The following is a 144179-nucleotide window of genomic DNA, read 5'->3' on the forward strand; positions in this document are numbered from 1 at the left end:
TTTGTTTTGTAATAGAGACTTTCTAATCTTTAATGAAGGACCGATTAGTAAGGCTCTGGTTGCCACTCTGTGATCAGTTGCTTGAACAGCCTTTGCAATTAAACTCGTGTATCTATGTCTTGAAGCAGAAAAGGCAGGCTTAAACAGTCAATAAATGTTAATCCAGTCAAAACCTGTCTGCGTCTTTGAAGACTGCTTGTGTGGGGATTTTTTTTTTACTCACTTTTAAATGTGGAAGTCTCCAGAGACTGAGTGTGCAGGTTGTGAGACCTCCCACTAAACTGTAGTAGGGTCTGGATTTCAGTATTTACTCTATATCTGCTACATTCACTTTATCTACCTTATTCTTCCGTCGCAAATACATTTTTAACCATGATCGGCATTTTTGTGTTCAAATAAGCTGGTCAACCAAAGCGCAGCATTGCAAATTATCAAGACTATTTTAATACTGAAAGGTAGCTGAATTTTACTGAAAAAAATGCGCAGAAGAATAATTCCACAAAAATATCTGGGTTACCAACATTGTAAAGCATCAAGTAACCTATCGTTAGAAACAAGAATTTTTTACTAAAAATAGTGTTTGTTAGGATGGTGTTAACAAAAGAAGCTGCACATGAAAATCCGAATACAATCTTAAACTAAATAACAATGGCACATTAGTGCAGTGCTGCAAATATACTCCTTAAGTTTATTGGTAAAAATCTCAACATAACAGGCACATAGAGATCCTCAATTGTGTAGGTTTTACCATAATGTCGATACATGTATTAGACATTTGCACTCACACACGGTACCAGAAAACAATAAAAAAAACAATAAAAAGACACTGCTCTAACCAGCTGTGACTGAAACCCTGTGATGGAACCAATATGATACCAACAACTAATACTCATAGTATTTTACAGACAGTAACTCTTAGAATGGCTGTTTTGTTGTTGGCTATAATGTAATATTTTCAGGCTAGCCTCTGTTCTCAGAATATATGTTGTTGTTTCCTGCACAACACTGTTTGGACCTTTATTGGGTCATCTGTCTTCTGAGATTCGAACTAAAGAGGAAAGCATTACAATATTTACTACAACCTAATAATACTAATATGATATCTAAGTGAACACCAACTGCACCTATATAAATCATATTATATATAATCTATACCACAACTGAAAAGGAGCAAAAATTTAAATCGTGGACTTTATATATTGTCAACATAGCTTCTAGATGCTCACAGGAATTAGTGTCTCAGCAGCTTGTCCCAGCTGATACTCTTCTGCCTGTTGCAAAGTGGTGGTAAACACTCATCGTATGCCTTGTAGTTTGTTCACACTCTTACAAAATAGATTCTTTCATAGTTGGCCACATTGTTTCAAGACTGGTAAAACAAGAAAAGGAAAGTCTTAAACAATAAAAACAAAACAGTGGTTAGGGCCATAGAAATAACCCACTCATTCATAAAAACGTATAAGGTCATAACAGCTACTAGACACAAAGTTATTTAAGGACCCTACAATAGCAGGGTCCGTATGTCCGTTTGCACCAATCTTATGCATCTTTTGCACTTGTTTGCTCATGAAATTTTTTTCAAAAACAGAACTATACAATGGAAAGCCACAATTTCTAATTACAACTTAAGGACAATGTGCGGTCCCTAAACCCATTGAAAACAATGCATTTTGAGCCCGTACATGTACGGGCTTTGCCATTAAGGGGTTAATTTAAAACTCAATGGATGAAGGCCACAATTTATTTTTAAGAAAAAGAACAGATCACATAGATAAGACAGAAAAGTCAACAATTTGGTCCATCTATTCTGGACTTTGTAATCACTTGTAACCTTAATTCTTTAGAATCACTTTATGTCCACCCCAAGCGTAAATTAATACCCTGGGTTTGTCTGGACTACTTCCACTGCAAGACTATTCAAAGAACAGTAAATACTTCCTTTTCTGTTGAACTTTCACAATCTTTGACAGAGGAGAGGCCAGCTAGTGATAATAACATTGTGGTTCAATAGCTGGAGAGCTACCTTGATTACCATTAGCCCTGTGTCTGGCCTTAGGCAAGTACGTGGAGTGAGCTGCCTGGAAAATCCACTGGCTGGACTCTGGTGCCCTAGGGCATCTACTTGTATAAGGAAGCAGTGATTTATGTTTAGTTGTCTCTTGTAATGGACCGGGCTTAGTGATGAAAAGCAAAATTATTTCACACTTGCCATCACTAGGCCACAGATACATTCCTTGCCACAAAGAAGCACGCTATACAGGAGTTATGTCTATCCAGGTTAAGTTGTCGCGTGATTTTTCGTCATTACATTATTCCTTAAATCAGGTACATGGTAAAACAAGATTTGTTTTATATTCTTCTTACACAAATGGACATTTTTTTTAAAATATAAGTACTGTGGGTTTTTTTTAGGGAAATTAAGGCAACAAGAAAGGATTCAATTATAATAATAATAACATTATTTATACATGCTACACTGTGTACATACTGTACTTGTTTAACCAATATCATTTTAGAAATCCTCATCTTGCTTCTAATGATAGATTCACTGTAGTATGTTTTTTTTAGAATTATTGTGGGTATTTGACTAAATTAGGAGTTATATATTTATTACATTTTTCCTGCTTCTATCACAGATACTCTGGATTATGTTCTGAAATCAGTCTGAATATAGCAGCACTGAGTCTTTTATTTGGGTATGCAACGAAACATGGAGATAATCTTGGTGGCAGGGTCAAAACACAACCCTCCTCAAGGTAAATTCAACCATTTTGGCAGCAGGAACTCACTATTTTATTCAGAAGTTGCTTCTACAGAATATAATGGTTCAAATACAATTTTCAGATGGCTGAACCCCAGCCACAACTCACACCAAACTGTCTTTAATGATAATGATCTCTGTGTTTTATGGCTTACATTCATTCAGAAATTCAACTGTTTAAATGTATTGGAGGCCTGTATGATTTCTACTAGAGAAAACTTTACCTACTTCTGGAAAATTCTGTTTTTACAAGATTAAGCATAATTCCAAAACTTCCTTATTTATTCTGTGAATTGCTATTTCTGTTATTTACTGCACTTTCATTAACAGTTATTATGGCACCAGAACACTTCATTAAATATACAAGAACACGCATGTGCTATGTATGTAATGTATGTAAAATGTTGTCTGCAGACTATTATATGACTGGGATTATTTTACTTCTTTTTTTTTACTATTCTGTTAACTGTAAAGCACTAAACACATTTATTAGCACTTAATAAATAAAATAGACATACACACTGAAACCCTGTAGTAGGAACTTACTTTAAAATACATTTTCCCTTAAATGTGCAACATATAAGTTTCAGATGCTATGTGTAATAATTGGCGTTAATTTATTACATATGTAAATATACTAAACTGTTTCCAACAAGTGCAAAAATAATTTTCATTTTAATTTGTTTAGTAAAATGCTAACTTATACAATGCAATTTATATTAAAAAAAATACTTCCAAGGGATCAGGATTACCTTTCTTTTAAGATTATTCCATCTAGCACTCAAGAAACAATGGATACAACATTATTTATTAACCGTTAGATTGTTAGAATGATCTGTTCAATGTATATGCTTTCAGCAACAACAAAACTTTGTGGAAATCCTCATACCTTTTACCTTTATATGTACTAAGTGTGCACACGGACATTCTTTTGAATAACTACAACAATAAAAATCTCTGAGAGTAAAACATTGGTAGAAATGAAATATTGAAGTACTTACACAGTATGCTTTATCACAAAGAAATAATGAATATTTAAGGAAAGAGATCTTTCTCGTACCAAGACCCCAATACATTTTGAATTTCAGACTCATGAAAAGAAGCATTTTTTAAATGAACAGAACTCAAATTCCAAGTCAAAAAGTAGGTTCTTTCCACCTTTTCTGTTTGAGACAGCTGGAGACACTTGAGAGATCACTCCTCCTTACCTGAGATAAGACAGGACTCTGCAAAGAATAAAACCCCAGGGAATACCAATCAGGTAGAAATAATTAAAGGCAAAAATAATTTATTATACATTAAAAGTATCAAATAAAATAGAAAATGAAGGGACTGAATTAGCCCATCACTAGGGATCAACAGTGAAATGGAGCTCTCAGTAAGTTGTTTTCCTGCAATCCCTAGTGGCAATTGCTATCGCTTGATATATCAACGACACAAAACAAAATAGGGGGGGGCATTCAAGAATAGGAAATGGCTATTTCAGGATCCTTCTTCCAAAGAGAGCATCCAAGTAGCAGTCTCGAAGATTCGGTGATATCATGCATCTTTAAGCCCGAGAGGTTACCACCGCATGAGTAGAAAGATCTCAAATAGCTGTGGATGGAGTCTTGTTGGCAGATGAGTAAGCAGTTCGGATGCCCAAGATGATCCATCTATTACATTTTGAGACACTCAGACCTTTGTTGACTCCAGAAAAAGCCACAGACAAACAAGAAGATTTTCTGAACTCCTCCGCCCTCCATCTAAATAGATAGTAAGGCATCTCTTCAAATCCAATTCATGTAAGGATTCTTCTTCCACAGACTTAGGTGAAGGAAAAAATGTGGGGAGAATAATGTCCTGTTCTTTGTGAAAGCAGCTTGAACTTTAGATGTGAATTCTGGAGGAAGTGAAAGAATCACTTTGTCTGGAAAGAAATGTAGAAAAGCTTCTTTGATGTACAAGGCTTGAAATTCACTTATTCTTCATGCTGGTGTAATCGAGAACCAGAAACGTTGTTTTTAAGAAAGTAGATGAAGATGCAAATGGGTCCTTCATATCAATGTCTATGTATTTAAAATTCAATGTTGTACAGTAACCATGCTGATGAAACCCAAGGAAGAAACAGCTGTCCATGAGTGGTGATCTGGCTTCTAGAACAGCAGACATGAGCTCTAAGGGATCCATACATGAATTCTACTTCACTAACAATTGGAAGTCCACATATAATTGTTTTTTTTATATCACACACATAAATTTAAGGTAATATTGAAGAGTCCTATATTCTATAATGCATCTCATTGTGGTTCATCTTGTCATAGGTGATTTCTCTGATTGTGACCTCTGCCATACGAAAAGAGGTGTTCATTGTTAAACTGATTTGCATATACCTACCCAGAATCCCATCCACCAAAAAACTTCTTTAGGCTTGACCGGTGGATGTAAGCTAGTGTTTGCCAATGCTTACTTATTTCTTAACTTTATATGAATTACAATACGTGTTATACGTGCTTTTCTCAAGAAATTCCATACTATTGGATAGTTAGAACATGGTCTGTATTTCATGTAGGTTTAGCATGATACAGTTTCATTTTCTCTTTTAGTTTCTGACCTTCTGACCTTTTAACAAATATTAAACTTTGTGATCACCAAATACAGTTTACTTTTAAAACATTTTGAAAAATCTTTTTTTTTTATCTCTTTCATTGGCTTTCTATTTTGTGGAGCACCTTTCTGATCTCTCTGGTATGGCTAGTTTGTCCCTGTTCTTGTATACTGCAGGCCCTCATAATGCAATTATGAAAGGAACAAATAAAGTCAGATTAGTATGAGAACGTAATGGAGCGAGAGAAGTCCTACTGCTGGGGTCGGGTGTTCCCCATTATCCTCCAGCGTAAGGTCACCAGGTTAATAAGGTGTTTATGTGCTAATACTATTTGAAACATTTTATAAAATGGTGAACAGCTCTTAGATGCAGTGACAGACTTAGACTGACTGTTTTCAGCTGCAAAAAGGAGAGACATGACTTAACATTAACATGTAGTTTTTATTAGTACAATAATATAGCCCCATCTTACATTATAACTTAATATGATGTATACTATATAATACTCATATAATATTAGATTAATTTACTTGAAGTTCCACATATTAGCACAATAAAAAACCACTAAATATATAATTTTAATCGTATAAAATCTTGGCTGAGTGCCATTAATATTAATATCCCTTTTGCATAAAATTTATTTCACAAATGTGTCCAGGACTAGTTTTAGTTCCTGATGAAGGGTGCCTTTAACAGGGAAGTGGGGGGGGGGGTGCCTCAAGTCACTATAGAAATGCCCCTTATATGTAGAAATTGGTACCTGACTGGTAGACTATAGATGCATCAGGAATGTACACTAGAGATCTAGGCCTACATTGGCATTCTAAGTGTATAAAAAAAGACATGGGGTGTTTGTGTATTTGCTACTCTGCTCACATCTCATCACCACATGACTTGAAGCTTTGGGTTCCTTTGCAATTTCTGTTGGTCAGGCACCTTCAGACTCTGTAGGTTGCACCGCACACAGCTATCACAACTAATAAAGGGCAGCACTAGCTCTGATTAATAAAAAAAAAAAAAGCTGAAAACTGGCATGTTTCTTTTTCATAGTAATTAACTATGGTACCCTGACATGATGTTCTTATGCTATAGAGTGGACAAAATAATACTTACATAAATGTGGTCATTAGACAAACATATTCTACATAGAACATATTTATCCCTGCCAAAAATGTCAATGCTATTTTAAAATTAAAGTGTATTCTTTAGGGGTTGCATGCCTTCTAAAACAAATAAATTATTATAATTCATTTAATTAAGCACATGCTCCGAGTTATATGAAATTTGGGTTTCTTGTAATGTAAAAGAATAATGCAGCCTTACCATTTAACACCCCTGTGGTATTAAAGACTGCAGACAGATACATCGCATACCTGCATAGACTGTTGGCTTTAGTAATAACTATAGACCACACTCAATAAACCTTTAGTCTAAATTAAAATTATCCTACACTAGAAGGACACGAGGAGAAAATTAAATATAGAATAACCAATTATTGTTTTAAATCAGCAACATTTATGTTGTTCTATCAATAAATTATATGCATGTCGGGAAACCAATTAAAATGTAAATTGCAATAATACTGGGCCATGTAATTGAAACAGCAAATAATGTTCCCTTCATTGCGTTAGATTAAAGTTGTACTGTAGATGTTCTAAACACAAATTTCCTTCATAAATAGTATTCTCCATCTGTGTCCTGCTATTAAACTGCAGGACCACAATTAGAATGTTATGAGTTTCGTAAATCCGAGACATAAGGATCTCTCGAAACTTTGTAGTGGGTGTTTAATATTTTATGCAACTTATTTACTTGTATTCGTATGTTGATGATACTTCTAGAAATGTATGTAAAACATTTGCACTTTAGCATTGTTACATATTTGGCTTTGTTATCATGCCTAAAAGATACATACAGATATCAGTAGAATAACTTTACTCTTCACCAATAAGACACCAGACACTAATATGTGAGCAAGGGCTTGGCTACAGTTTATTGAACGCATAATCACCGACAGGCCAACTTGAGGACATTAACCACCTGCTAGCAGATGGCTGATTTAGCACTTCAGGCATTTACACCCAACGAATATACCAAGAGCTTAAAACCAGTAATGCACCTCAGCCCAGTGTGGCTTGGTCTCTCTCCAAATTTCCGCAGTTGCGGATACCATATAGTCCTCTTAGATGCTAGCAAGGTGACCACAAACTGTAGCTGTGACTAAACAGAGTATTAATCCATGTTAATCACAAGAGAAATTGAGGAATAAACCACTGCCAGCTAAAGATCAAGTTAGCATGTCAGGCAAGTACATCCATTATATTCACCAAGAGCTTCAAACCAGTTGTATTGGCCACCACCGGCTTGGTTTCTCTCAATTTCCGCTGTTGTGGAAACACCAATGTTAGTCTTCTTAGCAGTTAATTCCAGGTGGGCGGGTGACAAAGTTTTAGATCTTCTCCCTGCCTGATCCTGGTTGAAAAGTGGCACCTCTGTTTATATACCTGCTTGATACAAGTTTGTAAACATGACCAATGAATGAGAGGGGCATAAAGCATTCCTGCATAGGCTGGTTGGGGGGGCATGGCGCATTCTAGTAAAAAATACTTTAAAAAATTGGTTTTGATTAACGTCACTGAATAGGGGTTATCTTCAATATTCTATCCATTTAATGGGTATTGCTGTCCCTGATACCCTATACTGTAACAGTGTTTATATAGCAAGACAGAGTCATAGAGGTTTCAATATTTCAGAGATCGCTTGTTAATATGTGTTCACTCTGACTGACCACTGAAGTTTTGCAACTCTATGATTGCTGTTCCAGTACACAAAATTACAAACCTCTTTCCACTAAGACCAAAGGGAAAATATTTGTTTTTTAGGTGTCTTTTGATGAGTTTGTAGAATACACAAAAGTATCTGTACCATGAATTGGTGAAAATCTCAAAAAGGTAGGCAAGAATTCAAATTACAAATTCACTAAAGGCAACTTGTATTGGCACTAGCAAAAAAACTAAAAAAACTTGCAAACACATGCATGCAGGAGAAGCAGGTGTATGTGAGTTGAAAAAGCGGGAAACTGTGATTTGCAATTGCAAGCTCAAACTCACTTGCAAGCCCTTGACTGGTTTCTTTATTAACAACATACAATGGCACTTGTTAATTTTACTCCTTATTTAATTGAGTGTATGCTGCACACCAAGACATTACGATCAACAGTATATGTTGTATAATATTTGAAATATAAGCGCTTACTACAGACTTGAGTTGTTACTGTAGGTGTGCATTGACAGGGTTGCAATTGACCTGAGTTTAGCTATCTTCATTAGTAAACCTATCTAAGATGATACAATACTATACAAAAGTGAACTTCTTTTAACAATTCATAGATTCTAGATTCTGAGGTCTGAATCTCAAATGACATAAATGAATTAAGCCCATTGAATTCTGCCATTCAATTCTTTCAGGAAAAGGGGGCACAACAATGTCTGGAATGCCTTGTGGCTCTTCGAGCGACCCACTGTTTTAAGATTACTTTAGGATTACTTAATGATAAACAAGCATTGTAGTTTTATTAATCAAGTTAACTTGCAGCCAGGCTTTGCTACAACCTCTGTACTTTCCCCTGCTGCTGTTTTGATAAATTTGGATCACCACCTGTAGCCCTTTCAACTCTCAATATGGCCACAGCTATCTACTGTACTGAAGATAAGTTGACTATTATAACTCACCAAGTTGTCTTTGCACTCATCATGAAAACCTAATTTAATCTACTGAGGTTCTCCTATAAGAAAGGACCAGTTTGACTAGATAGTTATTGAAAATCAGCTCAGCTTTACTTGAAGAAGAACCTCGCTTGACGCTCCATAATGCATAGTGTCAGTGAATTGAAAGCTTAAACGTCTGAATACATCAGCAATAAATGTATCCATTGTTTGTACCTTTAAATAGTACTTTAAATACAATAGGCCAGTATGTGTGTGCGTTGTGTGACCAATGCTTTTTTCCCTCCTCTTTCCAAACATATTAACATATGGCAGTCTTATGCTATATTTTACCTGGCTTAGACACAGGGGAATTCTACTTCACTAACAATTTGAAGTCCACATATAATTATCTGTTTTTTTATATCACACACATAAATTTAAGGTAATATTGAAGAGTCCTATATTCTATAATGCATCTCATTGTGGTTCATCTTGTCATAGGTGATTTCTCTAATTGTGACCTCTGCCATACGCTATGCAGGAAAATAGCTGTAATTACTATATTTTCAAGTTGCTTGAAATTTTCATCCTGTAACTCTTAGAGTTGTTTTAGGTTAAATACATAAATAATTGTGCTTTATATAAAGAAGCACCATAAGTAAAAATGTTTATAAAATCAATACATCTGTGCCACAGTAGGTGATATTATAATACTGAGATACTGGATGACTTCCTTCTTCAATGAGTCTCATAGTATATACCTCATTAGACAGAAGAGTCATTGATTGCCAGGGCAAATTAACAAAGACACCATTTTTGGTGAGAACCGCTAATCACAGATTGTTAATTATTGCCATTACATCACACTAACCTAAAAATCATTCCCCATGATCATGTTATGCTGAAAATGATCTTCCCTGATAAAAATACATGTCAAGCATATAAAAATTGCAAATTGCTAAGTTCGCTGACACAGGTAAAAATTTTGCTGACTATAAGTGCCCGTCTAGTGATGAATGCATTCTTGACACAGCTTCACTGTTTGGACTTTGGAAATAATGAGTATCAATGTCCTAGCAAGGGAATATGCAAAGATAAAGGAGCCCTTTGTATCCTTAATTAAGGAAACTAGCAGCAGACACTGTTCACAGATAAAAGACTGTACATAATAATCATGCATTAATATTATGTTGGGGGTTGTTCTCACTGCACATTTCCATACTCCCAATTATAGTTCTGCAAGGTAAGTTTAACAAAGGATGTGAATAAAATACATTTTGGCTACTTCTTGTTCTTGGCCTTTTCCTGTTGTTTCAAATTCTGGAAACTATGTCCTTTAAATACATGCACTGTATCAAATTATCACACACATCATTGTTAACCATTGTAATATCCTATTTTAACTGCTTAGGGGACAGTAAAATAGTAGACGTAATATATACAGTCATGTGAAAAAGAAAGTACACCCTCTTTAAATTGTGTGATTTTAAATATCAGGACATCATAACAGTCCTCTGTTCCTTAGCAGGTCTAACAAATAGGTAAAAATAACCTCTGATGAAAAACACATGACATAATACACCGTATCATGATTTATTCAACAAAAATAAAGCCAAAATGGAGAAGCAATGCGTGAAACACTAAGTACACCCTTACTGCTTCCATAGGAATTATGGTGCTAAGTAGCAGACAAGTGCCCTTGATTATTTAATCATCAGCAAGTGTGACCACCTCTATTAATGCCAAAAGTTTTAGCAGCTTGCTGGACTGGAGCATTCATGTGTGTATTAATACAGTGCCAAGGAGGAAAGACATCAAAAATGCTTTTAGTTAAGCAATTGTTGCTGCCCATGAATCTGGGAAGGGTGATAAGGGCATTTAAAAACAATTTAAAGTCTATTTTTTAACAGTGAGAAACATTATACAAGAATGGAAAACATTCAAGACAGTTGCTAATCTTCCCAGGAGTGGACGTCCCAGGGTTATACTGTGCAATGCTCATCTCAGGCGCCACAAGCGTCAGTTAGCACATGAAATGTTTAAGTTCATGACAGTACAATTAGAAAAAAACTGAAGAGTCGCTTGTACAGACTTTTAAACTCCTGGTGCCGTAACTTGGCTGGGAGAGACCACTGGTGTCCCTGCTCTATCAGTTAAATGTCCGTACAAGGAACTTTATTGGTCGTTCGTACAGACTTTTAACTGTTGCAGCAGGGAGACCAGTAGTCTCTCCCGGCCAAGTTACGGCACCAGGATTTTAAAATCATAATGCAGCAACTTGTCCGGCAGAGACACATTTATTGGTCGTTAGTATGGACATTTAACTGACAGAGCAGGGAGACCAGCGGTCTCTCCTGGCCAAGTTACGGCACCAGGAGTTTAAAATTCTGTACGAGGGTTGATGGTTGATGGCAGACGAGCCCCCTGCTGGCGACCAATAGAGTTGCTCATATGGACATTTAAACTCCTGGCGCCGGAGCTGCTGCAGTATGCGTTAACCCTGTATTAACCCCTTATAAAAACCGGAAAAAAAACGAACACGAAGAATGTCCACGAATATTCGCCCGAAGAGAAGACAGGAACGGGTGAATATTTGTGGAATATGAAGATTTATTTTTTGCCGAAGACGAGCACGAAGACGAACATGCACGAAGACTGGTGCCCAAGTCTAGTAAGAAGGAGTTAAGGGAAATTGGCAAAATTGTCTGGCTATTCCTATGGCTGAAACCAGACCCTCTGTTTAGTGGTTTATTTTACATAATGAAGAAGTGTCGTACCTCATTGCTTAATGCAAAGGATCAGCACTATGATAAACGTGTATTTTGATTTTGAACGTGTTTAATGTAATGTGATCCTGGAGTCCTAGATGCCTGTAATAATAAAAACCATGTACTCCTTAAATAAATGTGTTTTGTCTATTTATAAATGTAACAGCAACCACTAAATGGTCTTTCATTGCTTTATCTAAAGGCATTCTCAGGTAATGTTGTGCCAAAAGCTGTCTGAAAAGTGAAAATTTGTTCTTGAGGAAGTTACAGGGGAAGCCTCACATATTCGCTTCTTTGAGTAGTAGCTCCTGTGGGAAGAAAGAATCTTGTGGACTGGTAGTTTTCCGCTTGTTTTTGTCAAAATATCAATTGCATCATGATGTGAATGTCACATGCTGCAATGTGACATTCAAATACCCACATGATGCAAATGGATGTGGAATCAATGTTGAATGCACAATTGCTGTAACATTCAACAAGAGTTTCTATTAAGAAGTGCTACAGCATTTGTTTTAACCATCCTTCTAGGACCAGGTTTCCAAGGAAGGACAAATTAGTAATAAGGGCAGCTAGGGAATTACAAGTGAGACAAGGTTTTAAGACTAATTTATGTTTTGAATTAGACCTACATTTGAATTTGTACAGATTTAAAATTTAAGGAAATTTGCCAATTATGTATGGATCTCTAAAAAAATTTGAAGCAAACAAAAATGAAGCAAAGAGCCCTGAATTTCCGTTTGTATATCATTGTTTTTTTCACTCTCACAACCTCATTCACTCTCTCTCAAGATCTCTCTGAATGTCTCTCTACCTTCCATGCCGACCTCCTTCGTGTCCCTGTCTCCTTGACCCCTATCTCCACTTGTTCTCTTGCATCTTCATGTTCTTCTGTCTTCATCTGCTGCTTCTTGTGTCATCTTTCTTCATCTGCTTCTCTGTGGACATAGCCTCTCTTTGAACTTCTGAAAGGGACCAAAGCACACCCTTTCCCATGAATTAGTGGAACGTGGCACAGACTGTGCCTTTGGCACAGAGAGACCAGAATATTAAATATAGATTCATGGAGAAACAGAGGTGCAAAAACACTTCTCTTTTCTCCTTTTCATTATTCTGACCTGTCTGTAAACTTCCCCAAAAGGGTGAAGCCTCTGGGCAAATCCTCTTCCTTGATCTTCCAGTTGTGGGAGAGAATGTGCCCAAAGGCTTCGCCCTTTTGCAGAAGATGACTGGGAGGCCATGTCCACAGAGCAGCAGACGAAGGATGCATACAACAAGAAGATGCAAGAGAAGAAGCGGGGAAGAAAGAAGACAGGAGCAACAGAGGAAGACAGAAGAACAAGAACATACAATAGAAGAAGTAGAGATGGGGTCAAGGAGACAGGGATATGGAAGCAGTTGGGGCAAAAAGTAGGAAGACATTCAGAGAAAGTGTGAGAGAGTGAATGAGAGTGTGAGAGAGCATGAATGAGAGAGAGTGAGAATAAGTGAATGTGTAAGTGAACATGAGAGAGTTAATGTAAAAAGCCCTCTGATTTTCAAATTCCTCTAAATGTCGTTGGAGCGTGAAGCCTAATATGAACCCCACACCTTTCAGACCTTTTTCCATCCAGCTATGGTTCTGCTTTTCTTAAATGCAGACTCTAACAAAATTGTTAATAGGTCTGAAAAAAACCTTGTCTTATAATCGAGAAAATACGGTAATTTTCTACAGCAAGTAGTAGCACTTCATTTTCTATAGCAAGTAAATACTACACTGCTAAAACAGTAAGTTGAACATGATTTGTATCATAAAATAGAGTATTATGATTTGTCTTTATATCATTTATATTAATTTAGAATACCTTTTTCCTATTTGTGTGGTACAATATTTCTGACTTCGTTATGTAATAATGAAGTTATGTAATACTTATTGTATTTGTTTTTTGTAAACATCAACATTAAAACAAATGATGTTCTAAGGTGTGTGACTAGAATTTTGCCTTACAGGATTTTATTGCATAGATCTTATGTAAAAGTAACATCATACAATATAGTTTTTAAGGTATGATATAAAACAGAGCCATGCCTTTTTATGACAATGCAACCTCATTATCTTGCAATATGAACTGCTTGCTCATTTTGTTATTTATTTTTGTTTACTATTCTTTTCTTCTCCAAAATATTGTGTCATGTTCTTCTCTATAGTATTAAATTAATGAAAAATATAGATTTTTTAAAATCTTAACACTTATTATTTTCTGCTACAAATTTGATACAATTGGGCTTTCATAGTCTGACACATAGTATGTATTGTAATGAAAGGAAACATTTGACCAATTATATTATATTGGTTGTACTATATCAGGGGCGTCCAATGTGCGGCCCTCCAGCTGCTGCATCTCCCATAATGCTGTTTCAGCTAAGGAGCTGGCTGAGGAGTATAGGAGATGTAGTCCTGCAGCAGCTGGAGGGCCGCACGTTGGACACCCCTGTACTATATTATATTAGAGGACAACCTCAATATATTTTTTGATACTGACCCAATGATACACTGGGTATTGTGAACTAGACTTGTGCATTCAGAATCGTATGAAGTGCAAATTTATCAAATATTTGTAAATTCGGCGATTCGTAGGAAGCCCCGAAAACAAGGCCAGGCTCTCCACGAAAATTAAACAAAAAGCTCTAAATTTATGCTCGAAATTCATGGGTCCATATTCACTCACACTCTCACTCACTCCCGCACACTCTCTAAATGTTTCCCTACCTTCTGACCACTTCCGCTTATGCCTACTGCTTCAGCATCTTCTTCCTTCTATCTTCTCCCTTCGCTTCTCTCTTCAAGCTTCAATTTGGTATCTTCTTTCTTTGTCCGCATCCCCGCATATATCATCCAGCAACTTCCACCAAAATGGCCATATTGCCATCAGTTCACGAGAGGGCAATATGGCAGCGCTTGCAGTGACATCCTCTCCCTCAATTGGATGATCAGGGAGATGATGTCACTGCAAGTGCCAACATTTTGCTCTCAGTTCACTTGAAGCCAATATGGTGGTGCTTGCAGTGATGTCCTCTCCCCCGATTAAAGGATCTGGAGAGGACATCACCGCAAAAGCCTCTATATTGCACTCAGTTGGCACTTTTGGTGACGTCCTCTTCCTTGAATGGAGGATCAGGGAGAATGTCAGCAGGAGTTGCCAGGTTGTGTCCATGGAAATACGGACAGAAAGATACCAGATTAAGGATTAAAGAGAGAATAGACAAGGGAGAAGAGAAGGGAAAAGACGCAGAAGCAGAAGTGGTCTGCAGAGAAGGAAGGGAAATGTTTAGAGAGCATGAGAGTGAACATGAATGAGAGTGTGGGAGAGTAAGTATGAATGAAAGTAAATGTGGCCACTGGGCAACGAATTTTGTTCCCAAATTAAAAATGCCTCTGTAACTTCAGTGTAGAGTGTCACATTCTAAAAATAAATTGAAAAGGACACATAAAATACCATAACATAGTAGTTGTATGACTATGATATACAATGTGCATATGTTTGTGTTGATAAAATAGGGTTACCTAAAGTGCTCTTCTGGAAGCAGTGCAGAATCAGGTGCTTCTGTGAAGTGCTCAGGCATTCCCTTCAGTTCCAGAGTGCGGTAAAAAGGTGTGGTAAGTCACTGTTTTTGAGACTCTCCTCCCGGTAACTCTGTATACACAAATTTATAATAAGCTAATATATGCAATGGTGTAGTTTCAGGAGTTACTGGGAGGAGGTATCCGGTAATCCTACTTTTATCAATGCACATTTTGCACTTGAGCTTTGCCTCATGGGGTGTGACCGCATGGGACCAAGGCCTGTTTGTTGTGCATGTGGGCATCCATAATGCGCTAATCATGATCAAAGAGAGGCACGCCTATTACAGACCTGTGTTGCAGCCTAATTGGCGAAAGTGCTTTTGAGCATGTCCTCTGTCTGCCCCAGTTAAGTCTACTTGGCACTACCCTGTCCCTTATCTCAGCCATACCTCTACTTTACACCTTAAAGAAGCCGGAGAAGGGATGCTCAAGGTTCCTGCCCTGTGAAGTTCATAGATATGCTAATTAAATTGTATAGTTTTTAAATAAAGCCTCTCATCCCCTATCATTTTATATTTTAAATAGACCCATTTTTTATAATAATTTTTTATATTTAAAACACCTCTTAAGTATATATTCTAAAATAAAATTACTAATGAAGGCAGTCATTGTGTCTACTGAGTTTTCCTATGAAGAAATGGAAAACAATATTTACATTTCATAGTTACATTCCGCATTTTTTTTTTCTAGAAATAAACAGGCTGCCTATCTCTCTAAAATTTACATTATTATCTTCTCGCTAAACATCTTTTTTTCTCCTTACTGCTTGCATAAAACCTGAAAGTTATGTCTACAGCTGTTCATACACAATTCAGAACGCTCTACGGGTGATGTATCTGTATATGGATTTTGGCAGGACCTTTCTAAAACATGCATCAGTGTTGCAATATTTTCATGTAAGTATTTCAAATAAACAGAGTCAGACAAACAGGCGAGAAGTCAGTTCTGCTTGAATTGAGGTCAGTATATGATTTGCATCACTTGCCTTTGTAATCATGCATACGGTTATGTGGTGCTAGCACTGCTTCAGAAATATCATTTGTTTGCTTATCATTTGTATGCTACTGCCATTCCTCATTATCTGGAGAGCTCCTCTTATTTTGCACGAAGGAAGTTTATTCTTTACAAGAGACATTTCTTTAGCAATGAAACATTTAGGTGCACAAAGAAATATAAAAATAAAAAAATAAATAGAAAAAAATAAAAACAAATGGGCAAATGTATAAAAGTATAAATGGGTCACACCTTATAATGGATCCAGGGACTATTGAAAAAAACATGGGACATTCTTTCTTGTTAGGGATGTCCATCAAAATTTATTTTAGCAGAGTAAAATCCAACAAAAAATGTTGCACGCATGTTAGTTGAGGGCATTTTGTCTGTTTACTGGTTAGGTGGAGGAGGAATGGCTCTTGTACATGTGCAGGATTCATACTGCAATATAGACATTATAGGGAGATCCATTATATTTCCCTGGCCCTGCTCCTGAAGACCCCACCCTTACCTTCGCAGACCCACGGGCCCTGCCTAAGTGCCCGGTCGTTCAGTCTGCCCCTGGTGGTATTATTGGAACGTAGAAGTGTTTAGGAACAGCAGCAACTAAGCCATTAAGTGGAAAACCACGTAAAGTCTGGGTTTGGCGGATACTAGGAGAACATCACCTGCTTGACTGCATCGTGCCAACTGAAAAGTTTGGTAGAGGAGGGATAATGGTATTTATTATTTCCAGTGAAGGGAAATCTTAATGTTTTAGCATACCAAGGCATTTTGGACAATGCTATGCTTCCATGTTTCTGGCAACAATTTGGGGAAGGCCTTTTTCTATTCCACCATGTCTGTGCCCCAGCGCACAAAGCAAGGTCCATAAAGACATGGTTGGATGACTTTGTTATGGAAGAACTTGACTGGCCCTGACCTCAACCCCATCGAACACCTTTGGGATGAACTGGAACTGACATTGCAAGCATTCTCGTCTAACCTCAGTGCCTGACCTTACAAAATGCTCTACTGGATGAATGGGCAAAAATTCCCACGGAAACACTCCAAAATCTTGTGGAAAGTCTTCCCAGAAGAGTAGAAGCTGCAAAGGAGGCACCAACTTCATATTAATGTCTATGTATTTAGAATGCAAAGTGCCAGGGTTGCCTACTCATCTTAAGTCTGAACCTGAAAGCATGATGGCAAACTGTTCTAGAATTAATATAAGGTGGACATGTGCATACACCAAAAAAATAATCCAGACAAACTTTTTGATTTGTTTTTTGGGCCCCTTTGTTTCAGTGCAACAAATTTCATTTCCTGACCATTTATTTTGAATGAAAATTGAGGGCCTTTTTAAATTCAGAAAGGAAATCTGTCCAACACCCACATTTATTCTTACTTACTCTGTACTTTTGATACTCAATGTCTTACTTTCAATGTCTTCTCAGGAGATGGATGAGAATTATGTACTTAAAACATTCAGAATGCTGTTGCTTTAAATAGCATTTTTATCTGACTTAGGGCAGTGATTTCTCTATGAAAGATGTACTTGTGTGAATATTGGCACAGTATATCCTTTTAAATGAACACATCATTGTATTCTTTTCATTTTCCTTTTCTTAGGTGAGCATTTTTCAAACCATTAAATACCCTCTATTGTTTCTAAAACAGCATACAAGGCAGCACATCAATATTATGTTGTTTTGAGAACCAATGATCCATCGCAACATAAAATGAAATGGAGTGAAATTAAGACACCAAAATGGTGCTAGGGATATTATGGATGACTGTAATAGTACACTAGAAAATGAATGTAAAAAGTTCAGTGGTAAAAAAATTATTTTTAAATATAAAATCTTTCTGCATAAAAACAAAACCAAAACAAGTTCAGTAAGAAAAACCATTGGTATGCTTGTTATAATTAATTTCTCATTTCCATAGTTTCATGTCCAAAGAAAAAGTGAAAGGTGATTATCAATTTTACAAAACCTTTTCAATAATTATCAACAGTTTTTAACCCTATTTCAAGTCTGTTTGGATTATTGTGTAGAAAAATTCTGATTTTTTTGGAAATCACTTTCCCATCGATAGCCTTCCATGCCATTGTAATAATGCACAACAATATCTGTAATTGACAGATACAGGAACTTTAGCATTAATTAAATGTAGGAACATAATAGTAGGATTTAAACACACTAAATGCAAAGTGCAACAAATACAAACTTAATTATTCTATTCGATAATTGGGGTTAGATTTGCAACCCAAGGTTAAAGAGTAGTAAATGTTAATGTTTGTTATTTTGAAAGATGGCGGATTGAGTACAGGTGTCAGCCTTTACTGGGCACGTACTGTACGAGAAAACAGTTTCCCAAGACTGAAGCTGCACTTGTCTGTAGTAACAGCATTACAGGATAATGATACCTGCTTTGAGGACAACAAGGTTTTCCAAGTTTTCAGAAAAGCACACTAAGTAGCCAGTAAGTCTGTTAAGAGATTAGTTTCCTTTACCAGAAAAATCACATATTGCATCCAAAGTGTTTATGAATGTTGACTGGAAAACCCTGTGTTTTCGGGCGGCATTGCTGGCCATAGAACTGTACTGAGGCGCCAGGTTGTCTGGTGGTTGATGGGATTATACTCCTGTTCCAATTATGTTGTCTGTATAAATATCTGTGCTATTCCCAATAAAGTCCGTTCATATTTTACCTTGTAAGGGCAGTAAGGCACTGTATTGCTATGTGACGGTACCACTGAGGTTCCTGAGGAGCGGTGTTTCCTGCTGTCTTTGATGCTAGCTTGAAGTCTTGTATTCCTGGTTGCTATGGGCAGAAGAAAGCAGCATCTGGCGGGTGTACCTAGTCGGGGTATGGGTCAGGATTAGTGCTGCATGCTGGACACCCTCCTTTTTCCTTGCATACATGGCATGGTTTTTGCCATAGTGTTTTTCATTCGGCCATGTTTTTGGTGTCTCTACTAGACTTGGGCACCGGCCAACTCTTCGTGTTTGTCTTCGTGGGGAAAAAATATTTGTATTCCACGAATAGTCGCCTGTTCCTGTGTTCGGTTCGGGCGAATATTCGTGTACATTCTTAATGTTCGTTTTTTGCCATTTTTTTTAGGAGGGGTTTTGGTGCCAGGATTTTAAAGGTCCATATGAGCAACTCTATTGGTCGCCGGCAGGGACCTCCTCTGCCATCAACCAATGAAGTGCACCTACTCTTTATTGGTTGATGGCAGACGAGCCCCCTACTGACGGCCAATAGCTCATACAGACTTTTAAAATCCTGACAGCGAAACTCCGCCTGGGCCCGCTCCAGGAGTTAAAGGGCGACCAATAGAGTCACTGATATTGACAGGTAAGATGATCATGATCAATTATCTGTAACACAAAGTGTCCCTTATCAGTGACCAGATAGTAATCAATTATATATTGATTCCCCAAAAGGGATTCTGGGTAGGCGCATACAAATAAGGTTAACAATTATCACCTTTGCCTCTATATCCACTTTATAGATGGATCCCTTGAAAGTAATTGCCCGCTGTTGTATAAAGTGGATATAGAGGCAAAGGTGATAATTGTTAACCTTATTTGCATGCGCCTACCCAGAATCCCTTGTGGTTGTGGAAGCACCATGAGGGAAAAACAAGCCTTCTGGCTTGTCTGGTGTCTGTAGATGAGTGTTTAATAATACTTCTACTACCCCTTAAATTTAAGTGGAAGGGTTTCCATCACCTTTTACCCACCATAACTTATGTAATGGTATTTCTTAGCTACCCCAAGCCTCAACTATTAAGCCAGTATCACAACCTCATGCTGACGAGTCCCATGAAGGACGAAACAGCTGTCCATGAGTGGTGATCTGGCTATTGCACCTCCTCCCAAGTTTTGTCTAAAGGCTGTCTTGTACAGCGGGCAATCACTTTCAAGGGATCCATGTATAAAGTGGATATAGAGGCAAAGGTGATAATTGTTAACCTTATTTGCATGTGCCTACCCAGAATCCCTTGTGGCTGTGGAAGCACCATGAGATTTCTGAGGGAAAAACAAGCCTTCTGACTTGTCTGGTGTCTGTAGATGAGTGTTTAATAATACTTCTACTACCCCTTATATATATATATACCCTTAAAATCTAAAATCTAAAATGAAATAGTAATAGATGTGAAATTTTACAAGATAGAAAATCACAGGGATCTGTATTATTTTCAAGAGCTTCAGATACAGCTTCGATAATAAACAGGCAGTGGTTTTGCAGCAGTAGACAGTATTTATCTCTTTGATTGTGTGCTCCTGGAATGTTTATCTTTGCTTGAGTTGCTTGGCTATTGCAATGCTAGTTGAAATGATTCATGGCTCTGACAGATGTCTGGTACAGCTGGATGTGTACTTGATTATTCCCAAAGTCTGGACAGCACTGTCATTCACCACAGTCCAAATTATCTCTGTATTGACTGCGGAGTCTTGCGTGACAGTACTGTAATGGCTAATTATTTAGCATACCTTTGGTACTTATTTTACAATGTTACAAAATGCAGAGGAAAGGGAGGAAAATAAAGCAAAAATTTACCCTAGCATTATTATACATGACGTGTTGGTAATTACTCAACAGAAACAGGTTCCTTACTCGTATGAAAAATACACAATTAAAAAGATACTGTTTGGCAAAATTCAAACACTATTCATTTCAAATGTAACCAGCCTAGGAAAACTACACTTAAATGAGAAATTCAGAAATATGAATCTCGATCTCTGATGTAAAACTGACAAACGTCAATAGAGAATATCTGATTCATGCGAAAAGCTACTCGCTTTGTTTTAAGTAATTGGTTTTTTATTCCCCCCAACGCAAAAGAGAAGAGCGGAATAAATACATAGGAAATAAAATATGAAGGGATGACAGTGATGGATTATAGATGGTAGAACAGGCCGTAAGCAGGGATAGGATGTAAGTGCAATATTCTCCGTAAAGAATGATCAACAGTCATTTACGAGCGTAGGATCTAAACTGAAAGAGCATTTTCTGTTTATTAAGTAACCTTTAGTAGGATTCAAAGACAGTAGGATACCAGCTCATGCTTAACTGTAAATGAATCATGTTTCATGAACAATGTTTGCACATAGAAGAGAGCCAGGGAGTAGAAAAATCCCATTCTGACTTTTAGTGAAGATGATAAATTCCCATGAGAATAGACAAAGAGAACAAGAACAGGTTTTCACACAAAGAATACCGTAATTTGCCTCATCCTGCCAAATGTTAGAATGTCACTCGTCCTAATTACCAGACTAACAAAGCTATTCAGTGCTATATGCTGTAATTCTCTTTTTCTAAAGAACATTGGAGAACTTTCTAGGTAAGGGTGGTCCAGCCTGACACTTTTTGCAGCGTGATCGGAGATTGGTAGACAAAGCGGTAAGATTTAATTCTCAAGTGCCGATAGCTGCCTTAAAACAACCCTCTTTTTTTTTTTTTTTTTTTACAAATGAGTATAGATTTTAGTGTAGCTAGAAAGGTCTTACATTCCAAGAAGTATAAACAAGGCAAATGCAGGGTTATATTTCTTTAAGCATTGTGCCTGTGTCTGACCTAATAAAAAGTTTACAGAATCATTTATAGGTCTTGCATCCTGTGTAAAGTGTTTGCCCTACAAGCTTTTATAACCAGGGTCTGGCTGATTGTCTGAAAATAACCGGTAGACTTGTGCAAATGGACCAAAAAATGTTTTGGACAAATTTTTTGTTTTGTTTTTTGGTCCATTCATTTTCGGGCAACAAATTTTGTTTCTTGCCCTTTTGATTTGGACAAAATTAGGAGGGCTTTTTCCATTCAAATTCATTCACTTACTCACTCTTTCTAGCACTCTTATTTACCTCACACTCTCTCCCTGCCTTCCATGTCTTTGTTTCCTTTCTGCAGCTCTGCTTCTTGTCTTGCCTTTTCTTGTACTTCTGTCTTCTTTCTTGATCTGCTTCTCCCCAATATCCGCTCCGTTAATCTGTCCTCCTGCAGCACATTCGCAAAAAGGCGGAGACTACCCACACATCCTCTCCCCCGATTGGATGAATAGATGAGAGGCCGCTCACATGGTGCACACTCAGGTTGCCCAAGGTGAAAGCCAAACTATGAGATTTGATAAGCTCCCAGTTATGTTTTGTATATATAACAGGACCCAGTATAATTCCTGTTGACACATGCCTGTTATTGTATTATTATTGTACATTGTTGATGTTAACATATATTTATACATAGTTATAATTTATTGTTGTAGCCCTGTTTGCAGTGATGCTCCTTGCCCTATAGCCATCTCTGTACGCCCTTGAGTCTCCCCAGTGCTTATGTGACCACACGTACCTTCACTTTTACACTTTTACACTGCATCATCCGGTCAGCAGCCGCACACTGTAGGATGGGATCTGCCACACTAGCAGCATTACCGGTAGGTAGGAGGCTCCATCTGGCACCGGCCCACCAGCATTTTTCCAGGTTCCCGAAGTGCTGCATGTCATGCTGTGTGATATTCTTCTTTCCTGAAAACTAAAAATGAAATCACAAATAGTCCTAAACAATCTGATTATTTTGAGGAAAAATCATTGTACAGTTTCAATAAAAAATATTTTGTTTTGCTTTTGTGTTATATGTTGATACACGTTATTTTGCCTGCATGGGGTAAATATGGCCTTCCATGAAATATGGTTATCTACCTCTATAATTGCAATTCTTTTCCTACGCCTGACTGGTGTGACATTTAGAGGGACTTTATGTTTGCATCTTTTGCCACTGATTTCTGTTGTGAATCCTTGGATCATTGAAATTTACAAAGCTAAGCATTGTTGTCAGAGCAAAAGCTCCCTGTACTCTCAAGAGGACCATTACACACACGCAATACCATTTGTTAAAAGTTGCAAATACTGTGTAAACCGTACCATATTTTCAAACGATGTAAACAATCTTCACAGCAATTGCAGCATTAGTTTTAAAACTTCTTTTGATTGCTCTGGGTCCTGTGAAAGAAATTGAATCATAAACATGCTTATTTCTCCACAATGAAAAAGCAGCATAACACATCAGATTTCTAAGTAAGCAGCCACAAAAGACCTTTAAATAACTCAACTTTCTAACGCAGTTTATTATCTTTCACTGTTTTTTTATGGCATTATCTACCGTAGAAATGCAAAGAGATTTCTAAAACACTATAGCATTTAAGTCATTACATTTTATAGCTAATTTCTAATGTGGAGTGGATTTTTTTATGAGCAGAGGAGGGGAAAAAAAGAAATCTAATTTGCATTAGTGACAGTAACTAGAGAAATTTAACACCTGGCACTTCTTGCAGAAGGATATTGAATGTTAGATACTTGAATGTTTAATACTTCATTTTATTTTTCTTTCTGCCAGGACCATCAATTTTTTATTTTTTTTGTTTTCATTTAATTACATGCAGATATTAAGGAAGAGGACATGTAAGGCCGAAACATATCTTAAATCAAAGCATATGTATGCAAAACATAGCCGATGTTGTAAATGACCCTGCGGTAATCGAGGAGGTAGATGCCTGTGTGATCGGTATATCGATTGTAAATCAGAGTGACATCACCCGTGTAAAAAATGTATCCGAGAAAAAATAAGTAGCAAACATACGACGTATTTGGAATATTCCTATCAGGGCTGGTGTTAAATAGTATAGGAAGTGACATTTTACATAGCCAGCTACAATTAACACATTGATGACATTTTGCTTGGCTCCTTGCAGTGATAATGCTGTTGTCAAATGTGTTTAGTGCACCAATTCTCCTGGAGCCTTCAACTCAGCAGCCGGCTTTTGACAGATTGAAGGTTCAGTGATAGGCTATCATGACAGATGGAAACAGGCACCAGTGTTCAGCTTTCGCCTATCACAGGGGACATGCCCCCCCCTCCACCTCTCCTTTATTCATCAGGGCTGAGCTCTACAACCTTCCCTCTTCCGATGAAAGCAGAGGGGATGGCATTGTTAAAGAGTGCATCTGTGTGAGTTAAGACTACTTTGATGAAAGCATAAGGCAGATGCTCTTGAAAAAAAAGGGGGAAAGGCAGCATTTGCACTAAATACATTTTATAGGATTGTAGGAGACTCCTGGGAGCAAAGTTACAATGATGGTTAAATCGGACAAAAGAGGAAAAGAAATAAGACAAATATTAGCTGTGATCCGAACTTAACTATTTTTTCCAAATGATTACACATTATTCCAGTTCCAATATAATAATAAATTTACCCGTTCTCAGTATGAATGAAATATTGCAGCATAATATGTGTTCATGGTTAAGCTATTTGTTAATTTTAAAAAAAGCATTAAGGAATTCAATTCAATATTAAGTTATATCATATAATATGTATTATACGACATTGTTACCGCAGTTGGTAGATAAAAAAACAATTGTGTTCTAGAATCTCATGTCCCCTTGCACATAAAGGCTTAAAATTAGCGTCTTAAAAATATGGCTACATTTATTCTATGTTGAAACATAACAAAAATCTTTCCTAATAATATTGTTTCTCGGCTTTGACAAATTGCTACTAAATTTTCACGAAACTGGCTATTGAATTGGAACAGCACACTCAGTCCCATCTGAGGTATGATAATCAGCTCATTGGCTAGTGGAGTGGTATTCCCCAAGGCTCTTTTGTGTGCAAACTCTTCACACTCAATTGACATGTGGACACCATAAAGCTGATAAAATGCAATTGTAATGAACATGAGGGAGAGGCATCTGCAGCCCTGTAAATGAAGGACTCTTTTCTCTCAACATGCTAATTCAGAATTTCTGCTCTCAACGTGTACTCCCTCTGGATTCCAAATGGACGTGAATCTCAATGAATGCATAGTCAAGCAGTGCATTAGCCTCAGCAGCAAGTGAAATTCCAGTCTACGCAGACCAATTCCTACTTCAAGACAGATTATTTTACTTCAAATGTGGTAATGATCTGACACTTCATTTGTGAGGAGAATCCAACAGTCGAGCTTTAATGTATGGACGGAAGCAGGTGCAATGGGGACATCTACATAATCTCTAAGAGGAAATAAGATCCTCTGTCACATTATATAGGTTTTGACGTGTATTACTACAAGAATGGTCAGTTACATTTAGGAAATTAATTCAGGCAAGTTTAAAACATATTGCAACAAAGGCTCATTAGATGTGCCCAAGTTATATTTAAGATGACATATGACCTTTCACATTTTGTAGCTTCCGCAAGGACCTTTATTACTCAGGTGTATTATTTCAGGGGATTATAGATCAACAAAGAGGTCATTTTTGGTCATTACATACCTTCCTTAAATCAACATTGGTTATCCATCATTGTTAAGACTTCTTACCTAATAACAAATGTATAAACTATAATTTTTTAGGAGATACTTTGAAAAATAGACTGAATTAAAGAAAAAATAATTCAGGCTATAAGGCAAGTCATATTCCAAATAATAAAGTATTTTTTTGTGTATTGGTAATATCCTTAACAAGTTTAATACAGTAAATATTATATCAGCAAGTGGTGTGTTTATTTCGTAAAGTTCTCATCAACTGTACATTTTCAAATCCACACATTAAAAGTAGAGGTGATATTTTTTACAGTGTCTTTTATGAACAGGTGGTGGGCCATAAAAAAAGAATTATGAATTTTTCAATATAACACACATAAGCCCTACTTTTGCTGAATCCAAAGATTGTTATAATTGTTCCACTAATCCTTTTAACATGTAATAAAATATGATGAACTGTGAATTTTAGATTTGAGGCTTCAAAATGTGCTGGAAAATGCATTTCATTGCTCAAGTTAATTGGTTCAAGAATCACATGTATGTCAGCATTTGCTATTTATTATTTATTTCTGTAATATTGGAAATTGTTTTTCTCATGACAGAAACCTTTTTTTGGATGCATAAATGGTGTAACTGTCAATTTGTGATGACTGTCCACGCAGCTTATTACATATATAACATTTATAGACAGTAGCGCATATAGTAGGAGGGCGACACTTTGGTGTAAAATCATGAGAATTATTAATGAGGTATTCGGTAATGCGAGTCACTAATAACCCAACTGGATTCAGTAATTTAATTTTACTGGATAGTTTACACCAGCAGTGTACACCCTACTGAGCTCTTAACGGATTTATAAAGTAATTAAAGATTTTGGATGAATTGGTTGCATGGCTGTCAACTAGTAACAAATTTCAGTTGCAGTTTCTTTGTTGTCCATGCATTTGTGCCTTAGTTTGACTTCTTGGGTTGGTAGGTACCCTTCTTTTAATGTATTTATTTTTTGTAGTGGGCAGACATTTTTATTTTGTTTCAAAGGACTGGGTACTTCATAATGAGCAGCTAAGTTCCACAACTGGCTCTTTATGTGCATCAAGGATTACTTACATTAATGGAAGTAGAACCATGAGCAGAATTGGACAATTTGTAGAAAACCAAAAGTACAATTTAGTTGCCCAACATGTATCTGACTACAAACAAACTGACTAAATTTGTGTTGCAATATAAATAAATGATAATCGCAGCACTATTATCTGGTTTTGTAGCTAAATTCCATGGATTGATTAGTCTGGAAGCGTATTAATCATCACATTTCATTCTTGTTTTATTTTCATAATTTTTTTACACTTAAGTCTAGTAATATAAGCCAAATGCAAATGGAAGTCCTTCACAAAGAAGGATTTGATAGCGATGGGGACTTTGGTACCAGATGAAAAGAAAGGCAATAACAAGTTATTATCTGTATTGCGCCATTAAGTTGTGGGCTCTGAACGGAAAGATATCAATTATTGGAAGATGTGTTGTAGAATTTATCAAAAAATTTACCAGGTCATTTCCGTCTACTCAACAGTTTCAAAGGCCTTTCACCAATATTCCATGTGGTTGGACCAGTGGAAAGTCAGTCATATTTTTTGCAAATATATTTCCAAAAGAAACTGGTAGTAGTGCAAACTAAAATTATAAAGTTGCATATTTAAAGCCATTATATTCCTACCATTGATATTGAAGCCATATTGTAGCCACAGTCTTATGGTCTAGGAGCTATGTCTTGCAGCAAAGTAAATTCCTAATCATAGAAAAACCACAGCTGGTTATACAAATCTGGTTATACCAACCTGAAGAACAATTGCAACTCACAAATGACTTAGTAGTAGACTTTTTCGTTTAGTTTTTGGCCCTTTCATTTCTGGACAGCAAATTTTGTTTCCAGCTCTTTCGGTTTAGACAAAAATCAGAAGGGCTTTTTCAATTTGGAAAATAAATTTGTTGTCACTCACGCTATCTCCCTCACTCTCTCTCACACTCACATTCTCATTCACAATCACTCATGCTGTCTCTCAATGTCATCCTACCTTCTCCACCCACAATGTCCCTGTCTCCTTTTTCCTGTCTTGTCTTTTCTTATTCTTATGTCTTCTTTTTTCATGTTCAAATTGGTTGAATTAGCAAATGATCAGTCCATGAGGTAAGCATAATGTGTGTAATCATCTTTGTCCCAAACAGCTTAACAGTGCCATCTTTGTGCCCAAACAGCTTGTCTCTGCCATCTTTGTCCTTCACTTATCCCCTTACCTCAACCACAACTTTCCCTCTGGCCTTGCATTAACCTCACGTTACATGACCATGCTACTTGGGTGTGGGGGGGTCTGGGTGCCACTCATGTCACACTGTGCTAATGTAGTGTGTGTCAACATGAACATGTATAAGTATAATGTATAAGTGTTTAAGTACATCATGGCTCCCAATGCACTTTTGCAGAAGAGTGGAGCTGGTCAGCACACCTTCTTCCCCTGATTGGAGGAACGAGGGAGATGCTGTCCCCATGGCTGCCTTTTTGTGGAAATGCACGGAGTGGCAAGTAATGGATAGATTTGTGGAGAGGGAAAGGTACAGAAACACTTCTCTTTTTCCATGAATGTCTACTGAAAGAACTCCTAGGACCCATGTAACGGCTGGCTCTTGGTAGATGCGTCCAAGCCGGTGGCGAGTTCAGCTTTTTATGCCACCCCTGGTAAAGTGCCACCCTAGGCCTAGATACAACCCTGCATACATCAACATTGCCCAGAGAGGACTAATATTAGATGTTATTAACCTTCTTTCGGATGCACTTGCAGTGAGAGAGCGCAGATATAGTCATTCCTTTGTACGGTCTCTACACAGCTATTGTGATTATTCTTGGATATGTTAGCACTGCAAATTGTATTACTAAAGAATTGTTGTGCACTGTTTTCCTTCCTCTGTATATGTAATACACATTTTGTTTATTTTAGAACATTTTGTCCATTGTCTATTTTAGAACATGTTTTAGCTTCTTTATTATTGATGGATCATCGGCAACCCTTTACTAGTGTTACCTTCAAATCCTCAAAGGCTTTTGAAATACTTTTAACTGCATATTCCCTAAATCCCTAAACAGTAGGCAATTTACTGTACCCTATCCTGTTTCATCAATATTTACATCCGAATCATCTGCTGATCCTTGTGAGATTCTTGATCGACTACCTTCATCTCATCAGTAAGCTCAAAGGCATAAAAAATTACCATGTGTAATCAAGTCTAATAGAGTTTTGTGATATCCTTATAAACAGGTGCATATATCATGGGCATTTTTACTTTTTTTGCGTATTGCAATGATTTATCATTTATTATTTTTTGTAATTGTAAAATCTCATGGGCGGAAAAGGACGATACAATAGAATTGCCTTGCGGTCTGAAAATCTTATTGTGAGTTTACAACTTTTTCAATGTTGGCTCAATAAAATATATCAACCTTACTAAAGAATAATTTTGGCTAATTTTCTCTTGGGCTAATATTGCTGTATTTACTTTACTTATAAGCTCCCATTGTGTAATTGTCCTCCATGGTTGCTGCCTCAATCATCGCCATCATCACCGACTAGAAATATTGTGAGAACATTAAATCTAGCCCCTAATGTATTGATTGTATCCACACAGTAACTAAAACAGATTGCTACACATGCAGGTAGTTTAAATGATTGCAAATCATTGGAAGCTAAATGAAACGCCCATGGACATTTAATAATAATGCGTAATATGTTGATTACCTTATCATAATCACAATTAGACACATTCAGATAAAGTTCATATTTTATTGTGTAGTACATTCAATCTATTGTTCATCTTAAAATAACCTCTTAAAATAACCTCTGAGTATTTTTAGTTAATTGTGAAATATGGTATTATACTTGTAAACAAGACTAATTTGCAGTTGTGCAAGTGATTTAAAACCCCCTAAACAAATGTAATATGTAAGCAGCAGACCAATAAATATTTAATTTAAAAACATCTATTAAATCTATTTAATTATCTCTGCTGCAGTTATGTCTAGTGCATCTCATCACACACCTTTAGACTTGGTGGACCATAACCTTCGACGCAGAATATCACATGGTAACAACTTTTATCTGGAGCAGTTGGTGGCTGGAGCAGTGGAAGAACCTAAAAGAGTGAAGGTGAGCAGACGGGGTTACTGGTAGTTAAGAATACTATTATAAATAATAAACTGTGGACAGCACAGGTGCAGCAATTAATACATGGGCAGCTGTTCAAGGGTGATGCACACAATGCACTAGTGCTGACCTGACATTGATACATTGCAAAAGCGCAGAACCGCTTAAGCGGAACAGGACAATCATTTATAGTGGGCATAGTTAGTGTAAAGCTTAATGTGTCATCAGCAGAGAAAGTAGGATTTATTTCATACAGGTAGTGGCTATACTGCGCAGCTACAACAAAATAAAATTACCTTTATGTTTTCAGATGCACTACTATTTACGGTTGTTTGACCTAAATTGGACTCACTCTCTTTAGTATTCTTGTGAGTGTCCTTTCTACTTTCCAAATCACTCTTCAAATGTTTTACTTTTCTGATGCTTGATATTCATGTTTATTATGGCACAACTCTCTTTTGCGTGGCCACACAGTAAGTGAATATACATGACACTGATGTCATAACAAGTTTTTTTTTGCAAATTTCTTAAATAACAATGCAAATATTTTGTCATCCATTAACAGAGATCAACAAGAATTGGAAGGCTTAAGTGTTTTTTAATGAGATCTTTTGGAAGTGGACAGCAATACATATCAGAACCTGACAATGGCATTTAGAACATATTTACAAGCAGTGACATCAATTAAACCATGTCCACTTTGTAACAATAGGCAAGGGAACAGATCAAAGAGAGGCAAATGCTTATTAGTGAGATTTAGGTTGAAATCAGATATTGCTAACATTGCAGCGTTATAATTAGCCAATCCTTTTATATCTGAAAATGAAAACAAATGTGATTTGGTAAATCACTATTTAGTAAACACCCTATCTATTTGTGTATTCTGTATGTGTGTCTGGTGCAGCGATGTACAATGACATAAGGATTTTTCATTGCGCCACATAAGTAACTGAGGGCACTAATGTATAACAGCATCAGTGGTGTATTTATTAGACTTGTGCATTCGTCTTCGGGCCAATATGAAAACGAACACGAAGAGTGCGTTTTCGTGTTCGTTCCGAAGACACCCCGAAGAGAAGACAGCGGCGGTAAAATGTAGGTGAAGACCACCACGAAGATCTTCGTGATCGTCTTCGTCTACCACTCTCCCCGGTCCCTTCCCCTTCTAACTTACCTTGGCATCGAGGCATTGCAGCAGTTCACGGAAGTGGAAATCCGCAGGTTCGCCGTCACGGGTTACAGGGCAGTGCGAATGAGCCTATTGGTTGATGCCAGAGGAAGACCCTGCAGGTGACCAATAGGCTCACTCGCACAGCCTTTGTAACCCCTGACAGCGAACATATGGATTTCCGCTCCCGTTAACCCCTTTGACGCTGCGTTAGATAACTGGAGCGGAAATCCATAGGTTAAAGGGCCGTGCAAGCGACCAATAGGCTCACTCGCACGGCCCCTTAACCCCTTAAGGTGCAACAAGTGCACCAGGAGCAACTTACCCGGCACATCCCACTGGTCTCCCTGTTCTATCAGTTAAATGTCCGTACGAACGACTTTATTGGTGTGCCGGGTAAGTTGCAGCGTTGTGGTTTTAAAAGTCTGTACGAGCGACCAACAGAGTCGCTCGTACAGACTTTTAAAACCCCAATGCTGCAACTTACCCGGCACATCCCACTGGTCTCCCTGTTCTATCAGTTAATAAATGATAGAACAGGGAGACCAATGGTATCTGCCGGACAAGTTACGGCACCAGGAGTTTAACAGTGTGTACGAGCGACCCTATTGGTCGCCAGCAGGGGGCTCACCTGCCATCAACCAATGGCAGACGAGCCCCCTGCTGACGCCCAATAGAGTTGCTCATACGGACATTTAAACTCCTGGCGCCAGAGCTGCTGCGGTACGCGTTAACCCCGTATTAACCCCTTAACCGGAAAAAATGAAGAAAAACCGAACACGAAGAATGTCCACGAATATTCGCCCAAAGAGAAGACAGGAACAGGCGAATATTCGCGGAATACGAAGATTTTTTTCCCCCCGAATACAAGCACGAAGACGAACACGAAGAGCCCCCTGGTGCCCAAGTCTAGTATTTATGCAGGTCGCTGTTGCAGATGTTACCCTGGGCAGCGTCCTGCAATCTACCTGGATCTTCACTTCTAAGTGCCATGCATTCTCTGTAGCGAGCTCTGGAATATAACATTGTTGCTTAGCATTCTGTTCAGTATGACATGAGGTGCATGGTAAAGGACACCAAGGAAGCTGCGTTAGCAAGGCACAGAACTCTGTCATGCAAATGGACGGTTAATACTACAGGAAGCCTAATTGCCCTATAGAGTGATCTGCCCCAGTAGTGATACAGCACAAGGCTACCTCCCTTTCAGAACTAGACCTAGTTGGACTTAATTAGAATGCATCACTGGATCACACACATATCTCCTAACAGCTAGGGCAGCCTTGCCTATTTCATGTATCCTACTTCCACTCCCATGCCTATATGGTTTGTGAGATTTCTGGGCATTTATATCTTCCCTATGTATGAAAACTGAGGTCCCTTACCTATGGACCCTTACAACCTACAAGGAACCACAGTAAGTATTCTTAGTCCTTACAGGGCATCCTCTGGATTATGCCCTCATACTACCAAGACCCTTAGACAGCAGCATAGTTTGCCTTGTGGATGATCCCACCTTTAGCCGTTTTGCACAACTTTTCTGTTCGTTCCCATGCAAAAATTACCATTTTTACATTTTTTATTTGAATTTCCTGGCTCAATCACTATGTGGTTTTCTCACTGTATCAACCACCATTTTTTTTTTCTAAGGCTAACCCATAAGCCTATAACAACCTAATAGTAAACGTACTTAATAAGTGCAACATACCATTATATGTTGAGTATCAGCTATTAAAGGTTTGTAGCAAAGTTTACTATTTCTACAAGTATGATAGCAATAATTTTAAAAGTCCATTCTTTTATGAAAAGGCCTGGACACCTTTCAGTTGTAAATTATGTCTGTGATCATTATTCTCTGTAGTTTCTGTCTGTTAATGATTTGGGTTTCATCTGTAAGCACATACTGTGGCTGAAAAAGACACATTACTGTCAATGACAGCCCTTGTAAAGAATAATGCATATCGAATTACTCTTTGAGTACTTTATATGCATACATTACATTTATTTATATATATATAGCACCATAAGTTTCTGTAGCACTGTTAGATTAAGGGTCAGTAAAAACATTTGACAAAGGCAATTAAAAATAACTTTAATGCATGTTGATGCATACTGGTACAGAAGAAGAAATGAGTCACTGTTCTTGAGAACGTACAATCTATTGGATTCTTAAGAAAATTATATAAAAAAGGCTCTTACCTGTCACAGAAACAGCTGCTCTGCAGCTGCCGTCCTCCTCCATGGTCTGACATTTCTTGACACTGATTAGATTCATAAAGCAGCCAATCAATTGCAGGAAAGTGCTCCCACTAAAATAAATGGGAGCACTTTCCAGACATGTGCACTAGGGCTGAAAAACCCTGCCCACAGTGTTTGCCGACCCAGCATTGGAGCTGACTGACAGAAAGTATGTCAGGCAGGGAAATATGATGTCAGGGACTGGGCCCATACAGACGACTGTAAGGACCCAGAGCATCCAAAGATGGTGTTCAGGAGTTATTGCGCAGTAGCGGAGTAGGACGGGGCCAGGTGAAGGATGACTGCACTCTCCCGGGTGGGCATCTAGGGTTGTGCAGCCACATACCAGCGCCCTGACACAGCAGTTGATGTTAACCAGAACTTGGAGATGTCCTGCAGGCACCCTGGAGCAGGCATGAGACATAGCAGTAGAATCATGTACAGGGTGCTGCAGGCTGGGAGTATGGAAAGCTAAGCAGAGTACAGGAGAAACATAGCAAGCAAGCAAGCAATATATGGTGGGTCCTGCTGATACTAAACCCTGCCTACAGAATTACTAAACAAACTAAACATGGAATCTAAACACATATCAAAGAGACATACCTGTAGACTGCAGACTGAGACAAACATAACAGGGGGGGGCACACCTTATAAAGGAAACAGGAGCTGAAGCAAAGAGCAGAACTAGAATCCAGGAATCAGAGATTCAGGACAGACCATACGGAAATCCAGAAACGGACCACAGCAAGACAGGGAAACAAAAGACATGCAGCTCCGCAGCCTGGATGGGGCCTGACATATGATGATGCCAAGCAGGCGCCTATTTTTCATCATATTCATTTGATTTTTTGAGTAACATGGGTAGATTGGGTATGGACACACCTGTTCATTATACAAGAGAGAGTATGGCCACAACTAGACAATGAGTCAGATTGTTATTCTGTAATGGCATATGTGAGCAAATCATTACCTAAGTTGCTTTAGACTGCCAACACTTTTTCTCATAGATCCCTTCATGATAATGATAATAAGGACATATAAAAAGGCAAATAATAGTGATGATCATTTCTTCTTGTATTAAGTTAAAACTATCACCCCCCCCCCCAAAAAAAAAGAATTTTGTAGAACTCAGATGCAGGGACCCCAGATCAGGTGGCATTGAGAGGCCAAGAACAGGCTGAGTCAAAAACAGATGACAATCCAAAATACCAGGACAAGCAACAAACCAGAAGCCAGAAATCAGGAAACTGCTCAAATTCAAAACACCAGGAGCTGGGAGTCCAAACAATGTCAGGGAGCCGGTTCACAGTGAGATATCAAAGTCAAAGCAAAGAATTCAGAGGGGGAATTCAAGTGCTAGGAAGGGAACAAATGCAGATCAAACTGGGTATCAGGAACTGAGAACAGGAGCACATAGATAACCCAGCAGCAGAGGACACCCGAGTATCTGTTTGGTGTTCTGACAGGGTTTAAGTACCTGTCCTTGACATTACCCTAATTGCTTCATTAGCCACGAACCAATGCAAGGTGATTAATGCCAAAGAGACAGAGAACCCAGTGACCACAGATTCTCTATTCCTTCTGTATATCCACTTGTTACTAGATACACTGGCTGTACCTACCCTCTACTGAATTAAGTCACTGTCTGTGCTGCACATCCATGTAACCTGTCAATGAGCAGAAACTCTTCCTTATTAAATTGTTATAGGCAGAAAACACACCTTATACTGAATTTGTGATTAAAACATTGTTATACATTCCTGTCCTTATTCAGACTTTAATGGAATGGAATGTATTATAAACACCCTCAAATGATATACACATGGGCCAGTTTGACAGTAATTTTGAAGATAAAGTTGAGGCTTTGCACTTTGACACACAGTGACGTGATTTATTTTTTAACTTATGAAAAAAAGAACACACAACTGTAACTAATATGTTGATCAAGTTTAATGAAAGGGCATAATGGAACAAGGAAGGAAAAACCTTTAGTGATGCAAAGGCCAGTGACAATTTTCAAACTGACCTTGGTAGAATTAACCAAATGAGCCATTATAACCACCATGTGTGTGTGTGTTCCTGTGATAGACAATCAATGAATCATGAATGATGTCATGAAATAAGAAGTAACTCTGAGTATCTGTAGTGCTCCGTCAGACTGCCTAACCTGCTTTTACTAGTAATTAGTTATTTAATGCGATACTGATTCTTAACAATCATCCCAGGTCACATACAATCATAAATACCATGGTGGTATGAAGGTTAAAATGTATATTGGAGCAATGTTTCCAAGTAAGTGACCAATATGCAAAGTAATGCACTTTCAGCAACAAATGCTTCATACGCCTTGAAAGGAGATTTCCGGGGAAATCTGAAAATACATTTTCTCTTTCAACATTACGCTTGCCATAAGTCGCTGTTAAGTATGTTTACACCACACAGATATCAAATTGACTTGCTAATGGTAACTTTTATTCAGTATCCATTGGTTACTGTGTCATGTGATTTGACATTGAGTACAGACCGACAGTGCTGATTAGTAGCATCCAGTCCTGTCCATCTCTGTGCATCACTGAACCATCTGGTCATTTATTCACTAATAAGCCCCTAATGGCTCAAATATTCACTAGCCTGTCATTGTGACATGGCATAAAATGCCTACATCTTTCAACTTGGTTTGACATGTTGCTTGTTTCACATCAAAACTCGTCATTTACAGGAAAAGAGCTCAGAGGGGTAAAAAAACCTTGACCTAATCTGCAGTGTTAACACAGAGACAAAGGCTTTGTTATCTGTAGCCTGACGGAGTGCATGTAAATGGCTATGCATTCATTTTGTACAATTTTTCTATCCTTGCAATACTACAATCTTTTTTTAAGTTTCCTAATGGGATATTCTTTCCTTGCTACGAATCAACATATTTGTGATACGGTATAAAGCACTTATTTCGATGTAGCCACTCTAACAATAAATTCCCAATTGCTGCTCTTAGCTTGACCATATGACTGCTGGAAATGTGGGCAACGCATTTCAAACAGCCCTGTTGCACTGATGGGGTAAAATGAGTACACAGTGGGTATGTTAACACAGGATTTAAAATTTTAATTTTAATGAATATTTAATTGATGAAGGTCAACAGGCATTTATACATTTATTTTCATTATTATTTATAGTTTTATATAGCGCTATCAGATCTGCAGCACTGCACAAGGGGTAAACAAGTAACAATTAGTATATAACATAAAGACATAAAGAAAAAACAGGTGAGGAGGGCCCTGCTCAAAGTAGCTTACAATCTAAAGGGAGTATTATACAAGAGGTTAAAGATCCACTGTTAGGGGTAGACCAGCAACACTGGTGTAAGTATTGCAGGAAAGGTAAGTTAAACCAATATGGGAGGAAGGGTGTTAAGGCATCCTTAAAAAAGTGGGTCTTAAGGGATTTGTTAAAGGACCAAAGGCATAGACGAATAGACCAGGGAGGGCATTCCAAAGGATAGGGGCAACCCTTGAGAAGTCTTGATACGGGTGGTGAACGATAGGTCAGGGTTAAGGATTACACCAAGGCAGCGATCTTGAAGGCATGGAGAGATGATTACACGACTGAGATTGAAGGAACTCGTTTGTGGGGATGTTAGCATTGGAGGGAGGGAATAAGAGGAGTTCAGTTTTTGAGAGGTTACATTTTAGGAAATGTGTGGACATCCAGTTTAAGGTAGAGGCACGGCAGTTAGTTACAGGGTCTAAGACAGAGAGGGAAATCAGGAGAGGATAGGTAGATCTGGTTGTCATCAGTATACAAGTGGAAACAAAAGCCAAATTGTGCAAAAAAAATTTGCAAGGACCCCTGCTGCTGATTTCCCCATTCCGTGGGCTTGTCAGCCTTATAAATTGAACAAGCTGCCAACCTCTGAGTTTCCTATTACATCCTTACTCTGTGATCATCTCAGTACTTCTCCCATTATCTCAAAGTCCCTTCATTGGGTATATGAGCCAGGTGCTATGGTGTACTATAACCTTCAAACTACTATTGCTTGGTGAATACCTAAGAATGTCAGGGGTTGCAACAACAGCTTGATATAAATTTTGGGTAATCTTAAAAAAGCAAATGCCTAGCTGTAGGAATCATTTTTTATACCTAGTACACAAAATAAGTCAAACTTTGCAAGTCTTAATAATAACAATAATAATAATTTACAACCCAAAACAGTAAAATATACTGTTGGAAAGAAGCGACTTGATAAGTAACTCACATGCATATTAATGTATGCAGACAGTACAGACTGAACATATAGACACCCATGCAACAGGGACAGATCCCATCTGGTTGCCTCACAGTTTATGGGAATCCTTTGATATCGGATTAAAGGAAAGAGAGGTCTCTGTTGTTCTCTGTAAAGGTCTCCTAAGAGGATCATATCACTGATGGTAAAAGATCATACATATTATCAAAAAGTGACATCTCAGAATGTAAGAAAAGTGACCTCCTACACTCTTTCCCTAGATGGTTTCAAACAATGGAGACTATTCGCTAAGCTACAAGTGCATGCATGTTGGCTGGAAATTTGATTTTGCAGCAGCAAACTTGCATCAATTAGACAAAAAGGCCAGCTTGGAAATTCACTAAAACCAACTTGTACTTGCAAAAAAACCCCACATTGCATGTACACTCGACTGTAGGAGAGTCAAACTGATAAGCGTTGGAAAAAAACAAGCAACCTGCAGGTTGACCATGAGTTGCAAATGTAAGTTGGAACTTTTACTTGGAATCCATCACCAGTACAGTTTTTTAAATATTAAAACATTAAAAAATAAAAGGGAAAAAACTTAATAACTTAGATGTGGAGGTGCACTGATTGCTCCTCCCGCCATGTGGGCAGTAGAGCAGGAGGGTAATAAAAAAAATATAGGGAATATAGGCCATGTATACCCTCTCATCCCCTTCTTAGGAAGATGGGGAATATTTAAAAAATACCAACTATGTTGAGTATATACTAATCCCATGTGTCTTTGTCACACATTATTCCATGCCTGGTGGGGTAAGGGGTTAATATATAATTTTTAATATGACCTATTGACTGACTATTATAATAATAATGCTAACATTTGTTGTTTTGTTTTTTCTTTCAACTGTTAGAGAGTTCACATACCACACACTTTTAGCATTGGTATTGATCACCATAACAAAGAAAAAAAAGATCAATGCATCTTTATAAAATGTGATGAGAAATAATTTACTTTTATTATGGTACTGTGAAATTTTCTGAGCATTTTTGCTAAAAGAATAAAGGATGTTCAATTAAATATGTAATCATTTGTAATAAAACGCCTGTATAAATATGACATTTATACATTCCCTTCATACTGAGCAATAAAAACAAGGTTTAAAGCTCATACTTATTGGTCTTCACATTTAACACTGTTAGCTCTAGGAAATAACTATAACACTCATTGTACAAACATGTACACTTACACACAGATTTACACACTCATACTAACATAGACACATTCATGCTAACACACACATGCATATAGACTCTGCTAATAAACACAATTACACATACAGACACATGATAAGACACACACAGTTACACACTCATGCTAACACACTTACACAATACATACACACTCATGCTAGCACACACACTTACGCATATATACTCATGCTAACTCATACACTCATGCTAATACACACACACATACACAGTCATACTCATGCTTGCACACACACATATACACTCACAATAACACATTCTGTAAGTGTTTTAAACATATATGAGAGTTTTGGAGTGGAGCGGGATGTTACAGTAAATGGGTGTTACAAAGAGTAGACGGAACCCAGCCAAGGCTGACAATGCCATATAGTGGGACTAAGAACACCAGTACATAGGAGAAAGGGGGTATCTTACAGGCCCCCTTAAAGCTGCACAGGACACTGTAGAAACAGAGGTTATTTGGGTACTCCTGCAGGCTGCCCGTGAGATAAGTGTCACTACTTTGATACAAGTAGAGAAACAGGTAAGTTGAAAAGCAGCTGAGTAACCTTACATTGGGCTTAGGTAATATTTTTACTGCTTTTTTTTAGTTAGCTTCATTTGTACAGTCAAAATATTAATACAATATTTATTAAATAATATGTTCTGTTACATGACTAAATTACTGTCTGTGTGCAAAGTATGGCATAGTGCTCTCTTACTCAATACATTAAAGGTGAAATAAGTGAAATACATTTCTTCCTTTATGACTATATATGTAATTTGTGGTAGGGGTAAAACACAAGCAGACATCCAGTGGGTCTGAAATGTGTCTACTCCCCAAAAAACACCCCCTTTTGTAGGTAGGATAGGGACCTACCACTCGGAAAGGAGAAGGCACATGAAAGAGAGAATATAGGAACTGAGGGGAGTAGAAAGAGTGAACTGAGGGGTTTGGGAAAAACACCCTGAAATAGTAAATGTAACACCCTGAAGTGGGATACCCCTCCCACAAATACAGACTGAAAATAGCCTTTACATATATCATTCTAAGTATAAAGCAAATAAAGTCAAACTATGAAAAATAATAAGGGTAACTTTAGAAATCACCAGTATACACTGAAAAGATAAGAAATATAGAAATACAATTATGGCAGCCTGTTACACAATAACAATTCTGATTACAAGATTTTATACAAGGAAATAAATAATGCCCTACTTTTTCCTGAAATTAAAGCAATTTTTTTCTCTTGTCCCTAGTAATTTATAAATAACAATGTGATACCTATTTGCATAATCAATTAATTTTGTTTGCTATATACAAGATTCATAACTGTAATATGCACTACAAGTCTGTTTTTCAAGGTAAATTCTTTCTTCGTTTTAACTGATTGTTTTTTTTTCTTTCTATTTTCAGTATTACACTAGGTCTATTGTTTTTAACACTTTCAATAACAAGAGTGATGTTTGCTGTATCTCCCTTTCATGGCTCCTGTGAGGTGCTTTACATTTTTTGCTGTTTAGAACAGTTTTATATTTGAACCAATAGCTTGGGGGTACTGTCTAAATTAATGGACATCTGAATATGTCATCTACCATCCATATACCCAGGCTGCTGGAAGCATTTTGGTTATTTTATCCAGCCTCCTTCCCATCTGTTGCTTCTAAAGAAAATGCATTTGCCACAAAAATTATGCGACTCCCCATTCTACCTTAAGAGAACAGATTATGCTACAAATGTTATGTGACCCCCCCCCCATTCTTAAGAGAATCCCGACAAATACAGGAAGGCAAGGAAGTGCTCATTCTATTTGCCATGTAGTGTTGGGATGTGGGGTTGTAATGAGACCAGGCCAAGAATGAACATCTTGAAAACTGTCCACTTACCTTTACTGCTGCTTGTATGGCAAATTCTTGGTTTAATGAGCGGCCATGGGCAGGATACGCACAGCCACATGATGCTCTAGAGTAAGAGTGTAGCGTGCAGAGCATATATCCAGCTGGCTGCTGCATATACATCATATACAGTAGTAGCCACTGGCCTTAAAGTGCCAGGGTCACTTTGCTTCCTCAGTCCAGTCATCCATGAGACTAGTAAGACTAGGTGCAATAGAGGGTTGACACCTTCTGGCCCATTGCAAGCTGCTGTGGTTTTGACTAGACTTGGGCACCGGACAACTCTTCATGTTCGTCTTCGTGGGGGAAAAGCACGTTCCTGTGTTCGGTTCAGGCGAATATTCGTGTACATTCTCCGTGCTTTTTTTCTTTCTACGTTTTTTGTAGATGGGGTTAATATGGGGTTAACGTGGTACACACTGCACAGCAGCTTTGGCACCAGGATTTTAAATGTCTGTACGAGCATCTCTATTGGTCGCCGGTAGGGGCCTCCTCTGCCATCAACCAATGAGCACTTCATTGGTTGATGGCAGAGGAGGCCCCTACCGGCGACCAATAGAGATGCTCGTACAGACATTTTAACCTGTACTTAATTGGTTAATGGCAGGCGAGCCCCCTGCTGGCGACCAATAGAGTCGCTCATACAGACTTTTAAAATCCCGGTGCCACAACTTGGCCTGGGGAGACCACTCTTGTATAAGTATTGCAGGAGAGGTACTAGGAAACATGAGCTAGGGAATATGGGGGAAAGGACGCTAATGTGTAAGTTCGTAGGCATTCTTAAAGATGTGGAGATGTTGGTGTCTGAAAAGAGACAAAAGTTCAATTGACAAAGGAAATTGAGAAAAGGAACCACAGGATTGTGGACAAGCTACTTAAAGAATGATGGTATGGGAGTGAAAAAACAGTATGGCAGCAGTTGATGAAGGATCAGTGGAGTATTGATGGAAGGTGTGTTCCCAAGTCCCTCTTTATCCTTCCTTGTCAGACTACTTGTTGCCCACCTTGGTGAACTCCCTTGGTAAATTTCTAATTATTGGCTCTTAGGAAACTGGCATTTGGATGGAAAGTGACCTGTGCCTTCAAAGTCAGTACAGATATAAGGGGTGGCTACTTGTTAGGTATTTACTAGACTTGGGCACCAGGGGGCTCTTCGTGTTCGTCTTCGTGGAAAAAAAAATCTTTGTATTCCGCGAATATTCGCCTGTTCCTGTCTTCTCTTTGGGCGAATATTCGTGGACATTCTTCGTGTTCGGTTTTTCTTCGTTTTTTCCGGTTAAGGGGTTAATACAGGGTTAACGCATACCGCAGCAGCTCTGGCGCCCGGAGTTTAAATGTCCGTATGAGCAACTCTATTGGTCGTCAGCAGGGGGCTCGTCTGCCATTGGTTGATGTCAGACGAGCCCCCTGCTGGCGACCAATAGGGTCGCTTGTACAGACTGTTAAACTCCTGGTGCCGTAACTTGTCCGGCAGATACCATTGGTCTCCCTGTTCTATCATTTATTAACTGAAAGAACAGGGAGACCAATGTGCCGGGTAAGTTGCAGCATTGGGGTTTTAAAAGTTTGTACGAGCGACTCTGTTGGTCGCTCGTACAGACTTTTAGGCTCCTGATGCTGTAACTTACCTGGCACATCCCACTGGTCTCCCTGTTCTATCAGTTAAATGTCTGTACGAACGACCAATAAAGTCGTTCGTACGGACATTTAACTGATAGAAGGGGAGACCAGTGGGATGTGCCGGGTAAGTTGCAGCGTTGCAGTTTTAAAAGTCTGTACGAGCGACCAACAGAGTCGCTCATACAGACTTTTAAAACCCCAATGCTGCAACTTACCCGGCAGATCCCACTGGTCTCCCTGTTCTATCAGTTAATAAATGATAGAACATGGAGACCAGTGGGATCTGCTGGACAAGTTGCTTCATTAGGGGTTAACTTTTTAAAGTCTGTATGAGCGACTCTGTTGGTCGCTCGTACAGACTTTTAGGCTCCTGGTGCACTTGTTGCACCTTAAGGGGTTAAGGGGCCGTGCAAGTGAGCCTATTGGTCGCTTGCACGGCCCTTTAACCTATGGATTTCCGCTCCAGTTATCTAACGCAGCATCGAAGGGTTAACGGGAGCGGAAATCCATAGGTTCGCTGTCAGGGGTTACAAAAGCCGTGAGAGTGAGCCTATTGGTCACTCGCAGGGTCTTTCTCTGGCATCAACCAATTGGTCCCTGTAGGCGACCAATAGGCTCATTCGCACTGCCCTGTAACCAGTGACGGCGAACCCGCGGATTTCCACTTCCGTGAACTGCCGCAATGCCAAGGTAAGTTAGAAGAGGAGGGGACCGAGGAGAGTGGTAGACGAAGATCTTCGTGGTGTGTGTCTTCGTCTTCGCCTACGTTTTACCGCCGCTGTCTTCTCTTCGGAGTGTCTTCGGAACGAACACGAAAACACACTCTTCGTGTTCGTTTTCATGTTCGCCCGAAGACGAATGCACAAGTCTAGTATTTACCAATTGATTGATTACCCCACAATAAAATCACAGACACATGGGAGAGAGGAGACGATCGCTAACAAGATACTAATAATTTAATACAGACAAATCAAAAGACAAACAAATGAATGATACTAATGCAAAAAGTGCAATACCTAAATGATTAAATTAGTAAGCAGGACAGCCAGTAATGATGCAGATTACAGACCGGGAAAAGGCAAAAAAATGGCATACCTATATAATTAATTAATTAAGCAAGGCAGCCAGAAATTATGCAAATTACAAAAAGGCTCTCATAATGCGGTAAATGCAAAATGTGGAAGACTTAAATGATTATTTATTCTGCACACAGATCCTCCCACACTTTTTGAAAATGCAGCAAATGTGCACATACACAAACAAAGCTTCCATTGATTTAAATTTGAAACTCAACAGAGGTTGTGTGATGAAAAAGTACAATGACCCAAAGCACAGAAGTAAATCAACAACAGAAAGATACCCTTTTTGGATGGCAACAGTTTAACCAATTAACAACCAATAACATGCCGGGGTTGTCATAGAAAAAAAGGTCAGTTAATGACCAATGACGTGCTAGCACATAGAATTAAACAAGCATAGAAAGCAATCTAAGATCTTTTTTCCCCTAAACGTGGCATTAAGCAACACCGAGAACAGCAGGCGGTTGCCCCATGTAGTCCCTTCCCAAGGCATCAATGTATATGTATATACTGTAGGGTGGCAGACACCTCATTTAAAATAGCTTCAAAATTAAGCTTCAATGGTGTTGCTTAAAAGCCTCAATAGCGAGGCATTCAGAGACACCTAAACCCATTCAGGATGAACTGTGACCGATCCCGAGAGAGGTCACAAGGGTCACTGCAATAGATTTTGCCTCTTGCAAGATAGCAGCGCCCTTAAAAAAAAAAAAGTTTCCAAGAGGTTCTCTCCAGCTCTCTAATCATAATGTGATTAGAAAGAGAAAAAAATTAAGACAAATAAAAATAGTTAAGAAAAAAAGAAAAAAAATTGGCAACATTTAAAAACAATTATGCAGTGATGTCACTGTGATCAGGGGAACCATCCAGTTTAAGAAAATTGTAAAAAAAAATAAAGTCCAAAATAAGCAGTTACTAAAATTAGCACTCTATCTCGCCAAAAAAACTGTCACGGAAAGAGTTAAAATACTAGCATTTCAAATACCCATGGGGTGTCTAGTTTTAAGAAAATGGTTTGAATTGAATTGGCTGGTTCCAAAAATATCCTAAACAAGGAATAGGGCAGAGTGACCAAATGTCAAAATGAAATATAGCGCACCTCCCAAATGTGGCCATTTATGCCCCAAACAGCCAGCAAAAACCCCATGCATGAGTGGTATTACTGTACTCAAGAGATGCTGCTGAACACATATTGGGGTGTTGTTTGACAGTGACATATACCAAGGGCTGTTAATTCATACCTAAAGAACAATGTGTGTGAAAAAAATACACAAAAATGACTACCACAAACATTGACAAAGGTTGGTGGTAGAATTGGTGTGTAGAAAGAGTTAAAATACAACCATTTGAAATACTGTGGGGTGTCTAGTTTTCCAAAAAACTAGGCTTTTTGGGCGTAAATTGAATTACAATTCGTGTGGAAAAAAACACACGTTTGACAAAGGCTGGTAGTAGAATTACTGCATGGAAAGGGTTAGAATATCAGCATCGTTAAATAATGAGAGTAAATTTGCATAAGCTGGCTTCAAAGATGCCCCAAATAGCACATGGGGGCAGAATGACCAGATTTGGAAAAAATGGTTTTAAAATGACAACATGCTACTTGTACTTATTGCCCTATAACTTGCAAAAAAGCACAGAAATTTAAAAATGTGGGTATTTCTAAAGTCAGGAAAAATAGTAGCATCTATTTAGCGTTTTTTTTTTTTCCATTAGCTTTTGTAGATGAGTAAACAAATTTAAAAACGTTGTTTTTCAAGTTTTCATATTTTTTTATAGCAAATTAGATGATATGATCCATGGAATCTGAAAAAAGCCTTTCTTGTTGTGCACAATATAAAACAATATATAACTTGTGTGGGTACACTTAATGAGAGAGAAGATAAATCTACAACTAAACACAAGCACCTCAAGTGTTAAAAACAGCCTTGGTCACCCCTTAAGGGGTTAAAGGCACTTTAAAAGTCTTCACACTTTAAAAAAAATCCTGTATGATGCCATAAATAATGTTGTGATGAAGCTCCCCCAAAAAATAAAAAGCAGCAGATTTCAGTATATTGAATGCTCTGAACTTCATATTATTTTCTTCCACAAGCTTGATCGGAAATTATTGTTTCTCTCTCACAAGTCTGTGCACGACAATAATAACATTCTTTGATTGCTACTTAAATTTTAATATGATAGAAAACCAGGGTACTACTTACTATCCCCACTGATTCAATGTGCTTTAGCATGTTATTGTTATATGTGGGAGAACAGATAAGGATGTTACCAGTGTGTATGCAAATAAGCTATAATTGCATGATTAAATATTTATCAATGTTCTATTTACTGGCAGGGATATTAAAGTATAAGCTACATAGATGAGTTTGTTGTTACTAACAAGTAGGACAAAGTAGTCATGATTATTTCCTATTGGATGACCTCTACTGCAAACAGTTAAAGAAACAATCGAAATGAAAAATATGTTTGCACTGATTAAGATGGAGATTTTCAAATGCAAGCTAGGCATTTTAAAAGTCTTTTATCTTAAAAAAATATGTCCGATGTAAAGGTGCCTTATGCCTTACCCATACATGTTCTGCTTTATAATGTCCAAATATTTTAACCACATATGATTAAGAAAGATTTCAGTTTCCTATATTTAATCTCTTTGAATAAAGAATAGTCTATACCATTTTTAGAATCAACTAAAGAAGCAAGTCTTTTACACTATATGACCAAATGTTTCCCCTTCTAATTTTTGAGTTTAGGTGTTTCAGCCACAACCATCGACAACAGCTGTTTCAATTCAAGCACATAGGCAGCCATCTCCACAGACAAATATTGGCAATGGAATAAGAGCTCAGTGACTTTCAATGTGGCATCATCATATGATGTCACCTTTACCACAAGGCAGTTCATAAATTTTTGGACCTGCTAGATCTGCCCTGGTCCACTGTAAGTGCTATTATTGTGAAGTGGAAGCAGTAGATTAACAATATATTAACAATGGTTTAACAGCTCAGCCATGAAGTGCAGAAATGCATAGCTGAAACTTTTCTGCCTGTCAGCGTATGCAATATCAGAGAAGGAACAGTCTTGGGGAAGCCAAATTTGTTACATGAGGTAACTACACAGAATGGTTCCAGTGGCTTGGTACCCAGGATAATCAGTCCAATAGAGAAGTTCAAGAGCATGCTCAATCCATAAACATACAAGGAGCCATAAAGCTTGTGAGTATTAATAGCAGATCCTGTATTCATTAATTTAAGTGTTAATTAGCTTTCCTCATATGTGAACTCTGTATGATACTGGAACTTTTAACAGGATACTTTCAGGCTTTGTTATTAGTCAACTGATTTATCTTAAGTCAATGCCTTTCCTTTCCTAAGTCCCTTACCAAAGTCGGCAGTATCTACACTGATGACAGAAACCTGCTTCTATTTTCCTTGGCTTTCCTCATTCTTTCAATCCTAAGAGATCCAAAATGCCCTTATGTACACTGGAGCTAGGAAAACATGAAAAATTGGTTACAATCTAAAGCTCTGTCAAACAGCTTCAGTTTAGAGACTAGTCTGGGATCTCCTTCTTGCCAGAAATAGATCCCAACAAACGCTGAAAGTACACAATGAAAGGCATATTGTGACAGAGGAAGGATCAAGGATGCAGGAACCTGGTAGGCAACAGTTACCCAGTGGTACCAGAAGTTAGAACGCCTTTCTACACAGTTTAGGTGCCAGGGGCAAGATGAAATCCACAAGTCATATGAAAGGTAAGGCCAGAGGCCTTATGGTTAATCCTCAACAAAACTTTTGAAAATTTTAACAGCTAGAGGAGATGTGGAGGTAGAACCCAATCCCAAAAAGTAAAGGACCTTCACTGTCTGTATGGCCTTGATATAGTAAGGTGTAAAAGTCTTGTTGACAGTAGGGTAGAATTCTGTGGAACCAACCTCAGACAAAGCCTATGGATTCGCGAGATATGGCTAATCAGACTATTCATAATCAGCTGAAGACTGGAGAGCAGAAGTTTAACGGGAGATAACTGGATAAGTCGGGTAACCACCCGGGTTTGGTCACAGTAAGACAGACAGGATAAACCTGGGACTAGATGGAAGCCGAGGTCAGAGACTAGAGCTAACCAGAGTTACCCAGGTTTGGTAACAGTAAGGCGGGCAGGATGGTCACAAACAGCCAAAGGTCAAACCGGTATAACAAAAGAAGCAGGATACAATACTGGAGCCAAAATGCACTAGGCACTATCACAGGCACTGAGGGTTTAAATAGCCCTCCAATTGTAAGTCCTGCCTCAGGGGTGAAAACGAGGCTTGGAGGGCAATATGGTGTATGTCCCTTTAAGAGGGACTGCACAGAATCCAGAAGTGCTGCGCTTGCATGCAGCAAGGTACGAGCCATCGGAAGCACTTGTGTGACACAATGCAGCCTGATGAAGCATGGGTGGAAGAGGATGCCGGACGCTGGCATTGCGGGACATCGGAAGGCTGCTGGGATGCAGCAGCCCTGGAAGTACCGGACATTATAAAGCAGAAAGGGACCATATATCTTGAAGATTGCTATCTGTGTGCAGTGGAATCTTCATAAGACATAGAATATACACATTGTTTCAATGTTTTCAACTGTTTTAAAACAACATTATTATTGAGTAAAGAATGCTTGTTGGGGAGGGATTCACTCCAATAACCTGACACCTTTAATTAGCACTATGGAGAAACTGGTAAATAGTAATACAACCCTTGCCCATAATGAATCTCGTCTTGATAAATTAGCTCTTTAAGTACAAAAGCCCATTATAGTTATGTCCTTCCAATGTATTTTGTTTCCTTGGTAAGTCCATGTTTTGGTTTTGTGCTCCACATTTTTTAAACTGCAATTAACACCACTTAACAGCTATTAAAAAGAATAATTACCAGCTGTTAGCCAACTAACCTTCCACTAAAATACTAACACTACAATTTTTAATAGCAATAAACCTTTGTCCCTTAACTCCAGGTGTGCTTTTTTAATGATGGATTGCAATTTAGACCAAAAAAAGACTACAAAATTACTGCAATATAGCTAAAAAAATGATGAGGGATATTATACCTTTTGTGAATGTTGATGAAAATAGAAACACTTGAAGTCTCAGGGGTAAATGCAGGGGAACATTTTTGCATGCATAAAATAAAGCATATGTTCCAGTCAAGATTTCATTAATTCTGCTATACTATTTTAGAAACTGATTTCAAGTATTGTAAATATTTAGTTGTAGAATACTAATAATAGGACAATGACAAAAACATAAATGGTTTAAAAAAATAAGCTAAACCCTCCAGAATAGGTAGGATACAACATAGACAGTTAAGTGTTAAAAAAACATGAGAAACTAATAAGCTAATTTTACATTTCACCCAAGAAATTAAATTGTATGTCTTGTCAAATGACATCCTCAAGGGTGTGTGAAATATGGAAATAACCTGCAACCTCTACTTCCATGATATATTAGAATGTCATACAAGGGTACATATGTAGACATTAACACAAAGGAGATAAGAAACTAAAGATAAAAAAAGAAAAGGATTGGCGAAACAAGGTATCATAACAGCTTTCTCAAGTATGTTGAAACTCAGTGATTCTAGAGGAACTATAGATTGACTACATATGGTATGTTTAAATGCTAGATCTAGATCTTTCATGTTGTATTTTATAATTATGTCTTAGTTTCTTATAAATTAAGGTTAGCTTTATGTTGTCTTATGCAGTCTTAAAGCAAATGCTAATTCGGAGTTCTGAACTAATAAACAGTTATTTACAATATCTCATGCAGTGGCTTTTAACACTAACTGTTCTGCTTATAGCACAGCTAAGTGTATTTGGTTAAATTAGTAATCAAATTTAGTTTTAAGGGCAATCCCATGAGTGGTGAAGTTTGAGTATGGGACTTCCAGGACTTAACTGTAGCTGTACCCACTTTAACACAGGCTCTCCCTATTTATGCCTATACAGTATCTGTATCTGACATCTTACACATTTTGGTTAGACAGATTAGATGGGCTGGATGGTTCTTATTTGCCCTCACGTTCTATGTTTCTATTTTCATCATTCTCCATCCAGTTGCTTAACTTCCTGTCCTATTTATGCTTCATTGGACTAAAGGGCACCAGAAGCTTGTGCAACTAAGAGGACTGCAACGTAAATCTCGTTCTGGTAACTACTAACTACTCGGACAGGGACACGAGAACATGATATTTAACCCTTTCTGCATATGGAGGTCTTATTTGACTATCCCATGCAACAGCAGATGGTTTTATTGAGCTTAAAATGTTCTTTCGGTTTTAAAGACTGATATTATAATAGGCTGCAAATGTATTAAATAAATAAAAAAGAAACTTAACCCACATTATGGACATTACTGTCCAACAAATGCCCAGAAACATGAATTGGTAGAAGCTGCTAGCATTAAAATAAATGTCGGAATTAGAAGAAAAAAATAATTAAAATAAAGTAGTCTATTACTGTAATAATCCAGTTAGATGAAAGTATTGACTGGTCATTAATGCCCTTGGCTGTGTTTCACCCAATCCAGGTGATTGCTTAAAATAAAATCGGGTCATGTCTTTAACAAACGACAAAGATGTAAAACAGAAAAAAAAACACAGCGTTATCTAAGTCAATCCCTACGACCAATTGATGCAGATCTCCTGGGAATACTTGGTAGGGAATTAGAGTTAATTGTGACATGTATGTATTGTTCCATTTAAGAAGAGATAAATAGATTTGCTTTTTTTGTGGTATAAACCCTGTTGTGTAGACAAAATAATAATTTCACTGATATCATTATTTCAGTATAGTCAATGCTGGAGGAATATATCGCAGACACTCTATGTGGCTTGTTTTAATAAATATGAAAAACAAGAGGAGCAAATTGAGAAAGTATATTATATACATGTGAATATTTATGGATGTTTAAGAGATTTCTGACTGTATTAAATAGGTCAGCGGCTCTGTTGTAAATATGATACAAAATTGTTTAAACTGCTATTTGGTGCACTAATATAACATCAATCTTTGGAAATATCTGCCACCAAGCCTTTTACCGAGCATTTACACCTCTTTCATTTTCATAATTTACAGTTTCATTTTCTCCACTTAAATTATATGCAGGCAGTGATTTCCTAAGAAAAATTATTGCCTTTTGCTGCATTATCTTTTTAGAAACGACAGCAAGGGGGAAAAAAATCAAGACTCGCTAAATGACAATCAAGGTAAAACCACATTTCATAAATAAGATCATCTGAAGCCGAAATAAGATTTCTATCAAATACTGCACAAGTTTGGTTTTACAATTAGTCAGGCTTGAACAGATTTAATTGGTTTTAGCTAAAGTTTTCTACAAGGAGTGACCATGATAATATACATTTTTATTTTATTTGATATCCATATACCAATAGATGTATAGTATTGATTGAATCATTTTTCATTTCAACCACAAATGTCATCACCGCATCTGTTAAAGGAGACCAAACCAACAAAGACCAACAACTTTATAGCACTCATGGCATTGTTTCAAAGTAAAGGTGTCAAATCTAAAAGGGAATGGTTCCGTGTTGATTGCGCGTTAATACAATGCAATTCTAAAACGCATATATACTCCATCTGACATCATTCCAACATCAGGACCCACTTTGGAGTTACATAGCTGGTTATTTCCTATATACAGCCATTGCAATCACGGAGAATGCTTTTGGGGACTTTTCGTTAGAAGACATATTTTGGTGGTCTGCTGATACTTATTCATAGAGTTTATTCTAACAGGGGAATATCTGAGTATCTGTTTTTATCTTGATACAAATATTTTACTATAATAAGTTATACTACACCAATATAGTTTTGCGCTTCGCATCTTTTGTAATCTAAAGCCAAGGTAAAAATCACAAAGAGGTTTACAATAAATATTTTGCAATGGGCCAGATCTATGTATTTTTAATGTAAGAGTGCATCCTCCACATTCCATCACACACGTCATTGTTAAGATGGCTTCCCTCCATGGGATCATCCATGGTTGTGTCAATTTGAAGACAACCTACCAGCACCTACATGGTCTGGTTACAACAATTACACACTTGGCCTTTACAAATACAGTTTAAAGAAAATGTATATTAGGTAAAAAGATAGCAATTCTGTTAGCATAAATATTCATGCATTGTCGGTATCTCTGCTGTTGATCATAACTAAAATACATTTTTACAGTCACAAAACTGGTACCTGCTTTCCATGCCCAGCACAATGTGTATTCTTTTGAAGTTTGGTCTGTGTTTTTACTATTCTATTTTAAAAATGTATTAAAGATGTTTGAAAGTGCTGAGACTTCCCATAAAATGTGCTCTATTTCTAAATCAGGGTGCTGGTCTCAATTTATACCGGCTATTAAATAATGTTAGACTTGTGTAAAAATGGAACAAAAACCACAGGTTTCAAAAATGTCTGTTACCAGCTCCTAATTTTAATCAGCTGTAGTTTTAGCCGAAATCTTGATTTAAACATACATAACTTATGTGCAGCATTTCCCTGTGGCTAGTTAGAGGTTAAATGGCATACAGTTTCAAGGGTGATCATTTTAAATTGAAAATAAAACATTCTCTCTCTTGTTAACAGCATTGGAAGTATTTGATGAGCTAGGAGTTAGCTGGAGAATAGAATATCGAAACTCACTAACTGCATCGTACATTATAAAGGGTCAATAACATAGTCTCTCTTACAGACAGGGATGAAATGCATTATATAGGACTAGTATATACACATGTACATGTAAACCTGCAACCTGTCCCTCACCTGATATGTTGTCCCCGCTTCCCATACATGGAAACTTTCTAGGTTTCGCCCAGAGACTCCGAGAGAAGCACCGCTTTTCCAGGTGTCATGGTTGCCACCGGAAAAATTCTGGGTCGATGGAGCAGTGTTGTGACATACCCCACCCATTAACCCCCAGTGGGATTGCCCATTGACATCAGCGGTAACATCTGTGACGTCAGTGGGACTGCTCACCGACATTAGAGTGACTGCCCATCGATGTCAACGGGACTTCATTAGGATGTGATAAAGACATTTAATTATACAAAGGGATGTAACTAAGTATATTTTGAACGAGGAGAAATGTTAACACAAGTGGTCATAGGTAGAAACTAGAAGGTCGGAAGATAAGGAATTTAAGGAAGTTTTACTTTACTGAGATGGTGGTACACAGGCATGGTTAACTCCCAGCAGAAGTGGTAGAGGTTAATACAATGAGGGATTTCAACGATGCACACGATAAGCAAATAGCTATTTAACAGCCAATTAACGCTTGAGTCTTTATAGCTGTGATAATGGGCAGAATGATTCTTATCTACTGTCAAAGTCTATGCTATGTTTCTGTAATAGTTCAAAGCATGTCATCACATGTATGACATCAACTCTCACCTACATGTATGGTATTATGGAGCAAATAAATGCACATTTTATTTGACCAGATGGCTTCTTAACTGATAAAACCTATAGAACATGCATACAGCAGTGCTAAATAAATCACTGTTGTCCTGCATAATGTAGTTTTAGAAGCACCCCAAATTGGTCACTCAAAGCAAAGTATTTGTTTTACATTTGTTTATCCCTAATACCAAACACAAATGTTATTTATTATTATATACCGTATAATATTTATTTTGTTATTTGCAGCAGATGCAAGAAGGGAAAACTTCTGCACCTAAAAGTATTGGGGGCCCTTTAAGTTCTGATGGTGTTTGAGGTGCGGTGGCTGCAGGTGCCACTGAGCCAAAGCGCCTTCTGCAAGCACTCGACACAGGTAGTTAAGACAACTGGATGCTGTCACAATGTATACAATAATTAGTTTGTTGATCATGGAAATCCATGAAGCAAGAGTATCAAATAAGCTTATCTACAGGTTTTTTTTATAGTTTATACTGCAGTATACTAATCTGTCCTGTGAAACATGGGAAAAATGGTTGTTATATTGAGGTGCATTATTATTTTTTTCACTCATTTTTTTTTTATTTCTTCATGCAATGTCTAACTATAGCCCACACAAAGTATTCTTATTTGCTTATTTACACAAAGACACGATCCAATTAAAATGTTCCAAAACAAAATGTTAATATAAAATAATGAAAAAAATGCAAACAGCTGGTTTTTCGTGACCAAATCTACATAGGTTGCAAAAAAGTAAATGCAGAATTTGTTCTAGTAATCCTAACAGGTGAATATTATCATGATTCCATTTTTGCCACTATTTTAAATATAATTTCTGAGTAGTCTAAAACAGATACCACCCGGAATTATTACATAGCTCTGTAAAAGTTTGTCTAATAATTAACATAGCAAACCTAGAAAAGAAATACAATTTGACGCGGCACACACTGGCATTCGTAAACAACCCGTGAATAAAGAATCTAGCAAGTCTAAGAGAAACTGTTGCGGCAAACTGACTTTCAGAACAGAATGCAATCTTCACAACCTGTACAGACAATCATAGCGCCTCATTGTCCACTGCTCTTATTACAATACCGTTATCATCTAAGCTTGAATCTGACACTTTTTAAAGACCTTTCAAATAACCCCTTTACAATGCTTCAGTACCAAACCATCAGGGGCAAATCTTTGCTTTGTGCTTGTCAGCCTTAATAGACTGTGTGTCACTTTTGCCTGTAAAAAGTGCCTGCTCTTCAGCTGTCAGTCAGGCCGTGTGATGTCAGCTGTGAGCATGGCTGGAGCCAGCTGGATTAGAGGGTAGTTACCATATCTGTCAGACCACTGACAACCTGACAGCCATACTTCTAACTTCCTTTTATTTGGTTTATATTTGGATACTTAGACATTTCTTAAGGTGGAACAACCTGCTGTGTATTTGTGTAAAATCCTCAGCAATGACTTTATTTTGATTCTTAAAAATATTCTCATGGATTAACTTGGTGTTCACAAGGTTATATTGTTGTACCTTCTGTCTACACACTAAATAACCATTGTTTATAACTATGCATGTATATTTAAACACAAAATAAATATATTTATGCTATTCATGTTTCAATAAACCAAAATAAGATGCAGGGCTAGTTTTAGACAGATGTCATAAATGCCCTGCGCCCAGCTCATCTCATCCCGATCTTATTAGCCATGGACCAGCTTAAATGTGCATGGAAATCACCTACAGGGGCTCCTGTAAAGAGCCAACCATACTGTACAGACCAGGGAGGCAAAGCACTTGATGCTGGCTTCTTTGACGTCATCTTTCCTTCTAGAGGGAGAGGATAGTGAAGTAAGAAAAACAAACATATAAATTATATATGGGTAAAGTTCTTAATAATCATACATGTTCAAATATGCATTTTGCTGGGCCAGCTTGGACCTTCTTGCAGGATCCTTCATGACATGTAGTGTTCAACCCTTCAGAAACTGTCCAAGTTAGTAAATACTCCCCAATATTTGATTGTAATTTAGAATAATGCTAGGTGGCACTACAAGTTAGCCAGTTAAGAATACTAACCTTGTCTTGCACTTAAACAAATTACAATTAGCATCCATTTACAAAACAGGTGCATTCTTGTAGGGAACTACTTGGTTAATGCAAGCTTAGATAATGCATGAAGTAGACATCCAAGCAAATGATGGAGCCTTGAGATGTTGTCTTTAGTATTGACTGTTACCAGGAACATTTGTTCACTGAACCACTTCGAAATGATTCAGTCCATGATAAGAATTCGATTAACCTGATGTAAGACAAACCTGTGTAACTCTCTCCACATATGTTGTAGAAAGTTGACAGCATCACTTACATGGTAATTCTATAGACCGTGAGCCGTCCCTCGACTCATTGGCGATTGACTTATACACTAAATTGCCTTGTTTAACCCAAATGTATCAACTGTAGATACATAAAGTACAGTGTATAGAAGTCATTTTGTAGAATTATGTTTAAGTGAAAGAAAAACTTATTTAGAACTATGTGTTTTAGAACTATTGAATCAAAGAGCCTAATAGCTGAGTAGATCATTATGGCTACTGCACTCAATGTAAAGTATAATAAATTAGAACATTTGTCTGTCTGCTCCCACATAACATTAACCTACTTGAGATATTTAAGGACTGCATTACAAATAAAGACACATCTTTTAAAAGAAAAACAAAGAACAGATTTGGTCCTGGGTGTCAAAGCAGATATATTCTTTAACGTGTTATTGAAAATTGATATACAGACGAGAAAGGTTTTGAGGCCTAAAAAAAGAAGCAGATTCGAATGAGTAAGTATGACAGATTCTAGCTTAATATTTTGAAATAATCATGATACTAAGATCTGTGTTTTTAGTATTTAAAAAAAATAAAGGCTAGCTTTCATTACCATCAACAATTAGTTGAAAAAAAAAATTATTTATTGTTTTATATTCCGTAACTCTGTACAATAGGCATAACAAGTAGTATATATAACATAACAATTTGATTTACAGAAACAACAGGTAAGGAGGGCCCTGCATAAACAATCTTATAATCTAGAGAATATGCAAAAAAGGTACTCTTCTCATACTCTGCTCAATTTAACACTAAAGTAACGAAATACACCATTAGAAACATTATTCTCAGTACTGCTGAATGCCCAGAGAGAGCCCCATTTGGACTTTTACGAGAAACATTTAATTGAAAATCTTTTATAAAGTTTTTGTGTTGTCTTCTAAGATTATGAAAAAAATATTATTTTCCTTGAGCATGCATACAGTATTATATGTTAGCATTGACACAAACCTGGTTTTAACTCATTTTGTTCCAGTAATTTTCCTTTTGCTTTGTATCAGAGCTACAGAGAGTAAGCAGACAGTGTACGTCAGTACGCTTATTGCTTCCACTTCCTGGATTCCTTAGAGGCAGTCAGATAAGTCAAATAAGACAGTCTTGTTTTGTAATGCCAATAACAAAATAATGTATGCTCTGATTTGCAAGCAGGAGAATACATTGGTGTCCATATGGAATTGACTCCAATATGCACTCAAAATATTATAATGCGGGGGACATTATATTAGCTCAAATAAATCTAACTTCATTGGGCCCATCTTCGTTTTCCAGAACAAGTGCCTCATTCGAAAATTTTGCGGCCTAAAGTGATGCACCAATAATCATATGCACCTTAATGCGTATGGAAGCTGAATGGTCCTGTTATATTTCCATATGGTCCCAACTACAAATGCATAGGTGGATTCTATATAACTCCTCCATATGCAGGAGATGTAATTCAGCTGAACTTATATCCTGCCATGTGATATACTTACTGCCAGTTAGCTCCAACGCTAGCTTGGTGACCTAACAAGACCCTCACATGCACATGCACAGAAATAATTCATATTTATTTCAATGAAGTGCCTAAATCAGTGGAGTGAAACTTCAGATCCTGTTGAATACATTCTTCTGTAGCTCTGGAGCAGCAGCTGCTCTTTAAACTAAGTTCTTTTTTTGCCAGTTTAAAGAATGCATATTACAGTACTTAGAAAGTAACCACCTTTTTCAATAAGCATGCAACCTTTCCTCCTAACACTCTCAACCTATCCCTCTAGATTGTAAGCTGGCAAGAGCAGGGCAAGCAGTGACGACCAACTACCAGCGCTACATGAGTCTTATTTGACACTTAACATTGGTGCTAAATTTTCTACTTATTCAGAAAAATCCGATAGGGAAAGTTAAAGAACACAACCATATTCTATAATTATAATGAATAATAAGACTTTTTGGGGGGGTGTGTAAAAGACATAAGTATTACATATACATTATAACTACATCTGTGTTAGACTGGTTGAATACATTTAGAAACATATTTCATTTTTGTACATAAGATAAGGTAAAGTTCAAACATTTTTTTTTATTTCTCTGAAAATATAACTTGTATTTGTAGACTCTGCACAGGACTTATCATTTAAAACGACTAGTTATAAATTATTTGTTAAAATAATGAGATTCATTGTAATATAAAAAACAGTAACAGTGACATACTAAGAAATTATAATTGGTTATCCAATATAGGTTAATATTCCTTGATATAGCTGTACTCTTTCCCCCCTTTGTCCTCCACAACTCCTAATGAAAATTTTGAGACCTGACGGTAATGATAAGCAGTCATTCTCACGTCCTTTGTGTCAAGGCTGGAGCATTAATGCTTTCCTTCATGTAACATTTTGCATTGCCTAAAGCATCTATTAAAATCCTTTGTAAAATTCATGAAACAAAAGTGGTGGGTTGAGTCTAGTGGGAGAGAAAGTAAGCTGCTTATTAGCAAAAAGTAAAAAATACAGAGCCAATTACAGATTTGAACAAGAGAGGCTAAGGGGTAGCATAGGGAGTAATTCCTTATTCAGCCCAATAGGCTCAAGCAAGAGGCAACTTGAATGAGAATATAGAAAAATTTTCCTAAGCAGTAATTAAACTCAAATGTTTAGACTTAGAAACAACTCTATAACAACTGAAGAAAATACTCAAGTAAAACAGTTGTCTGGTTTCAGATAGATACTAAATTGGAGGGATTTAAGAGAGTTCCCTTAAGGAATGAATGAAGGTATTCGAGGGGAGCTAGAGGCTCAGGAGATATGTAAAAATCTGTTTGGTATTTCAAATACTATAAATTAGATGAAAAAATGAGCTTTTCTACTGAAGAAGTGACATAAATCTGAATAAACCACAATAAGATTGCCCTTTTTCTGTTATAAACTTGACATTAAGTCTGTCATGTTCAATAGGATTTTTACAGACCTGGTTCTTTACCCTTTGGTATTGAGAAGATTGGCAGATGGCATGATTTATTTAACAGAAAAATCCTTAAGAACCACTCGAAATATATACCCGTCCACATATGCATTTGATGTATGATGACAAATAATACATAAGGTAAAAAATATTCAAAGTAAATGATTGTAGCGTTTATAATAATACATATGTAAACCTCAAAACACTTAAAATTTTAAGGGTGCTTTAAATCAAACTACTTTAAAGATGTATTTTGAAGGCCACCATAAGTTCCTGCGCTGGAATGATGGGAGATGCAATTATAAGCATCTTCCATGATGTTATCAAACTTCTAACTCTGTTACATTGGGAACTGTATATCTGATGATTTTTTACGTTGATTCTTGTTACAACAATTAGGTAAGAAAAGTGTAAGTGTAATCAAATAATTATTTTGTAGCAGTTTAATAACCTGATTTTCAAAATAGAATATTATAAGTTATAGGCAAGCCGTAAATACAGACACTTTCCTTCCTTGTATAAAATCCGCTTTTGAGAAATACCATCAAATAAATTTGCATTAATTTGTGAACATGCTCAAAACCTACGAAGTATAGACACATACTTGGTATGCTAGGCTCACACCCTGCCCTAAAATCGGGGTCCTTTCTTTTGTTGTCTTATTTGAAAAAGAAAGGGTCATGCCTCGCTGCAACCCAGTTCCTTTTAAGGACAGCTGCAATATAAGTCGGTCTTCTTGTAACTTAGTAAGAGTTGCTCCCCAAAAGAAAATGGGTTTTCCGCTTGGTGTGAACTGTTACTGTCCCTGTATATTGTCCCTTGACAAGATTACCTTTAAGCATAATACATACACTCTCTGTACCCCGCACCCCTAATCCAACCATCCCTTCATTTTAGGGAGGTCTGGGCAGCTGTTGACACAGACTTCTTCACCAGTGCTTTCTCCGTGGTCTGCATGCTGTCTGCCATAAAGCTCCAGGATCTGTGCCATATCCTGATACTAAAATATATATGGTACACTCAGCACTCAAATGGTATACTAGATTGTGGGACATAAGTAAAAGTAAAACTGAGGGGTGCAATGAAAAACTCAGTCCCTCTACAATCTAAGGAATGTGTATAAACTGAAATAAAACAATATGTTTTCTGCACTGCCAATATATGTACCCTAAAGAAATAGGGTTTACAGCAAAGTATATTTGTATCACAATGAAATAACCAAATATATGAGTAAATCACTATGTGGTAAATCAGGAAAAAAATAATTTCCTGCAAAATAAATGAAAACTATATCCATAGTCTGATGCTCTTCAACTACTGATCTGTTCAGGCCTCTAGAAGAGAGAGTTGGTGAGAGGTCTATGCCAGCAGTGGGATAGAGCCCTACTTCCGGATTATGGCAGGTGGCGAGGGGGCCCAAGGAACAACTGCTGTGGGCCCCTAAGATAAACCCTGTCTAATATTAGAACATTCCTTCATCATAGCATGTGTGTTCTTCATCATTCATCAGTCAATATTATGGATGGAACATCAACTGGGCAAGGGCAATTGTAAATGATTTCCCACAATCTGTCAGCTTATACCTCTTTGTTTTAGAAAATTACCCATGTCATGCAATGGAGAGTAGTGCCAATCGCACTGGCTAAAAACACCCACCTCAGAAGGCTACAATAAAAATACATCTAACACTTATTTGACCCACCTAGTAAAAAACCTTTACCTACAAGAACTAATACCATACTCAGGGTTGGAAGTGTTTCTTCTTTATTGAACTGTAATATAGATGTGCCTAACCATGAGGCACATCATGTTTCTAGTTGATGGGCAATCAATCAACCAATAATGTGCCCCTCTTGCCAGTATGCTTGGTATAAAATATTTTCCACTTGTGATTCTGGAGGACACAGTTACAACCATGGAATTCTTTGTTAAACTTCTTGAAACATTTAAAAGGCATTGTGGTTATAACGACAATGGCCAGCTAGTATTTTGAACAATGTAAGTATAAACATGGTGTGCTTTGCGTTCAATAATTGTCATTTTCATTTGACTTTATAATTTATTGGAAATTGTGGTGTTCTTGTTAGGAAGGCTAATTTTAGTTATTAACTTTCAACACTAGTACAAATATGTTACCATTCTGAATCCTTTGAGACAGCCTAGTCTTGAGATCACATGATATGCACTAATTATCTAACCAATATCAATTAGGATGATGAGGATATTATAAATATGACCTTGAGGTGGATCATATTAAGCTCCAATAAGCATCATGTTTTTTTTATAGATTTTTTAATGCAGCTTTGTTAAAACATATTTCCACAGAGAACACTGACACATCAATAAGTAAAGCAGGGTTTAGACTCCAAAGCGTACATTGTTTTGTTGGTAAACTGTTCATACTTATATTTTCCTGCAGTCTCGCTAACGTGTTAACCTAGTTACAGCAATTAGTGCTTCATTAGTAAGGCTAACTAACTGCAGCTTGATCCCGTAATGATTTACCAAGCTTTTCCATATACGAGTTCATAATCAATGTTTTCCAATTACTGCTATTGTGCAACCACTATTTCAAATAAACTAGCTAATAATACAATCCCATTACCGTAGCTGCACTAGCAGAGACATTTAATTGCAGTGCAGTTCTTCTCAGCTTTTAAAATTTTTCACACTAATGAAGTGTCATACACAAAGTTGTATTGATTTTTCCACCACATGACTTCAACCACAAATATGTAATTATACGTTTTATATCTATCTGGGGGATTAAAATAATCTATAGTATGTAGCCTTTACTTATCCCTGATAGGTTTAGTGGTCCTTTACCCTTTTCAAAACAATGTAGTTTTTTGATGAATGAACTTTAGATAAAATGTTGCACGTCTCTCCGATCACTGCCATTTCAAATCCGCTTATATCTAGGCAGTAAGATGTAATACAGCCGGACAAAATAGGAAGTGAAGATTAGGTTTCCGTTAAAAGGGTTTGATACTGCATTCCAGAATATCCTTGCATGTAAATTAGTTAATCACAACTGTAGGCGTTAGGTGGTTTTGCATTGACTTTCCGTAACGATATTAATAAGAATGCCAAGAATTGCTACAATGATTATATACTGGCATAGAAGCACAACAGCTAAATCATAGTATCACACAGCCTAATTCAATACCTGATGAACTGATGGGTAATTCTATACATAATATATGGAAATGGGCTTGCTTTGACCACCATGTTTATATTTTCGGACATGTTAACTCCTAGTTAAATTGTGTGGTTCAACAGTGACACTCATGCATGAGCCGTCATAGATTCCAGTTCAGTGAAATTCATTGTAGCTATACTTATTCAAGGTTACATTTTCAGTTATACCGTATTTGCTCGATTATAAGACGACCCCCCAAATCTTAATATTAATTTAGGAAAAAAAGAAAAAGCCTGAATATAAGACGACCCTATAGGAAAAAAGTTTTACCAGTAAATGTTAATTCATTTAAACTATTTTTTTAATAAAAGCTATGATTGAGAAAAATATTTTGGTTTTATTTCCTTCTATTTTCCAACCTGCCCCCCAGTTATGCACATCTGCCCCAGAAATGCTTTATACCCCCTATATGCCACTGTGCCCCATGATATGCCTTTTAACCCTCTAAATGCCACTGTGCCCCATGATATGCCTTTTAACCCTCTAAATGCCACTGTGCCCCATGATATGCCTTTTAACCCTATATGCCACTCTGGCACTTAGATGGTTAAAAGGCATATTATGGGGAAGAGTGGCATATAGGGAGGTTTAAGGCATTGCAGGAGGCAGAGTGGCGTATAGAGGGTTAAAAAGGCATTTCTGGAGGCAGAGTGGCATTAAGGGGGTTAAAAGGCTTTTCACAGAGCACCCTGCCTCCAGAAATGCCTTATGCCCCCATTTAACACCCCCCCGCCCCACTTACCGGTACTTCTGAGTCTCCTGTCATGTAGCTGGGGCAGCGTGTAGACTCACGCTGCAGCCGGAAGGAGGCGTGGCTAGCAGCGGGGGTTGTCTGCGTGCATCGCGCAGACATTCCCCAGCTATCAGAGATCAGAGTTCCCCGCGGCGGCGCCCGGTGCGGGGAACTCTGATCCTTGACAGCCGGGGAAGGTCTACGCGATGCACGCAGACAACCCCCGCTGCTAGCCATACCTCCTTCCGGCTGCAGCGGAAGTTGTCTACGCGAATCGCGTAGACATCTACACGCTGCCCCAGCTGCACACCGGGGACTCTGAAGTACCGGTAAGTGGGGCGGAGGGGTTGAGACAGGAGGATCCAGATCCCCTGCAGCTGCGGGGGATCTGGATCTTAGTCGTCTCATAGTCAGACTTTGAGGTCTGATTATAAGACGACCCCGATTATAAGACGAGGGGTATTTTTCAGAGCATTTGCTCTGAAAAAAACCTCGTCTTATAAACGAGCAAATAAGGTAATTGCCAAAACAATACTGGCCAAACATAATAATTTCACCTTCATTTCTTTCTTTTGGACACAAATTTGGGCACAAATATTCAAGGCAGTCATTTATAGGTGATCACATTTGGGATACAGCTATGCCAGGACAAGTTGGTTGTGATCTACATGAATTTGTTCACCAAATGCAATTTTATAGGATATGAAGAGCAAATCAGCTTTCACTTTGAATTGGCATGCTTCGTTACTCTATGTAAATTTTCAAAACTTGTTTAACTGTAAGAAGTTTAATATAGATAGATAGATAAATAGCATAACTATTGATGAGGTTGATGTAAAGAGAGGGCAAACCTAACATTAACTTCTTTGTGTACCCAAAGTCTCAATTGGTTGATGCCAGAAGAGGCCCCTGCAGGCGACCAATAGTCGTTCGCACGGCCCTTTAACCCCTGACGGCGAACTTACGGATTTCCACTTCCGTTAACCCCTGTGATGCTGCATAGATAAGGTAGGCTAGATGGGGAAGGGACCAGGGAGATTAGTAGATGAAGACGAAGACGAACACGTTTTGACGTCTTCGTCTACGTTTTGCCGCCGCCATGTTCGGTATTCATGCTGAACAACGCAAATGCACCCTTTGTGTTTGTTTTCATGTTTGCCCGAATACAAATGCACAAGTCTAGTTAATACTACTTTCTAAAGGAGTTTACTGGTCACACCCCAAAGACACATTAAGGAAAGCATTAGTGGAGATCACCTCCAGCAAATATACTTAAATTGATTACAAGCATTTAATTATTTTATAAAAGATGTTACTATAGGAGTATAATGTACCTGAATGAAAGAAATTGATGTTTGTTTCTCACACTACAGTTAAAGATTCTAAACACAATTATATTCTACCTTTCATTGTAAAGATATTGATCTTTATTACCTTAAAAACCTTTTTTGTATAATATGTTACTAATGACAATCATTTTTTTCCTAATATACATTTTAGTATTACAATGTCTCTACAAAATATATAAATATAGTATGAGAGTAGGTATTACAATATACAATAAATTATATCAGATCCACTTTCCTCTGATGCATGACTATTGTCACAAATAACAATACACAGCAATCTCATTCCTATTGTTATTTATAATTACCCTTCATTCTGCAAGATACCTTAAGTGCCCTGTGATCCATTTCACACTTTCATTCATTAAAAAATAGAAGTCACTTGGGTTCAGTTGTCACTAAAAACATGTTTTTAAAAAAAAAGTCTACCTGCTTTCTTGTTTAGCCTTCAGTAAAACAAAAACATATCATTAAACCAATCTCTGCACGATTTTTTATTCAGTTATTATTTTAATGTATAATTATATCCTGGGTGTTCCAATACCACAACAACCTGTTTTAGTGTGAGCACGGAAGAGGCTGGCAACAATAAAACCAAAGGTGAGCACAGAAAAAATGCAGTCAAAAATGGTTTAAATCCCGGTAGCCCAGATTATGGTCAAATACTGTATGTGCACATAGCAGAAAACAGATATATGGATGATAAATGAAAAAAATTGATGATTAGTAATCAGTAAATGCATGCATGTACATTCAAATACTTCTATTTTATGCTCCTTTATATCAACAATGGCTGACATTGTTATTTGGTAAAAATATTGTGTGGATCCAAAATAAACTAACGTGTACTTATTATTATAAATATAAAACAATAACAATAAAAAATAATGCAAACTAGACTAATTATTGTCCATTAACATGTGCGCTGATTTCCAACCGTTGGTATTACAGCTATTGATGAAGCCCTCAGCTCCCAATCTGCTATATAGGAAGTACATCATGCAGCTGTCAACAAAGACAGAAAACATAAGCAATTTGAGCACCTGACATTTCCCTTATATCATTTCAGAAAACTCAATATTCAGGCAGCGTAGAAAATGTCTTCAAGCGTGTTCCATATAAATCCATCTGTAATTACTCCTACACACTACTTATGTTTAGGTGTTCAGGTTTTTAGGTTTTCCCCTACAAATTTCAAAACCTTTATTTCCAAATTGTTTCCAAATTACTTGAAAATGGCAATGTATTTAATCGTTTTTTTTATCTCCTTCTCAAAATGTCTTAAACAAGCCTACAGATATTTTCCCGGTTCGTGAGTGCACCCTCGTTTCTATGGCCTTTTGTATACGTTGTAGTAGGAAGGTTCTATACTCAATATAGTTGGAGTTGAAAACACATTCATAGCCCTACAAGCTGCCTATCTGGGATTGAAGCTTGTAGCTTTTGTACTACTCGATAAAGGTAGTTTTTTTTTTTTTACAATGCATCAAGGTACCCGTATTGCTTATTTTAAACCAGCATTACACAAGTACCACGGATTTAAGCTCCTTTTTTGATTTTGTATAAGTCAGCGGTGGATCATGCTTTCAATTGGTCAATGGAATATGGTAAACAAGGTGCTCCAAATAGGACCATAGTATATACCAGGTCCCCAATCTTCTTCAACTGGTGCAATATGGGGTATAAATAGCCCTTACTTCTAGGGTCTCCTCAGAAGAGGTGAAGTACCAAAAGGCACAGCCCTTTAGCCACCAAAAACTAAGTCTTCTGTGACTGAAAATCAATAGGCACGTGCATGAAGCAAACTAAAAAGCATGCATTGATAGATGAGGTGCTATATCTGTCCCAACCTATGGCTGGTGTCATAAACAATGGTGCTTTTGAGGATCCAGTGGCTACACAGTGCCCTTACTGGCTGAGCTGTGATGTGAAAAAAATGCCTCTACACCACACCATGCTTCTTGGGCTTCAAAAAACCCAATTATCCTTAAGGCCAGAGGATCAAGCTTTTGCTGTTTCACAGGTACTTGTGTGATCTTAGCCAGATGCCTGAGAAGCTCATATACCTAAAAAACACAGGAGCAGTAGGTTGTGGTTTGTGGCTCCTGCCTCTTAGTAACTCTGCTTCCCTGAATGCTAAGTCATGCATCTTATGGTTGGGACATCCTGGAGACATTAGCTCCCCTTGCAACATTGTTTGTTTATCTGATAACCTCATGGCTTTGAATAATGGTTTTAGCCAGCTTTTAAAATGTGTATGTACAATATTTATTAGACACAAATTGAGACATTTTTGGAAAGTTTTCTGATGAATAGCATCTGGAAAACTGTTTTAATGGCAAAATAACCCAGTTGATAAGTATAGCTTTTTTGTTGCAGATTATAACTATATAATACAATTATTTTAGTCTTTTTACACCACACTCATTCTAACAATCTATAAGAATTAAAATTTAATTTGGATTGTTTCTCTTGGTCATGAGTAAACTGTATGGCCAGGATTCAAAGCTAGTGCCCCTAGAATGAATTAAATTAACCCCTTCGTGACAAAGGCTTATTTTACTTTTTGTACCCTTCGTGACAATGGCCGTTTTAACATTTCTGCGCTGCTCGTGTTTAGCTGTAATTTTCTTCTTTCCCGTTTACTGAACCCACACACATTAGATATTGTTTTTTTCAGGACAAGAAGGGCTTTCTTTTGATGACATTGTTTTGATTGTATCATATTATTTACTATTAAAAAAAGTATAAAATATGGTGAAAAATTTAGAAAAAAATGACTGTTTCTAACTTTTAGTTGAAAAATCTTTTACTCATCTATAAAAGGTAATAAAAAAACCTGCTAAATAGATTCTACTATTTGTCCTGAGTTTAAAAATACCCAATGTTTTTATGTTTTTTTGCTTTTTTCTGCACGTTATGGAGCAATAAGTACAGGTAGCGTTTTGCTATTTCAAAGCCATTTTTTCCAAATCTAGTAATTCTTCCCCCCATGTGCCATTTCGGGTATCTTTGAACCCGGCCAATGCAATTTACCCCATCAAATCATATATGTTTTGAAAACTAGACAGCCCAGGGTATTCCAAATGCTGGTATTTTAACCCTTTCCAAGCACTTATTCTACCATCAGCCTTTGTCAAACTTTATGGTAGTCATTTTTTTGCATTTGATTTTTCACACACATTTTACTTTAGGTATGAATAAATGGGTTCTGGTATATGTCACTATCATAAAACACCCCAATATGTGTTTAGCAACATCTCCTGAGTACAGCGATACCTCACATGAATGATTTTGCCTGGCTGTTTGGGGGCAAAAGGGCCACATTTGGGGCATGTGCATTTTTCAATGTTGAACTTTGGCATTTGGGGATCCACTGCCCATGCCCTATTTGGTACATCTTTGAGCCGGGCCATTTCAGTGTGCCCAACAAAACCATATATTTTTGAAAACTAGACACCACAGGGTATTTTAAATGCTAGTATTTTAACTCTTTGCATGCACACATTTTACCACCAGCATTTTTTCAAAGTTTGCAGTAGTATTTTTGTGTGTGTATTTTTCCCACACACACCTACTTTATGTATAAATTTACAGCTCCTGGTATATGCTGCTGTCACATGACACCCCAATATGTGTTCAGCAACATCTCCTGAGTACAGTGATACCCCACATGCATGGGTTTGTCATTTTTGGGGGGAACTAAAAGGCCACATTTGGTACGTGTGCATTTTTCTAATTGGAAATTAGATGTGTGGCCATCCTTCCCCCCGTGTTAATTGGGAACCCGGCCAATTCAATTTACCCCATCAAATCATACATTTTTTAAAAGTAGACACCCCATGGGCATTTAATATGCCAGTATTTTAACTCTTTCCATGCGAGAATTGTTTTAAGCTAATATGCTAATTTTAGGACTTGCTCACAAAAATATATTTTTTATATATATATATTTTTTTTTGCCTTTTTTTTTTTAACTTGAAGGTTCCCCTGATAGTGACATCAGTGGGAAATTATTTTTATATTTTACTGTTTTTTTACTATTTTTTTTCTAATTATTATTAATTTTATTTTATTTTTAATTTATTTTTTCTAATCACACTGTGATTAGAAAGTTGAGCTCCATCGTTGATCGCCTCCTAAACGCTTTTAAAACGGGCGTCTGCCGCCATACAAAGTATGGCGGATGTTGACGCCCCGGGGAGGGGCCAGAGATGGCCCCTTTGTGCCGATAATGGCGTTGCTGAATGCCTCGCGGTCGAGGCATTACAGCAACGCCGTTTCGGTGCAGAAAGCGAAAATAGATCGCTTTCTGCACCCGTTTAAAGACGTGCCGGTCCTGGCACGTCATTTGTCATTATCGACTTGAATTTCCGTGACGTGCCCGGACCGGCAATTGTCATCAAGGGGTTAAACAAATGAGGTATGTATTACATTATTTTACTTAGCTATATTTGAAGGTGCTGTTCCATCAAACTTACTGAATTTAACATGTATGTTACTAAATACAGCTTTACAAAAAACATTCCTAATATTGAATGGCCAAACATTTACCCCATTTGTGTGTTTATGTTTGTTTATTTTTATTTTAATGCATTATTATTATTATTATTATTTTGTTGGGGGGGAGACTTTAGTTTCATAAAGCAGACAAGTTATTGACATAGAAACTAAACATGTTTCTTAACGGGTTATGTGCTGTCTTTATATGATTTAACCTTAAGAGGAAATACTAAAATTACAGATCTGCTAAGCTTTCTAGTGAGTTCATCTAATGTTTTGTCTAAGTAGAACAGAACCTCTAAAATGGATCTTCTAAATACAATTCTGCAGCATATTCTACTTTAGACCAACAGGTCTAGGGGGTAGACCCCTATTGGGAGATCTCCTCAACTGGCCCAGATAGATATTAAGAAGAGTCAGTCTTAGAAGTATTGAACTTCAGGTAGTGAGGTACCATCCATAATGCAATTTCTAATTAGTAAGGCCAATTAGAAGAGACCTTGAGAGGCCAGTAGAGGAAAGTTAAGTTAGCATGTCAGCGGCATAGAGCTGGTAGATATTTTAATAAACAATACAATAAAATAAAATGACTTACAATCTATGATCAAGGCGATCTCTAATAATGATGGGACCTTACCCCACCAACTCACCATTGTTACTGGACATTCATGGCAGAGAGGGCTGTCTTTCTTTACATATATGCAATCTTTTATAAATAGCTCTCATATTCTAACTCTGTATTTTTTCTTTGTGTGAATACTTACAACAATAGACAATTTGCTAAAGGGTCACTCTATCTGTCATATAGATTTTAATGCATATGAAATTTTCATGGTGTCCTTCTTGCAGATGGATGGAGGGATTCTGCAGATCTCCCCCATATGCATTTACCCCATCACCTGCTATTTTCTGCGCACAACTCTTGTCATGTGTTGCCATATACATACTGCCAGTCAGCTACAGCACTGCCTTGGCTAAAAGTATAGGGGATCTAATAATAGCCCCTGCCCTCATGTGAATTCATGCAAAGTGATCACATTGATGCCAATAAGAGATTTTATTGGCATCACATTGATGCCAATAAAATCTCTTTCATGCCACTGATTGGCTGCTTCAAGAAGCCAATCAGTAGCAAGATCATCGGATCACTTAGGGGGAAGGGAGCTGCAGTTATGTAGCAGCAGCTTATCCCTTATTTTTTTGTTCCAATTTTTAAACAATGCATAGTGCAAGATGGTCAAGCAAACATGGGTAAAGTCTTGACAGCAGCATAGGGCAAAACTTCCAATAATGTTTGGAGTATTTTGAACACTGCCGCATCAAGTTATATTAAATGAACTGTCAGTTGTTATTATTTGCATGCTTGAAAAAGAACATTTCTTATACTTTTCCTTTCAAACATGCATGCATTTTTCAGGACTTTTCAGTGTTTTTTTGTGTTTTTTAAAGTAAAACAAAGTTATTTACTCACCTTTCCCACTGTATGTACAACTGGCCCTTAAAATAAATCAGTAAACAGTGTCACATAATTGTTCTTGTAGAAACCCATAAATCCCCAAAAGCAATCAGCAAATTGTTTCTCTTGCCTCAATTTGATCTTACATGAATATCTCTCTGTAAGATAACTCTAGTCGTAAAATGAACTGTAATGGTTCCACTGGGTAAGAGATAATGAATCAATCTACAGAAGAGTAATGAGTAATAGCGAAATGATGGCTGATCTTTCAAACAAATCTACTCTGAACTTCAAAACTAAAATTGATTCCAAACATAGACTATAAAGTTAAATTGATCTATTGCCAATTGTACTAATAAAATTGATTCTAAAAATGCATGCCTCTTAGCTGTCACTGATTAATTCCTTTGGCATGACTACATTTTCAGAGTTATAGAACTTGTCTTCAATTTAAAATTGCAAATGCAATCTCAGAAACTGATTCACGTCTGTAATGGGATGATAAGACCCCAAAGACACAGCTAGCATAATACAATTACATGAATTTACAGTATTGTTCAAAATGTCATAAACACTAAAATGAAACTAAGCTTCTCCGATTTTAAAGAAGATATTTTAAAATAAAATAAATTGAAGCACAAGTGAATCAATTGGAGATATTAACCAGTTCAAACAATCCTACTCCGAAAAGTGAAACAACAATTTGTGTTTCTTTAGCGTGTTGTTAAATACAACTCAGCCAACTAGAACAATGTCCTTTGCACCAATAGAAAGTCCATTCTCCAATAAAAACTATTCTTGAATTTTGGCAGAAAAAAATCATATCAGACAAAAAGTTCTACTGACAGATAATTATTCTATATAAACCCCTTCATGATGACATGGATGCCAGTGTAATGGTGCTCAGCATGAGCTCAGGTACAACCTTACAGTCTGAATGCCAGATAATATGATCAGGTCCTGTTACAATTTTATTACTGTTATGATATAACTCTGATATATATCCAGACACCTGGAGGAAGCCAGCAACAATGGCAAGGGACTCTACAGTTGACCTGGTCTATTGATATCTATTTCCTGATAACTACATGACCAGTATATAGGACAGCAGAGGGAGAGGCAACATTTCTCTCTCTCCCCAAAAAAGAAATATATATATATTTTTTTAAATAGTTCTAATAATGAAAAAGGTAAATAACATGTAAATAAATCATTTTAATTTTGTAATGTTTACAGTTGGCCTTACTGCACCGCCTTTGCAGATTGCACATGAGCCTTTAGCTAAAGAGATCCTTTATAGCTGTGTAAAGCTTTTATCAATGGGAAGCAAAGATTGATGTAGCAGAAAGAGAATAGCTCCCACAAATTAAAAATAATAGATAACTTATATATTAACACAAACATATATATATATAAACCATTATATCAATGTAATGCATACCATTGCCGAGGGTCGCCTTTTATTTGGCTTTTTTGTATGCAAATGAATAGAGGGAGTCACCCCTTTATGTATTTGCTCTCTTTCCCCACTGCTCCAGCCTTTTGCCTTGTAGGAGACGTGTGACATTAAACACATCTCTTGCTTAGAAACAAGCAAGCGTGAGATACTCATCACCAGCCGGCTTCAACTCTTGCTGGCACAAGAGATCCATCGGGTCTAACAAGTGGTGGGGTACCTGTGTGTGAGCAGGAATCACTCCCATTGATTTTGATGGAAACTCTCTTTGTCCATAGTTTGGTTAAAGCTTAGAAAAAATAGCATCTGAAAACAGTGAGTTCAAGACAAGAGAGGAAGAAATTATTACAGGATATGTCATGTATGCATGAAAATCATGCTGAGGAACAGTTACATCAAAGACATTGGGACAGCTGTCCTTTAATGAGTTCTGCACAAGGACACATAATACTTACTGCACTAGAGACCACATGTTCCCATATTCTACATTGCCAAGCTTATCTACCCGGATGAATTACAGGTGTTAATACATGGAACTCACATTTATTTACAGGTAGAACAGCTTAGCACTCCTGTTAAGCCTCTGCATCCTCTAATACATAAAAAAAATGAGACATGTGAATTGATGTACAAAATATGACATTAGGAGCGATCACAACCATTGTTATTTATCTCATTGTTAATAGTATATAGTTTCACACAGATTTTTTGTTTTCTCATCGAAGTTCAGATAGCACTACTGCTACACTGGAAACACATTTCTGATTACTGGTTAATCTTTTTTTCAGAACTGGTATGGTTTTTTATGGAACAGTTTTGACTAAGAAAGGATTTTGCACAGTGAAATTTCGAACATTATTGCAGATGTCCTGGTTAGTGATTATACCGCCCTATGGCAAGAAGGTTGAGAGTTGCATTGCATAGGGTCAAGGTAAAGGCCTACAGGGGCTCAAAGCTAAGTGTGGTGATACAACAAATAAGCATTTAACAATATAGTGGGCTTTAGACAGCTTATTACAAGTAACTAATATTTATATGTGTGTCAGAGAAAGCATCTTTATGAACATGTAAGTGACCTTCTTGTCAAGAATCCATCTTTATATTTAACAATAATATATTGGTTACAGTTTAAGGTAACATTGTTGATGTGCATGTTATCACAAGTAGTACTGTCACCCATGGCAAGGGGGCCATAGTTCTATTTTAATTCATACATTCCAGGACCAATCATCAGATTGGACATTGTGACAAGGACTCGTGAAAGCCCCCTCTCCCTAAGGGTAATATATATATGTGTATATATATATATATAATCAATCACACAAATATGTTTCAAATAATTTAAGTCAGTGTCTCAAATCATATTAAAAGATGCAGCACTAATTTTTACCTCTTTTTACATCACCCGGTATGTGGCACAAGACATGGCACAGTTTTGGCAAAACTAGTTTAGATTACATGCAATTTTTTTCTTTAGATTGACAGGATCATTGTTTATTGCACTCTATTGGTGACATTTTTAACAAGAGCTCCAACCCAGTGTAAAATCACCATTCATAGATTACATTCAGAGTGTAATTTTGAAGTGTGTATTAATTCCAATGTGAAGCCCAGAGTTATGATTCATTTATAGTGGAATGACAGCATAATGCCTAGTTGTCAAAATCTATTAATACTGTTCATTGTCTTCTGTTTATATTTAGAACCAATTGAAATTGAACCGATGGTGAAAAATATACAGTCAAGTGTGTTTACTTCACCTCTGAATAGAATCTGCTATAATACCAATTAATTTGTTATCCTGACATAACAGGTATGATATACTCCGCAAATGATATTGTTGTGCTTATGTCTATTGTTTGGCAGGTATTCTCATTAATTGTTTATTAAACTACAATTATTTGAAAGAAATGTCACATATTAAGATTGAATTTCCTAAAACTGATTTTAATGATTAGTCGAAACGTTTTTTTTTCAATTCTTCTAATGGTCAGCTAAAATATATTTAACAAAAGCAATATGGTAATGTTTTTATAATTAACTTAAATGTATTGCAATGTTATACCAGAAACACTCGATTTAGAAAATTGAATACAAAGATATGTTTTGAAACTAAATATGTTTACATTTTATGTTGTAGCAAATATATTATTACACTTATTTACAAATAACAAAACAGAATATACGGTATTTAAAGAATTGTCAATGATTATCAACAATCAAAGCTGTGAATGGAAAAACAGGCAAAGGAAACATTTGAATTCAGAACCTGAATCAAGGTCTTTACTTCATGGCTGGTGGACGAATAAGGATGGTGGCTTCTGCCAATATAGGAATCCCAGTAGAAAAGAAACAGAAGAAACATCGTGGGCAGTGGTGCCATCTTCTCCAGTCAACTGAGCTGTCATCAGAGATCCACAAAAGTCATCTTTGTAGATTATTTCTAAAGACATATTTTTTGAGAGGTGGCTGGTTTGTATGGGTTGTCAAGCAGAAAGTGCACACCATTTCAGGAGTCCATCAGACTGCATCTAAAGTCATCGACTGGTCAACCCCCCCACCCCTAAACTACTGGTGGGGAGAAGGTGAGACTGAAAATATAAATTCCTATTTGGAAGTAACCATGTATGTTAGATTTGTTTTTTTTCCAGCAATAAACTATTTTCTTCCATTTGTCATAGTTAGTTTGTAGACAGCATTGCAATGAAACTGAATACAATTTTTAAATGGCTATCACCTACATCATAGGTAGCTGAAAAATAAAACCATGTTTTCTGCTGCAGAAGCTATTGTGCTTAAGAAATACTTAATGCTAACACACTTTCTGTAGAATAGAATATAAAAGGCTCACTAACAAGCTACAAGGATTTTTGTGTGTACAGTTATGGTCAATCATTATTAAATGTCTCTTGCTGGACGGAAGAGGTGCTTTATCACAAACAGCCATTCATCAGCTCTTGCCAAGCCAGCTCACATCTGACCTCTGCAGCAATAATGCGGCATCAAGTAGGCCAACTACCCAGTTTAGCTGCCGAGCAGGGAGCGTAAGATTGCTTGAAGATTAAGTGCACTGCTTCATGTTTTCATTCCCAGGAGCTATACGGGCTGATGTATTGATTGGTAAAGTTTACCAGTAAGTATCACAAACAACAATAGCCAGGTCAACGATCGGTGATGCTTGAATATGAATTCCCTCGCAGTCCTTTGGTACGGTGGACTAAGGCAGAGCTATCATGATGTCTGAGTGCAGGTTGAATAAGGTTTACATGGAAATGTAGAGGGAGAAATCATTGCCGTTTTAAATGACATTTAAACAAACTGTGTGGGAGTAGAAGAAGACAGAACAAAACAATTAAGTACAAAGCAGAAAATTGCTGAAGGAATGTCTTTCAGCCAACTGCCCATTATAAAATGATTTATCACTAGACTATTTCTTTCCAATGTTCATATTTTTACTAATATATCTAATGAGTATAATACTAATAAAACATTTTAATATAATAGCTTTTTATATGCTGTTTTATTCATCCGGACTCAAACCACACACATGGGTAAAAATATGACCCCACAAAAAACTAAATTTTTACTCCATACATGCTAAAGCAAATAGCAAAAGTGACAAAAACAAAATCATTTTCTAAAAAGCCCCCACCCCATTTAGTAAATTTATCATATACACTATATGACCAAAAGTATGTGAACTTCATTGGTTGATGGCAGACGAGCCCCCTGCTGGCGACCAATAGAGTCACTCGTACGGACATTTAAACTCCTGGCGCCAAAGCTGCTGCGTAGTCCGTACCGCGTTAACGGACTGAAGTGGCACAGTTAGTTAATTTTAAATTTAGATGTTCGTCTAAAATGGTGGTGAGCGTGGCATGTGGTTTGAAGATGATTAGATGGTAGATGTTAGAGGCATGCCCATACGTTTTAGTATTTTAAAGAGTGTTATTCATGTTATTGTCCCGACCCATCGTGTCAGGAGTTCAGAACTACCGGTGGCATTTGGGGAGCTGGAACGTCGTCGGTAGATGCAAAGTTAGAATGGTTAATTGAAAGTTGGGGCATTTTTAACATCAAGATTTGTATGTTTTCGTAATAAATGAAGTTGCGGCATTAGTAAATAAATGCGTCGGCCTATTCAAAATCCAATTAGTCTCAGTGTTTTCATTGGAGTATGTTATTTATTTTTAATGGGACTGAAACCAGAAATGCCAGGTGCCTGCGTCATGAATTAGCCTGTATTAATATTTTCTAACCACAGTGACCTCTTCCTACTCTAATGTATAGATCCCTGATCCATGCGCTAATGTTTTCTCATTAACTGCTCGGCTTTGGTCACAACAGTTGCCTCGAACACCACTGGAATTAATTACCAGAAGAAGCACTGCTGTTTCGAACTGTCATCTCGAATTTATCACTTGCCACTTAATGTAACTCATCCGACCTAATACCTACTATGTGTCACAAGAGCTTTGGCTCTATTTCCACCAGGGTAATAGCAGGTTGTGCTGCATGCCTAATGTTCCGATACTGCAAAGTACACATCTGCTGGAGGCCTAGTTAAAAGATCCTACCCTGGAGGCATAGCTTGCTAACAATGCCCCTAGCAAATTGCAGATAATCCATACGTCATGTAACATCTGAAGCTTATCGTGACTCAAAGCTGAAGTCAACACATTTAATTTTTGCTTCCCAAAGATAATAATCTTTCATTTCATTGGCTGTAACAAGTCTGTGGCCATTTGTGTCTTCCATGTTCCAGTTTTAGAGTATAATGAAGCTAGCTGTCTTTGTGTGGATAAATAAATGGCTCCAGGGGGCTTTGGGTATTAGGTCCAGCTTTCCTGCAGTACAAATTGAACGGAAATAGCTCATTAAATAACTCACAAAAAATATATAGCCTGAAGTGCAGTCACGTTAAAAAACCATTATGTTTTAACTTTTTTTACCTTCTAGAATGTATACCAGTGTTCCTTCTTCATACGTTCTTGTGTTCTTGGAATTGTATTGGGATGTATTTCATGTGGGAAGTACAGCTGATTCTTGGTGCCTAGTATTGACATGACACATTGCGCATAATTTGTAAGATACCTTACCTAAAAATATAAAAAAATATACATTTTAACTTCACATGTGAAATCTTTAAGAAAAAAATATTTTTTATCAGTTTTTTAGAAGGCTATAATCTTCATAAAATATAATTTTACGTTTCTGAATCATTATGTATAGTTCCTTGCATAAACCTGTAGCATTAGAGTCCAGTTCAGCCAGTGGCTGCACAATCCATTTTAGAGTTATGGAAGCAAATTGCACTCAACATTTCGGTCCTAATTTTGTATCTTGTCTGTCTTGTTTCTTTGTGGCTGTTTGATAACTTGTCTGTGAAGCCAGGCTGCTGTCTTTAGCTCTGTCCATTGGCAACCAGTTACTGTTAGGTTGGGGATATAATGTTTTCATCATAGTGGACACAACTATAACACTTGCATATGCACTCATACCCAGCTTTTTTACCCCATTTCCTGTAGATTTTGTCTCTTTTACCTCTATTTAAGACCTTTTTTATTCCCAAATGCCTAGGTTATTTGACTTATATCCTGAAATCACATATCAACCGTCTCTCAGAAGTTACTGCCATTAATGGTCAGTCTTACACTAATGCTACAGTAATTAAACACAGATGCATTCAATATAAATATGCAAATTAGGGAAAAATTATGCCCTCTTTCAGCTGCTAAAGGATGGTTACAGGGGCAACAATTCAACAATATCTAACAACACAAAATTACAATTGGTCAATACCAAATCTACACATGGGTATACTGATTGATAATATAGATAGCGGGGTTTATTCATTAAAGGGAGAGATGGAAGCAGAGTTGTGGTTTCAACTAGTTAACTTAAATAATATTCATTATGAATTGCCTACGCTGTCATGTTTCTGTAGTGTAATGCCGAAACTGTCCCTGTAAAATGCATGTTTCAATAGGAAAGACTTTAAGAAAAATTCTCACTGATTTAACTATGCATTACAAAGGGCCAGGTTGGCTCTTCATGCTGTATAGTGAAATGAAGGAACGGAAAGACAACGCAAAGTGTTGTGAGTGCACCCCCTCCCCACGGCAGCAGGACCCCAGGCATCTGGGGAGGACCAACCCCACCGCTCCTACCTACGTACGTCACCACTGTCAGCTCTCCCTTTATCAAATAAACCTCCGTGTCATTGACAGTCAAATATCACAAGAGGGACACTTATCCCCTATCAAATGCTCTGACTGCTGAAGAACGATCAGTAAATGCCACTTATATCCCAAAAAGAGTTTTCTCTAAATTATTCTATCATGACCTACCACATAAACTTGGATTATTTCATCACCTGAGACCCCATAGACTTCATTGGCATAAAACCTGTCACAATCTCTGGCCCCCTCTTTAAGGAAATATGGATTTCTAGGTGTAGCTGTCAGCAACTTTGTGACAAAATAATTTTCTCATGAGCCAAATTAGGTTTAGGTTCTCTTCAGCCCGGAAGCTAATAATTGGGCTTTGGTTATTAATCCTTGTGTTTTTTGAACAGTTTTGTCATTATTTTTTTTATATTTTTAAGACATTATAGTATATTACAAATGTAAAAAAAGATGTATACTTGTTTTATTAAGTATATGTTTCTGAATACACAACTGAGGGTACAGCCATAAAATAACTTAAAAATTAGAATTACATAGGATATAGTACCACTATACTTTAGAGTCATTTTTTAAGGAGAAACTAGGTTAAGAAGTGTACTCAAGACTATGATAAACATAGTCTTGTCCCAACTATTATCAGTAGATCCACTCTTCTATCTGCTATTGATGGAAATAAAGCCAGATCATTGATTTTGTCAGCACCTGTGTGCACTATTGTTATTTACAAATGCTTTACTATATTTATGTTTTCGCTGAATATGCAAAATTGATGAAAGAAGAACATTTAAATTAAATAATTTTTAATGTAATTTAAAGGCAGTTGCTGTATTGTTAGAGCAATCTAAACACGGTTAACACTACTTGAGAAAATTGGAAATTTCCTTTCAGGTAATCCTATTTGTTATCTTCAAATGTTGCTGTGAAATGATCTCTAGAGTTTAGACTGAAAACAAAGCCTGAGAATCGATTGGTTTGACATTATCATAGCTCCATAATAATACTGATTTCCAAGAGTTCACAACCTGCTCATTAAAAGTGTTCAACCAGTTACCCTTTGCCCTCTGACCTGGGACTACATAAAAAGAGGTGGCATAAATTGACCCATGGCTGCTAAGTACCCTTCATTGTTCAAAGAAGAGCAGATGCTACTTGCTTTCTATTAGTCATATTCTATTCAAAACCAATTTTGCAAAATCAGCAGAAATACCTTACTTTATTGTATGCAACTATAGTCATCAATAGATACAACAACAAGGGTAGATTTAGTATTGCAGCGTTATATAATAATTAGGTGAGTTTGCAACATACATATTGGATTCTCTAGACCTAAGTACCATTTTATTTTTTTTAAATGGTCACATAAATTTCCCAGACTGTTAGCAGCTCAAAAAATATTTTGTAAATAAACAAATTTAAAAACAAATTGGCTCACTGGCATCAATATCACATCTGATGCCAGAAGTAAGAATAAATGGGGGGATTTCAGGATCTAACTTTTTTGGGGGAACCCAATAATGGTCAGGCACAGGTTCAATGGACCTCATTTTAGGAGGTAGATTTAAGAGGTGGAACCTGGGCATCAGCGCCATCTGACACATAGTCTGAAGTCACATATTGGCTCAGTCAGTAAATCACATGCTTCTTCTACACTGTCAAAACATTTTATTTTAAATTTACCAAAAATGTTTTTTTCTCTCCCTAAAACTCAAAGTCCTCTACAATATCCCCAATTCCACCAAACTAACATAACTAAACTAAATTAAAATATTATTTTCTTTCTCTAAAGATCAAGGGGAATGGGGCAATTTCAAATGAGAATGAACACGTATAACATGCTGCAATATATTTTATCACATACTTTAGTCACCATGCTATCTCTCCTCCAGACCACAAAGATGAGGACAGAGGCAGAGCATCTGGATTAAGTTGGTCATCACAGTGACTGTCTTGGATGTGAGAATGGGCCAGATGTGGCACACATGGGAGCACGCCGCTGTATTTTCTACTGGACGTTCCAATACATCCATAAGGGCATTTTGGGTCGTCTTTCATGGATGGACCAGTACCTCATTATGTCCGAGGAGGGGTAAAGATAATTCTACTAGCTTGTTTTGGGTGTCACTCCTACTTAATTCTGCAATATCTTCTTTTCCTACGAGCCAAGCAGTTTCTTAAGTGACATAATATATTTGCTTTTGTAGTATATTTCCATGTATTTATGTATAAAACACCATGGTCCTTGTGGAAATTCCCATGAAAGTAAACTTTAGCCCATATGTTGTGTAAAATAATAATTAAATCGTCTATCCTCCAAGTTTGTATAAAATGGTGTATAAAATGTGATGCAAGCTGTATTTATTTAAAACTTGAAACCTGAATTTCTATAATGTAAGTGCACCATATTGAATAATATACTACAGTGTTTCCCAGAAGTAAAATTTGGTGTAAGGCACCATCATCTTTTTACTCACACCAGGAATAGAAACTACCAACTCAATAAACAAGAAGGTTCTATGCAACATTAAAAGGTAACATTAAAATACATATAAAACAAGTTGTTTCTTTTCGTTATTTCCTACCTTAACTTAACTCAATGTTAATAATGCTTCAGCTGACACTATAAGATTTTTTAAGATGCTTTAATGCCAGGCACCACAGGGAGTAACTAAATGGTGCCAGACCCATGTTCCAAATACTTAGGAACCCCAGTGCGTTTCACCTCCACCTGTCATCATACACAGGAGGGTAGGTGCTAAATAACCACTATCATTGGTTTGCCAGAGGAATATGGCGATCTGAGTATGAATCACAGATGTCTTGTTTCTCCTGTTTTCTGTCGGTCTAAACTGTACTAGAGAATAAGGGTCAGATTGTGATAGCTATGTTTAGTTTGGCTTCGACTCACTCACAAGGAGTGCTGAGCTGGCCTTGAATAATGCATAGTTTAACCTGTAGGTTGGCTTTAAGGAATCATTGCCATATCACTATAACCTATATACACTATGCAGGCTCAGCTTTTCTGGAATGGGAGCTGATCCCTGTCCATCATCTGGCTTTAGTATGCAAAATGAAAGCTCAACCCAGAGAGGTTCTTTTGGAAGAAGGGGTGAGTTGCCCACGTATAATGCATAGTTAATGTTGGAAGGATTCTTCAACATCATCTCAGTGATTACATTATGCCTTATGCAGGGGCAGTTCAGCCATCTTGCAGGAGAACATCACTGGAGTGGACACTTCATATTGCATAATAAAGCTGGTAAAACGAAATGTCCATATACGTATTACCTAGAATGGTATAAAGACAGAATAGCTTTTGTACTTTAGGTCTCATTTTATGTAGCTGGCAATAGCTGCAGCACCAGGGACACTAATGTCTCATGGATTACCAATGTAAATATTACTTTAACTAGATAATATTTCAAAGCAGGGCAGTGTCTGATGAACCCTAATAAAAACACAGCGATCTTTCACGGTACAGTTAAGAGTCATCAAACACCTGTAATCATATTCAGTTTTGCTCTTTTCTCCATAGACTTCATATAATAATCATTTAACAGCCTTCACTGTAAATCCTTTACTTATGGCTAAGGAAACAGCAGATAAGCAGGTAACCTGGGAATGCTAAAGCATAAAGAGAGGAAAGCATGAATTATGATATAAGGCAGATAAAAAAAGGTTTTGAATAGGTTGCAAAATATGTGTTTTAAAACGGGGAGCCAGGTCTCTATCAATAGCTCCAATATTCACAAAGCAGTTACAAATGCTAGAAATGGAAACAGAACATATGGTACAAAATACATATTGTTAGTAAGCCTAGAAAATGCAGAAAAAGCTGTTTATAATGTACTGGAAATATAAATATGGTTCCATAATTGAAAAAAATGACACTCGGGCCACTAAATTTAATTTGAAGACTAACATAAATGCAGTGATGAAGAAGCATTTCACTTTAAAAAGTAACTTGTTCACATATACAATGGCTGTCTACTAACATTGGTCATTTGGCAGTATGAGGTGCATGGTGTAAGTAATTTCCAATGAATTATCGCATACTTTTTCTGGTGTGCAAATTAGCATGGCTGCGTTGGGGGTGTGCTTACTCCCCAACATTTCAGATGTCCAAATTGGAACACCTGTTTTGGGGGGTGACAAAGGGAGGGAATGGCCACCAAAGTGGGTGGGGCAGAAACCATAGCCACCTGCCTGCCTTACCTGAACAGCCACCTCCTGATGCTAGTGTTGGAAGAGGGCTGGCCCTGGAAGAAGTTGGGGCTGGACCTTGCTGTGAGTAGAGTGGGAAGCTCCTTGCTCGATGGAGGACATCCAGGAGTTGAAGATAAGGTCTGTGTTGCAACTTCCATGGATTTTACATTTCCCTGGGCCAGTTAGGTGAGATCAGCTCTCCTCAACAGCCCATGCTCCCCCTGGAAATCAGAACTGTCCCATGAGATCCTGGACTTTTCGGAGGTTTGTCCTCCTTAGTTCGTAGGACCAGGATTTAACCAATATTCACCAATATGTGGCATCATCTTGCTGATCTGGTAGAAAGGCTAATGTGTTTGAAAGTAGTCTAGCAGTATTGTATGCAGAGCATTTGTCATATACATTTTCTGAAAAAATTTCCATTTTGTTCTATAAAAATGAAGTGATTGTTTCTTAATAATTACTTTGGGAAATATATGAATATTTTCCACCTTCAGATAGAACAATGCTTTGACCTTCCTAATTACCAGCCAGAGATATTCAATACACGGTAGTATTCCACATAAATATTCCAGCAAATGTAATACCTCCTTAATCTTACACATCCAAGCTTGTTTATCTAATCAATTGTTATGCAAGAACAGTTGTAAGTAATAATGTACCCTTTAATGACTGAATGATGGACCTGCCAGATACTATCTCCTGCCATATCCTGCTTACATTTCCCTGATGGTGAGTACAAAGATGCCCATCTGGGAGTTATTACCATATCCTCGTCAATTGCAAACCAGCTTCAACATAATCCATATATGCTGGAAAACGTCCAAGACCGGTGAAAGAACAGCAACCACATCACAGTATGACATATTTCAGTGAGAACACATAAAGCGTGCTTGGTTGGTTAAACAATTCAATAATGGAAATAGCTGGAATATTACACCAACAAAACCTTTTTTGGTATATATATATATATATATATATATATATATATATATATATATATATATATATATATATATATAAAGTGAGTACACCCCTCACATTTTTGTAAATACCGTATTTGCTCGATTATAAGACGAGGTTTTTTTCAGAGCAAATGCTCTGAAAAATACCCCTCGTCTTCTAATCGGGGTCGTCTTCTAATCAGACCTCAAATAGAGTCTGATTAGGAGACTAAGATCCAGATCCCCCGCACCGCTGCAGGGGACCTGGATCCTCCTGTCTCACCCCCCCCCATCATACACACTTACCGGTGCTTCCTGCTGTATTGCCGGGGCAGCGGGTTGACGTCTACGCGATCCGCGTAGACAACGTCCGCTGCAGCCGGAAGGAGGTGTGGCTAGCAGCGGGGGTTGTCTGCGTCCGTCGCGTAGACCTTCCCCGACTGTCAGAGATCTCTGATCTCTGACAGCCGGGGAAAGTATACGCGACGGACGCATACAAACCCCCGCTGCCAACTCCACCTCCTTCCGGCTGCAGCAGAAGGCGACGTCAACCCGCTGCCCCGGCTGGAAGCACCGGTAAGAGAGGGCTGAGAGGGGAGAGAGGAGAGAGGAGAGGGGAGGGGAGGGGGGGGGAGAGAGTGTGTGTGTGTGTGTTAGTTAAATGGGGGCATAGGGCATTTCTGGAGTGGCGTTAAGGGGGCATTTAATAGAGCACTCTGCCTCCTGAAATGCCTTATACCTCCCTATATGCCACTCTGCCCCATAATATGCCTTTTAACCCCCTAAATGCCAGAGTGGCATATAGGGGTAAAAGGCATTTCTGGAGGCAGAGTGCTCTATACAATGCCTTTTAACTCCCTTAATGCCACTCTGCCTCCTGAAATGCCTTATACCTCCCTATATGCCACTCTGCCCCATAATATGCATTTTAACCCCCTAAATGCCAGAATGGGATATAGGGGTATAAGGCATTTCTGGAGGCAGAGTGGCATATAGGGGGTCAAAAGGCATACCATGGGGCACAGTGGCATATAGAGGGTTAAAAGGCATATCATGGGCCACAGTGCCATATTGGTGTGGCAAGCCTGGGGGCAGATGTGCGTAACTGGGGGACAGGCTGGAAAATACAAGAAATAAAAACAAAAAAAATATTTTTCTCAATCATAGCTTTTATTAAAAAAAATAGTTTACATGAATTAACATTTACTGGTAAAACTTTTTTCCTTTAGGGTCGTCTTATATTCAGGCTTTTTCTTTTTTCCTAAGTTAATATTCAGATTTTGGGGGGTCGTCTTATAATCAGGGTCGTCTTATAATCGAGCAAATACGGTATTTTATTATATCTTTTCATGTGACAACACTGAAGAAATGACACTCTGCTACAATGTAAAGTAGTGAGTGTACAGCCTGTATAACAGTGTCAATTTGCTGTTCCCTTAAAAATAACTCAACACACAGCCATTAATGTCTAAACCTTGGCAACAAAAGTGAGTACACCCCTAAGTTCAAATGTCCAAATTGGGCCCAATTGCCCAATTAGCCATTTCCCCTCCCCGGTGTCATGTGACTCGTTACAAGGTTTGAGGTGTGAATGGGGAGCAGGTGTGTTAAATTTGGTGTTATTGCTCTCACACTCTCTCATACTGGTCACTGGAAGTTCAACATGGCACCTCATGACAAAGAACTCTCTGAGGATCTGAAAAAAAGAATTGTTGCTCTACATAAAGATGGCCTGGGCTATAAGAAGATTGCCAAGACTCTGAAATTGAGCTGCAGCACGGTGGGCAAAACCATACAGTCGACCAAAGAAGTTGAGTGCACGTGCTCAGAGTCATATCTAGAGGTTGTCTTTGGGAAATAGACGTATGAGTGCTGCCAGCATTGCTGCAGAGGTTGAAGGGGTGGGGGTCAGCCTGTCAGTGCTCAGACCATACGCCACACACTGCATCAAATTAGTCTGCATGACTAGAAGGAAGCCTCTTCTAAAGATGATGCACAAGAAAGCCCACAAACAGCTTGCTGAAGACAAAAAGACTAAGGACATGGATTACTGGAACCATGTCTTATGGTCCGATGAGACCAAAATAAACTTATTTGGTTCAGATGCTGTCAAGCGTGTGTGGCGGCAACCAGGTGAGGAGTACAAAGAGAAGTGTGTCTTGCCTACAGTCAAGCATGGTGGTGGGAGTGTCATGGTCAGGGCCTGCATGAGTGCTGCCGGCACTGGGGAGCTACAGTTCATTGACAGAACCATGAATGCCAACATGTACTGTGACATACTGAAGCAGAGCATGATCCACTCCCTTCAGAGACTGGGCCACAGGGCAGTATTCCAACATGATAACGACCCCAAACATGGCTCCAACATGACCACTGCCTTGCTAAAGAAGCTGATGGACTGGCCAAGCATGTCTCCAGACCTAAACCCTATTGAGCATCTGTGGGGCATCCTCAAACGGAAGCTGGGGGAGCGCAAGGTCTGTAACATCCCCCAGCTCCGTGATGTCGTTATGGAGGAGTGGAAGAGGACTCCAGTGGCAACCTATGGAGCTCTGGTGAACTCCATGCCCAAGAGGGTTAAAGCAGTGCTGGAAAATAATGGTGGCCACACAAAATATTGACACTTTGGGCCCAATTTTGACATTTACACTTAGGGGTGTACTCACTTTTGTTGCCAAGGTTTAGACATTAATGGCTTTGTGTTGAGTTATTTTTAAGGGAACAGCAAATTGACACTGTTATACAGGCTGTACATATATATATATATATGTGTGTGTGTTTGCCGATTCTATGCACTGTATGGGTCAAGGGATCACTTGGCAGTAGAGAAGAAAAGCATCTTTACTGATGGGGATTTTATTTTATTCATAACTTGCTTGTGAATGTTAGTTGTGTATAAGAACCTACAATGTCAATGAGATTTGTGTGCATGCTTGTAACAAATGGAAATTATTAGCAATGTGACCTTGCATTGATATGTATGTGGGACAAAAATTACTGTGACAGCCACACCTCTTCGTATACTTGTTTGCATCTAACATTTTCTGCTTTTAAAAATGGTGTTTGCAGTTCACTTGAATGTATATTTAATCAAATCGCTTTTTTTCCTGCACAGCATCATAAATACTATTTTTCATTACAGTCTTCAGACCAGTCTAACATTACACAGTCTTTTAAAGATTATTTACACAGATTGAGGTTTGGAAATGAAACAAAATAGTTTTTTTATTAATACTATCTTTTTCCATAAAAACAAAAATGTAATATTGGATCTTTTTAGGGTTCACATTACCGATAAAAAGGGGTTTTCTCCTCATTTGTTTGATTCATTGATTTTGATTTACAGATTCAAGACAAATATTATTGCATTGCCTATCCTGACAAGTAGTCATTGTGTTTTTTGACCAAAATATCCTTTCTTAGGTGCATGAAATGTTTCAAATAATAATATACATTTTCGCTCAACACATTTTGGGGTTTCATGACTGCCTTCCCTGACCAGTTGCCCATTTTGTTTGCCCTGAGTAACTTTCCATTTACCTCCCTGCAGTGGTGCCCCATAATTCCATATGAAATAAGAGCTTGTTAAGAAACAAACTTTTAATATTTGTCATTATCCTCAAGAAAGTAATCTTTCCTTACTGCTTTTACTGTATATGCAGCATTAATCTGTAGATTAATTATCATACGCATTAATTACTGTATTACCATTACCATTTTTTGGCTATTTTTTGCTTGTTCGATAATTAATTGAAACATATCTTTGACAATAGATATATAGTACTGTATCAATACAATAATATACAATAATATATAATGTACCATTGATAAAAAGTTATTATATGCACACTATAGGACCAAAAATATGTGTACACCTGACCATCACACTATATGAACTTGTTGGATGTCCCATTCCAAAACCATGGGCCTTAAGATGAATTTGGCCCCTCTTTGTGGCTATATAATTTCCTCCACTCTTCTGGAAAGGCTTTCCACAAGATTTTGGGGTCCACAGGAATAGGAAAGAGCATTTGTAAGGGCCGGCACTGGATAAAAAACAGTGGGAGATCCATTTTTTAATTGAAAAATGGGAGAAGGACTGATACAAGAAAATAAGATGAATATGTAATCTTCTTACCAATAAAACGGACACAGGAGGCTTTGACTTTATTGTATATGATGTAACCTAATGTCAGAAATAGATTGTGGGGTTTTTATTTGTTTTATTTCTTTTAACTCTCACTGGCTGCAACTTTTAACAAGAGTGTAAAAATAAATAGCTAAGATCATTTTAGCCTGCATCTATGAAACAAAACATGTCCATCAAGCTCTACACAGCCATGTTATTTTAGCAATGCATATCCTATGGGGTATGAACATCATTGTGCTCCTGTGCTAAGAATCATGAGCATCATTTCACAAGGGATGTCTCATGAGCCATTTTTCTAGAGACAGAGGACGCAGTAAACCTTATGACTGCTATCAGGCTTAAGGTTTTTTCTACAGTCATTCAACGTACAACTGCTGATGTGTGAGACAAGGATTTGTACCTTACAATGTAATTTACAATAATTTAACATTATTTTGTATCTCTGAACACTAAATTAAGTAAATAAAATGGAAGACAAAATAACTCCAGATTAGCTTGTGAGCAGGTCCCTCTTTATCTAATGTATTGGTGTGTTCTAGTTTTGTCATACTGTAAGAAGCTTTGGGAAAATTGTTGGAGCTATGTAAATAAAAATGAACTGTCATTTATAATAATAACATTAGCAATTCCTTGGCTACTCAGTAGGATAACAAACATTGCAAAACTTTTTGGTTGACTTTAATATGCACAACCTTAAAAATTAAACAGATACATACCCATATAAATACATACACACAAAAGTTCACGCCAACTTCAATACACATGTATCCAAGATTACACCTATACAGATTATCTCTCTCCCTGTGACTGCATGCTGTTGGCTGGGTGGTCCTGATAAAATAACTGATCCATGTCTTTTTTCTTTCAAGCAGCAGGGCACAGCTTTCACTCTTACTTGCCTGCAGGATGTGACTACAAAATTAGCTTCTTATTGTTTTATCATGTCATATGACAGAAAGAGAGAAGTTTACTCTGCAATCACTGATCATACTCCAGAAATTAACTGAGAGGGTCCCACGTCATCCAGCACACGAGCAGGCATATAAATACATGTCACAGCATAAGGGAAGTGACAAATAGGGTCTCTGGGACTAATGTGCCTTTTGCCATCTTGTAAATCTGGCCATGAGTGGCATTGCCATTGTAATCTGACTCCTAATAGGATTTTGAATGTAACATTAACACCAAGGCAATTTACCAACTTGATATAATCCCACAACACAATTTCTGAACAACTAAAAATACCCAAGTCAATAAAAAATAGTATATGATAAGAGTTGACTATCTGTGCATAAACTCTTGTCCTAAAACGTTTTGCCTGCAGGCAGTCACACTCCGTTCGACATATGGTGGTGTTTTGAGTCTCTGAGCATTTTGGAAATTGTCATAAAGCAGGTGCGGTTATTTAACATGGACAATGTAAAACACTTAGTGATTGAATAGATTACATACAAAGTTTTTAAAACCAATGTGATGACTGCAATATCCATCCCCTACTTCTCAGAATTTACCTAATTTTAGGATTAGGATGTACTACAAATTATTTTTTACCCATTCCTAGAATATTTATACCTTTTAGTTGGGCCATAAATCTAAAACATACAATTTTAAATTTTTAAGTGTCATGTCACCCGGCTAAGGAATTTTAATAGCAGCTCAAACATCTTATTTCTCACGCGACCTGTTCTTGGGACCAAAGGCAAAACACCCTTGCCTACTTTAATCTGAAGAAAACGGGCGTCCTGTGTTAAATGAGATTTCAGATATGGATCAGGCATGGCTCAATCTTTTATGTACCCCTTTTATGTATTTTCCTAAGTATCAGACAACACTAATGGCACTATATTTTGGGCTACATCATACATTGCCCATTGAGCCGAACAGACCACTTAAGCTTAGTGTGGTCCATTCACATTGTCCAGTCCACCTTACATCTGAGGGTAAAGGTTGACAACAATAGACAAATTTAGCATCTATCTATCGATCTACCTATCTATCTATCTGTCTGAAATTCACCTTTAGATAGTAATGTATATAGCCTTATAATTATATGGCCATATACCTTTATCGAAAACTTGAGTAAAAACAGCACGTTTTGTCTCTTGTGGTTCTTGATGTCAACCTGTATGTCAGTATTCAAGGGTGCATTCTCTCCTGGCAGTAACATTCTCTTTTATTAGCTGTCATCGACTCAAGTCAGCTGAAGTTTTATAGCACAAGAGATGATCAGGTCATGTTAATCAAATGATGTGTCTCTATGTCGTCTTATATTTCATTCTCATTTCAAGGTTCATCTTTCAACTTTCTCAGGATAAATGTATTAAATTGTAAACTAAGCTCAAAAATGTGGGATTTTATTACATTTCAGTACAGATAAATAAATGTTGTATTTGCTAATGCCTGTGGTCTATAAAACAATAATTTCAATAAATACTTTGTCCTTTGTCCAATGTAATGAGTATATGCAAAGTCAAGGGTAAGACATCACACCTGGAAGGAGAAAAAAATTGAATTTGGCAAAAAGACAGAGATCAGGGTCTTAGACAAAATATTAAATGCTGCCAAGCAATGTTCCATCTAATTTTTCTTAGTTGGCGTGCGCAGAAAATTTCTCTTGTGCAAAAATTTTCACAGAGCAAAAATTTTGTGCGCACAATATCCGCGCCGCATAAAGTTTCAATAAAATTATTATTTTTTTCTTTTTTTGGGAAAAACTGTTGTGCGCCTAATTTTTGGAGGTGTGCGCTCTCTAAAAAAGCTATGTGTGCGCGCACAAGCACACAGCTTAGAGGGAACACTGCTGCCAAGTATGATCAATGCAGGCTACAGGCAAAACAATATTCCAATAAACTAAGCATAGTACAGTAAGAAAACAGAGCACCAACAAGTTAAATATACGAAATAGATTTTTAAGAAGAATTTAATGTAAGGTTTCGTTTCATGGTTAATAGTCAATTAATAGTTTCCAGGAGGTGATATAAACTGGCACTCAAGTGCCCAATTACAAGCCAGTTGTTACTGAGGAAACCATAAGTCTTTATTATTACGCAGACATAGATAGGGTCAATACATATTGTCCTTGCGGAAGATATCTGACACTGTAGGATGAGTTAAATTAGGTATTTAAAATAAAATATCTTATTATCACTTTTTTTTTTGTACATCCTATGAGTAGTAGAACATGGAAGTTGAACTGTAGCTGCCAGGGTCTATGGGTTTGCTCCTAACTGTACTGCATGATTTATTTATCCTGGAATTACATTGTTCTAAATATCATTGGGGTCCCATCTAGCATTTAAAGTTAGGGAATTTCATATTCGGTGCTCTTCTGTCTTATTAAATGACCGCAAAAGCTGCATCTTTTGTTCTTGGTTAGCTATCTCTACGTGAGTAATATAGAAACAACTTTATGAAATCTAGAGGTATAGTAGTATTGTTTTCAAAATTTTATTTTCAGAATTAACACTGGCTTTAGTTTTTACTTGCAGACCGAAAAACTATATGTGCATATTTATCTTTTTAAAAAATACAGTATAGCTAAAAATAAAATATGATGCTATCTGCATGTTCGTTTGACTCATCGTGTCCTGTCCCAATCAGAATGGAGCTGTATTTAGTACCTGTTTCATCTGTTAAATCGGTTCCAAACTGAATGGAGGAAGAACAAGACAGCAAAATAGGTGAGAAACTGGTTTCAGCTAAACTATGAGGCTTCAGGGTTCAGAGAGAGATAATATCTAAAAATGGCGACACTAGACAGACACTGGAGCCTAAGCATGGTAATATGTTACTTATTGTACACAAATAAAAAGGGATAGGAAATTGGCTTTTATTTAGCTGACTACACCCTGTAAATATTTTTTTTTAAATACAAACGATCATGTTAAATTATGAAGTTGTCTTTTATATACAAACGATCATGTTAAATTATGAAGTTGCCTTTTATATAGGCAACAATGGATATTCATTATTTTTTGTATGTATTTTAGAATATTTTTATTTATTAAGCAGTTTAGCACTGTACACTTTACAGAATAATAAAGGGACAATAAGTACAGTCATATAATATTTTATAATATGTGCAGTAGTCATACAGACATTATGATTCTTTGGCTTTTACACAAAGTTAATGGTAGGGGTGAATAATAGCCCCTCTGAAGAAATTACAATGTTTTGGTAATCTGTGTATCTGAGTGCCAGAAGGAAAGTGTATAGTAAACCCCAACTAACACACCAAGAAGGTTGGTATCCTGTATGAACTTTTGCTAGTTTTATTTGCATCATGCAGACACCATGGAAGCTTTCCAACAAATGTCTTTAATTTACAATAAGGTAGTGTAAACAGAGTCTCCCACCCCAGTTTAACTCAAAATTGGGGCCTCTGTCCCGAGATCAAGTGCAAAGATAACTGGTGTCCTCCTGTATTCCTTTGTGCTCTTCAGTCATGACCCTAATTAATGTGTCTTGTTTAAACATGCTTTACTGCAAGTTATAGGTGGTTTTGTTTAGACAATTAGGCAGAGCTGGCAAGGAAATATTCCATCAAACCAGACCATAAAAAGTACATTATGCACTATTATTATGAGCCAAGCTTCATTTATTACCTATACTTTACAATACGTGGTTATCAATCATTACCTGACACTGAGGTATGTTAACATAAGATCAAAGAGAGAAAGCCGGGTTAAACAAACAAGAACACATAAAAATCGCCTTGGCATTTTACACATATTGTGAAATGAACAAACTTGAAGCTCCCATAGAAATTGATTTACATTACTTTCAAATGTAATTTAAGTGTAAGGTTACTTAGTTAAACAGTCACAGTATATTTTCCTTAAGATATGTGTAGAAAGCACCATACGGCAGAAGCTGGTGTTTACAGAGTCATTGCGTAAAATACTTGTTTCTTTGTATAAACTTCTAATGGAAGAAAATTACTCATATGTTTATTGAAGACAGTGCGAAGGAAACAAAACTCTTTTTTATTCATAAGGTTAAGCCATCTTTACCATGTGTGACCCCCCTAGAATTTGAAAGTATCAAACACACCCTACCCAATGATCTATCTATCCATCCATCTATCTATCTATCTATCTATCTATCTATCTGTCTGTCTGTCTGTATGTCTGTCTGTCTGTCTGTCTATCAGGATTTGGACAGATATTTATCCCCATATGTATCCTGGACTTCCATAAGAATAGTCTACAACTAGTTTAGCACCATAGACCACTATGATATACAATGATATATACAATTATATATTATGTATACACCTATATGCACAATAACACACTAGTACACATGGCATACAACATACACTGACACCCTCATATATACACCAACAAAAACATACACTGGCATGAACATGAACACACCGATATGTCCAACGCATACACGTTTGTATCAATGAGTACACTGAATCATATACACAAACATACCTACACTCAACTCTGATACACACAATACATACATGTACTGTACATACAAGCTTCAAAGAGGACTTCACCCATTGAGTTAAAGGTCTCATTAGTACAAATTGGGGGAAGCAGTAGATGGTATACAGACAACAACAGTAGATTTAGAAAAGTAGAATATGTGTAGTGCAGATAAATCAACATATTTGGTTAAAAAAAGAATAGTGTTCCCTTGCAGTTATTTTATTGATTTGGCATCTTATATTCAGTTTGTAATCAGGGCAGTTTTGTTTCGCTAGCCCATTCTGAGTTTATTGGACCCCATGTACCTTGGATATATTCTACCTGTAAATTTATTGTATCACGTTATCATCCGTGACTGCAGCTCATTAAGCTGCTTATTGTGTAGAGCTTTCAATTTAGCATTCTATTGAGCTGAACGGAACATTCGTTCATTAACAGACTTAAAGAATCATGGATTCTTGGATTAGAGAGCAGCCTACTTACTTTTATGGCCATTTGAGCAAATGGCACTAAAGTTATTAACATAATTAATCTCTTGATATACCCACCATATAATTGTTAGGAAGTGTTGCTTTTTTCTTTAATTCATAAAAGCAATGTATTTTCCAATCTATCTGTTAGCATGTGATATCTCATTTTGTAAAACAATTTAGTAATTATAGTTTATTAAGTCTGTAAATTGTGGTATAACATCTAACATTAATAATAATATACAACAAAAAAATAAGCAGCACTAAAATACCATAGACACTTTACAAAGTATTTTCAAAATAATTCAACTCAAAAACTTCAATTGTAAGATTTCGTGTATGTCAGCTGACTAATTTAACTAAGCATTGTGCAGGACCAGCTAACTCTTAATTCATCTAGATATTTATACCTAGTTAACAGATTTTCCCTTTAATAATATAATCTTGAATAAGTAGTAATGACATTATAAGCAGTGTCATGATGAACTCATGTCATAATGGTAATTATTCATTGATTTAACATTCTTATTAATCTCTTAGGTTCTTATAGAGTCTCTTCATACACCAAGGGTGTTTATATCCATCCATCATGATGGCTTGAATGCGTTTATACATATAGCTTCACTGTAACTCAAGTCTGAATGTACCTCCTAATACCCAGAAGGAAAGGCAGTCTTTTACTTGTGGTTCCCCAAAGGTTTCCACCACAGGGAAGGGGTTTCTCTCCCAAGAAACATAAACTTAGTATCATGTGTGCTTTTATTCAACCCTTAATGCAGTAGTAAGTCACTGATGCTGACCCTTCTTACTTCATATTGATGACGCAAAGCATTTATACTACAGTCCCCAGCGCATTACCACAGTTGAAAGATTGCCACCTAAACCAAAGATGCTTGAAATAAAAGCAGAGATTATTCAGTAAAAATAAAATAAGAAAAAAAAAATGGCTCCATATTTTTCAGACCTTCCCATCTCTAGCTGGGAGTCTCGGGTTTTGGCATCTTGATATGTCCTTCCCTGTGCTGTGGTTCCTATGTTGTGGTTTGGGTTTTGTTAATTATTTATGTTTATTGATGTTACTTATTATATTTACGTGCTTCAATTTAGTAGTCTTTGCCCTGTTGATGCAACAAGGCATTGGGCCTAAGGTTGTGTGGAAAGCTAATAAGTAAATTGGCTGTGGCCTTTTCAACCCATTGTACCTGATTACTAGTGTTATTGGGTAATTGGAAATTGGGTGGGGGCCTTGCGTGGATATCGAGAGGACTTAAGTCAAAGTTCTTTAGGATTAGAACAATAAAGATGTGGAATTCACTACCCACGGAGGATGTGCCAATAAACTCAATATACAGGGAACTAACGGGTTATAAGGACATGATTAGTTATAGCTTGTTGATCCAATGAGAAATCAAGTTTGAAGTCAAGAAGGAATCTTTCACCATTTTTGAGGCACAATGGACAATCACTTCAATGTGAATTTTGTTCTACTTCTTCTTGATCAATAAAAACTTGATGGATTTCTTTTTTACACCTAAATTACCATGGTAACATGTTGTTATGTAAGCATATGACTTGCATAATTATTAATGTGGGTTTTTTTGGACATAAATGTCTTCTGTTTTGACAATGATATTTAAATCAATTGCTGCCATGACTTTCTTGATCCATTAATTGTACTATGATGACACAAAGGTGCGACCTGGCACATGGGAGTTATTATTAGTGTGGACATGGATACTATGTCTTTAATCAGGGCCGGCCTTAGGGGTGTGCGACCTGTGCGGTCACTAGTGAATTTTTAGGCAACCGCTCGGCGCCCCTCACTCTCCATGTGTGCCAGCGTTTCATGCGCTCAGCTGTGAAGCGCGCACTGCGGCAGAGCGGGAAGACGGACGCCTCCAGCTCCCACCGCAGGACTCCGGCAACAAGGTAAGTAAGGATAGGGAGGGGGGGTAGATAGTGAGAAGGGGCAGGGGGGTAGATAGTGAGAAGGGGCAGAGGGGGGAAGGCAATGAGAAGGGGCAGAGGTGGTAGATAGTGAGAAGGGGCAGGGTGGTAGATAGTGAGAAGGGGCAGAGGGGGGAGATTTTTTTCCTTTTTTGGGGGGATGGGGGGCACCAGAGGAGTAGCCCGCACAGGGCGCCAGAACACTTAAGGCCGGCTCTGCCTTTAATAGTATATTGCAATATTTTAGATATAGTAATTGATATTTTTTGATATTATCATCTTATATGAATGTTTACAATGTTTAGGGAACACTAATCCATGCCATACTGTACTTATTTGTAGGTTTGTAATTTTTTTATTATCTACAGTGTTATTTCACATCTGTTTATTTATATATTTTTTCACACACATTTATACATGTATACACACCAGAGGGGGGGTTGCAGCTATTGTGATTAAGGGTGCAGGGCACACATACACATTTTCATAATATAGTCTATCATACTGCTTACTGTGCAACATATTTTAGAAAACAAAGGCATTTAAAGAGAACACAAATTAATATTATTATTATATGTTGCCTCCAACTTAATAAACAACTTACATAATGAAACAAAGGCATAACAATTATCATGACCGAATTCAGGATTTTAGAGGAAGAATATAGATATAGAGACAGAATGCAAATTGAGAAATTCTGTATGAGCAAGGATTATTTAAATTGTAGTGAATTCGAATAATGAGTAGCTGGACAGGGTTTGGCCATCTATCCTAGATAAACAGACCAAGCCTTTGGATATACCTCAGCTTACTCACTTTTTAATTATTTTAGAAATCATGTTAATATTTTTAGCATTAATTAATATATATAAAAGTATAAAATATTCAGTTGCATGACTGTTAAGAGATTGGGCAATTGCAAAATATTAGATGTCTAATGACAAGGAACAGGCTGCTTATTAATAGTATAATTGTGCCATTGATCATCATTTCTCAGGTCCTGGTATGTGTAACAAACAGATGTTTTACCAGTTCATCATAAAAAGATAGAAAAAGTGGAAATCATTGAAATTATATGAAAATACTATTATGTATCAATATCATACAACATATTTAATTTAAGGCTGCATCTACCACTCTAATGGTAGATTTTGGCCATTGGGGGAGAAGTGTAAGAGAAAAGCAATAAAATTGCACTGAAGTTACATAGAAAAAAAGATAACTTGATGATTGAAATAAATTAGAAAAAAAAATAAAACAAATTCTGCTTAACAAATTAGTTTGAAGGATCCATGATTATCTGGTTTTACTTTTTTATTAAACTTATTACAGTCGCAATAATCTTCTGGTGAATTCATAGATATCATAACAAATTCATAGTATTTAATATCGATAGTCACAATCAGTATTATTCATTGTCCTTGTCTAATTGTTCTTCATTAAAGTAGGGCTGTCACCTAAATACAACATTATGTTTATCAGCAGACCATAGAAATGTGTTTGTGTTTTGGTTCAGCATTGTTAAGGTAAGATTTTATTGCTTTAATGATATATTTTTTTGATTAAACATTTGACAACAATATAATTGCAACATAAATAAATAAAATCAAAGGCATACAACGTGTTTCACAATGGAGTTACTGTACTAATTACTAAAATAATTTTAAATATTAGATTATAACAATTTAGAAGAACAGGTCCATGTCCCACAACTGTATGGCTGGCTTTATAATCCCTTTCAAGCTATCCTCCAAACGGATCTCAAATCTTTCAGACCACTTGATTTCGTCATGTATGACTGGGTAGAAAAGACCAAGGAGAAAAAGGAAAACATACAAACAACATAAACACATATTCTCATATTCACTCCCGCATAGAAGTAGATACAGCTTCTGGATTTGTTGGTCTTGGCTAAGAGTAATCAAACATACATGGGGCAAAACGTTAAGGAAGACCTCAAAAGGGTATTCAACCTCAAATTCAACTGATTCAATATGCCTTGATAAATATGTCCAAAAAATCCAGTTCATCTGCCAGTATACATGTTAAAGTAACTAGACTTCCCCTTTAACCAGGGTCACCTATGGGAAACTGTACTTAAGTGTAATGTTACAAGCGTTCTTGACCTTCATGATACATTTATAATGTGTTGCTACTTAATAGGGCCACCACTGTGGTAGAAAGGGATAATACACAGAGAATATTATATATATATATATATGTGTGTGTGTGTGTGTATACAACCGTGCCTTGGTTGTTAGATACTCAAGGGGTTAAACATATTTTGTACTGTACTGAACTCTGCCATCTCTAACCTGTCAATGGCATTCTTTACATTTACATGACTTACCTTTGTAGTTTTTTTAATTGCGTGTAACTGCAAGCTTCCTTTGGGGGTTATGTCAATCCCACTAATTATTCAGATGACCTGTTACTGTTTGTATGTGTGTGGTGTTGCCTAAAGCTTTTAACCAGTTATGTCAGTAAATCAAAGCACTTTAGAGGAGACAGCTCTAGTAGCTCACTAATAAATGTTGCATGACATTCTTTTCCATTAAGGCTGTTTCACAGTATTCTTTTAGGGACTATACTACAATAATTACTTCAGAACAAAAATAAAGACATTTAAATTTTTGCCTATTAATAAACACATTTTAAATATACATGAATAAACACACATTAGAGAAAGAATTCATATAAAATTTATTTAGTGGGATGCCTTTTTTGAAAATAGGTCAAGAAACAACAGATATTCACCATAATTAAGTATGTATCAATCAAGTATATAAGCAGTTTATGTGAGTCATTTACAAGTATACAATGATTATCATCTCAATATACTAAGAAATCCAGTGCTGATCCAGAAGAACTAAACATCATGAGCTGAATTCAATGAATGATATAAATTTATCCATGTAACTGGAAACCTGTGCCCATCAGGGCCTTATCAAGTTCTGGTGACAAAGATGGCACTGATAAACTATTTGGGCACAACCATAGTGCTAACAAGCTGAAGACAAAGATGGCACTTGTACGTTTGGAGGACAAAGATGGTAAGTAGTTTGGGGGCAAAGCTGTTACTGTGGGAAGTGAGTGACGTGTTACATGGTAAAGTTGGGGGGCGTAAAGGGGTGGAGTGGTGGCCATAGAAAATGGGTGTGGTTAGAGGAGTTATGTTTGTTAAAGGGAGGAGTTAGTAATGTAGCCACACCCACCCGGGCATCAGAAAATACATTTGCACCCAAGCATTTGTGACCATAAGCTCAGTCCTATCTGGAATGCCCTTAGGGCAGAATCAGACTCATATGTTAATGAAGAACTTCCCTCTGTAATGGCACAAGAGAGCTAAAACTTGAGATGCTCCCAAGCAGGACAGGCTATGAAGCGGCTATCTGTTTTTTGGTTGAGCGTCACAAATTTGTTTTGTTAGATATTTAACCCTTCAGGATTTGTTGGGGCCCACCTGAAGTTTAAAAGTGAGTCCAGGTGTGGACTTCCTTGATCTATTACATCTGGGGTTGTTGGTTCCCTTGGAAATTTGCCTCACCTTTCACTTCTGGGCTGCCTGTGGGGCAGGATCAGACTTAATATGTTGATTGAGATTTTTTCTCTGTAATGGCACAAGAGAGCTAAAACTTAGCAGGGATATACCATAGGACAGTATATGAAGCGGCTCTCTGTTCTCCAATTTGCTTTGTATGACAGTGGCCAATTCATGACATATGTACAGTCAAAAGCTGGATACGCATGGCCACAGACACGTGTTTTTATGCTTGTGTAGTATGCGGCCGGGTATATCCATCCATTGGCTGCATGCTATAGCACCCTAATTGGTGAGTTGATGGCTAGCAGCCCACTGGGTATTTGCTCCATGCGCCCGATGGTCAGTCTGGGTCTGTTCTGGAAGGTGTATTGAATGGTTTGGTCGTACACAGGGCCGGCCCAAGACAAAATGCCGCCTGGGGCGAAGTTTAAACCCCCCCCCCATTATCTACCCTTCCTCTCCCTCCCTCCCTGCCACCCCCCCATTATCTACCCTCCCCCCCGTACTTACCTTTCAGCAGTACTGCGTCGAGTCTCCCTGCTTGGTCTCGGTGCCAGCTTGTAATGCTGAGCGCCAGAAATGACGTCATCTTCCGGCGCTCAGCATTACAAGCCGGCACAGAGACCGAACTAGAGGGCTCACAGAGGAGAGAGGGGCGCCGAGCGGGTACTTACCCGCTCTCTCCTCGGCTTTAAAAAAAAAAAAGGGGCTTGGGGCGGCAAAGGGCTTGGGGCGGCAAGTTGCCCCACTCGGAGCAGTTGCCCCACTCGGCTCCATTGTCGGGCCGGCCCTGGTCGTACATCGTTGTTCCTGAACTTGAGTTAATCTGACCCTCAGCTGTAAGTTTCCAGTGGTTACAATGTGCAATCATTATTGTGTGCATTAAAGGACTTGATTATACTATATCTTCTGATTTCAGGTACCTGTGTTGTGGGTGGGGTTTTGTGCCTAAGGTTAGTATGCTTTTAATTGAAGATTAACAATATAGTGGAAAGATATTTGACAGTTAACTTTGGGGTTATCAATAAGTAAGTTACACTGGGTTTCAGTTGTTGTATGATGACTCCCCAGCTTTGTCAGTGGCCCCTTACTGTCGTCTTGAATATGGTTCCTGGAGATTTCCAAACTAAATTGTGCTGTGTCTGTCTATGGGTGAATAAAAACAAAACTGTAGAAAGGCAATGTAGTAATTGAGGTAGAAGGTAAAAGGAGGAACAAGCAGCTCCTCAACTTGCAGTGCTTTGGGCACCTGTCCCTCTTGCCTCTTGGTAGTTACAGGACTAGTAAACCCACATGAAAAAGCACAAAGACACAAAACAAAGCCATGACTGTAAAATACTGTTTTTTTTTACTGTAGAATAAACAATTTTCCCACTAAATTAAAACAGATGATACATTATAAAACTGTCTATTTTTTCCATATTTGTCTATGGAGTTTCTCCCTTTAAAAACGTTTTCTCCCACTGAATCCCTGAACTACTGAAATGAATGATGGGCTACTAGCAAGGGCGTAGATCTCAATTGCAAGAAAGTTGCTTATTAAATATGGCCCTTGAAAAACATAATAAAACATAGCTGGCCATAAAAATAGCCTCCAAGACAATGTTTTGCTTTGGAGAAGATATAACACAAAAGCATGACATGACAGGGAGAGTTGACAGTAGTGTGCGTTAGAGTTGCGTTTACGCTTCTTCACTATACATTATGAGGAGCCAACCCCAGTGACCTTATGCTGCAGGAAGAACTTGGCTGGCCCTATGAAATACATAGACAAATTAGCCAGATTTCTTTAGTCTTCTAACAATAAACATTAATTATGAATTGTATAGGCCATCTCAGCCCTTCATTATGAAACATGCTAGTGGTGGTCCTTCATAATGAATAGAGGAGTGAGATAATTAAAGGCACAACTCTCCTGCAAACATCCCTGCCAACTTTTGCTTTAGTAAATAGACCCCTTTGTATGTGTGTGACTGTGATATTTGTGTACTTTCTGTTCTTGACTATACACTAATCACGGACACACAGTTATATGGATTATATGAAAGCAGAGGAATTTTGCAGTGCACCAAAGCAATCTGGATTGGTGATTCTACTACTTTACAAATAACAGTGATAATACTTCTAGTTTACTCTTTCACACAAATCGTGCTCCCAGTATTCATCACAATAATAGCATTTAACACAACAATGAAAAAGTAATAAAATTCCTTTAGTTAGCCGAGTGACTGTACATGATGAAACCTTCTGGACGTTAATTGCACCAACAGCTCCCTAATGAAAGTTTTTGTCTATTAAATCTTAACAGACGCAGCTATAAAAATGGCGCCAAGCTATCTGCTAGGTGCAGGAATGTCCAAGGCAGCAGTTTAAAGCTTGTAATACATTGTAATTATTCTGGTTATTAGTATCAAATGAGGAATGTTTATACGGTACAAATGAATTGGTTTGCAATTTTAATCTTGGATCTTGGAGCAAATTTTAACTCATCTATATGAGGATAATGAGATACGATCCACCATAAAAATATAGTATATTTTATTCTGAATATTTAAAGCAACCCTTTTTAATACTGTGTATTTATTTTTTATAATTGTTCACTTCAATAGATCAAAGTATGAATTCTCATAAATAAACATTTACACAGCCATGAAATGTTTTTTTGAAAATAGCTCTGTTATATGTGTGATTTAGCTTCAGGTAAGCCATAAATACTTAACTGGATTATGGTCTTTTCACCAAAAAATAAAATCATTTAAATAAAAAGACCTATATTATATGATATAACTTGATATCTGGGTCTCCTCTACTTCCTTCTGATGTTTCACAGTGCAATGTGTTGTGTAGAATATCAGTCAAAAGGACCTAAACTACCAGAACAATAAAAACCTACCACATCCCTTTTTAAGACTGCAGTTATTATTTAAGAAAATATTTTATTATTGAGAATAGTTTTAAACCTAGAGGTGTTTTTCACATGTTTCTATCACAGGCAAATATTATCACCATACAAGTATGGTTGGTTGTTTGGGTAGATTGTTGCAATTGTAGTATCTGTTTCAATCTCGTATTGACCACTGGCTATTCTTGCTAGATTCTTTAGGATGAAATTGGAAGACTTATAATTCATGAACATCTGGAAATCCAAATAGAATTTGGCCGAAGACAACAGCTTGATGCCTAGTGATGTCCATAGAACCCAACAGGAATCGCATTCGTCATTCCAACTTGGTAGGTAAACTGGAAGTGAAATCTGGTTTAATGTTTTGGGTTTTTTTAGCAAGTAAACCATTCCAATACTCTTTTAATGGGATTCATTATTCTTGCAATGCCTTGTGCAGTTTTAAGGGACTCGTTTAACTAATGAAACAGGACCTGTAATTATTAAATTGTCCTTTAGTGGAATTATCAAGAAAAGTGAGATTCCAATACCTAACAGGGGCTAGAACAGAGGAGTGACATTATCTTTGGTAGATGAATTCCAATCGTCTAGTTCTGCAACCAGCATAATTGTATCCAGCTCAGATTGCCGATAACAGAGGTTAAATTATCATTGTTTAAAATGTGCATTGGACGTAACTTAATAAAATAGCACAATTGGACATCATAAAACTGATTCCCTATTTGGTCAGTGTTATTAGAAGCATGACCTTCACATAAGGTGTATATGGGTACCATACAAACAGTTTCACATAGCTCAGTATTTGTGTAATATAGCTGATTATAGTTTATATAGTACACTTATTTGTAAATAAGAGGTCAAAACCGGGGAGTGATAGATCCTATGTTATTGTATGGTGTCTTAACTACTAGCTGTGCTACAATAGTTTCTTGAAACAAGGTCCACAGAAAAAAGCAAAGTATATTTCATTATATAACTTTAATGTTATATGAATAAGTTTAACTGTATTTCTAGATTCTTATTTTCTGATGCACATTTTGGCAAATGCTTCCAAAGAATAAAAAAAAAGAATGACTTTTATTTGACTTATATATTTGTTCACCAGATTTTTTTTATTATTCAATTATTTTGTTAATATGACATGTATGTTCAGTGAACCTTCATTGTTATTTCTAAATATACTCAAATAGGAAGATATGTGTTTTCTGCTTGAGTAGGTGACCTATCTGTGACATATTATGGAAATAATACAATTTGAGTTAAATGGAACACTTATTTAGAATGCATACTCTTTATCTCTTATTTTAATATTGGACTAACATTCCAGCCACTGAGAAAATCCATATGTCCTATCTTTTTTGAAGTCCACGAATCATCTCTGTATTTCATATTATTGAGGGTTTTTTTCTATTTATTTGAAACTAGCAATTCTAGAAGTGTCAGCCTCTGTCTGTAATTTGGTTGCCTTACCATTTGTTTCAATTGTCTGACATTAGATCCCATGTGCAGTGTTTTTATGGTATCTCATCTATTTATAATTGCTTCTACAATACTAGAAAATTGTGTCTGTGTCCTACTTTTCTCCATCTGCATCACACCACAGACTACAGTAATAGCCTGTCATGCTTAAACAATTAGTTTAATACAAAGGGCACATGGGTCTACCATTTGCCTGAAATGGAACAGCATCTCTGGTTTAGGTGAAAATGTGTAACAAAAATGCTTTTCTTTGTTTATTACAACTATGACAAGTAATTGATTGAATAATTTAGACTGACTGCATTATTTGTCAATGTGTTTCAGCTCAGTTTTATTTTGGCTGTATTATAAAGTCACCTTATGGTAATGACAAAATATTATTTTAAACTTAAATTTGCATGGTTAGCGCAGAAATGCCTGATATCCCTCACATTGTTATGTCGAGACCTTAGACATCTACTGAATGCATCCTGGACTGTTTCTTTTGCGTTGACAGACATTTCCCTTAAAATAAAAAAACACATATATTTCACACCTTTGTCTATGAAATATCTTTTTACCCATGAAATTTATCTTTGATTAGGCCAATCTGAGTTTAATAATCATAGCAGCGTGATTCTAGCTGGACACCTTTAACATAAGTCTTTAAACTCACTGTGCTTGTTTTGGTGGTATAGACACATCTATTACAACTAACTAAATAGTATTACTCTTATAGATTGTAACAGAAGCGATGAGAAAAGGCAGGATATGTTGACCCGCATTCATCAACTGAGATAAAACGGATTACTGTTTTTCATTAATATGTTTCCATTGTAACATAGCTGAGGGTTGATCACTTCAAACAAATCTACAGTTGTTGATTCCTAGTCCTGCACTAGTTACAAAACCATAGCCTACAAAAGTAATACCAGAAAAATGTTGGTTAGTATATTAATATAATACTTTTAAGATCAGTATATAACATTTATTATATTAGGAACAAAATGTCCCTTTTTGAACTTTTGGAGTTTATTATTCAACATTTCACTTAACTACATTTATTCTACATGTTTGTTCTATCATCCTTGGGCTACCTGTGATATTAATATAGTGAATAGGTTATATAATCTTTTATACCTACTTAAGCCTTGTTTAGTAAACATGATGGTATAAGGCATATATATTCATAAATACAGCTACTTGTATGCCCCCTTCAGATTATGACATTGAAGGTCCTTTATTAACGATGCCCAGTAATTTATTTTTACTCATCTACCCAGAAGTAGGTGTATGCACATATGAATTGTATTAATGCACATATACAAATACAAATGCATATTTTGGGTTGTAAATGGAAAGCACATGAAAATACATTTTCTTATTTCAATATCTTCTGGGTGAACAACCATAAACCATAAACCATAAACCATAAAGTAGGGCATTATTTGTTTATAAACTTTAATCACCATAATAGTCACATGATTTTTAAAACTCAACCTTGGAAATGACTTCTAGTAGCATAATTAGTTTTAGTTAATTATTTAATATTTATTTGTCCAAGCTAGGGTGTTAGTCTAAAGAGTTAAACAGTAGATAAGTAGAAAAATTGCCAGGCTTTATTTGAAGTTCTCTCAATAACTCTCCTTAATCATTCTACAACATTTTGAAAAAAATAGAATGTCTGCTGAGCAGGACTTTAAAGGCAGAAGATGGATTGCTGATTTTTGATTTAACAAGCTAAATTCCCCAAGTTCTACCTTGAATTAAGCCATGTTTGCACTACAAACGGTAAAGATTATAGGTATCTAGGATAACCATGGCTTAGGTATAATTTACTCTCATGTTACAATGATCCCACTTTATTTCCGCAAGTCAGGGGTCAGCATAACCTTTTTTTTTATCATGCTTTTCATCCCTGGGCTTCATACATTTTCTATTACTTACAGTACGTCTTGCAATACACCAAGGATTTATGCTTCAACTCTGCATGTATTAAGATTCAGCCATAGCAACTACTAGCATTAATGAACTATTTGCTTATGCAGTAATAATTAACTTCCATTACATTACTTTGTGTGATTACTTTCTTAATTGCCTGAATTATGCATCCATTTAATATTTAATAACCATTCTCAGAAATCAGACACTGTTAAAAAACAAATTGCTCACAGTTTCCCCACAATAATTAAGCTCACAAGAATAAATGAAACCTTTTAAAATGAATGCCTTGTGATTATTTCTTTGCATATAGAACACAATTTTAAATTAGCTATTTATTAAGTTTAAATTTAAAATCAAATAGAACATTTTTCATTGATGCCTGGGGAAATTAATGATACAGCACCTGAATTAAGTGCTTTGATTTCCTCTGAAATGTACCGATATTCAGCAATGTTATTTCTTGCATAAATTGGAAATCCATTTAGATACAAAATCCTTGGCTGCCATTTTGACAGTGGGAGGTTAATGGTAAGGGCCTTTACTTGTATCAAAGACCAAGTTGAAGTCAGAAACCACTTTATTGATACCCCAGGTTATGTTCTGTACAGGGAAATGCACCGTGTACACGAAAAAAGAAAGTTGAGCATTTTTAATCAACACTTTTCACCCTTTATCATCTCTCCAAGCGTTCTAGAGCCGTGAGAGTACTCAACAATTCATTAATTTTTCAAGGAAAGTGCATATATCCTAATTGGACAAACATTCACAATGGTAGTCTGTGGGAAAATCATTTATGAGTGTAATACTTATCTATTTAGCAGTTACATAAGGTTTAGCGTTTTTGTTGGTGTAGTTTCCATGTAACCTGCAAAAATGATGCCAAGTAAATCTGAGTTTATTTGGAGCAGAACCATTTTTTTGAGTAAATACAATTTCCTCATCCAATTCAAAATATTTCATATTATCTGGTTTACGAGCCAAAGATAAAACCACTGTTGCACGTATAGTGTAAATAAGGAATGTGTTTTTTACTGCCATTGAACCATTTTATGTAGACTTTGTAAAAATATTATGCAAATGTAGTATGTTTAAGATCCATTGTGCTGTCTCTCGCTCTTGTCCAAAGCTAGTAAACCCGATGCCAATCCAGCTGACTATTACAGTGGGCAGAATTATTAGAATTTGCTTTTTAAATGATCACTCAGCCCGCGAGGCTGGAAGCTGTAGGTTTAGAAACAAAATGATGCCCGTATGTTGAAGCTCTGCAGATCTCATGATAGTTTCCGTCTGTCATTATTTACGTCTGACTAGATGCGTCATGTCAAGTAACTCGAAAGCACTTAAATAAGAAGCTCTCAGGTTTTTTTTCCCTCTTTTCTCTTGCTAAACAGATTTGGATATTCCTGATTTTTTTCTTTCCAGTTTTTACTTCGCTACACTCACGTTCAATCTTTTTCTGATGACATGCCAGTAAACATAAACTGTATTTGTTTGCATTACTACACAAGGTGGTATTTCAACATTCCAGCTAAACATTATTTGTTATGAAAAAAAGTCAGCAGGAATCAATAGATGGGATTTCTTTAAAAGGTCATTTTTATTTTCAGCTTCGGTGATGTATTTTATCATCGAATTAAATATTTCCAAATATCATTTTTCTGGATTCATTAGGTGAATGTGTTTATTAAAATGTTAATATGTGTTATCATCCAGGTTGTGTATTTAGAGGTTGAGAATTTAATTTTAGGATAACATTTCTCAAATGTAACGTGTTTGCATTGGTAATAAATCATCACTAAACTTTTAAATCTAACCTTCATGAAAAAAAAATTGTATTTCCATATTAATTAGCTTATTTTGCATAGTTTATTGTTTTAAACGGAACAGGGAAAACTAAGGTACATATATAAGCCTTAATTTTGAAACATGCAGAAGTGGTACTTATAGTGATCCACATTATTAGTGGCGATCATTGTATCTCTGTTTACAGTGTGCTGGTGTGAGTATCTCACTATTAACTAAATTTTAGTTATTTCCAATTCTTGTACATTGGTCCTATAGACCACCTCTTTTAAAATGACATATACAAATGGTAAAAAATAAGATTTTATAACCAGAAATGTTCTACCAAACTCATGCTTTATATCTTGTACACGCACATTTTCTTTATAGACAATAATCTTCCCTTGATACGGCTTGTATTATACTGACCACCAACTTGAAAGGTCCCAAGCCTCACTGTTTTAAAGGCAACAATCTGAAAATACATAACTAGGCGGATGGTGTGGACAATACAGATATGAGTACTGATGGCTGGAAGAGGTGATCTTACAAATGACACTAAGAACTAAGTAAGGAGATGTTTTTGATGTCACACCATTGCTCAAGTACTGTAATATTACTACTGTATATGTTAAGCTTAAAAAAATAAGTGTAAAAATTATTTCAAATATATATAAAAAAGAACCCACAATAGACAATGGGATAAATCAAGTAGTGGTGTAAAAGACAGCGATTTTATTTGCTGCTATATGTAGTAATTCTGTAAATTCTCCAACAGAAAACATTGGATCCAAAGTAGATAAAGAAATCCATTGGTATTAATGTAAAATAAAGATAAGTGGAGTAATTGTGTGAATAAAACTGATACAAACTTAATCCTGAGACAATTGCTTACAACTAAATAAAGAGGAGAACAAGTCACGGCAAACAAGCTGAATTTTAGCGAGCTAGAGTCGCATTTAGAGGAATTGTGACATGTGAAAGTGGCATTTCCAAAAATACTGTTCTTGGAAAATGAGTGGTACATCCCAGTATTCTATAGCAGAGTGTAGAGTAACCTTAAAGTCTAGTGTGGTTATTTAAACTCCTTTTAGCTGGTTACATCAAATCCTTCTGGTTTACCAATCATGTTGCCCCATATACTTCTGATGGTACAGTAGCTTTACCATTCTGGCCTTCCACATTTTTATATACCAACAGACATTTGCACAGGTAAGCACTAATTCTTTTCTAGTAACTTAACTTATGATTTGTTTTCCTTATTAGTTAAATAAGTGTAATAACATTCAGAATGTGTTATTAATTATAAATGTACACATTACCCTTTACAGTGTAGATTTTACACAAAGGTTTGGGAGCAAAATTAGTTTTCTTGTCTTTCAACTTCAAACTAATTTATTTATACAAGAATCCAAGAACAGGCAATCACTGTCCAAAACCTTGACTTATGCAAATTATTATCTTATGGGAATTCCAACTAACATACAAATAAATTGTGTGGTTGCAAGTCTTTTAATACCTAATTTACGCCTCGAATTTCTCAATAAACAAAGTGTTCATTTGAAAATGTAGAGTTTTTCTGTGTTTTAAGATTAATGAGTACAATGATTCATTCTTCATTTCTGAATATGATAAATCTCTTTCTCTTTGGAATTATGTTTTTTTTTTTTTTGCTAAATGAATTGAAATGAAATATCAATGTGTTTGTTGGTTTAGAGTTGGTTGGAATTTAAGCCTTGTGTGCTTTTCTTTGAGATGTGAATTCTACATATACTTTGAGGTTTTAATTTCAGACATGTTCGCATTTTTAGTGAAACTGGCCATGCATTACAATGCTGATTCTAAGCTAATTGCAGCAGTAAATGATAATACCCCACCCTCGTCTACCAACAATTCCCATGGTTCTCCAGGGAATGTGACCCAACTGACACTCCTGCTTTGCTTTGTACAATCAGAGGAGTAAAATCTCTTTTTTAATCTCCTATCATGAACAATAATTTCTAATTATAATTTTCTAAACTGAAACTATTGAAAATAGATAGAATGTGATTTTCAATTTATTTAAAAAAAGGGTGCAAATAAGGATTTATGTTATAACCGAGTCTGAGTAAATTTAAGACCAATAATGTAAAGGCATGCCACTACATTTTGTCTTTGTGTAGAAATATGAATCTGAGATGAGATTTTTAGCCAGTACTTGATATAGCAAAGAGTAGGGCCGTCTTGTCTGAGCCACTTAAAAAAGAGAAAAAATACCCATGTTAACAAAAAAATGCCAGCCTCTAATTCAATATGTTTAATTACAAAAGCAGGCATTATCATTTGAGAAAGCATTAAAAATGTGTCTTTAAGTCTCTAATATTCTTAGAAACCGAGAGGCTAAGAGTCTGGCATTTCATGAACAGTAGGTGGCAGTCTATACTCTGAGCTTCTTGAGGTTTGTTGAATCAATTGTGGAAAGGAAGTGTAAACATGCTATGTAATTATCTCCTTTAAATATCTAATTTTGTAATTGATCACAGACATGGTATTGTGCAGTGAAGATACTGTTAACCCAATGAGTGCCATCCCTGCAAGCTCACCTGCAAACCAAAGAGTCTTAACCCCTTAATTACATCAAAATGGTAACTGGCTGTCTGTATTAACTAAAAAAAACGAAGGAACACATTGTACAGAATTAAATAATAGTTTCCTGCATTAAAAACTATTGTGTTTGGCAACTTTATTAATACACTGAATTAATATGTGGAATTAGGGGAGGATTGGGCGATTAAAGAAGAACTATAAACAGTGCATAAAATGAAAAATGAAATAATTGAAACATTAATTTAAACAGTGTCACTGTTAAAAATAATTGTTTTTTGTGCTTGAAAATAAGTAGTGTATTAAATGGTTTCTTTCACGCTAGAGCAGTGTATGGCACTTAATAGATGGAATTTAGAAATGGATAGAGTAGAGCAATAAAGCCACCAGCTATTGTTGGAGTGCGACTGTTAAGATGCTCAGCCAGCCTTTGACTAGGTTTTGCAAGAGACACAGTTGAATGGCGTCTGATAGAGCTTATTTTACCCTAGACTGAGAAAATAAGGAATTTTAGATTACTATTATCTTGTTGCAATACCTTCATATCCGTTTGTGCATACAGCAAATTGGAGGAAGTGCTATTTGTTGCAATGGGCAGCAGCATATCACTTTAAAAGTAAATGTAACATTTTTTTCATTCTGCCTCTAAAATGTATTTCTTATGGTTCAATTAATTTGAACATTGACCTTCCTCTGTTTGCTTTTCTAAGTAGGACTAGATGATAACCCTTTACTTGGATGCTAAATTCTGCTAGATTCCTAAAGCACAAAAAAATAGAAACTTAAACTGTAACATTAGAATGATGTGATTATGAATACAATCAATAAACAAAGCAATCAAATTGAGTTTGATTTTAATGGTATATGATGCTTTAATAACAAGAAGGGGATATTTAACTTCATTGTTCTTTATAAGATTCAATTTTGCTGTTGTGGGAAATGTGGCCAATATAGAAACATTGTATTTGACAGCAAGTAAGAACCATCTAGATCGGCCCATCTAGTTTGCCCATTTCTCCTGATGTTTTGTCCTTGGTCTTGTCTTAGATTACGGATAGCATTATGCATATGCCATGCATCTCACTGTATGATGGGAGGCTGTTCATTCATCTACCACCCTCTCGGTAAAGTAAAAAAGTAAAACATATAGCAACCCTAAATGAAATGTCTAACAAGAAGAAGCAGGCCATCATATCTCAGCGCTATCAGCAAACGAGCAAGAAAGAGAGATCTGTCCCCCAATGGCACATGTTTTTCTGTTCTACTAGACACCAAGGGGAGGAGTTCTTGGATACCAGCCGTCATTGTGACTCTTGCCCCAGTTACAGCTGCACCAGTTGTAATTACATCATTACCTACATCAAAAACAGCATTTTAATTCCCCAAAACCTGTTTTGGGAATTGTCAACATTAACTAAATGTTTCGTATTTATACCTAATATATTGATGTTCTTTTTTTAATTTGTTGTTGATTTAGAAATCTTTTATCTTTATTTTTTATTCATGTTTCTGTCTCTCTAATCATTCATTAATTAGCAAATCAATTTGAAAAACAAATTGGAAAAATGAGTCTCTGAAGTTGACTTCCAGACTGTGGCATTTCTAGAAATGATTTCACCAGCAGGGCTTATAAATAAAGAACCCAAGGTAAAGACTTAGGAAAGTGGATATTGTCACAGTGGTAAACATCATTACTATAAGAATTGCCATGTTCATACTCCCATATATTCTGTCTATTTTGATAGCAGATAATGCCCTTGTTCAAAAATTGAACTTATTTTCCCTTTCCCAGCTGTGTAACTCATGAAGCATACACTAGAAGTGACGAAAGCCAATTGGGATAGACTAAAATCATTCTCAATTGTTCCCTACGGGCCTGTACAAGCCACATACATGCTGCTATTCATCACATTAATTCTTCAGGTGACAACCTGCAACATTCAGTATAAGGGCTCAGCTTGGCCATATGTATTTATTTAGAAAGAAGGCTATAGCACCACATCATTTTGCATTTAAACATGCTATTTATTGATCACTTACATTTATAACTGTATCTAAATAGCATCACTTCCTGACCTATTTCCAAATGTAAAAAAAATCTCTGCAAACCCGCATTCAAATCATATAATGTAGATTGATATGAATATTTTTTTTTCTTTAAATAAATGTAGAGGTTTGGAAACACCCTTTTATTTCTTTACATAAATTATGTATGAATTTTTCTAGCAATAGTTTTTTCCAAGTTTACTGTATGTTTACGTTTAGCTATAATTTACTCATAAGAATTTTGGTATGGTATATTATAGGTTACACAGTTTCTACACAAATTAAAATCGTAGCCATTTAAAAATAAAAACAATTAAGATTTTATAATATTATATATATATATAAAAAGGTATTCCTCCCTGGACAGGTGCATATAAGTCTATACTTGACTAAATATTTAGGATGTCTAAAAGAAAAAGTACATATTTAATTTTATTATAAATACTTTATCTCCAAAGTAAAAAGGAAGTAAATAGTGGTAACAAATAGGAAAATATACATATTAAAATGGCATAGTGAAGACCAATTCTGCTGCAGTTATATAGATATGTGGAGCATCTCCATGACAACGAATGGAATGTTCCATTCAGCCATTTCCCACCAATTGTTCCGTACAAATGTCCTGTGTCTTAAATGTCTGTGTCTGGGCATGATAATTACAAAAAATTGTTATCTCATCTTGATGCAGTAACACTGGTTTAGTCATTTCATTCTATGAATTTTGCAGACCAGAAATTATGCATCAGTGCTACGCTTGTCCACTACTAAGAAATATCTTACTAATTAGCAAGAACCCAATTATTTTTGTATGAACATAATTATGAATCCCAATTGTGATTACCCAAGAAGATGCATTGAGATTGCCAAAAAAATCTAGGTCTGTTATGAATGGATTTGTTAAACTGTTTAACCTAAAAAATATAGTAATCAAGATGACTTGAAAATGATTATATGTTGGGTCATTGTTAACAGTTAAAACTGTATTTTTTCCTAATGCTACATTTCATACCTCACTTGAACTCATTTGACTGAAAGCATGTATCTTTCCAGCTCTTCTCTTGGTTTTGGTGCCACATTTAACACAATGTCCCAAAACATTATAATTATTACTACCTTTCATTTATTAAGCACCAACAAATTATGCAGTGCTGTACAATTTAACATAAAAAACATACAGTCCATTATTACATACAGACACATCAGGAGTTGAGAACCCTACCAGTGAGCTTGCCATCTAGCCTTAAGGTACTTTTGCACAAAGTTCCTGGCATGAATGGTGGGCTTTGAGGCCCCCGCTCGTGATCTTACCATCTAAGGAATATAGTTGATTAACTGGATTTGCTATCACATATTATTTTTGTTTGTTTTCATAACATGTGAGCACTTTTTCTTGCATGTGTTGTATTTATGTATTTGTTGTGAGTTCATGGCATTGAAATACAACAATTAGCACTCAGCAAACAGCACTCCAGAACAATACGTAAGACTTAATTAACCCCTTAATGACAATTGCCGGTCCTGGCACGGCACGGAAAAGCATGTGCTTTACGACAATTGACGTGCCAGGACCGGCACGTCTTTAAACGGGTGCAGAAAGCGATCTACTATCGCTTTCTGCACCCAAAAAGCGTTGCTGAATGCCTCGACCTCGAGGCATTCAGCAACGCCGCGATCGGCACGAAGGGGCCATCTCTGGCCCCTCCACGGGGCGTCAACATCCGCCATACTTTGTATGGCGGCGGACGCCCGTTTTAAAAGCGTTTAGGAGGCGATCGACGATCGCCTCCTAAACTTAAATGGTGTCGCTGGAATGCCTCGATCAGGAGGCATCCAGCGACACCAAACACTAACCTTTTGATGGGCTGTGACCGCTCTCCGCAGCTGCCGGCAATCTTCGCCATCAAGGAAGATGGCCGCCGTCCTGTAACAGGAACCACAAATTTTAAAAGTTCGCTAGATAGTCCAGACCATCTAGAGAACTTTGGCTCCACTTGCAGGTTGAATACAGGTACTGCATTCACCATGCAAGTCAATGGAGCCCAGCTTTCTAATCACAGTGTGATTAGTAAAAATAAATTAAAAAATAAAATAAAATTAATAATAATTAGAAAAAAATAGTAAAAAAACAGTAAAATGTAAAAATCATTTCCCACTGATGTCACTATCAGGGGAACCTCCAAGTTGAAAAAAAATGTTAAATTTTTAAAAAAAAAATAAAAAATAATAAAATATATATATATATAAAAAATATATTTTTGTGAGCAAGTCCTAAAATTAGCATATTAGCTTAAAACAATTCTCGCATGGAAAGAGTTAAAATACTGGCATATTAAATGCCCGTGGGGTGTCTACTTTTAAAAAATGTATGATTTGATGGGGTAAATTGAATGGGCCAGGTTCAACAACGTCCCAATTAACACGGGGGGAAGGATGGCCACACATCTAATTTCCAATTAGAAAAATGCACACGTACCAAATGTGGCCTTTTAGTTCCCCCCAAAAATGACACACCCATGCATGTGGGGTATCACTGCACTCAGGAGATGTTGCTGAACACATTATGGGGTGTCGTGTGACAGCGGCATATACCAGGAGCTGTAAATTCATACATAAAGTAGGTGTGTGTGGGAAAAATACACACACAAAAATATTACTGCAAACTTTGAAAAAATGCTGGTGGTAAAATATGTGCATGCAAAGAGTTAAAATACCAGCATTTAAAATACCCTGTGGTGTCTAGTTTTGAAAAATATATGGTTTTGTTGGGCACACTGAAATGGCCTGGCTCAAAGATGTACCAAATAGGGCATGGGCAGTGGATCCCAAATGCCAAAGTTCAACATTGAAAAAAGCGCATGCCCCAAATGTGGCCCTTTTGCCCCAAAACAGCCAGGCAAAATCATTCATGTGAGGTATCGCTGTACTCAGGAGATGTTGCTGAACACATATTGGGGTGTTTTGTGATAGTGACATATACGAGAACATTTTAATTCATACCTGAATTAAAATGTGTGTGGAAAACCAAATGCAAAAAAATGACTACCACAAAGTTTGACAAAGACTGGTGGTAGATATGGTGCATGGAAAGAGTTAAAATACTAGCATTTGAAATACCCTGGGGTGTCTAGTTTTCAAAAATATATGGGTTTATTGGGCACACTGAAATGGCCCGGCTCAAAGATGTACCAAATAGGGCATGGGCAGTGGATCCCCAAATGCCAAAGTTCAACATTGAAAAATGCGCATGCCCCAAATGTGGCCCTTTTGCCCCCAAACAGCCAGGCAAAATCATTCATGTGGGGTATCGCTGCGCTCAGGAGATGTTGCTGAACACATATTGGGGTGTTTTGTGATAGTGACATAAACTAGAACATTTTAATTCATACCTGAAGTAAAATGTGTATGACAAAACAAATGCAAAAAATGACTACCATAAAGTTTGACAAAGACTGGTGGTAGATATGGTGCATGGAAAGAGTTAAAATACTAGCATTTGGAATACCCTGGGCTGTCTAGTTTTCAAAAATATATGACTTGATGGGGTAAATTGCATTGGCCGGGTTCAAAGATACCCGAAATGGCACATGGGGGGAAGAATTACCAGATTTGGAAAAAATAGCTTTGAAATAGCAAAACGCTACCTGTACTTATTGCCCCATAATGGGTAGAAAAAAGCAAAAAAACATAAAAACATTGGGTATTTCTAAACTCAGGACAAATAGTAGAATCTATTTAGCAGGTTTTTTCATTACCTTTTATAGATGAGTAAAAGATTTTTCAACTAAAAGTTAGAAACAGTCATTTTTTTCTAAATTTTTCACCATATTTTATAATTTTTTTAATAGTAAATAATATGATACAATCAAAACAATGTCATCTAAAGAAAGCCCTTCTTGTCCTGAAAAAAACAATATCTAATGTGTGTGGGTTCAGTAAACGGGAAAGAAGAAAATTACAGCTAAACACAAGCAGCGCAGAAATGTTAAAAAGGCCATTGTCACAAAGGGTACAAAAAGTAAAATCAGCCTTTGTCTCGAAGGGGTTAAAGAAAGTAGGGTAGGAACCTGCTGCATGTAAACTTGTTTTTTGCATGACTACTTTTCATGGACCTTTATTGTCCCTTTAAAATGTTAGCCTTGTTATCAGCTCAGTACTAAGGGGGGAACTGAACATTCCATCATAACCTATGTTTAGCCTATTGAAAGGTGTAAGTTCTTGGGTTATAACCGCGGAACTCTGCTCTGATTTAACTGGTGGGCTTCAAAGTGATTAAAACACTCATTAGTTGGACATTTGGGCCACAAACACTTTGTTAGACATTTTAAAGTGTTCGGTATGTTTATGACTTAAAGGGCTTTGTAAATTTAAAAGTAAACATAAACTGTTTTCTGTAGCATCTGCTTAATAACCATCAGGAAAAGCATGCAAGATATATTGCAGTGTTTACAATGTCAGCTCAAGGGACCATATGTCTATGAACAAATTAAACTGCTTAAGGGTAACGCTAATTGCTCGTTTTTGAGTGTCTAAACTAGAAGACATGTATGTGCCCTCCTAAATAGGAATAAGAATGGGGGGGTCTAGCCTAATGTTTGGGCTTCTTTTCTGCACAGTTTTGAGATGAATAGCTTATAAGTCAATTTATTAAAGGCCAATGAAAGAATAATACAAGAGATTGCAAGAATATCAAAAAATGAGTGCCTGGAGCTGAGTTTAGCAAGAGTTAGAGCTTCAGTTTCCCTCACATAGTATTCATCCTCTGAGATATTCAGCAGACCTGCTGCTTGGTTTGTTTGTTATTTAATGTATATACAAGTATTCACTTAAAATTTCTTAAATAAAGTCAAACTGATACTAATGCTTTGGATTTTAATAAAACAGTAGATTTTGTTTTTACTTTAAATTCTATGCCAGAATACAAGAAAAATCAAGACAGCAATCAGAGATTTTTAATCCCCAACCACACTTCAAATTCTATGCTGTAGTCAGACAAAAGGATTAATAATTCTCTTACATTTTATTTAATAACTAGACTTGTGCATGGCAAGCAAAATTCACTTGTCACCTTCATTTTATGGGCAACAAATTTTGTTTCCTGGCTTTTCCACTTGGATGAAATTCGAGGGCACTTTTTGATTTAGGGGCAACATTCAGAAGGTGTTCCCAAGGGGGAGGTCCCTGACACCTTCTGGATTCACCTTTCACCTAAAGCAGCACCATCTCAAGGTTAAGGAAGAGATTCGCTCTCGGTTTTGAACTGCAGGACCACCACCAGCAGCAACAGTAGCACTGCACCAATGGATACACCCATCCAGCAGCAAGCCATGGGACTCTCTTTCTGCAAATATTGGACCAGTTTGATTTATTGATCCCATAGGGTAAGGAATGTAATATGGCAGTAACAGCAGTAGTAGCAGGGCTCTGGCAGTAGGTTGACACTGGCACCTATCCAGCCCCACCATACAGGACACTAAATTTCCCACAAAATTAGAAAAATATGTATCCCTCAGAATAAGAAAGGAAATTGAGCTGCAGCAGCAGATTCACGGCAGGGCACAGAGCAGGCACTGGCAGACAGTCTGACCCTATATTAGAAAAAATAAGTAGTAGGGCACTGGGCCCCGGTAGGCAGGCACTGGCAGGACTGATTTTTCCCAATTTTACATATATATATATTAATGACTGGTTTTGTCACCAATAGTTACAATAAAGTCTAATATATGATATAATAGAAAAAACAAATATACTAAGATATATATATATATATACTGTATATATTATTTATCATATACGCTAGTTATTTAAGCATTTCTTTGACATATTCAACATATGATAATACAAAACATTGGTAGAGCTCCCAGATCAGCTATCGTTTGTACATATATGGTTCAATATACAATCAAGCATTTAAGTAAGGAAAACAGGAAAACAAGCCTTGTTATTTCCCACTTTCGAGAACAGTCTAGAGCTGATTTACATAATATTCCTTGACAATGAGCTTCTTTTCTCTGCTATGCTTTCCTTGTTTAGATCTCCAGGCTCACAACACAATGCATATGTATAATTAAACAAATCCAGGATTTAAACAGTGTTTGTTATTTAAACAAAAAGGGTCAAATAGGATGAAACAGGGATAAGTGACTGCATGTCAGAGAGAGGTTGGCATTCCGTTGTATTATTTAAATCTATTCATAGAAAGAACTATAGAAAGGGGCAATTATTTGTACATGGTAAAGAAATGGGGATACCAGTCAAATGATAATCCTTTAATTTACCCTGAAACCCATTTATCCACAAATGAAAATTGTTCACTTACAGAGGTGCAAGTCAAGTACTATGTGAACAGGCAATATGCCTACTAGTTAGTTCAGTGAATACTTGAAATCAAAACAGCATTATAACCCTATTGTTATGATCAATTTATCAGAACCTTAATAAACTGAATACATGGAGGTGATTGGGGATATGTGAACATCTTCCCATCGTTTAATTATCGTTTTAATTATCTGGTAAAATCTACAATATTGTACATCATCCACAACATTGTAATCAGAAGCACCCACCAGGTGTGTGGTTTGGAAGTTTAAGACAAATGTCACTATTGCAATCACAAGAGAAGTATAAAATGTGATGACCGGGGGGAAAGAATGAAAAGATTCATGCACCTCAAAGTAATGATCATAGCATGTCTTCAAGCTGGTTGAGAGCAGGTGAATCACTAGATTACAAAGATCCTACGTTTCTACCGTTACTGGGATAGAAACCAAAGACTACTGATCCACTAGGTGAACTGTAATTGTGGTGAAAAATGTATCATTCCTTTATTAAAATTGTTTGATATGAAAAGGGCCCCATTTTGTAATGGTAAATTCCTTTTAAGCCCTAAACATCCAGAAGTTGTTTTGGCTGTTGTATTATTCCTGTTGAAATGTTTCATGAGAAATATTGCTAATTTTCTATCCTAGAGCAGTGATGCCATTAACAGTTTTGTCCATTGACTTTTAGATGATAGACAGTGCATCCGAGAAGGGCCAGATAAACAAAATATTTTACTTACTCATGCCTCTCGGTGCCTAATGGTTTCATATCATAGCATGGAAAAGATTTCATTATAGGATCTGCATCGGGTGCTGAAATGCAGATTTAACACTGACAACCATTTGAGTTATTTACATAGAACTTTAACATGTAAAATGTTCTAGCTAACTCAATGAATTGTAAAGGCATTTCACAGAGTTTAAAATGGTTGGATTTAAAGTTTTTTTTTCTTTTTTGAAAACCACAGATTCTGCAATGAGATTTATCTAAACAATATACATAATTGTGTTGAAAAGCTGCATTTATTTAAATGATGAAGAAATGATTTGATTAAAGATTTTCTTGACCTGGAGGACTCTAGCTGTTAATTACCTACAGCTACTCTGTATTTTTTTGTTATTTTTCTATGGTTTTTTTGTTATTTTCCTATGTCTACCCCTAAAGGATGGTGTACGTAATATTACATACAAAAATTGCCATTTAAAGCCAATTATATTATTATTTATTATTTTATGTAGCACCATCATATTCTGCGGTGCTGTACAATGAGTAAACATGACATAACAAGTAGTAAATAACATAAGAATTTAACTTACAGATACAAGAGGTAAGGATGGCCTTGCTTAAACAAGCTTAAAATCTAGAAGCTGTTGGGGTATATTACACAAGAGATAAAAGTGCCACTGTAATGAAGGTCCAGCCACACTTGCATAGTTATTGTCCAAAGACAGATGAGGGACTAGGAAAGGTAAGCTAAAGGAAGATGGGAGGAAGGGCATTAATGGATACGTTTTGAAGAATCAAAGTCAGGGCAATGCATAGGTTGGGGGAAGGCAATTTAGAGCATAGGGGCAGCCCTTGAGAAATCTTGCAAGTGTGCATTAGACCTAGAAATTGGAGCATAGGGCAGATGGAGATGATCAGATGAGTACAGAGACTGGGTGGGATTTGGAGATGAGTGGGGAGATGTAAGTATGGGAACCGCTATGAAGAGCTTTAAAATTAATAGTTAGGATTGTGAAATGAATCCTGAAGTGCACAGGCAGCCAGCGAAGAGACTGGCCGGGTCCCTTGCAACAGTAAACAACCACAGACTTATACTCTCTGCCAAGCTGAAAGAAGGAATGCGCAGCTGAAGAAAAATACATGCGGGTGGGCTTGAAACACAGTAACTCTCTAAAGGGACCTCACCTAGTTTCAGTTAATTGTTTGGCCAGCCTCCTAGAGGCAGAATATGATTGGGGGAAATATACACCCTCCTTTATAATCAAAACAGTGCCTGTGATAGAGCCAGTTTGCCTTTCACCAGTGTTTCACCTGATTCTTTGATTCTTCGGTTTTTACTCGGCTTGACTGTTGACCTAACTTTTGGATATTGCCTTCGGTTTGAGTCCTGCTCCCGGTTCTGTCTGAAAATCGTTGGTTTGGTGGCATTTGTGTGATATCATGATGACATATGAGGGCATGTGAGTTGTAGGTCAACTTGCATGAACCTAACTGTAGCTCACAAAATTAAGTCGAAGACAGTATGATGAAGTCACTAAATTCAAGGTTTATTGTTTTAGTTAAGCATTAATTATGGCAATTCGAGTTTTTGGTGAATATACCTAATATTACAACAAACATTCCCAACTACTTTTATTATGTACCAGATGGAATAGACAATAATAATTTATAGAAAAATAAACTCTCTTTTTTATAATCCAATATATCCTTTCAAAGTAATCGACACGTTAGACAGGTGTATCATTTTAAGCAAGTATAATGCCAGCTGTGTATCTGTATGAATTGGCTACATCTAGGTCTACAAAATTCTGAAAAAGTATATTGCTTTTTTGATAGTATAATGTTTTACAATTCTTATCATAGTAATTGTATCAGGGAGTATTTTTCTTTATGCCAGTATCTCATAATAAGAAGAAAAATAAAGACATGCAATTGTAGAAGAGGAAGAATGAATTATGCATGTCACATTAGAATAAAATTCTAATTCAATGTCAAACTTTCTCTTTTTTTTTTGTATGGAAGAAAGCAAAATATATGAGATGGAAAATAATGCAAACCAATTCTCACCATGACAAAATCTTATTCACGTTAACCATTACGTTTTATTTTGCTTACTTAACATTTTTTTTACTATGTGTATACATACAGTATGTATCCTGTATGGTATACATACTTACATATCGGGAGAGAGAGATATACACTTAATTGGGTAGATTGGCTTCTTAAAGAGAAACAAGGTCAAAGAACCCACATTTTAAATAGTTTACCACCACCAGAAATGATAAACACAAATGTCATTATTTACCTGTATAATTCAAAAATAAGACTTCTTATTCATCTTATTAAAAGTGGTCATTTTTGGTATTCCGTGAGTACCAAAGTAATAAAGTGAAAAATATGCTATATATATAAGTGTGTCATCTACAAAAGCTTTTATAAGAAAGACACTGAAAGTGATCACAACATAACATCATGTTGTATTGGTGGAAACTAAATGATTTTCACAATTTCTTGAATCAAGGTGTTGTTCCACTTAGACAAAATATTCATCAACCTCTCTAGCTCCCTAGCAGCCTAAAAGCCTTTTATGTCACATGGCAATTAAAGGGAAATATTTCTTCCTAAAGCATAAAATACAGTGCTGTCTACAGTAAGCATTGGCATTGACAAAACCGTGTTTCTCTCAATCAACTTCCTTTATCTATAGATCTGGAGGCTCCCATTGTTGTCAGTTGTGATATTTTAAGTTACTTTCTCTGATCAAACACTACACAATGAACTAATTCTTTATGGAAATGCTAATTAAGTTTGTTTTTCCATAGTCTTCCATTAATACAAGACTAAGTGAGTGACATGCAACTGTATGAAAACATGAAATCATGCAAAAACTGAAGCTATTTGTAAAAAAAAGAAAACCGTACAGCTTATTTTTAATCTAATACAAGTAAATAAAATGGTGGGAGTTCCCCTTTCATCAAAATTGGGACAAATATTTGCACAAAAAGAAAAATATTCCTAGAAAGAGTATTAAACATTTTCTGAAATTATGTTAATAATATTGCATTTAGTTCCATGCACCAGAAAAAAAGCAGAATGTTTATAGTTTCTGTTACATAAAAAGTTACCAAAAAAATCTTAAAATGTATGCTGGTCTTTACCCCATGCAGCCATTGACCTTGAAGATGGCACAAGAAAAGCATAGTTCCAAACAATTATATTTTATCTAACAATGAAAATGCATTTTAATGTTAAGATGTATCCTTATGGAGGAGGTTTTACCTGTCAAGCATGAACAAAATGTTTTTTGTTGACAACAGCACTTTGACATTTGTTTAATAGCCTATGTTGGAAGAATTGGCTTTATTTGGTTTACCATGCATAAAGGTCATAAAATTATTTAGCACATCTCATTACATAAATAAAATAACTTCATTTCAGGAAAAGGCTATTTATATGCATATAACACAGAAGAGATATACAGAGTAACTGCCATCTAATCTATATCATATAAACAATATTGATTATTTGTCATTTCATATCTCCCTCATTCAGTTTTTTAACATGATAAATGTGGAAATAAATGGTAAACAATATGCATTAGGTTAAAGGTGTGCATAAAATGTTTCACTGAAACCCACTTTAAATGCATATGAATCTCAGAAGCTGGTAACAGCAATGTCCATCATTATATCTATTATTATATATATATTGTAAGAAACCAGATGCCTGAACACATTAAATTTCATATTTATTATGTACATTCTTTATTGTTTAATGATTGGGATTGTGGACATTTTCCCATAGAAATTCCATTGGCCTGTTTTGTATGACAAAACTATGTTATGTTACATTAAATGCAACATTTATTATTTCTGCCTGTTATATGTATACACAGCATGTATTTAAATAACTCCATGTATCAGAGATCTCAAGATTTGACTTGGGCCTCTTTGCTGGGTATGGAAAATTCTAGCATGTATCCTCACTAGAAAAGGACATTTCTGCGCTCTTTAGAACTATTCTGACTCTAGGGTTCCTGTAGTGATCCTATAATCCAAGACTGTCTTTTTCCCAAGGAAACACAGGTCTCTGACTTGGGCGCGGATTTTCCTTGAGTGCCTACAACCACTGTCCCTTTATTAGCCACCAATGAAGGTGGAGGTCTCAAAGGTATGAGGCATGTGTGGGCTTCTACTGGCATTGACCTGTCCTCTAGAAATTGTTCCTTTAATTTCCATGTGCCACCTGATGTTGGCGATATGACATAATTTCCTAGAACCCAGCTTCAGGTAGTAAACAGATAATGAAGGAAGAATGGATTATGTAAAAGTCTGTCTCAGCAACTGCGCAGACTTCCACCACCAACACACTGCTTCACAAGAGATGAATGGGTCTCTGGTACAGGTAGAACAGAGCAGCCTGTCCTGAGTGCCACTATGTATTTACAGATGTAAATATCTTAATTGTTTACCCTGAACAAAAAATCCCTTCCTTTACTGAGGTTATTTTGTGCCCAAATACCTGAAACTTTTTCAGCATTTTTACACAATATTTCCTTAATCATGATTATCCTGTTTCATTTTTTGTGCACCAACACAATTTTTTACTTTTGTTTCAAGGGAAGATAGAGTTGTTTTTTAATACCATTTTTAGATGTATAGTCCAATTTTAATATGAATAATACATAAAAATAATGAAAATATTTTACTATGAATTTGACCAAAATACCACTAAATATATTGATGTAAGTGTCTTGAATTTGAAAAACCCAACACGCATAGTTTTTTTTTTGTAATGTTTTTGAAAGGTATTGGGCAGACAATGTAACATGCCCATTCTGTTTTCCAAACGTGAAATTTTCAATTTTATTTTGTGATGTCTGTGTCTCGCTTGGGAGTGTTAGCAACCCAGCTCAAAATATCCCACAAAATTATATATTTTTGAGGAGGCAGGGTATTTTTACTAGAAGCATTTGGGCACTTATCATGCAGCCAATCCTTGGCATAATGAGCCATAACATTAACTTCCATTGCTTTTTTTAGGATTGTTTGTACTGTGATCACATTATTCTTCACAATATTCTTGTAAGAAACTTTTATTTCTTTATTAATTCATGTAAACTATTTTTTCATATTTAATAAAAGCTATGATTGAGAAATTTTTGTTTTTATTTCCTTTTATTTGCCAACCCCCCTCAAGATATGCACATCTGCCCCTTGCTACTCTGTCCCAGAAATGCCTTATACCCCCCTATATGACCCCTATACGTCTAGGGGTTTTACCCCTCAAAATATAGCTGGTAAATATTCTGTGACATGCTTTGAAAAAAACCTTGGGCAGGAATATAGGAAGGGTCTGAATGGGGTACAGTAAACAGGGAAGGACATCCATTTTGAGAACACCCATTCTCTCCCAACCAGGAGAGATGTGGGAATGACCATCTCCTCAGGTCCCTCCCAATCGATATTAGAAGCCTAAATAAATTAAGATTGGCGAGATCAGGTAAATTAGGGGAAATATAAAGGCCTAAGTATACTATCTGTTTTCCATTTAAAAGGAAAGGATCTGCTAAGGTAATCCTGAAGTGAGACATCTATATTAAGCCCCAGAATCTCCGATATTTGAAGATTGATTTTATAATTGGAGTGAGGTTGAAATTCTTTTAATTGTTTAAGTACTTGAGAAATAGATTCAACCGGATTCAAAAGGAAACACAGCATGTCATCCGCGTAAACAGAAACTTTGTGTTCAATATCAGCAATTTGTAATCCCGAAATCCCTGGAATTTCAACCTATTGCGTGAAGCAGTGGTTCTATAGATAGAAAAAACAGCAAAGGGGAGAGGGGGCAACCCTGCCTCGTACCATTAGAAAGAGCGACCTGGCCCGCCAATATGCCATTGTCCCTGATTTGGGCCATGGGGCTAAAATATAGAGACTTAATCAGCCCAACCCTATCCAACACCCTAAACAAGAAGGGCCAGGCCACTCTGTCGACATTCATAGAAACTAACAAAGCTGGGCACCCAGGGAATATGCAATAAGATTTAAAAGTCTTATATTATCCCTAGCCTCCCTGCCCGGTACAAAGCCCCCTTGGTCAGGATTGATAAGGGAAGAAATCAATGGCTGAAGTCATGATGCTAAAATTTTTGTCAGTATTTTCAAATTAGTGTTAATAAGAGAAATGGGGCCATAATTACCACAATATCATTTGTCCCTGTCTGGTTTGGGAACTACAGTGATGACAGCGGTATGAGAAGAAGGGTGGAGTGGTATTCCTGAAGAGAGATCACGAAAATGTGTGATCAATTGAGGGCCAAGAATATGGAAAATTTCCTATAATATAATGGAGTGAATCCGTCTGGATCAGGGCATTTACCCTGGGGGAATCTCTTAAGAATGTGATTGAGTTCCTCTAAAGTGATAGGAGCATCCAACACTGAGTTATCATCCTTCAAGAGTGTAACTTTTAAATACTTAGTTAAATTTGAATTTGCAGAGTCCAAAAAGGAATTATCTGAAAGGGAAGTACAGGGCAAATTATACAAGTCTTGATAGAATGACCTAAAACATTCTGCACTTTTCTCAGAGTGATAATTTAATTTTCTCCCGGCGTCCCTGATCAAAGCTCCTTCATCCGGCCTTGCTTGTTAGTCATGTGGGGAGCCAAAGAAATACTGCACCCAGGTGCTACTATCCCTTAGCTTGCCCTTGCTCTCAAAAAGTGTGTGTATGAGTGTCACGTTTCACCATGCGCTAGCTGGACTTGTTCAAACTTTCCATTTTCATTTCACGTTTCCTGCCACTAGTGGCCGCCCTAGCCAATCAGGACATCTCAGACTGATTATCAGGTCCAGCTGCAGTGGCTTACCTGATCAAGTCAGCCTTGATAAACCTGCCCAGCCCTGCAGTCTGGGCCTTGACATTGAAGTTGGAGGACTACCTGTTTGGTTCCTGCCTTGTTCCTGTACCTGCCTTGTTCCTGTACCTGCCTTGTTCCTGTACCTGCCTTGTTCCTGTACCTGCCTTGTTCCTGTACCTGCCTTGTTCCTGTACCTGCCTTGTTCCTGTACCTGCCTTGTTCCTGTACCTGCCTTGTTCCTGTACCTGCCTTGTTCCTGTACCTGCCTTGTTCCTGTACCTGCCTTGTTCCTGTACCTGCCTTGTTCCTGTACCTGCCTTGTTCCTGTACCTGCCTTGTTCCTGTACCTGCCTTGTTCCTGTACCTGCCTTGTTCCTGTACCTGCCTTGTTCAAGGACTACCTGTTTAGTTCCTGCCTTGTTCCAGTACCTGCCTTGTTCCAGTACCTGCCTTGTTCCAGTACCTGCCTTGTTCCAGTACCTGCCTTGTTCCAGTACCTGCCTTGTTCCTGTACCTGCCTTGTTCCTGTACCTGCCTTGTTTCAGAACCTGTCAGTACCTGCCTTGTTCCAGTACCTGCCTTGTTCCTGTACCTGCCTTGTTTCAGAACCTGTCAGTACCTGCCTTGTTCCAGTACCTGCCTTGTTCCAGTACCTGCCTTGTTCCAGTACCTGCCTTGTTCCAGTACCTGCCGTGTTCCAGTACCTGCCGTGTTCCAGTACCTGCCGTGTTCCAGTACCTGCCGTGTTCCAGTACCTGCCGTGTTCCTGAGTTGCGGCCTGCGCCCCACTAAGTGGACTCCCAATAGGAGTGCCCTGCATCGCGACTCCCAGGATGACTGCCCACTAGCGGACTACCCTGGTTGAGTGCCCTGCAAGTGGGCAACCTGCCGTGTGCCCTGCAAGTGGGCAACCTGCCGTGTGCCCTGGAAGAGGGCTACAAGCCGTGTGCCCCGCAAGTGGGCTTATCTGCCATGTGCCTTGTTCCAGTACCTGCCTTGTTCCATTACCTGCCGTGTTCCTGAGTTGCGGCCTGCGCCCCACTAAGTGGACTCCCAAGAGGAGTGCCCTGCATCGCGACTCCCAGGATGACTGCCCACTAGCGGACTACCCTGGTTGAGTGCCCTGCAAGTGGGCAACCTGACGTGTGCCCTGCAAGTGGGCAACCTGCCGTGTGCCCCGGAAGAGGGCTTCAAGTCGTGTGCCCCGCAAGTGGGCTTATCTGCCGTGTGCCCCGCAAGTGGGCTTATCTGCCGTGTGCCCCGCAAGTGGGCTTATCTGCCGTGTGCCCCGCAAGTGGGCTTATCTGCCGTGTGCCCCGCAAGTGGGCTTCCTGCCAAGTCGCGTGACTCTTTATATATATTGTACCACCTCATTCAATACAACTCTTGATCCAGATCTGTTGTCTGTGGTTTATTCCTGCGCCTGTCTGTAACAACCCCAGACCATAAATCATCGTGGGGTACAGACAGAGCCCCTCGTATCCCCTGCACCCGGGCTCCTTATCAACCTGTGTCCTCGGTTCGTGACAGAATGTCAAGGCCAACACAAGGAGTTCGCGGGGATACCTGCAGCACGGGAATCGGTGGTGAACACGAAGACCCAGACACAAAGAGACCACAGGTCCGCAAGCATCCGGAGGCTGCTCCTTGCAGTGGGGGTATGTCACGTTTCACCATGCGCTAGCTGGACTTGTTCAAACTTTCCATTTTCATTTCACGTTTCCTGCCACTAGTGGCCGCCCTAGCCAATCAGGACATCTCAGACTGATTATCAGGTCCAGCTGCAGTGGCTTACCTGATCAAGTCAGCCTTGATAAACCTGCCCAGCCCTGCAGTCTGGGCCTTGACATTGAAGTTGGAGGACTACCTGTTTGGTTCCTGATTTGTTCCTGTACCTGCCTTGTTCCTGTACCTGCCTTGTTCAAGGACTACCTGTTTAGTTCCTGCCTTGTTCCAGTACCTGCCTTGTTCCTGTACCTGCCTTGTTCCAGAACCTGTCAGTACCTGCCTTGTTCCAGTACCTGCCTTGTTCCAGTACCTGCCGTGTTCCTGAGTTGCGGCCTGCGCCCCACTAAGTGGACTCCCAATAGGAGTGCCCTGCATCGCGACTCCCAGGATGACTGCCCACTAGCGGACTACCCTGGTTGAGTGCCCTGCAAGTGGGCAACCTGCCGTGTGCCCTGCAAGTGGGCAACCTGCCGTGTGCCCTGGAAGAGGGCTACAAGCCGTGTGCCCCGCAAGTGGGCTTATCTGCCATGTGCCTTGTTCCAGTACCTGCCTTGTTCCATTACCTGCCGTGTTCCTGAGTTGCGGCCTGCGCCCCACTAAGTGGACTCCCAATAGGAGTGCCCTGCATCGCGACTCCCAGGATGACTGCCCACTAGCGGACTACCCTGGTTGAGTGCCCTGCAAGTGGGCAATCTGCCGTGTGCCCTGCAAGTGGGCAACCTGCCGTGTGCCCCGGAAGAGGGCTTCAAGTCGTGTGCCCCGCAAGTGGGCTTATCTGCCGTGTGCCCCGCAAGTGGGCTTCCTGCCAAGTCGCCTGACTCTTTATATATATTGTTGTACCACCTCATTCAATACAACTCTTGATCCAGATCTGTTGTCTGTGGTTTATTCCTGCGCCTGTCTGTAACAACCCCAGACCATAAATCATCGTGGGGTACAGACAGAGCCCCTCGTATCCCCTGCACCTGGGCTCCTTATCAACCTGTGTCCTCGGTTCGTGACAATGAGAGGGTCATAAGGTCTGGTGATAGGTGGAACATGGGCGAGGCAATGGGTGGGGCAGTGGGATAGACATGGGATTGTCTTATGGGAGTGGCATTGGAGCCCAGGCTTTAGCTCTCTACTTGGCCCAAAGATTTCTTATGGTGGCCCTGCATAGGGGTCTCCAGTAGTTTCCATTTGAGTCTATAATTAGATCTTTCCCATCCGAAGTGAGTTCAATTCTACTTCTGTATGCTATATCATTTCTCATTCTATCGCACAATTATTCCTTTAGGGTTATTTACAAGAAAAGGCACATGGAGCAGTAGTGGGAAACACCAGTCGCTGACACATCATGTTTGAAGATAACATTAAGAACATTGCTCACTGGTCAAAAGATTAATTGGTTGATTCCTTATTAATTGAAGAAATTCCAAAACAATGGCACTTTTTTGTAAAAGATATATATATATATATATATATATATATATATTATATGTAATAGATTATATATATATATATATATATATATATATAGCTATACCGTATATACTAAATATATATTCTGCATTTTCTGGCTAGTTACTTAAAGATCTAAGCTCCAACTTCTGCTTATAGATGAGTGATCACAGCCAGGTCTATTTTGGAAATGGAAATACATCATCTGCTGCGTCGTAAATCTAAACCTCAAAGAGCATCATTTAGCCTGAGGGGAAAATTGCTTGTTTATCAGATGGAGTCTAGTTTAGGACAGAACAGTCACTTGTAAATCTCAGGGACCTTTTAAGACATACACTTATTGTAGGATATTAAGTCTAGAGAGGTTTCCAGGGGGCTTTAATAATTCCAGGCAGCTGAAAAGAAGGAGTTAGAATCACATAAAGTGAGTAATCCCACATTTGACTCACTTTGGTACAAAGATGGAGTGTTCATTAATAAATAGAATGAATGTTCTTTCTAGTACACTTGTATAAAAAAATGTAAAAAGCTCGTAATTCTGATTAAAGCTCTAGTTTCATTATATTGGAAACAACTTTGCATTTCTTGGTATAATTAACAAAGCTTCATAAGGCAATGGAATTGCATGAGCATGCTTCTTTATTTAACAGTTCTCCAATAGCTTGTTTGCACAGCCAACCTTTTTTGTTCAATTTAATACTTTGTTACAATATAAAATAGGAATTTATGGATTATGATTGCTTAACTAGGGGCACAGAGGGAAATCATCCTCTACACGATTCCCACCGGTTTAGAAAACAGAAGAGTCTACCGGAGTCATGAGTAGATTATCGACTTTGTTTTCACACTAGGGGAAATATTTGTAATCAATTTTCTACTCTTGCAGGAAATGCTAGGATACCAATAATGAGAATCACTAACTACACAATCCCCCTTATTACAGAACTCCGTGTCGCAAGGTGTACAGGGGAAAAGGATAGGACTTTTGTAAATGGTTTAAATGTGAACAACTTTTGTCAGTAGAACCTATGGAAGTAGGTTGCAATTAATTATCTAATGTGAACTTTCTGTTTCTTAAAATGAATAGTGAATATGACAATGTTTCTTTGAATATGACACATGAAACAACAGCCATTCATTCATTTCACATTGTGTTATAAATACATAAATATTTTCCTTTAGGTGCAAGTGGATATTTGTATATACATAAATATTATTTTGATATTATAATAAGTACACACCCTTTGTAATATATATATATATATATATATATATCTTACAGCCAACCTCCTCCTAGATTTTAAGGATTTGTTTGTTTGTTTCTGTACTAAATTAGTGTGTGATGCTCTATTTGTTATATCTTGTTTACCCAGAAAATACTGGCACTGTATAAATTAATAAATAATGATAACACTTATTTTAATAAATAATAATGAAGGGTAAACACAGACGCATAAAGAGCTCAATGACATAAGAATGAAAAACAACAGAAAATCTTAATAATAGATAGAGAAAGGAAAAGGTAAAATGAAGCCAACTACTCCTCGGTGGCCAAGGCGCTTTCAGACTTTAATGTTTGTAGGATATTTTTTAGGGTATTTTGACATAACATGAAGTAACATATCAAAGTTTACACAACAAGCTGTGTACATAATTTGATCTCTCTCTGGGAGAGCCCATCCACCACTGGGATTCACAAGAGAGAGTAGAATTTAAAAAACAAGGCTCAGACGTTTGGGAAAGTAAAGTATACCTAATAACTGTCCAGATCTTTGGAGATTCCCAATCTTCCTAACATCCAGGATAACTTGATTGGTGCTCCACTTCTCTAGGAGTTTATGTTTGCTACATAACTGGCACTCTACAAATCCTTATATCTGGCAACTCCCAGATCCTTACCCTGAGTTCCCTAATCTCACTGCCTCATGGTGAAGGGACAGATTGTGATCATATAGTAAATTGCCAATTATTTGTTTTTTCTACCATTATGTTTATATCCCTGCTTTAATGGGGTGACTCATTAACGTGTATCTTTAAATAGGAACTATTTGATTAACAGAATTGGTGGGTCACAACATAGAATCTTAATGATGGGCTATTAAAGGATTAATATTACAAGAGTCTCAGGGTCAGCTAAATTCAGAAAGTCCCCAGGTATGCTTATCCTCCAATAATGTCTTACTGGGCCAGCCACACCACCCTTCCCAACAGAATGCCTTTAACCTTCCTGAAGTTGCTTGGTTTGGGATCTGATCTTGATGAGATGGACACAGTGAGATTCAAATATATCACATTTGGTCTTATTCTATTTTCTCCTTAAATGTCCTTTGTTTGTTTTTAATTATTTCCTTGCGTGTATTAAACAGCTGAAAATCAACACTAAGAAGACTATTCACAAACTGTGACTGTATTACTGTAAGAAAATTCATGAAAGATAATCCATAAACAGGCCTGGACTGGCCATCGGGCAAACCGGGCGTTTGCCCGGTGGGCCGGGCCGGATTGATTTAGGGGCTGATGGAGCTGCAGCTCCAGGCCCCTACCTTAAAATAGGCCCAGTCAGGACCGAACTGACTGGGCCTATGCGGCCTCTACGGCCGCATTAATGCAGGGCATAAGCGGCACCTGCCCCTTAAGCCCGCCGCAACTGCGACCGGGTCCGCCACTCTAAGGGGTCGGGAAGCCCCCACCAGGGCAGGCCTTACGGGTGTGCGGCCGCACAGGGTTTAAATTAAAACATCGGGGTTTTTTTTTTTTACTTTATTTAACATCCTCCATGTTAAATAACGTTTTTGTTAACTTTATTTAACATGGAGGATGTTAAATAAAGTTAAACCCCCCCCCCGATGTTTTAATGTAAGCCCTGTGCGGCCGCAGACCCCTAAGGCCGGCCCTGGTGGGGGCTTCCCGGCCCCTTAGAGTGGCAGACCCGGTCGCAGTTGCGGTGGGCTTAAGAGGCAGGTGCCCCTTATGCACTGCGTTAATGCGGCCGTAGAGGCCGCATAGGCCCAGTCAGTCCGGTCCTGCCGCGGGCCCGGCCGCAGTTGCTGCTTGCTCCGGCAACAAGGTAAGTAGGGTGAGGGAGGGGGGTGCAGTGAGAAGGGGCAGAGGGGGGTTAGATAGTGAGAAATGGGGAGAGGGGATAGATAGTGAGAGGAGGTACATAGTGAAAAGGGGTACATAGTGAAAAGGGGGAACAGTGAGAAGGGGAAGATAAGATGGGGAGAGGGGGTAGTGTGAATGCGTATGAGAATGAATGAATGAATAAATGTGTGGATGAATTGTGTGAATGCGTATGACAATTAATGAATTCATGTGTGGATGAATTGCTTGAATGATTTGTGAGACTGCATTAATGAATGTGTTAATGATTTGTGTGAAGGGTGGGCTTTAACAATAAATAAATAAATAAATATGGGCTGCTCGGGCTTAAATGCCCGGGCTTATTTTTTGTCCCAGTCCGGGCCTATCCATAAATAATAAATAAAATTGTTATAATAGTATTTGAAACAAAGAATTAATTAATTGAAGAGCCCCATACTAAAATATGCATCAAATAACAGACCAACTATAACCTGGCCCCAGTCGGTTTCTGAAAATATTTAGTATTATTGCTTCAGTAATGTAAATGTAAATCATATATACACATGAGAGAAAATAGCTCCAGTGTTACTAATACTATCTGGTTGGAAATTAATTGCTACAGTATCACAGAACCCTCCACTGCAATCTAACTGGAACCATAGCCTTGAAGCCTGCAAGTCTGTTAAATACCGTATTTGCTCGATTATAAGACGAGGTTTTTTTCAGAGCAAATGCTCTGAAAAATACCCCTCGTCTTCTAATCGGGGTCGTCTTCTAATCAGACCTCAAATAGAGTCTGATTAGGAGACTAAGATCCAGATCCCCCGCACCGCTGCAGGGGACCTGGATCCTCCTGTCTCACCCCCCCCCCCCATCATACACACTTACCGGTGCTTCCTGCTGTATTGCCGGGGCAGCGGGTTGACGTCTACGCGATCCGCGTAGACAACGTCCACTGCAGCCGGAAGGAGGTGTGGCTAGCAGCGGGGGTTGTCTGCGTCCGTCGCGTAGACCTTCCCCGACTGTCAGAGATCTCTGATCTCTGACAGCCGGGGAAAGTATACGCGACGGACGCATACAAACCCCCGCTGCCAACTCCACCTCCTTCCGGCTGCAGCAGAAGGCGACGTCAACCCGCTGCCCCGGCTGGAAGCACCGGTAAGAGAGGGCTGAGAGGGGGGAGAGAGGAGAGAGGAGAGAGGAGAGGGGAGGGGGGGAGAGAGTGTGTGTGTGTTAGTTAAATGGGGGCATAGGGCATTTCTGGAGTGGCGTTAAGGGGGCATTTAATAGAGCACTCTGCCTCCTGAAATGCCTTATACCTCCCTATATGCCACTCTGCCCCATAATATGCCTTTTAACCCCCTAAATGCCAGAATGGGATATAGGGGTATAAGGCATTTCTGGAGGCAGAGTGCTCTATACAATGCCTTTTAACTCCCTTAATGCCACTCTGCCTCCTGAAATGCCTTATACCTCCCTATATGCCACTCTGCCCCATAATATGCATTTTAACCCCCTAAATGCCAGAATGGGATATAGGGGTATAAGGCATTTCTGGAGGCAGAGTGGCATATAGGGGGTCAAAAGGCATACCATGGGGCACAGTGGCATATAGAGGGTTAAAAGGCATATCATGGGCCACAGTGCCATATTGGTGTGGCAAGCCTGGGGGCAGATGTGCGTAACTGGGGGACAGGCTGGAAAATACAAGAAATAAAAACAAAAAAAATATTTTTCTCAATCATAGCTTTTATTAAAAAAAATAGTTTACATGAATTAACATTTACTGGTAAAACTTTTTTCCTTTAGGGTCGTCTTATATTCAGGCTTTTTCTTTTTTCCTAAGTTAATATTCAGATTTTGGGGGGTCGTCTTATAATCAGGGTCGTCTTATAATCGAGCAAATACGGTATATAACCTTCTTTAATATTGCCAGGAACTCATATCCATATCATGCTTAAAATGCCATTTTGCTGCTAACATAGTGGCTGCCAGCCACATAGTTTCATATGGACATGTCACAGGTCGATATGGTCTCATCTACATGCACCAAACACAGCTTATTTATTATTATTTAACCTCCCTCGACTGTATGACAAAATGGGCTTGTTTGTGACTCATAATTGATCCCCCCCCCCTAGATTGTAAGTTCCTGCGGGAAGAGGGCCCTTCATTTCTCTTGTAACTGTATGTCAATTGCTGTATTGTACTTGTCGTTATCTGTACAATTTTCATCTTGTACAGCGTTGCGGAATCTGTCGGCGCTTTATCAATAAAGTATAATAATACTAATAATGTACCAAATCTAGGTCACTCTTTGACCTAATTCTATTTGTATTTGACTAGATTGTAAACTTGCAAGGGCAGGGCCCTCTTCTCCTTTGCACCAGTTTGTTATTGTATGTGTTTCTAAATTGTTCTACTGACTGTAACAGTGCTATGGAATCTGCCGGCGCTTTATAAATAAATGTAATGTAATTTCAATTTACCTAGTCTTTTGCTGGCTACAATATAGTTTCTGCTATGGTATTATGTGGTACTCAAGTAACAAATATCTTAACTTTAGAAGTAAATAGGTAAAGTAAATGAAGACTCTGATTCCGTACAGGTTACTAATACAGAGTTCAATGCTTATAATGTGACGTCACGCTCTAATGTTGGACAAGAAGGCCTGGCTCACAATCTGCATTCCAGTTCATTCCAAAGGTGTTCAGTGGGGTTAAGGTCAGGGCCCTGTGCAGGTCACTCAAGTTCTTTTATACCAAACTTGTCAAACTGTATCTTTATGGACCTTATTTTGTGCGCTGGGGCACAGTCATGCTGAAACAGGAAGAGCCTTCCTCAGACTAGTGCCACAAAGTTGGAAGCATATAATTGTCTAAAATGTCTTTGTATGCTGTAAGATTAACATCACCCTTCACTGAAACTAAGGATCAAGACCAAACAGTCTTAGTCAATTTTATAATTGGCACTATACATTGCTGTAGGTAGTGTTCTCCTGGCATCTTCCAAACCTAGCTTTGTCCTTCATCACTTGTGTGATTCATCACTCCAGATAACATTTCCGCTGCATCTGAGTCCGGTGGCGGTGTGCTTTCCACCACTCCAGCTGATGCTTAGCATTGCCCATAGTGATCTTTAGCTACTTTCCTGCTGCTCAAGCATTGGCATTTTATGAAGCTAATGATGCAAATAGTACTTGTGCTGATGTCGCTTCCAGAGGCAGGTGATTTTTATAGGCTAATCTTCAGCACTTGACAGATCCCTTTCTGTGAGTGTACGGTTTACCACTTCATGTCTGAGCCTCTCAAAGTTGCTTCCTCTTCACAATGCTAGCCAGGATACAGAAATTTCACAAACTGACTTTGTGTATGTTTGTGCATAGAGATGGCATTCCTATGTGCTTGATTTTATACACCTGTTAGCAACTGGTATGGCTGACGTATCTAAACACAATAATAAAGGGAGATGTCCACATACTTTTAGTCATATAGTGTGGAAGAAACGTGAAGGCTTTGTGGGGACAATGTACAACTTAGCACAACAGGACCTATACGGTATATTGTACTGACAGTTTTCTAGTTGGGAGCTTTTTGAACAACGTATATATTTTCGTTCCCAAACTATTTTAAACAATAAGGAAAACATCTTTGTATCAGCTCAACTATCAACTGGGAATCTGTTGTAGATACATGTTGGTGTTATAGTAAACAATTTTGATTCATTTATTATTGAATGTATGCTTCACTTGGAAATAACACAATCCAATGGCACTTGCAATTGAAGCTATGGAGCAACTTTAAAGCACTTTCAATATTGATTGTCACTATTTGCCACTTCTTATTGTTCCAAACCACATAGTTTCAATAGCTTTATTGTAGTCAATTAGCATGGTTCAATTTGCCTATAGGATTATTTTTGTGTGATCTTGCATTAAGTATGGGATTATTATGATCAGGAAATATCTGACAAATTTACAATTTAAACTTGCAACAATTTTGTTTCACATAAATTAGAGAATCACAATACAAGAAATATGTATGTATGTACATAAATCTAATTAATTCACACATATGTTATTCTTCTAATCTCATTTAACTATATATGTCTTTAATTTCCCTGGAAGTATTAAGCTTTAGCATAAAATATTTAGAATATATAAAGGGCATATTAGGGGGAAATTATGAATTGTAGGACATTTGAATCTCGGAATTTGTTATTGTTATTAATAAACATGGAACAACACTAAATCAAAATATGTTTAAGTAACTCAGACCAAAATACATTTAAAATAGTACTTTGCTTTTTATTCATGCTTATATTTTAAAATAATAGGCAAAACTAATTGTAGAAAACATCCTAAACAATCACATAAAAGTGTTCTTTTCAAATGAGCTTTCCTGCCAATTCATTAAGATTCTGATCAATCAGGAGTTACACTATGATATAAAAACCTTGTTTTTCATTAATTTTTATTGGCCCAAACCAACTTCAATCATTATATACTGACCAACCACCCAATACATTCATCTCTGGGACTGGATGCACCATCAAGTTAGGCCATCTTTCCCAGGACTAGTTTGGAATTTCACCTGCTCCGGCATACACCTGGCAGACACAGATCTGTGTGAAGAAGGAAGACTTTGGAGTTGACTGATGCTAACTTCTTTAGCAAGCATGCAGGGAGTGGGAGCTCATCTGTCTACCGTCCTACATGAGAGAGGTAAGTTAATTGTGTGTGTTTAAATATAAATGTAAACACTATGTAAATGGTGACCAACTGGCCTCTTTGTAGAGATTCTTGGAGCGGCTTTATATATTTTTTCTGGAACTAAATTTAGATTGTAACATCCTGCCACAGTCCACAAAATCCCATTTTATAAAACAATCGGACCAGCTCTAAAGCAGACTGTGAAGTGACTAAACCAACTATCCCATTGCACACTGTTTACATATGACTTCATTTACTTACCAATCTCAAATACCTAACATATTCTTGCCACTATAGACCGAGGGCTTCTTCACAAAGGCTACTGGTCTTTATGTTAGGCTTTACTCTTATGTATGTATCTTAATACAGATGAAGACAGATGGTAGAGTGAATTTGTCCCAGTGTTTAAGAGAGTGGTCAGTGTGGCAGTATAGCAAAGCATTGTCTGTATGAGTGTTCATCTCATAGATACTGCTTTAAATACTCCTAAATAAATCATGACACTGTGTAATATGTCACATGTTGTTCATCTGAGGTTGTATTTACCTAATTTTTAGACCTGCTAAGGAACAAATGGTTGTTGTTATGTCCAAGCCGTGTAAAACTAAAGAATGCTAAGAGGGTGTACTGTCTTTTTAACACAACTGTAACTTACAATAGCAATGTTTCTTAACTGCATATTTCCACATAAATAGAAAGTCCTATTTCTTTGGAAAATTCCACTAAACCAATTAGCATACAATACTCAGTTGGTTGATTTGGATATATGCTCAAATTATTTGAAACCTAATGAATAGCCGCAGGCAATGTGTAAACAGTATATTCCTTTCCTTGACCTCTGTCTGTCTGAAGAACATGTTAAGCATATTGAAACTTTGTTGTTTAGTATAGTGGGGGAATGAAGTGCATCGATTGCTTATGATTATTAGCTGCGGTGGGATAAGACTTCTCCTTATTATGCAGATTAGTGAAGCTCTCAGTTCCAGCATATTGTACAGATGCAGGGGAGCAGCTGCTACTACAGATGGTAGGTACAGAGCTCCATTAGTATGTATCTATTGTCTGGCGCTGCCTTGATAGGGGGATGGAGACTAAGAGGAATTGTTATGCAATTAAATAAAAAAGAACACACAGACTTAAAATCCATACCCAAGAGACTATGTGCACAGCAAGGAAGAGAGCTATCAAATTAGAAATGGACCTTAAATAAGGACTTTGATATGTCACAGTTAAGTATGTATATTTTAAATTGATTAGCCATTAAAGAAAAGTGTCATAAATCAATTTACACTTAGTTAAGTATTCAGATTAACATATGAGAGGTTAATACCCATTTTTACTGGATTTGTAGATATCTTCTGACAGAAAGTGAAACATTTTATGACATTTTATGAGTAAGTTTTTTTAATATTCAGAATATGTCTGAAAAGGGAATAAATGTATCTGCAGAATCTATCCTAAGCAACTGTTTCTTAAATTCACTACTAATGCTACTGCATGGAGTCTTGCACTGAGTCAGCAGGAAACAACAGCTGGGTTGGACGTCATTCTAACAACAACAAAAAAATAATTTTTGAAACCAGCTGTTTAATAGACAGCTTTATCTGTAGTTTCTAAAGAAGTAGTGCATATTCAAATACTTTTAAAGTGGTTAACTTTATAGTACCGATTGTTCTGTGGAAAGGAGGGCAGTCACCTTCTGGGTTTCTTCTTGTAGTCACATTTTTTTTTCAACATCACGTTATCAATTAATGTCACCTATTGTTTTCAAAACCAACTTTTGTCTTTTCCCTTCAATCCTTTCATCAGTATGTTTGTCATTTTCAATCAAAATTAATTTTCCATCCCCAATGGGCTTTGCACATGTAATTATGACCTTTTGTACCTTTCACTCTCATCCTATTCCTCATTTTTTTTCCCAACTTGCCTTTTTTATTTTTTTTGCTTCTTGAGTATAACACCGTTTTAAAAGCAGGACTTCCCCACCAAGCATCCCTTGTCTTCCTTGACACAACAGGTGGGACATTGCTGCTGGCCTGGTGGAATGATCTGTGCCTGCTGGTATGTAAATAACTTCTTGCAAGTGCCTTCATTTTATAAGGGTATGAACTCCATTTATATGAGAACAGAAAAGTAAAACACAAAACTGTAACACATTATTTTAATTTCACAAATTTAAACACAATTTAAACACAAAGCATTCCAAGTGCTCCGGCTCCACAGGTGTAGTAGTTTTTAGCCCATTGTTTCAGTCTAAACATGGATTTCAGAAGCTCCACTGTCTTTTAGGTACAATCCAATACATGAAAGTACCATGAAATCCCCCAAAGCCAAAACATATCTTGGAAATAATTTCTGAATGGAGAAGCTGCATTTCTTTGGCTATGTGATACTCCTTTTTCACACCACAATGAACCCTGTTGAAGATTCAACTGGCGCAGAATCTGGAAAGTTATACATTGATGTATAAATAGAATAATTGCCCTATGAAATGAAAGCATGGACAATACACTCATAAAAGCATTTCTGGATGGATTGTCAACTTCTTTAGGAAAATATCGGTTACATTAGGTTCTTTGAGAAACTCTCTTTTCCTGCTTTTTTATTATTTATTTAATTGGCTGTATTCATATCACTACCTGGAATGAAGGTACACTTTTTTGGGCTATTGATAGTACAGTAGTTTGTGTGTGCCTATTTGTTTATTGAGCCAAATAAACAAATAGGCACATTTGTGGACCATCACTTTCTTCTTATAAAACATCCAGTTGGTTATGATGTGCCGGTCGATCTTGGAACAGTTCTGTTTGCAAGCATTTGGTCTTGACGTCATCATAACTGCGACATAGTGCTTGATAGGTTGAACATGCTATTGAGTGTTTTTTCAGTACTTAAATTGTGTATTGCTTGTGCATTGGCTACATGCAGTGATGTTTTTTTAAGCCATTGTTGATAAGGAAATAAGCAATTCGAAATAAGCAATTCGAAAAAAGTATCACATTTATCCTGGGCACTTGCTGATTTACAGAATAAAGGTGCTAATTCTTGTAGGAACCTTTTACACCGCTTTGTCTGTGACTGTTTAAACTTCATTTCAGATTTTTGTAGGTCATCTATATCACCAAAATTTCCACTTCATTCATAACAAGTCATACGTTTTTGCTTCTTCATGGTGTATAGTAGCACATGTTCTAAGAACATCAGTAGATCGTACTTTATCCACAACCAAAGTCATAGTCAATGTTTGATGCATAGATAAGGTGGGGTAATCGAGGTTTTGAATTTGTTAATATATGGTTTCATTGCTATGATAGATAATACCTGAGGCGAACACACTTAATATGTGCAAGCTATTTCAAAAACTTCATCAACAAAGAAAATTAATTTCTGTGCCCTTCTAGGTTTGCAGATGCGAAAAAGTTGTGTATCTCTCTTATGTTTCGACTGGTTGCAAATAATACATGGTGGTTTTGCTCCACTAAATCTGGCTGTTCATGTTCTGTCTTGTTGATTTTTGGTGTCTTTTGATGTATCTTCTGATGACTCTTGGTCTGACGTTTTGGTAGTTCTCTTTGATCTTACAATGTAAGGTCTATAACATGTCACGTGGTGAAAAAAAAGTCTCTGTTTGTAAAATTACACCATCATTTCACAGAGCACAAGCTTCTTTAACTTGTGTCATCCAGAGTCTATCCTATACAGCTTTTGTCACCCCTCCAATTGGAACAAAACACGAACACTAGTTTAGAGCCTTTTCTCTTCTTCTAAACAAATTCCCGAAAACAGAAAAAAATGAATGCATTTTTTCGCCAAATTGCAAAACCTGATGGTTCTTTGCTACCAATTATTAACATTTTTTTTCTCACAGATTTTCATGAAATTTTCATGAAATTCTATAATTCTTAGCAAATTTCTTATGCTTTTTTTTTAAACATATAAAATCATATAAAACAACAATAATAGAATAATTTTTCAAGAAAAAACCCCAGAGAGAATCAAGGTAGCATTTTTTTTTTTAAAGATAACCACTAGTGTGAACATGTGACCAACTTCTTTTAAAACACTATATATAGTGCAGATCATTTTAACAAACAAGACTCTCCTAGCTGCTACATTATAAGGTGGTAGTCAAGTCACCAGGAAAGGGGCAGAGTAACAGAAGCAGGGACGTGTTATCACTCTTGATGCCATGTGAGACTGGTCTTGGTTGGGAACTTTAGGAAATGCAGTGAGGAGTTAAGTGGGCCTGACATTAAAATCAACTAATTTTCCTCTGGGTAATTATTATATCTGCTTCTGTTTATTACTTGATTGTAGATGGCACTGGTAGTTTATGAGATCTGGTGCATAAAAGATAATAGTGACTCTGCAATGAGACATCAAGCAAGGTTTTTGAAGACATTAACGTAATTATTGCACTAGCCTAGAGATCGTACTTGCAATACTTTAATCCTTTGAAGGCACTGACTATAAAAGCAAATGCTCCTTGATTTGTATTAAGTACCAAGCTAATGCAGGGTGGCAGGCCTGTTGTTTATACATCTAGATCAATGACTTCTATGCAACTCAGTTGTATCCAAAGTGAAAAGGAAACATTCTATGTTGCAGCAAAAAGTAAAACAATGTTGTCAGTTCCTTGAAAGGAGCTGCAGACGGTAAACTGCGTTTAGTCTTAATTGAAAAGCATTTAGTAACAACATAGGGTTTTAGAATATGGTACTGTGTAACTTCTAAGATTCAGAAATGGCATTATACTGGACATTTTACACAGGTATTGCCTGCTTAGCTCAGCACTCCACACCATCAGTTCACCTCAAGAATTATAACAATCTTAAAACATGACAAGGCAAATGGCTTGGATAATATTCTAGCAAGGTATGTGACATTTGATCATGGCTAACAGGTAAGATGGACATGGATAGACATGACACATTTTCACTTTACACTGTCACTCGCAGGGTGTTTCAAGAACAGGTACCCAAAGCAAAAGGTCAGTAATTCAGGGGACACATGGAGATTAGAAGGTGCTAACAAGCTCTGAACCAGGAAAACAAATGAGCATCATTTCTTAGCAGTTCTGACGTATATTATACACGTCTTCCCAGGTCACCTCAGAGGTCTGGCTACAGTGATTTGATATACCAACAAAGAACAGCTATGAGTTTGCCATTATGTCAAATGTGCCTGTTGTCTGATGAAAATCTACCTCAACTAGCCAAAGAGCCAACTGACCCCAAATCTACCAGCTCATGTAATTAACACTAGCACACACAGTAACACCATTGTCCAACATACAGACATACTAATATTGTAGTCTAACATGCACATTCATAGTCATTTTGCAAGGAGCACATCTTCAGATTAGCTTGCACATTCTGCAAGCTTCCATGCTACTACCACTGGGTAACATAAATGCCACATTATGTGACACCCCCCCCTGCAAGCCTGTACAAGCTGTTTAAATAATCTTGGAGCAATTATCCCCAATGTATGCACCTGTATACATTGCATGTTTAAAAATGTTATGTCACATACTTAGAGTGCAATTTTTCAAGTACAATTGTTAATTCTTATTAATGAGCCTAATTGTGCCACTAGACTTCAAGAACTGCATAGCTTGCCTGTTGTATCACTCAAGCCTGGTTTTTGAATGTGTTTATATAAAATAACATTGCCAACCTTCCACAGCTTCAGTGTTTGATATTGCTGAGCAATGTGTCAATTTGATTTAATCATATAAACAATATATCACTTTTCTCAGTCTCATCCAAGTTTTTAAACTTATCGTATCAGTAGATGTATAGTAAACATTGCAAAATAATCACAAAGCTGCATGTACAGGGAGAACAATCTGATTGCCTAAATGGATTTATTTTTTCCCAGTGGTCGTTTATCAACTACTTTGGGTTGCAAAAAAATAGTAACCAGATATATCCACTTGGATGTCATTTTCATATTCATAGAAATTTTAATATTTCTCCCAATGCAGCAAAAAATAATAACCTTGGTATAACTATAATTTTCCAATACCAAGAAATAGGAAATACAAAAAAAATACAACAGATCTATGGTAATGTTGGGCATCATCAGGTTTATACTTGGGTCCACCCTGAATATAAGCAATATTGCCATGGCATATTTGAAATGATAGAATGATTCCTGAAAAACTCATATACCAAGACGAACAATGATAATTTGGATATTAGAATTGATAAATCAATAATTTAATATGCTGCTGATTTCCAAATGGTTAATCAAATTATCACTTAACAATAGCAAGCAAAAGAAACTGACAATGGCAAATAATTAAAAGTATAAAAGTATAAAACCTATAAAGTATAAAAACTTTTGTTTTTTTTCTTAATTCCCCAGTCTGTTTAAGATCTCCACGGGCTTCCTGATATAGCAGCCGCCAACATCAACACAATTACTTTGTGGCATTATTTTTAAGGCCTATGGGATACAATTTTTCATAAGAAAATGTGCAGTGAAAAGCTCAGGTGCCTTTCAAAAGTTGGGGTCTACTTATCTAAACTTGTCCAGTTTAATATAGAGGGACATTTCTGTTCTTTAATTGGTAATATTAGTAGGCCTCTTACTTACTAGCGTATTCTTTGGTGGAGCACAATTGATGGAATGATCTTTTTACCACAGAGAAAATGCTGTTGAGGCACTGTAATATTGTGGTTGAGGAGAACTAGAAAGTAATTATCAGAAGAATATTAAGTATAGTCTTCATTTGAACCATAAAAGTACCACCACCACTGCAATGTGAAATGTGACATCGCTGCATGATTTATACTAAAACTAACATGGCTATGATTAACAGATATAGTATTTATATTGACAAACATGGGGGAGACATTGAAGATTTTTTTCCCTCTATATAGGCAAAACCTTTTTCTTATTAACTCATTAAGAATTGTCCTGCCCAGTATATAAGTTTCCAGCCAACTGTGCACGCGTCTATTGGTGTCCTTATCGGTGGGACATGTGTACAAGAGGTACCTACAGAGTAGAGCAAAAGGGGCATTCCTCCTGCAGGGACTTAAAGTCCCAACGATTCTGTGATCCCACAAACATGCTGCAATCACTCCTTTAACTGTTCATAGCTGAGCTTGGCCATTTCCTCATGATCTGAACCAGTTTGGAAGTCTTTGGGATGCTCTCACTCAAGTATGAACCCTTCAATTTTCTGTTCTTAATAGGAAAAAAAGACTAACATTTAATTAATAGCTGTAAACCTAGCACATTTGCCAAGTTGGAGGTCTTGACCAATTGGCCAACTAATTGAGCTTATTCAAACACATAAACACCTATCAGTACTGATAATATTATAATTGTACTGTATTTTTAGCACATCAACATTATTTCTACTGGTAAAAGATATTTAGTTATCTGTATAAAAAATGCAAAACTTAGATGAAGATTTTTTTGTCATGCGGCCCTATGATTTTAACTCTTTCCAGAAAATAATGTCTCTGGTACTAGTCACATGGGTATTGTTACTGCCTTTTGATGACCAAGAAAAATTGCTAATTATGCAAATAGAACAAAAAAAGCACACATTTCTATTTGAATTACTAACATAACAGATGTTTGCTGGGCACCACCATGAAGCCTGCATACATAGTTATGCTAATTTGGCACTGTTTCCCTTGAAGTTAGCTCTGAGTCATTAGAGCACACAGCCAGCAGGTCCTTCTGTCTAACTAATAATTGCCTATTATTGATATTAATTAACATTTTTTGCACCTTCCCTGAATCTTGACCTGGGTATCTGTTGGTAAGCCTAAACAGAGTGGCTTATTAAAAGGCAAAGCAAAGTGACCTATTACAGTCTAGAGCTATTTATCACAACGCAAACAAGGCCAATTAAACAGAGATCCAGGCAGCTTTCTTGATTTGCTGACTGTTCTTTGATTACTATTATAAATTGCTAATAGGATAGAAAGTGCTAAGCAGTGCATCTGGGGGGTGGCGGTTGCTCAATCCCAGCCTGGTGGCAGGTGAAAGAGGCCTGTGATTGCCTTATTGATGTTAACTGCCCGTCAGTGGCTAGTTATTGTTTCCGTTCACAATCGTACAGCTGATCCTGTCCTACTGAGAGTCAATCATATTAATTAGTACCGGGATATGTTTTCCTTCTTGTTATAAGTCTCTGATGCTGACAGTCTGTTATTTACATGCAAGAAAATGAAATACAAGAACCCCCTCTATATTCTAGGGTGAGAACCGTCTATTGTATTATTTTATAATAAGGCTATATAGGAAGGTGTTTATGGAGACAGATCAAGAGATCATAATAGAAGCATATTGACAGATTTTTTTTTTCCGCAATGCTCAAAGGACTTGGCTTCAGCAGAAAATATATCAAAACCTTATCATCAGAACTGAGATCTTCTGTGAAAAATCAATAAAGAGTTATACATGGTTTGAGTTTAAACAGTCATCTGTAGTCGTTTAAACATAGTGCATCTGTGCAGCTTCCTGCCTCTGGAGATTCTTGTAACCTAGCAACTGCAAGTCTTAAACCGATTAACTACAAATGAAGTACTGTACGCCTATCAAAGCAATTGGTCATGGTTACCTTTGTTGCAGAGATTTAACTAATTGAACATGATACAGTATGAAGATAATTAACACCCATGAGTTTGTTAATTGCCTGTTTAGCATTACAAGAATGTCTCTTAGAGCTTTTTTTATCACTTGCTCTTTTTTTGCGGCCTGTGTAGAACCATAAGTGTTATTCTACTTTTTTTGTTTTGGCCGAAGTATACACACTGTGGCAAACAGCTGGGCCTCTGTTAGAAATATGGTAAAAATGCAAAAACATCATGGGATGGACTATATCACACAGAAAAAAACTTTCCGTGGGACTTTAGTGTTTGGAGAAATGGAATG

The sequence above is a fragment of the Sceloporus occidentalis genome, unplaced genomic scaffold, assembly GCF_023333645.1.
Source record: "Sceloporus occidentalis isolate IW3139 unplaced genomic scaffold, rSceOcc1.0.p SCAF_74, whole genome shotgun sequence".
Lineage (NCBI taxonomy): Eukaryota > Metazoa > Chordata > Lepidosauria > Squamata > Phrynosomatidae > Sceloporus > Sceloporus occidentalis.